Consider the following 121896-nt stretch of genomic DNA (forward strand, 5'->3'; position numbering starts at 1 on the left):
AACTGGGACCCTTTAATACAGTTCCTCATGTCATGGTGATGCCCCAACCATAAAGTTATTTTTCATTGCTACTTCATAACTCTAACTTTGCTAATGTTACGAATCATAATGTAAATATCTGTGTTTTCTGATGGTCTTGAGGGGGTTCACAACCCATAGATGATAGAGTGTAGTGGTTAGTTTTTATTATCAATTGGACATGTCTGTGAGTATGTTTCCAAACGTATGTTAGCTGAGGAGGGAGGACCCACCCTGATTCTGGGCAGCAGCATCTCATAAGCTGGAGGCTTAGGTCAAACAGAAGGGAAGAGGTGATGTACCAGCCTGACTCCATCTTGGGCTTAAAAGTCACCTTAGAGTAAAGACAAACTAGGTTCATTTCTGTTTGTGATTAAGCTTATGCTTCTCAAGGACTGGGCTATGCCCCATCTGTACCTTTAACTACAAACGAGTCTGTACTGCCTGTTCGAGGAAATGGCAACCATGTATTTGTTTCAAAGAGTTGTTATGACCGTCTGGCAACCCCACCTTTGTTTCAGGAGGTTGTTATGGCTGTCTACTGTAGCGACCACCTTGTTACGTTACTCTGTAACTTCACCCATCTGCCTGCCAAATCCCTCACGTGGAAAGCCCCTGACCTTGGACTATAAAAACCCTTTTCTTCACCATGTCTAATGCTAATCTGTTGAACTCCACCTTAGGGGAAAACAGCGAAGGAACAAGAATAAAAAAAAAAAACTTGCATGAATTAATTTGGCCATGATGATTTGGGTAGGTGGCCTTTCTCCCTGAATCTTTGAGATGAAGAGAAAATGATAAAACGTAAGGAACACCAGCATTCATCACTCTGCTTCCTGTGTGGCCAAGATAAAGAAACAAAGAGACCAGACGTCCCAGTTGCATGCTCACTACCACCACAAAGCTACCTTCATCTTCACCACGACATTGGTCTATATCCACCTGAACAGTAAGATGGCAGGCCTTTCCTTATGTTTTTTTTTTCTGACAAATATTGTGTCACAGCAACAAGAAAAGCAATACCCAAATATGAATGCATATATATTATATATATGTATATATATATGTATACACACACACACACACACACACACATGAAACCTGATCCTTCCTCCTCTTTGTTCTTATTCTTCCTTTCTTTCACTTCCCTTCCATGCCCAGGTCATAATTTTCTACCAATCGTCTTCTCAAAAACAAACAAACAAAAATTTTTAAGCTGTTACTCCCTAAGGCTGCACATTCTTGTTTGTTAATATCCAAATCCTTCTTGAAGGCTCCTGGCAAGTCAATCTCCTTGGGGAGGAGAATTTCCTCAGAACTCCTTGGTTGCCTAGCAACAGGTCTGCTTCCTGACAAGCCACCACACCCAGCAAGATGCCAACTAATACACACAACAAAGGAAAGGAACACTACCCCTTGGGCTTCCCTCTTGGAAAGCCCCCTGATCCTTGGCACCATAATGACTGGCTGGCTGTGGGCAGGTCCCCTCGCCTAGTAAGCCTGCTGCTATGCTCCTTCTGGGATCTCCTTCAGGGTTCTCAGGGTGATGGCCACTTGTCAAGTTTCCTATTCCTAGATATGAACTGGTAATTTCAGACTGGATCCCTAACTCTATCCAGCCCATCACCTTTGTAATAAGATCCATAGTAGACCTCTGTACAACACATTATAGCATATATTTTCTATTTTGCTATTATATCCTTTCCTCTAGTTTCCAAAATAATTGGGTAGTTGTTCCTTTTCTTTTCTTTTCTTTTCTTTTCTTTTCTTTTCTTTTCTTTTCTTTTCTTTTCTTTTCTTTCCTCCTTGGGGATCAGGGGTGGGGAACAAACTTTCCAAATGGTTCTTTCTTAACAATTTCAAGCTTCCCACTGAAGTCTTTTGTTCCTTCTGTGCATATTCTCAGAGTCACTGCTTTGGACCTAGGAATCATAATTTTGACTCTATCACAGAGAACATAGGTGCTCCCAGGTGAGATGTGCATCATGGGAATCAAAGAGACTTGAACTCCCTTCCAGGACCAACTAAGGAAGAACATTCCTCAACCTCACTTTCTATAATCCTGAAACAGAATTGAAGACTGGGAAGTGAGAGACAGACAAAGGGATTCAACTCTGCTCTAAACAAAAAGACAGTCATGGCAGTATGCTAATACACAGGATTTGCATAGTAATGGAACAAAACAATCATATCAATGAACCATTGCAATTTTAGGAATAAATATACATTAATTATGCATGATGAGTGTAACATGCATATATGCCTGGTGCATATATGTACAAGATGGCTAAGTTTGAAGGAGAATGTGCCCCATAGGCCCAGGTATTTGAACATTTGACACCCCCCCAGTAGGTGGCGCTGCTTGGGGAGGTTTAGGAGGTGTGGTCTTGCTGGAAGAAATATATCACTCATTGGATTAGAGTGTTTCATAGTCTTTCCCCACATCCAGATTACATTCTCTTTCTGCTGCATGCTTGCAGTTTAAAAATGTGATCTCTCAGCTTCCCACTCCTGCCAGTCACTGCCATGCACCCCTGACATGATAGATCCCTATTCCCCTGGAACTGTAAATCAGTACACTCTTTCTTCCATAAGTTGCTTTTGGTCATGGTGTTTTATTACAGACACAGAAAAGTGACTAACACAGCGACTCATGGGAAAATTCAAGAGTTCGAGAAATCCTTGAATTAGTTGCTTTTCTCACTGCTGTGATAAAATACCTGACCAAAGAAAGGAAGGAAGGGTTTATCTTGGCTCACGGTTTGAGGGTGCCATCCCTTCCGTAAGAAAGAAGGCACGGTCACAGGGGTGAGGCAGCTGGTTACACTGCATCTGCAGTCAGGAAGCAAGGAGAGATAGATGCCAATCTTCCTCTTGCTTTTTCCTTTTTTCCTCCCTTTTTATTCAGAAGGCCTTCCTACCTCCATTAACACAATCTAGAAATTCTCTGACAGGCATGCCCAGAGGTCCTTCCCATGGAGATTTCTGAAGAATTGGAGTACATTGTTAGATTTAGAATTTATGTGATCGTGAATCACACAGAGCTTGATGTCTGCTATAATAAATGCTTAACCATGTGTGTTGAGAACTTCTGGCATAACTAGCCTAACCTCAGATGCATTATGAGTGGAAACCTGTATTTCAAAGATTTAGTATTTAAAAATAATATAGGAGCTGGAGATGGGTCAGTGGTTAGGAGCACAGGTTGTGTTTCCTGGGGACTGGAGTTTGATTCTTAGCACTGTGTGGTGGCTTCCAAATGTCTGTCTATTTCCAGGGGATCTGAAACCTCTTCTGACTTCCCTGGGCACCAGGCACACACATGGGTCACAGACATACATACATGCAAAATACCCATCCGTATACAATTAAGATAAATCTTTTAAAAAAAACAGTACAAATAAAATACAGAATTATATAAAATACCATATTATTTTTTACTCTGACATGTTTAATATTTTTAATATATTGGGTTCAACCAAATACTAGCTTTTCACTGATTTATTTTTACTTTTTAAAATATAGTTATCAGATAAACTTTAATTATACATGATTTGCATCAAGGGTAGCATTATAATCTTTATTGGGTAGTGCTGGCTAAGGAGTTAAGCAAACAAACAATAAATGAAAGATGTTATTTACAGCCAGCTATTTTGACATCAAGCCCAGGGGTCTTTGAATGCTGCCTTTCCTGGGTTTCAAACAGCTAATATTTAACAACCCTTGAGGCCTATGAAAACTCTATCCCTGATGGTCATTTAAAGATACTGTCCCCAATGCAATATTATCTGGAATGGCCAGAGGAGCAAAGACAGACAATACTCATTGACTGCATCAGAGGTTAAGAGAAATTCATTCTCTCACACTCTTCTGGAAGGTCGCCATATAAGCTGTTCCACAGTTTGACAGTTTAAGCCTGAAAGACCCATTTTAATTCCATCTGCCTTCCTCAATATGTCATTTTTATGCCAGAGTCACAGATGGTCACCATTCTTCAAGGAATTCAATGCAAGCACAGCAACTTCCAAAGAGAGGGCACTTTCTCTAGGAGCCTCCGGAGAACTTCCTGTGTTTTTAGGCCAAAGTCTCAGATACGAACACCAAGACAAAGATCGCTCCATAAAGTCACAAGACTTATTTAATGCTGTAGACAAGCAGACAGAGGTGGGGACTCTGAGGAGAGTTCAGGTCCCAGCACCAGAAGGAGACAACATGGTGGAATCTCTGAAGAGAAGAATCAAAGTCATATGGCAGCAATGGTGGTCTCCTCTTATACCTTTCTGTGGATAGAGAAGCTTCACAGCACATGCCTGCAGCCAGGTGCCAAGGAACAGCCTCGGCTTAGAGAGGGGTTCTGAGAGAAAGGGTGTCTGCAAGCAGCTAAACAAATGACTTGAAGTCAAATCGTGGGTCCAAGCTGATGGCCTGTGTTCTGCTTGAGACAGCTTTCCAGACTGCTCTCTCTATGTTCTGCTTGAGACTGCTTTTTTTTCTATCCTAAAACTCTCTAGATATCTCATCTCTTGAAGATCAAGAGCTCAGTTTTTATTTACACATCAATCCAGTCATTTACTCCAGGTTCCCTTTTGATTATCCTATGAATCAGCATCCCTAGATGATGCCATCCCCTTGATTCTTAGAAAGATATAGCAAGCACAAGCACAGGCAATAAGATAGCTGGGTGGGACCCTACCCTAAAATTACCATTCCTACTCTGCCTGGGCCTGGACCTTAACTCCCTCTGTCCCACGCTGCCCCTCATATAATTCACAATGCATCCTTATATTTCACATAGTTGATAAACTCTGTTTTTTTTTTCTGAACTCATTTTTTCAGCGTTCTTTCCCACAGCCTCAAGGGCTGTCCTGAAGGTCACAGCATTCTACCATTTTGCTGAGACATTAGCCACACACCCTTGCCTCCCAGACTTGTGCTGTCTCTGATTATCACGGAGTCATTAACCTTGGCAGAGGGGACGTTCCTTAAAGGAGGAACATGAAAATATGTATATTAGTATTCAAACAAGCCTCATGCCCACAACAACCACCAACACTCACAGAGGCCCTCACCCTGCTGGCTCTGTTCCAGGGCAGGAACCATGCCATTCTGTCTCTTACATGTGGCCAAGCAGAACTTGACAGTCAGGCTTTTTGCTTCCCAGGCAGGAGGCAGGAAAAGGGCTAAGGAGCAGGATATTTGGCTACCAGTACTGGCTCTGATACAGACTCACTTGTTACCCAGAAGCACCCTAATCAAACACTACATCCTACAGAGCCCTCCCTTAAACCAAGCACTGGAAAGGAAAACAGAATCACTACGGTTGACTCAGAAAAATCAAAACTAAGCCCGGATGGGAATCAAAGTCTCTTTCACAGAGCACATCATCCCATTATAGAAGATGAGCCCATCACAAAATAGATGATCTGCTGGGGCCTGGCCATCAGCAATGTTCGTTACAAGAGGCACCCACTGGCATCTGTCAACCACTCTTCACAGCTAAGGGTCCTTGTATTAGTTATTCTTGTTCTGCTGACATAAACAAAAACAAAACAAACAAATAAACAAAACCACCTGACAGAAGCCTAAGAGAAGCCAAGCCAGGGTGCACATATTTAATCCCAGCACTCCAAACGCAGGTCAATCTCTGAGTATGAGGCCAGCCTTGTCTCCATAGGGAGTTCCAGGACAGTCAAGGCAACACATCTCAACAAACCAAACTGAAGAAGGAGAAGAAGCAAAGAAAGGAAGAAGGCTTAGTTTTTGTTTCATGGTTTCATTGAGAGAGAGAGTTGTCCATCATGGTAGGACAGAGTTGCCCAGCTCTTGGCAACAGGATGCGGCCAAGACCATTACATCTCTGTGCGTCAGGACGCAGAAACAACTGAACTCTGGCAGTCATCTGGGTTTCTCCTTCCCCAGCCTTTAGTCAATATAAAAGCAGACCGCGTGGGATGGAGCCACTGCATTCTTCCCCAGTTATACTTCCCTTGGAACACCTCCACCAGAATGTGTCTTCTAAGGGATTCTAAGGCTGGTCATGTTGACCAGGACATTGCATGCCTCATGCTGAGCTAGAATACAAATCCCAAATCAAAATGGACTGTAATAAACTAAATAGGTGTCTTATTTAGTTGCCTATTGAGCCAGTATCTCTCACAGAAACTGGTGCTTGCCACTTCATCTACCCTAGCTCTCCAGCTTGCCCCGAGAATCCTGTCCCTACCTTCCCCAGGACTAGGATGACAGTGGCCACCATGCCTGCCCACCTTTTATGTGGCTGAGAAATAGCCTGACTCTCGTCCCCACACCTAACACGGCCACCATCTCACTCAATGAGCCTCCCTCTGGCCCTCTTCTTCCTTCTGCCTTATTTTTGAGATTGGGTCTCTCACTGGGACTTGGAGCCCATTCATCTGGCAGGCTGACTGGACAATGAGCCCTAGGGATTATCTTGTCTCTACCTCCATGGTGCTAGCGATTTACCAACTGAACTATCTCTCCAATCCCATAGTTTGTTAAGCTACTAAAAAAGAAAGGTAGAAAGTGCTAAGATACACACAGAAATTATAACAAATAAAATGTCAATAGTGTCCTTCCCATGGGTAGTGTTGTATGGATTTTAGGAATTCCCAGATATTTTCTGGATCTGGTTGCTAAGATCTTGACAGCTTTTTAGCTGAGGGGTCACATCTGTTAAACTAATTGTGGCTGTTCGTGACACTATATAATTTTTACAACATCTCAGCTTCAGACAGAACGGCTTCCATAAACACACAGCAGACGGACACAGCCCGGATTTCTGCAGTTTATTTTACACCAAGAAATTACATTTAGCAATTTCCAGAGACGTGCTATAAATGAAACTTCAACAGGAAGTTTCACTTCCTTTCCATCCGACCTATATTTCACAAATCTGTGAGTGGGTCATAACCACGAGCATCTCCTCCTTGGATTGCCAATCTTCATATTCTGCTTTCTGGAGAGTTTTTCTTTTTTCTTCCCTGTGACTCAAATGGCTACTGAAGGAACTGTAAACATTGGGAAACTTTATACAACCTTTAAAAAAATAGCAAATGCATGGCCAAATTGCATAGCTCAGAGTCACCTAGATCCATCAGGTTAACCAGAAAAGGCAAACTCCTGCCTGAGCACCCAGCATGGTCATTGCTTTCATATCTGTGTGACCTTGGATATTCTTAGTATCTGATGACACAACTTGGAGGCTGTATCTTGCCCGTAGACCACCTGACTATCTAATGTGGCTAGGAAGTGGACTTGGCCCCGGGGAAATGTTTCGATAAGAGTTTGGATCCCCAGCACCCGAGTGAAGTGCCAATGCTAAGGAGGTAAAGGAAGGAAGACACACACACACACACACACACACCAGGGACTAATCAACCTGCCAGTCTAGCCAGACCTGTGAGCTCCAGGTCCAGTGAGAGACCCTGACTCACAACATAAGGTGGGGAGTGATCAAAGAATGTTCCTGGGCTGGAGGGATGGCTCAGGGGTTAAGAGCACTGGCTGCATCCTGAGTTCAATTCCCAGCAACCACATGGTGGCTCACAACCATCTGTAATGGGATCTGATGCCCTCTTCTGGTGTGTCTGATGACAGCTACAGTGTACTCACATAAATAAAATAAATAAATCTTTTTTAAAAAATAAAGAATGTTCCTCAGCAACAACTTCTGACTTTCACATTAATATACATGTACCTGGGCACACATACACATGCAGACACATACACACGCACACACACATACACGCACACACACGCACACACACACACGCACACACACTCAGGTGCACATGCACACACAGAAATATACAAACAAAACTGAACAAATGTATCTAGTATATAATATAAAACCCCATATTGTTTAGATGTATGTCAGAACTTAAAACAAAGGCTAAGATGTGAGTTTAAATAACTAATAACTGATGAAGTCGTGAGGGGCCCCATTCTCATCAAGGGGATCAATACCCATGTGAATTGTCCTTCTGTCATCTACTATGTGAGCACAGAGTCCTTCTGGTGCCACTTTGTCAACAGCAAGCAAGCCCTCACCACACGTTGAATCATCAGCTAGCACATCGGCCTTAACCTTGACCTTGCCAGCCCTCAGAACTATAAGAAATAAATCTATGATCTTTACTAAATTGTTTTGTTACAGTAACATAAACATATTAAGTATTGCTCATGTTTCAGAGAAAGCTGCCATCTCAGAGCCTTCTTTAATAAGGTTAGAACCACAATACACCAGCAAATATGTATACTGTACTTCACTCTAGGCAACAATAAATATGGGACGTTTCCACATCTCCTCTGGCATCTTAGAAGTTTGGGGACTCATAAATGGTCTGATGGTGTCCAAAGCACACGCTGGTGAGCACAGGAGTTCTCCATTCCTTCTCGGAGCAGGCTCCACAGGGTCTGTGCTTTAGCAGCTCTTCAGCAGAGCAGCTGCCGACCCCTTTTTGTAGATCGGGTGCCGCTGGACATGAAGGAGAGTGGGCAGCTCACTTACATGGTACATAAGTTCATTTCTGTTTAAGAAACTCAAGTTCGAAAGCAACTAGATGCTGAAAATGAGGGTGTCGCAGGCTATGCAGTCTCTAGAAAGAATTTAAAATCTGGGTTGCTTCTAGAGAAAGAGCAAGATAAGTAGCTAAGTGGATACAAGAAGAAAATATGGGCTGGTGAGGGCAAACCCTGTGTCTATTCTATTTTTTAAACGTTTTCTTGATTCTTTGAGAGTTTCCCATCATGCCCTCATCTCCCCTCATCTCCCCTCAACTCCCCTCATCTCCCCTCATCTCCCCTCATCTCCCCTCAACTCCCCTCATCTCCCCTCATCTCCCCTCATCTCCCCTCATCTCCCCTCATCTCCCCTCATCTCCCCTCATCTCCCCTCATCTCCCCTCATCTCCCCTCATCTCCCCTCATCTCCCCTCATCTCCCCTCATCTCCCCTCATCTCTCCTCATCTCCCCTTATCTCCCCTCATCTCCCCTCATCTTCCCATCTCCTCATTTCTGCCCTCCACCCTTGCAACCTCCTCCCAAATAAAAAACACAGGGACAAATTAAAAATAAACAAAACAAAGCATAGAAAACATCTCATTGTGGAAGCTGTAGTATGTCACAGTGTGTCCCACAATACATCCCTCTGTCCACACATCTTCACTTGTGACTGTTCATTGCAATGAGTCATTGGTCTGGTTCATGGTCTCTGGCTTCTAGGACACCATCAATACTGGATTCTCCCAGTTATCTTGTTGTTGCCCTGTGTCATGGAGATCCTGCAGCATTGGATCAGTAGGACTGGCCTTTTCACACACCCCACTGGTTCACAGATGATGTAGATTTTGGGATGAACCAACTCAAAGCCCTGGATCTGGACCTGGGTGTTAGCTGAGCTGGTCATCCTGTGGTTTCTCCATTATGTGCACCATGGCAAGCTCTTCCCTCACTGATCCAGTTAGGCCACCCAGTACTAGCATTGGCAAGAGGCAGGGTTCATTCTCCTGCTCTCTGCCCTCACCCTTGTCTCCAGAACCAGCCCCACTGTGCTCCGTGAGACTCCCCTGAAACTCAGGGCCTGCTCTCCTGAGTGTTGCCCTGGGTGAGAGATGGGGCCAGCTCTCCAGAAGGCCATAGCCAGTGAGGGACAAGGCCAGTTCTGCAGAGTTCTAAGATATCCACTTGGTTCCAGGTGGCTGCCCAGATAGGGATATCCCAATGGCTCTAGCGGTAATATTAGGCCCTGATACCTAACATGGACTCCTGCACTGTGTAACCACGGACCCAGACATGGCCCTCAGTGGTAGCACGGGCTGGAATTTCACCATGGCCTCACCTGGCAAGGCTCGTCACTCACAACAAGTTATTCCTCTCCATCATTTTTATCCAGTTCCTTCTCTTTCCACAATCCTGTTCTGCTTCTCTTTCTCTCCCATCTGTCTGCCACACACTTGCACATTGCAGTGGCTTCTGCTGCAGCCTGGTCATGTGGCTGGCAGCACTCTGGGTGAACTCCTCTGTCTAGACCTCATGGTGTAAAGACTAATGGGAACTTAGATGTCTATAGCCAACCTGTGTGGGACAGCATCTGGTGAGTCTATGGACGTCTCCCCCCTCCCACACTGAGTTCTGTGGTGGCAAGCCTGGTGTCTGTGGCCATCTCTCCCTGGCTGCCCCAAATGGCATGACAGTCTCTGGCCAGTCTCTGTATTTCTTCCCCTTTTCCATTTTTGTTTGTTTGTTTTAGTTTATTTATTTTTTTACTTTACATTTCAATCAGTGCTCCCCACCTTCCTTGTCTTCCCCTTCACACAGTCCCTCACACATCCTCCCCTACCCTTCTCCTCTGAGAGGGTGGAGGCCCCTAGATACCCACCCCCAACCTGGCACATCAAGTCTCTGCAGGGTTCCGCTCATCTTCTCCCACTGAAGACCAGTTAGGGGATATTTTTGTTTTTTGAAGGTAAGGTCTCACCAAGCTGGCCTCAAACTCAGAGAGGTCCTCCCACCTCTGCCTCTGCCTTCCAAGTGCTGAGATTAAAGGTGTGCACCAGTGTGCTCAGAAGATGTTAATTAAAAAAAACTGAAACACTGAATAAAATATGGCAGCTAATGAGCATGACCTTATGTAGCCCAGCTAAGGAAGCTGGCTTTCTAAGGTCTTGGATGTTTCAGTCAATATGTACATGTTTCCCATCATTTTTCTTTTAGGGTATGTGTGTGTGTGTGTGTCTGTGTGTGTGTGTGTCTGTGTGTGTGTGTCTGTGTATGTGTGTGTGTGTGTGTGTGTGTATGTGTCTGTGTGTCTGCCTGTTGCACATATATTGTGTTTACATGCTTTTGCATGTGTGTAGGCACACGTTGTGTAAGTGTGCATGTATGTGGAGACCCGTTAATTAGTGTTTGGAATCCTTCTTGATCAATAGTCTCAGCAGGCAGCTTGTCCTGGGGTCCCCTTTTGTAGGGGGATCCCCTGTTCCTGCCATCCAGGTAGGCAGCCCACCCCACCCGGCATTTACATGAGTTTCTGAGGATCCAAGTTCCTGAAAATTAAATTAAGAAAATAGACAAATCTGTTCACAATGGTATCTCACAGAATGCTTTTGATTCTTTTGTTCCCAAATTTCTTATGAACACTCTTCCCACCTCCCTCCCTCCCCCCTCCTCTCTCACATGCACACACACACACACACACACACACACACACGCACGCACGCACGCACGCACGCACACACACACCCCTGACATGCATTCTTAACAAATGAAGCAGGAATTCTGAATTTGGACTGATCTAACTGGGTCCACATTCTGCTTATTTATTTATACTCATAAGGCAGGCATCCAGGCTCTCTGAGACAGTCCCTAGTCCATAGAACAATAATCAAATATTAACCCAGGATTGGAGAGATGGCTCAGTGGATAAGAGCACTGACTGTTCTTCCAGAGGTCCTGAGTTCAATTCCCAGCAACATATGATGGCTCACAACCATCTGTAATGTGATCTTATGTCCTCTTCTGGTGTGTCTGTGAACAGTGACAGTATACTTACATACATTAAATAAATAAAATCTTTTTTTAAAAAAAAGTTAACCCAGAGCCAGGAACCCTGAAATCTCACCTGATGATCTCGAGTGACTCTGAAATCTGCCTCTTGCCAACCAACACAAACGTCCATAGACTGAAACTCATCCAGGACCAGCAGCTCTGCTGAGGACCAGGGGGAGACCCAGCCATAGCGGGATCTGTCACAACTAATCCCAAAAGTTTGTCCTGGTGACAAATTTTCTAGAATTTTCTAGAATTTTTTAGATTTTCTAGAATCTCTATTGTTCAAGTAATGACCCATCTATAGACACTCCCAGCAAATTCATGGTTCTGTCATGTCTGTTGCCTTTTAATAAAGAGTTCTTGGATTTACATTTTCCAGTCCGTGAGGGATAGAGAAATATTCCCTCCGAAAGAGAAAACAGGAGTGGCTTTTACTCTGATTTCAGGCAGAGTGTGTGAGACTAGTAGTGGTCTTCAGTAAAATATTAAAATCTATTATGGTCAAAAATCCTACTAAGACAGAAATGGATTTTGAAGCTGTGACATTTGAGGCAGAGATTCCAACTTTGGATTACACAAGCCAGATAAGGGAGCCCGGTAACGGGCCCTTCAGACCCACTTATAATGTTAAAATCCTGTCAGGTACTCAGGAAATGGCTTTGTCAATAAAGTGCTTGCTTGCCACAAACATGTACCTCTAGGATAACTGCCAGAACACAAGAAATGAAGCCAGGTATGTGGCCTGTCCCAGCACTGGTGAAGTGGACATAGGTGTGTGCCTGGGCTCATGACCATTCATAATAGCCTACTTGGTGAACTCCAGGCCAGCAAGAGACCCATAGATGTGGACCTGTGAGATGTCTCAACAGGTAAAGCCATTTACCATCAAAGCTAATAGCCTGAGTTCCATCCCTGAGACCCACACAGTTGAAGGATAAACTCCCAAAAGTTGTCTTGGGGGGTGGGGGGAGAGGGAGAGAGAGAGGGAGGGGGGGGGAGGGAGAGAGAGAGGGAGAAGGGGGGAGAGAGAACTTTTTATAGAGAAAAATAAGCCAGGTAAAAAGAACAATACCCAAGGTTAATTTCTGGTCTCCATATGTACGCACATACATGCACACCAGTCCATAAAAGAAATAAAATATCTGAAAAATAGTTAAAGTATACCAAAACTAACAAATGGTCCCTCCCTTTCTCCTCAGAGGCTGTGGCCACCAGCCTGAAAGACAAAAGGAGCCTAGGTGAAGAACAGGGGTCAGGCAGCCCTGAGGATGTATGGACTATCCTTGAGATCACAGCATCTAGACAAGTCTGCATTGTTTTTCCAGGGATAGGGCATCTAAGGGCTTTTTTAGGGGTAGAAAGGGCTAATTGTTCATAGCGTCAATCGAGGAGGAAGCATCTAATTATCATGTGGGCAGGGCCAGAGTGCGCATGTGTGCTGAGTTATGCATCCTTGCAGAGAGCCCTGTATAAGGTCACTTTAAAGACAAGGCCAGCCCCCCTGTGTTCAGTGGCACTCTCCAGACAATGTTAGGCAGAGACAGGGAAGTCCCTGCCGAGAAAGTGACTTCCCCATTTTGCTCTGAGCTCAGAAAGCCATCTGGTCATGGGGGGGGGGTCTGCTACCTTAATAGCAAGGTTCCCCAACACTAACATGTGAGTTTGAGTTTTAGCTAGGGAGCAGGATACAAAGTCAATACTAGACATTAATTATTTTAAAAGGAAACCACTCTGCTTTGGAGTGATGTCCTTGACTAAATCGGACTGTTGGACCTTTGTGGACATTGCGTTCATTTACTGCACAAGTGATTGGATCACGTGGTGGGCGCTTTCAGGTAAGGCTTTGTCAGACATCAAGTAGGCTTCATTGTGGGGCATTGGGCTATATATACAGACAGCCTGGTCTCCAGTCGAGCTAAGATGTTGAACCCTGGGACTCGGTGGTGATTATTCACCTACATGGGATGGAAGGAGTTCTCTCATGTCTCCTGGAACCCTGGCTCCTGTTGAAGTTACCACCCCCACAGCCCCCACAGGAGAAGCATGGTTAGTAGTCACATAGGTAATGTCCCAAGCTTCTGACCTTCAGGCTAGACTCCTCCCCAGTTACCTAGCAACAGAAAAGATAGCAGCATACTTTAAGAGGGGTTGTTTGGCCCCTCCTCACTCTCTCGCTCCTCTCTCTCTCTTTGTCTTCTCCTCTCTTCTCTCCTCTTTCTCCCTCTTACTCTCTAGCCTTTCTTCTCTCTCTCCCTTTCCCCTTTGTCTCCTCTTGGCCATGGCCGGTCTCTCTCTCTCTTTCCACCTTCTCTCCTTTCTCCCTGCCTTTCTATAATAAAGCTAAAATCATAGACTGTCTCTGTTCATCAAAGCCCGCAGTACTTGGAAGATGGGATAGGCTTTCTCCTAATGAGTCATTTCTAATCTCCCAATGGAAGGCCTTCCTGTGCTCCAGTCAAGGCCCACTGTGCTTACTCTGCGTGGGGACCTCTCTCCCTCAGCACTCTCTCCCATAGCCCCAGGGCACAGGGTGTTGCTCCGAGGCCCCTTGGTTTCAGGGGCTGCCCCTTGTCCATCCCCCGTCAAGTGGGGCCAGTGGCTTAGATGCCCACCCGGGGCCAAGTGGAAAGCGTCCGGCAGCCCTGCCCAGAGCCTAGCAGGAACTCTGGCTGGATGTGGCCTATCCTCCCTTCCCCCTCCTTCCCCAGCTCCTTTTAGTTCCCACACTTCATCACAGTTTGGAGAAGGCAGTCCCTGGCAACGGCTGTGAAGAGGAAAACCATGCTCACATTAATCCAATGCCTTGGCTACAGGACTCTGATACTTCTGTCATATGGGTTATGATTTAGTGGCAGGGTACCTCTGTCAGCTCTAGGCCAAGGTCTGCTGCAAAGATCACACCATGCAGCAGATTTCAAGTGAGAGGTTTGTTGTGGGAGGGGGATTCGGAGAGGCTGCCTCTGTGTGAAGTGGAAAGGGTGTCAAGAGAAGGCCCTGCCTTTTCAGAAAGGGGCATAGCGCCCTTTGGTGGCTAATGATGATGTGCCATTGTTGCTAGGTTACTGAAGATGGGCTTAGGGGTGGGGTTTTCCACCAATGTGAACTCCTGACTTTCCTGGAAGGTTTTGTTTCTCCATTTGAACTCTAGTTCCTGAGTCCTGCCTGAATCTTAGACCTCCTTGTCCACCAGTGTCACCTCGAAGCCTGCCCTCAGGGACACACCCTTGACCTTGTCACAGCAGATTGTCACCTCTCTGAAATCACAGGCAGGCCTGTAGCCTCTTACCTTCTGACTGACCAGCATCTAGTAACTCCTCAGACATCATCTTTGACCTCCAAAGCCTTCCCTGGTTTCTGGAGTTGGTTCTCCCCTGACCCTGTGCCTCTGCCCACCCTGCAGCTCTGTTGTGCCAATCCTCCCTCAGCAGATCACCCCAATGACTTTACCTAGAAGAGAATACCAGTGACAATCCCACACCAAATCTGCACCCCTGCCAGCTTCCCCCTTCTCCTCCATCTCTTACAATAAACCTTGTCCCTCCCATCATTCCATGCTGGAGACTCTAGATCCCTTCTCCTTTGCCTTCCTGTGGTGGGATTGGTCACTGCTGCTGTCTGCAGTCTCCTCTTTCCTACAGACTATCCCCATCATCATTAAGCATGTTTCATTTTACTCCTTGGTTTCCTTGACTATGACCAAGTCCCCTACAGCCTCAAGTCCCCAGCCAGTGATGCCAACTAGGAAGGTAGAAGGACTTTTAGGAGAACAGGGCCTAGCTGAAGGGAACAGGTCACTAGGGGTACACTTCTGAAGGTCCCCGGTCCCTTCTTTAATATCCACTTCTTAACCATCATAAAGTGAGCAGGCTCCTCCATATGTGCCCATTACCGTGATCAATGGAAGCAAAAACAGTGGACTGAAGTCAATAAAACCATAACGTAGATTCTTCCCTTAAGCCACATCTTCTCATATATTTTGCCACAGCAATGAGAGAGGCTGATAAGAGACTACCTTGAAAGTAAAGTCAGAGGCTAGGGACACGGCTCAGCCAGGAGAGAGCCTGATACACAAGCATGAGGACTTCAGTTGATCGCGGCACCACGGAGAAGCTGAGCACAGCTACATACTCCTATGATCCCAGCACTGGGAGAGCTGGAGACAAAGACCTGGGGTTTGCTGGCCAGTCTGCCCAGCCCAACCAGTGAGCTCCAGGGTCAGCAAGAGGTGAGAGAGGTTGTCTCAGAAACAAAGGTGAGGGGCTGCTGAGGATAACACATGACAGCAACCTTGGACCTTCATGTGTGTGTCACACACACACACACACACACACACACACACACACAGAAAACCAAAATGCTCCCTCACTCCTCCATTCTCCCCTGTGCCCAGCACCTCCTTCCTCCTCCTGTTCAGTTATCTTCTCTCCCCAGCTTCCCCTTCCCCCACTGCAGGCCAGGGTGGATGCCAAAATGGCTGTCACCAGAGCCACTGCTACCTGGATGAAGCTCTGTAATGAACACTGTGTCTTACCCACAGGCAACCTGTTCAACTACAAATGATTCCCTGCCCTCTTTCTGTAACACGTGCCCCATCTTGATCTTAATAGTCTGTGTGTGTGTGTGTGTGTGTGTGTATGTGTGCCTATCTGTCTCTATCTCTCTGTGTCTTTCTGTCTCTCTGTCTCCCTCTTCCTCTCCCTTTCCCTCTCTCTCTCCCTCTCTCCCCCACTCTCTGCCTATCTGACTGTCTTTCTGTATGTCTCTGTCTCTCTCCTACAATGGATTCTTTCGCATTTTTTTCTGAAGCTCTGTCTGGCCTCTTGCTCCTTTATTCTTTAAACTCTCACAAGCCAAGCTTCTTTATGCTCTGAGCTTCTCTTACTACCCAAAGTCTGACCAGCCCATTGCCCCTCTCCCTGTCTACAGCTTCCTTTTGGCTTCAGACAGCAGCCTTCACCCAGACACCTCCCCTGGAGCTGCTCCTGCAAAGTCATCCTGTTCGGGCCCCATCGTGCCCCAGACTGACTTCTGCTCAGCCCCTCCTCCCAGCTCAGCCCTCCAGGCCGTGTCCTTGGCTAACCCTTGCTAAGACTCAGCTTCAGTGCTGCCTCCTTCAGTATCCACTTGTTCAGTACAGACCTTAAACGGGACCTCGGAAGTGATTGCCAAAGCCTTGCTCTTTTAGATTCAGTCAGTGGCCAATTTTCTTAACTCAATTTTAGACACACATTTCCCAAAAGACCTTTTCCCTCTAGATACCTATTCTCCTCTTCTCTTCCACCTCTGAAAATTGGTGGCCATCAGCCAAGAATTTGGTGAATTGGTGAATGTCCCTAAGCTATAGACAGGGAAAGGGGCATGGGGTGGTTAGACTATGGATCATAAGAGAAGCTTTAAAATGCTGTGTTAATAAGTTCAGCATTGTTGCCGCAAAATACCTAAGATAATAAACTTTAAAAACAACAACAACAACAAGGTATGTTGGTGCCTACCTTTAATCCTAGTACGTGGGAGGCAGGAGACAGGCGGGTCTCTGAGTTTGAGGACATCCTGGTCTATAGAGTGAGTTCCAGGACAGCCAGAGCTACACAAAGACCTTGTCTTGAAGTCTAAAAAGAAAAAAAAAGAAAAGAAAAGAAAAACAAAACTTTATTCTTCAGAATTACAAACATGTCTACCATGAACTATAATCATATGTGTGCCTCATTCCTCCTCCAGTTGCCCCTGAATCCCCCCCAACATGTCCACTTCCCAACTTCATGTCTTTTTAAAAAAATAACCCATTAAGTCCAGTGAGTGCAGTCCCATCCACCAGGACACAGGAATCCTACCCGTGGTCACATCACTGAAAACAATGACTCTCCTTCCCCTGGGAACTATCACCTGCCAGTAGCTCCTCAGAAAGGGGTGGGTCCTGGAGACCATCATCTACCCCAGCCGGACTTCGGGCTGAGCTTGTGCTCTGCTCAGGTAACAGTCCTCCTCCTGACCCCCAGCCCACTGAGAGTCCACTAGGGTAACAGCCACATTGTGTTCAGAAACCAGCATTCCCAGCACCCCCTACACACACACACACACACTCACACACACACACTCACACACACACACCACATACACACACACACACACACTCACACACACTCACACAGAGGCATGCACGCAGGCACGCACGCACATGCACACACATGCATGTGCACACACAGCATTCCTTTATAGTATTTATGGCTCCTCTTCTCTGAGATGCCCCCTGGGCCCCTATGAGGTCCTGGGGTTGATATAGATGCTCCATTTGGGGCAAGAGATCACCTTACGAGGAGGACAGTTTATTTTCAGCTCACACTTTCAGTACATGATCACTGGACCCGGTACATTTGGGGCTGTATCAACACATCATGGCAGAAACACGTGATGATGTGGGTAGAGTCTCAATACCTCCCTTCAAAGACTTGCCCTCAGGGCCTAAGCTCCTTCCTAACACCCCTCCTAAAGGCTCCACCCTCTCTCAACAGCACCCATAGTCTAGAGAGCAAATCTTTAGGATAGGAACCTTTGAAGGATATCCCAGATGCAAGCCCTGGTTCCCTGGGCTCTGTCTGCTTCTTATGTTCCAGCTCATCTTAGGACTTTGCGCTGCCTGAGGAAACAATGAAGATGCACACCATGCTCTTGGTTGGCTGGCCTGGGCTCTCATGGCTCATAGGGCTCTGCTGATTTGACTCTTCACTCTGCACAGCTCCCCTGCACCTACTGCTTTCTCCCTTACTCCTTGCCCTTACTCTGAGCCTTTCTCTGCTCGTCCCCCCCCCCCAATGTTTAGAAAGGTGGTGTCATCTAGTCTTGTCCGGGGTCCCATCGTCCTGCCATGTGCCATCCCATCTCTCCTCCTCCTCCATGTCCCATCCCATCCCGTCTGTCACACACACACACACACACACCTCCTTGCCCTGCACCCGGCTCCCTTCAACTTGTGCAGCACTTCCCCTTCATTAGGGCCAGCTTCGCTGGTACTTCCTCCAGAAGTTTCTACAGTGGATTCAGCCAGTGTTCCTCCTCCCCTACCTCAAAGGCTATTCTGTGTCCTAACCCCAAGAACTCATGAATATCAAGCTGTGTAGCATAAACTGGGGTGAACTAAAGACTTTGAGAGCAACAGCCAATACAGAAGGAGTCAGGTGGGCCCTCTTCATCTCCGTTGTAGATTCTGCAAGGATGCTGTGCAAAATCCCGCAGGCTGTGTGCCTTGAACAATAGACGTTTATTTCCTCACATTTCTAAGCCCTGAAATCCAGCATCTAGGATGGGTTCAGGTGAGAACATCTTCTGGGTTAGAGACAGTTGTTTGTCCTTCTTGTCCTCACATGACCTCCCTTGTGACATATGTGCAGGAAGAGACAAGAGTGTGGGAGGTGAGGGAGCTGGTCTGTCCTCCTCATCCCATGGGGTCACAACCTTACAGCATTAGGACCCCAACCTTAGGACTCATTTAAACTTAATTATGCCCTAACTTCCCTAGCCCATGCAAGTCCAGTTACACTGATGTAGAGGTTTGAACAGGTATGGCCTCCATAGACTCCTGTATTTGAATGGTTGGCTATACAGAGGGGGCACTATAAAGAGGTGTGGCCTCCTTAGAGGAAGTGTGTCACTGTAGAGGCTGGGCTTTTAGGTCATATATGCTCAAGCTATGTCCACAGTGACACACAGTCTTCTGCTGCTGCTGCCTTCAGATCACCATGTAAACTTCTCAGCTCCTTCCCCAGCGCCATGACTGCATGCATGCTGCCATGCTTCCCACCATGCTGATAATGGACTGAAGCTCTGACACTGTAAGCCAGTCCCAGTGAAATGTTTTCCTTTATAAGAGTTTCCTTGATCACAGTGTCTCTTCACAGCAATTGAGGACGGTGGCTTCAGCAGGTAGAGTTGGAGGAGCCCATGACAATTCCTACTTGCAATCACACAGCATCCCAGTAAGGTGGGGACCAGAGAACAAAAGGACCTAATGCGGCACAGAGAGCCACCTGAGGTGGAAAAGCAAGAAAACCGGTCTCTGTGAGGAGCCCAGCGATGTTTCATTTCAGACGCTGGCCTTCATAGAACTGTAAGAGATCTATCTGGGCATGACAGTGCAAGCCTAAGATCCCAGTACACCTGAATGGAAGCTGAAGACTTGTGCGTTCTAGGCCAGCCTGGGCTACATGGTGAGACTTAGTAAGGAAATGGGGACTGACAGGATAGCTCAATGGGTTAGATGCCTGTCACCAAGCCTCATGACCCGAAACCCACATTGTGACGGGAGAGAACTATCCCCTCTAAGCTGCTTTCTGACCTCAACTTGAGCACTGTGGCACCAGTGACAAGCATGCACACACACACACACACACACACACACACACACACACATTAAATAAACATGAAAACAAGGGACTGGAGAAATGGCTCAGCAGTTAAGAGCATTGACTGTTCTTTCAAAGGTCCTGAGTTCAAATCCCAGCAGCCACATGGTGGCTCACAATCACCTGTAATGAGATCTGGCGCCATCTTCTGGTGCATCTAAAGTCAGCTACAGTGTACTTAGATATAATAACAAATAAATCTTTAGGCCGGAGCCAGCAGGACTGACTGGAGCAAGCAACCTCCATTCCTAGCAAACACATGAAGGCTCACAACCATCAATACAGCTACAGTGTACCCGTATACATAAAATAAATAAATAAATCTTTTAAAAAAAAAAAAACCATGAAAATAATATTTAAAATGCAGGGTTAGGACATAGCTTAGTTAGTAGAGTGTTTGTCTAGCATGAACACAGCCGTAGGCTTGATCCCCAGAAATGCATTAAAATAGGTGTGTTGGTGCACATTTGTAAACCCTAGCACTCTATGGGATCAGTAGAAGGTCATCCTCAGCTACATCGTCAGAAGAGGAGCCAGCCTGAGCTACATGAGACCCTGAGAGAGAGAGAGAGAGAGAGAGAGAGAGAGAGAGAGAGAGAGTAATCCTTTTTGATTGTCTTAAGCCACATAATGTGTGACAGACAATTTGTCTCAAGGAAATTCTATTTTTCCATGACCTCAGTCAGCCAGGTGCTCCCATCGTGCTTACTGTGCCCATTCTGGAATCCATCTTGTTTTGTCTGGATGGGTTATCAAGATCATCCTACCCCTAGAAGTGCAAGTTCCTGTGTTAGGAACACTTCCTATGTTGTCCACTGCTGCTTCAAATAATACGTGCTCAATAAATACAAGGAGGTGGATGAATCAATGACCTGATGCTGATAATATGTGGCAGGGAATGGTGGTTAGATACTAGAGAGAGCCATGAAAGCACGCAGGAACGATCTTCCCTGAAGAAGGCATCCACAGTCTTCTGGCATGATTAAACAAGACCAGTCCACAGACCCCAGGTGACCTCTCGGTGGGTCCCAGATGCTGTAATCCCATAGTTTGCAGTTGTCTGGGCAACGTGAGCATTGGTGACAGGAGTTGATTGTCCCTTGTTCTAAATCTGTTAAAACAGACATCAAGTTGCTTGGTGGATAGTATTTTCACATTATGGGAGAAATTAATTTATTAGGGTTGTGTAACTAACCAGTGTTTAAAGTGTCAAAAAGCAGGCAATCTCCAAAGACTTTGCAGGTGTTCTTTAGGGTGGGGGGTGGGGTGGGGTGGGGGTGGGGTGGGGGTGGGGGTAACCTCCGAAGACTTTGCAGGTGTTCTTTAGGGTGGGGGTGGGGGTGGGGGTGGGGGGTTCATTTTGATGTTCTTTTGAGAAGACCACTTAGGCTGCCCAAGGACCTTCTCCACTCTCTCTGCTCCCCACAGACCCAATCCTCAGGGTCACCTCCCAAGTGCTGGGATTAAAGGCGTGCTCCACCACTGCCCGGCTTGATCAACTTTGTCAATGCAGAAAATGTCTTAGAGAGAGTAGGGATACAAGGCACATATCTAAACGCAATAAAGACAATACACAGTAAGCCAATAGCCAACATCAAATTAAATTCAGACAAATCCAAAGAAATTCCACCAAAGTCAGGGACAAGTAAAGGCTACCCACTCTCTCCATAACTATTCAATATAGTAATTAAACTTCTAGCTAAAGCAATAAGACAACTGAAGGAGATCAAGGGGGTACAAATAAAAAAGGGAGAAGTCAGAGTGTTGATATTTGTAAATGATAGGATAGTATGCAAAAGTGACCCCCAAAATTCTACCAGGGAACTCCTACAGCTGATAAACACCTTCAGCAAAGTGGCTGGATACAAGAGTAACAAAAAAAAAAAAAATCAGAGGCCTCCTAAATACAAATAACATGGACTGAAAAAGAAATCAGGAAAATAACACCTTCCACAATAACCACAGATAATATAAAGTATCTTGGAATAACTCTAACCAAGCAAGTGAAAGAGTTATGTAATAAAAACTTCAAATCTTTGAAGAACAAACTTGAAGGTACCAGAAGAGGAAAGCTCTCCCACCCTCATGGACTGGCAGGATGAACGCACAGTTAAAACGACGATCTTACAAAAAGCAACCTACAGATTCCATGCAACCCCCATCAAAACTCCAGCTCAGTTCTTTTACAGACCTTGAAAAGACAATTCTCAATTTCATATGGAAAAACAAAAAAACTCAGGATAGCTAAAAAACCATCCTGAACAGTACAAGAACATCTGGAGATATCAGCATCCCTGATTTCAAGTTGTACTACAGAGCTATCATAATACATACTAGGTGGTACTGACATAAAAACAGACAGATTGATCAATGGAATCAAATTGGAAGCCCAAGACATAAATCCACACACCTATGGACAACTGGTTTTTAATAAAGAAGCCAGAAATACACAACTGAAAAAGAGAAGGCATCGTCAACAAATGCTGCTGGTAAACTGGGTGTCTGCCTGCAAATAGATCCATAGTTATCACCCTGCACAAAACTAAACTCCAAATGAATCAAAGATTTCAACATAAAACCAGATACACTGAACCTGGTAGAAGGGAAACTTGGGAGTAGTCTTCAATACTGTTCAAGCATCGGCACAGGAGATGACTTTCCCAATAAGACACTGATAGCACGGACACTGATATGAACAACGAATCTGAATCGGGGCCTACTCTTGGAGCTTGGGGAATCCCTTGGAAGATGGGAGAAAGATTGTCAGAGTCAGACGGGATGAAGGACACCAGGACAACACGGCCCACCGCATCACCTGCGGGTTCACAGGGGCCCATAGAGACGGAAGCGAAAAGCACAGGTCCTTCATGGGTGTGCACTAGGTCACCTGAGTCTATGGTGTGGGTGTTGGCTTGGTGTGGGTGTTGGCTTGGTGTGTGTGTGTGTGTGTGTGTGTGGTGTGTGTGTGTGTCTTTGACTCGTCTGCCTGCTCCTGGGACTCTTCCTCCTGTTGGGTTGTCTTGTCCAGCTTTGGCCTTGTCTTATTGTATCTTGTTTTGTCATGTTTGCTTGTGGCCTCTTGGAGACCTGCTCTTTTCTGAAGGGAAACAAAGGGGAGGTGGATTCAGGAGAGAGGAGACATCAGGGTGTCAGGGTATGGGGGTGGATTTAGGGGGGTGAGGAGGAAGTTGGGGCGAGAGAAGGGAGGGGAAACTGCGGTCAAGATATGCTGTATGAAACAAGAATCTAGTTTCAATTTAAAATAAATGTTCTTATGAAATGATAAATTTTGGGTTGTGCTGATTTCCACAAAATTCTCTATCAACAGCCATGATTTTCAGTTTCGGGGGGGGGGGGATAACATTGCACGTGACCACAGACAGTCTCTGGAGACCTGCAGAGTTTTCCAAAGACTGTAAACCTTGATTGTGACCTTGGAGCAAGCTGGCTCAGCAGAGAAGAGCACAGGACCTGTGTTTGATCCCTGGGCTCTACACAGCAGAAGGAAAGAGCTCACGCCTTCAGACTGTCCCCTAACAGCATGCGTGCGTGCAACATGGCACGCACAAAATAAATAAATGTTTTAAAATGTTTTTTTAAATAAATAAAATTTTGAAAGAAAATCAAGTGGTCATTTAAAAACAAAACAAAACAAAAGAACAAAAACAAACAAAAAAAAAAAAAAACAAAAAACACATGCACAAAGAAGACAGCCCGCTTGCTGTTTGTAAATGAGAAGCTGTGGTTTGGCCCCCTGTCAATAAATACACTTGCGTCTTCTACAAAGCCAGTGAAACCACGGACACCCAGCCATCCTGTCTTCTAATTCTAATGTCTTGTGAGTCGCAGCGCCAGACTGTTCACGTGGCTGCCGCGTGTGCACTTACTGGGCTTCGTGCCAAAGACGCGCTTCGCCAAATGTCACGGCAAAGTGGTTTGAAAGGGTGGCGTGAATGCAAATGTCTTTTCTCGCTGCTTACAAGCATTTTAGGGATAATTTGCCACAGAGTCTCTGATTGGCCTTCAACACACCCCACTGATCTGTGAACATTTCAGTTGGAGAGTCCTATCACCCACCCCAAGCATTTTTGTCAAATAAACAAGCAACTATCACAGGAATTCAATCATTTTCCAAATCAAACATCTTCCAGTCTTCCAAATGTCTTCCTTTCTTCCTTTCTTCCCCTTTCTTTCTTTTTTTTTCTTTTGTAAGATAGGGTCACATGTAGCACAGGCTAGCCCCAACTTGCTACATAGCCAAGGGCAACCTTGATAACCGTCCAGTGAGTACTGACCTCATAGTCATGTACCATTATGCCCTATGATTACATTAATGTGGATCAAAGCCAGGGCCTCACGCATGCTAAGCAAACACTATCACCTGTCCCAAAGAATCTTTAAAAAAAAAAAAAACAGATCTCAGTTTTAATTTTTACTTACATGTATACATGGTGTCTGGGTGTAGCTGTGTGCACATGAGTTTAGTGCCCATGTTGGCAAGAAGAGGGCACCAGGTCCTCTGGAGCTGGCGTTACAGGCTATTGTGAGCTGCCCAAAGTGTGTGTCGGGAACAGAACTCGGGCCCTCTGCAAGAGCAGCATGTGTTCCTAACCACTGAGCTGTCTCTGCAGCCACCCAAAGAATCCTCAAAACAGCCATCTTTTGGCTTGTCAGACTGCCTCTGGTTTCAGCGCCCAGGTGCCTTCCAGGGAAACGAAACAATATCAGCAGTTAGTGAACTAACTCCCCAGCAATCCACACTGTGTTTGTGCTTCTTCACTAGGTGCTAGGGACTGGGGACACTGGGTAGGTAGTCCACACTGAGTGACACCCCCAGCCTTGCTGCTTTGGTGTTGTTTGTGTTCTCGAGAGAGATGTCTTTGAGGGCGGGGAAATGCTGATGGAACGGACCAGGAATGGCGTGACTGAAAGGCCTGGCTAGATTCTAGAATGAGAGTGGCTGAGCCGGAATAAACATTGCCATTTGTTCTTCCGTGTCCTTGAGAAAGTCACTTACTTTGTGCCTTCTATTCCTTATTTGGAAAATGTAAACATAGTACCTGTGCTCCAAGGTTTCTGTGAGATCAGACTGCAAGATGGCTCGTCAGGTACGGTCACTTGCCACCAAGGCTAACGTCCTTGGTTTGATCCCCAGAGCCCACATGGTAGAAAGAGTAAACCAACTAGATGAAGAGTATGATCTTACTGAAAACGCCAAGGAAACAAATAACACGGACTTGGGAGAAGATGCTATACATCAGCTGTCAAAATCTGAAGAGAAGGAGCTGAGAAAGTTCAGAAAAGTAGATTATAGCTGGCTAACTGCTCTGTAGTAGGCCATGGCTGTGCCATGACACAGAGACATGTTGTACTTAATGTTTACTGTCTGTTAATACTCCAAAAATTTTTGTAAAGTTATTTTATTCTTAAGATAAAATATTAAAAGTCAAAAAAAAGAAAGTTTTCTTCTGCCCCCCGATACATGTGAGGCACATGCACCCCACCCTCCCACACAAAAAGTAAGTAAATATTTTAAGATGTAAAACAACAAAAATGTTTTTACGTTTCTATGAGAATTAAAAGGCTCAGTGTTGTAAACTCCTCAGAACAGTGCCTGGCGCACACACACACACCAGTGACACAGATATGCAACCCCAGCTACCTGGGAGTGGAGGCAGGAGCATTGTCATTTCCGGACAGTTGGATTACAGACTTAATTTAAGGCCAATCTGAGCAATTTAGCAAGCCTCCCACCCCATCTCAAAATAGAAAGAAAGGACAAAGGGAGAAAGAAGGGAGACGGTGAGGGAAGGGAAGGAAAGATGAAAAGAAGGAAGGAAAAAGAAATCAGAGGGACAAAGGAGGAAGAAAGGGTAGAGAGTGCTTTTTATAAAGCATGCTATATGGGTCCTTTTACCCCCAGTTGTTGGGCATCCTGGCTTCCAGGAGTAAGGGCCCTGTCTTAGTTGTGGTTTCGTTGCTCTCATGAGATACCATGACCAAGGCAACACTTACAGAGTTTCATTGGGGCTGGCTTACAATGTCAGAGGTTTAGTCCATTATCATCATGGTAGGAAGCATGGTAGCATGCAGGCAGACAAGGTGCTGGAGGAGCTGAGCGGTCTACATCTTGATCCAAAGGCAACAGGAGAGACTCACTTCTGCAGGCAGTCAGGTCTCTCCCTCCCCCCCCCTCCCCCTCCCTTTTCCTTCCTCTACTTCTCCCCCCTCCCCCTCTATCTCCCCTCCCACTGGGTGGAGCCTGATCATAGGAGCCCTCAAAGCCCACCAACACAGTGACACCCTTCCTCCAACGAGGCCACACCTACTCCAACAGGGCCACAAGTCCTTATAGCACCACTTCCCATGGGCCAAGCATATTCAAACCACCTCAAACTGCTTCCTCCCCCACAGCCCTTTGCATAGTTTATTGTAACCGAGAGATATTACAGTGAGTTCCAGCAGATACCACCTCTCATCCATGTCAGGAAAGAAAAGACACGTGAAAAAGAGAGAATCTTATTTTAGGAACTGCAGAGTTAATTTAAACTTCTCCCCGAAAAGCCAGAGAATGGACAGGCAGGATTTAACCTTCTCTTTGGGATGCACGGCATCTTCTCTTGGTGTCTAGGTCCTCGGAGTTCCTGGCTCCCCTCTGCTGGCTGCTGCTCTTCGAGCCCTGGCGTCTGAGAGCTGGGCTGTAGGCTCAATCTCACACACTTCCCTCTACGATCTTCTCCCCCCTCAGCTCAGGCCAAGGGTCCGATGGCTTCCGGGACTCATCAAGAGAAGTCTTTGAGATGGGAACTACTATGCCCATCTATGAGGTCAATCATAGATGACCTTATTGTCCTTAAGGAGTCCGACATCGAGGTAAACTGTTTGAAAAGATTCTAAACTATTGCTGGAGAATAAATAGTCTCCTCAGGACAATAATTTGACAAGTGACAAATTCTGCCATCTTGATTGACAGTCTGTTACACAGTGCCAAACATCTGGCGGAATCAGTCAGTGTGGCTAAACAGTCATTAGTGATGAAGTGCAGTCTGAGGGGAGTGCCTGGATTTTCTGCTCACTGGGCTTCCAGAAAAATCTCCAGCAGTTGTTATGGATGGAAAGCCAACGGTAATGAATGAGTGAAATGGAGAGTTGAATGAGATAGTCTAAAAATATATATTTTGTGGGAATCATTTCTTTGTCGCAAGGGATAGATACCTCAGGGTTTACTAGTCTGTGACCACAAATGTAATTCGATATTAAAATTCAAATATAGGGCCTGCAAGATGGCTCGGAGGATGAACATGTACTTGCCACCAAGCCTGAGGATCTGACCCCAAGTCCCACAGGCTGGAAGGTGAGAACCAACATATGTGCCAGGGCAAGCACACACAGAGACATAAGTAAACGTGATGGAAACAACAACAGCAAAAAGTGTTTAAGGCCAAGTCTGTATGACTCATAGTCTCTGTCAGCTTGACATCAAAATTCCCCTCCCAAGGCCATCCAGAACCTGGTGTCTCACCCCTTAATCCCAGCATTCAGGAGGCAGAAGTGGGTCAGTGTCTATGAGTTCAAGGCCAGCCTGAGCTACATCGGAAGTTCCAGGTCATCCAAGGCTATAGAATGAGACCTTGTCAAAATCAAATCAAATCAAATCAAATCAAATCAAATCAAATCATCACCTCCTTTTGGGGATGTGGCCACAGGTAACTTAGCCTCGTATGCTCCAGGAGATGACCCCATCCCATGCACATAAAGGCAGTGCTGACCAGATTAAGCAAATTATTTGAAAGAAAGAGAGAGAGAGAGAGAAAGAGAGAGAGAGAGAGAGAGAGAGAGAGAGAGGGAGAGAAGAAAAGGAAGAGAAGGATGGGGAGTGGGGGATTGGAAGGAGGTTGTGTGCTTGCATGAAATTCTCAAGGAATACATTTTTAAAATACTAAAAAAGAATCGTGGCCCTTATAGAAGGAAATATAGCGACTATAGATTTACTATTATGGGTAGTCTTCTACATTAAAATACATCTGTCTTAGAGGTTCCATTGCTGTGAAGAGATACTGTGACCACAGCAACTCTTACAAAGGAAAGCATTTCATTGGGGCTGGCTTACAGGGTCATAGGTTTACTCCATGGTGGCTCACAGGCAGACCTGGTGCTGGAGAACCGAGAGTTCCACATCCTGATCAGCAGGCAGCAGCAACTGAACGACACTGGGGAGCGGCTTGAGCTTCTGAAACTTCAAAGCCCAGGGACACACCTCCTTCAAGGCTGTTCCTCCTAAGAGTGCCTCTCCCCGGTAGCCAAGCGGTCAAATCTATGCCACCACAGCTTTTATAAGTACTTTTTTAAAAAAAATCCACCCCCCTCTGGCTATGTATTTCTAGTCTCCTAGTATAGAAGGCGCCTCAGTCTTGTCTCCAAAGAACCTGTGCAAGTGCAGCGCCTCTCAGCCTCCTCAGAGTCACCGCTCCACATGGGATGCCCCCGGGGCAGGTTTGGCAACCATAGATCTGGCTCTGCACATCTCCCTTGGGAAAGAACACTCCCTGGTTACACTCTGTTGGAAGAAGCCTTGAGTGTCACAAGCTGCATCCCTAAATCCTTTCAGTTCACACACAAAGCCCTCTTCCTCCTCGGGAAGGAGTGCTACCCGAGGGGGGAACAGTCTAGTTCTGGAAGGCCTGGAAATGTTCTGTTCTCGAAATGATAGCCCATGAAGATTGCATTCAGTTCCAGCAAAAGATGGGTATTTTATGGAAATGGGAGCAGCCATTAGACTCCTTCACGGAACACCGTCTTCAGTCACTCAGCCTCATCCTCAAGCTGAGAGAAAGCCGTGGCTTGATCACCAGGGCTGGCACACCAGCAGCTTTATTCCAGCCCCGAAAACTTAAGTAAAGAAAGAGACTTCTTCAGTGAAACACCAGAAGATATTTTTTTATTCTCTACCCAATCAACTCAGGTCTGTCGTACCAGGTTAAACTTCAGAAAGAAAAGGCTCAGCAAGCCAGAGCCTTGCAATAATGTGTCAGATTTATAACATGAGTATTCCTACAAAGAAAGTTAACTCGTGGAAATATTTACTGTGGGATCAGTATATATGTAAAATCTCATTTCATCTATCCAACAGGCCTATGGGTGAGAATGTTTTGCCATTGAGAATATGTGATTAGCAAATATTAAAGCCAGAAGCCCTACCCAGCATAAATGAAAGGTCTGAGGGTTTAATCATCACACACGCATACAACTGTTTTGTCTGCATGTACGTGCATGCACCATGTGTGTGCCTAGTGTCCTTAGAGGTCAGAAGCGGACATCACATCCCCTAGAACTGGAGTTACAGGTGGTTGTAGGCTGCCACATGAATTATAGGAACCCAGTCCTCTGCAAGAGGGATGTACTGGCTGGTTGTGTGTGTCAACTTGACACAAGCTGGAGTTATCACAGAGAAAGGAGCCTCCCTTGAGGAAATACCTCCAGGAGCTCCAGCCGTAAGGCATTTTCTCAATTAGTGATTAAGGGGGGAGGGCCCCTTGTGGGTGGTGCCATCTCTGGGCTGGTAGTCTTGGTTCTATAAGAGAGCAGACTGAGCAAGCCAGGGGAGGCAAGCCAGTAAAGAACATCCCTCCAATGGCCTCTGCATCAGCTCCTGCTTCCTAACCTGCTTGAGTTCCAGTCCTGACTTCCTTTGGTGATGAACAGCAATGTGGAAGTGTAAGCTGAATAAACCCTTTCCTCCCCAACTTGCTTCTTGATCATGATGTTTTGTGCAGAAATCGACACCCTGACTAAGACAAAGGGAAAGTGTTCTTAACTACCGAGCCATCTCTCCAGCCCTCACATATTAATTAGCTTTCAACATATCAACCCCAGCCCTCACTGCAAAGAGAAAACCCCTTTACAAAACAGAGCTTCAGCAGAGGGGTTCTTTGGACACCATTGCAACCTGGTTCGCTTTTCAGGAATTTATCATAAGAGAAAAAAAAAGCCCCCTGCATCCTCTGCTCCTTGCAAGCTCCGATGCTAAGAGGCCTCAGGAGACCTGGCTTCCTTACCCTGGAAACACAAAGGCCCTTGGTGTGAACTCTCCGAGGAGGGCAGGCTCTGCCTAGGGCCCTGTCCTGCTGCCTGCGTTCCTGGGATCACTGAAGTCAAGGTCTTGCATGTTCTTAGGGAACCCAGGGCAGCCGTGGGGCTGCATCTTCCACACTGAAAAGGCCGAGCCCCACAGCAGGAAGGGTAATGTTCTCCTCGCCAGCTCCAAGGGAACCAGAGGGAGACTGGGGGAGGTTCCTCCTGGGAAGGATTCTGTCACCAGAGAGTACTCACTCCATTATTTCAGAAAGCCACAGCTCTGCCTCCCAGGTGATCGCTCTGGTTCCATTTGCCACCGAGTAATTTCACTAAAAATGAGCTCAGAACTGAAATATAAAATGGCCATTAAAAATTTTTTATTACAGTACATGCCTACTGGGTATTTTCATATAAAATCCCTTTGAAGATTTGTTCTTTTTTTTCCCATCAAATGGTTGGAAGTGCTTGATGGATTTTGTAAAACTTCACTTTAAAATTATGTTGCTTTTTAAGTGTAAAAAAAAAAAAGGAAAGAAAGAAAAATGAGGTGTTCATTTTAACTTTTCTCATCCAAAAAGAACATCAAATTCAAGCTTGGAGAAAAGCAACTGTGACAATTTCCTCCTTTTCCTCAGCATAATTGTGTCTTTTTTTTTTCTTTTTAAGAAATCAGTTTTGTTATTAACCTTCAAGAAATACAAGTGACAATGAGGATGGAAATGGCACCTGAGCCTCACAAAGACAGGAATCCGTCAGGAGCTGCCAACTGAAGCTGTGGGATTTAAAAAAAAATCAATTTATTTGCATCCCATTTGATGGGATACCAAGAAGAGAGGGTGTCACGGTTCCATTATCCTGTCCCTCATGCATATTGCATTATGAATTAATGTAGTCATGCAAAGCCCGACGTACCTTAAGGCAGTGTTCAGAGTGGGCCAGCAGAGGGTACACCCCTTCCACCATCCAAAACCTCCCATTACTGTGCTATCCTACTTGCTGGCCATAACCTAATGACATCAGGGCCTTGGAATCCAGAAACTGAAGCAGCAGAACAAGCCTCCATGATGCATAGAGCTCTCAGAGCTGAGCAAGTGCCAAGTAAACGACCAGCCAATAAGAGTCTGCTTTGATGATGTCATGTCTTTTCTCCCTGGAGTGTCCTTGGCCAAACAGAAACAAAGATATTCTTCTCCAGGAATTTTGTGAATTCTTTCTGCCTAAGCAACTCTAACAGCTTACAGCCATCTCACTGGTCTCAATGGGTGAGGTCGCTACTTAAAAAACAGAAGGAATTTTTTTGAGCATTCCCCCACCCCCAAGCTGGAACCCAAAGCAACAGGCAGACTTTGGCTACTTCAGAACAGCCTATCTGTCTTAGTGAGGGTTTCCATTGTCTTAAAGAGATACCATGACCAAAGCAACTTTTGCAAGGATAATATTTAATTGGGGTTGGCTTACAGGTTGAGAGGTTCAGTCCATTATCATCATGGTAGAAAGCGTGGCAGTGTCCAGGCAGGCATGGTACTGGAAGAGCTGATAGTTCCACATCTTGTTCTGAAGGCAAACAGAAGACTGGCATCCTCAGGCAGCTAGGAGGAGGGTCTCAAAGCCCACTCTCATAGTGACACACTTCCTCCAACAAGGCCATACCTCCTAATAGTGCTGCTCCCTGGGCCAAACTTATTCAAATCACCACATTCCACTCCCTGACCCCCATAGGCTTGTTCACACAGCTGAGTCTGTGGGGGCCATGCCTATTCATAGAATAATGCAAAATACACTTAGTCCAACTTCAAAAGTCCCATAGTCTATAACAGTCTCAACAATATTAAAAGGTCCAAAGTTCAAAGTCTCTTCTGAAATTCATCCAATCACTTAACTGTCAAAAGCAGATCACATACCTTCAACATCAGAGGATGTACATTACCATTCCAAAACTTCATAATGAGAAAATACTGGACCAAAGCAAGACCAAAAACAGCTGGGCAAACTCCAAACTCTGCATCTCCATGTCCTATGTCAATGCGCTCTTCAGATCTCCAACCCCTTTCTTCCATGTTGACTGTTGTTGACAGATCTAGCATTCAGCAGAAACAAATTTCATTCTCTTGGGCTGGTTCCACTCCCTGTTAGCAGCCTTCCCATGACTCTCACATCTCTAACAACTTGGAGTATCGAAGGCGACTTCAACTTTACAGCCTCTTGTCCCAATGTCTGGGATTCTCACATAATCTTCTGGACCCTTCCAAAGGGCTTGGGTCACATCTCCAGCTCTGACCTCTGTAGCACTCTAGGCTCTGGTTGACTCCACTCCACTGCTGATGCTGTTCTTGGTGATCATCCAATGGTATTGGCAACTCAAATTTTCTGGGATCTTCCACTACCACTAGGCTTCACTAAATAGCTTCTCACAGTCTCCCTTCATGGTGCCAAGCCTCAATTCCTTTGCATGACCCCTTCAGTCCTGGGCCTTCAACTGCAACTGAGGCTGCACCTTCACCAATAGCCTTCCCTGGCCTCTGACAGTGCCAAACTTCAGCTTCTCTCATTGACCCCTTCATGCCTTTGAAACCAACACCACCTGGGTGACTCTTACACATTACCAAGTCCAGCTGCAGCATGAGGTATAACCTTGGTCATCTCTGAAACACAGCTTCTTTTGTGCTCTCAGAGAACACTTCCCAGAAGACTTCACCTCAGTGATGCTGGTCTCTTCTTAATCACTAATAATTTCTTAACTCCAGCTAACCAGCATCAATTGTCCCACTAGTTCCTTCTATTCTTGATTCTAAAGTCAGAGCCACATGGCCAAACCTGCTGAGTTCTGGTGCTTGCTAGGGCTGGAACATGGCCCCTTTGTTTTAGTACATCCTTACACGGTTTCTTTTTCCCAACTCCTTCACTGCCTAAACTTGGCTGTCCTGGGACTTGCTCTGTAGACTGACCCTGAACTCAGAAATCTGCATGGTTCTGTCTCCTGAACGCTGAGATTAAAGACTATATGACTATGTCTAGACCCAAACTTTTCTTTACCTAGAACTTTCTGTATACCAGGCTGGCCTTGAACTCTTGCCTCTTGAACTCTTACCTGCTTGCCTCTGACTCCTGAGATTAAAGTTGAGTGCCACCTTGCCTGGACCTAAGCTTTTCATGGCCACTATTCCTCAAGATTTGGATCAAAAACCCATGTCCTCCATTTCTGAATTGTAGTTCATTCCAGATTAAAAGTCCAAATGAAAACAATAACCAAGTAATAATAATGTCTACCATGACATAACTATTTCTTGTTCAGTGCCAAATGCTTACATAATAAGCTTAGCTGGGTGGGATCTTATCCAAAAGTCACTACTCCCTTAATCTGTTTATCTCCTTGAACACAGGATTCACTGCACTTCCTGGTTCGCTTTTATTGCTTGAACCATACATTTTATATTTTCCCTTTCTTAGCTTGCTATGCTTGATGAAAACACTTTTTGTGAGAGTAAGACAGAGGACACAGTGGATGCTGGGCTTTTCTGAGACTTCTTTTGTCCATGCAATTAACTGAAGTTGCTTCACCTCAGGCAGACTCTTCAGACAAGGGCAAAAAGCAGCAACATTCTTCACCAAAACACCATAAGAACAATCTCCAGAGTTAAAAAAATCACCCTTAGCACCAATGCCTCCCATATTCCTACTGGGATGGCCCATTAAGCCCCACTTAAAGCATTCTACTGCTTCCTAAATCCAAAGTCCCAAAAACTACATTCCTCCAAACAAAAACATGGTCAGGCCTTTCACAGTAATACCCTAGTCCCTGGTACCAACTTCTGCCTTAGTTAAGGTTTCCATTGCTGTAAAGAGACACCATGACCAAGGCAACTCTTAAAAGGACATTTAACTGGGGCTGGCTTACAGGTTCTAAGGTTCAGCCCATTCTCATCAAGGCAGGAAACCTGGCAGTGTCTAGGTGGGCATGGTGCTAAGGAGCTGAGAGGTCTACATCTTGTTCCAAAGGCAAACAGGAGAAGACTGGAATCCTCAGGCAGCCAGGAGGAAGCTCTCTAAAGCCTGCTCTCACAGTGACTCACTTCCTCCAACAAGGCCATGCCTCCTAATAGTGCTGCTCTCTGGGCCAAGCCTAGGCAAACCACCACAAGTTTGCAAGGCTCCATTTCTCAGTGATGTCCAGCAGGGACCTCCTCAGCCTACAAAGTGAGTAGCCATCTTTCTGAGGGTATGGATGGGCTCCAGGGTGCTGCCCTGGTATCTGCTGTGGTTTCTTTCCACTGCAATTCCAGCTATACCCAACTCTGACCACAGCTCTCTCCTGCCAAAGAAAACATCTCATTCAAAATTAGTCCTAGATACTCTCTGGTGCATTATGGTCCAGCCCTGCTCCACCATCCCCTCATTCACACACAAACCTCCTCTACCTCTAAGCCTTGTTCTTGCTCCTCTGCCTTCAGTGACTGCAGTTCATTTGAACCCGGTGATGGGTTCAAATCCCATCCAGTTCCTACCTTAATGTCTGTCCCCATTCTCCCTCCAAGGAAGGAAGGAACTCTTGTATAATCTGTGATGAGCTACAGGCTGCTGATGTTATTAGGGTCAGAGCCTGGACCTTCAAAGCCCTAACAAGCCAGGCTCAGCCTCCTATTCTCAATAGGTCATCTAAAGACACAATAGGAAAACGCAGATGTGGATTTATTCAACATGGACAGCTGTAAAGAAGAACAAGAAGTTTCCAGTGACTCCCATGTCTGTCCTTGGGGACCTGACAAGGATTAGGCTTAAATCGAAGGTGGGAGATATGCAGAGGTGTGAAACCTCTTTTGAAAACAAATTCCCCCTCTGGCTGGTATCAGAGCTCTTTTCTTTTTCGCTCCAGCTGAGAGTCAAGAATTCAAGCACAACTAATAATAGAAGAGCCAGTGTTTATCACTGCTGAGCCATCCATCTCTTCCTGCCATTTCTGGTTTTCTGAGACATGGGCGTATGTGATCCAGGCTGCTCTTGAGCCCATACATAGTCAAGAATGACCTTAATCTCATGCCTTAGCTGCCAAGTGAGTTTCATGTCCGCACACCAGCATGCCAGGCACACAAATTAACTCTATGTATACCTGTTTACTGCTACAAATAGTCTTCAAATACTCTTTCCAATAAAGAAGCACAGAACTCACAAGCAAGCTTGTCTTGTTTTAGTAGCTGGTTTTATTAATTCAAAGTATATATGAGGTAATTGAAAATGGAAATTCTATTTTATCAGGAGACATTTTTCAACAAGATAATAAATACTTCCTATCTTTAATGATGCATCAACAAAATCTATATATATACATATATATGTATGTATGTATATATATATATATATATATATATATATATATATATACCTGTCATGAAGTCAAAAACAAAGATGACAAACCATTTTGTTTGATGCAATAAGTACCTTCCAGAGTAAAATATGTAAACACTCAGAGCCTCAGAAAAATTTAATTTAATTTCTGTGCATATTCATGGCAGAGACATATATGAGAACTCTGTTAACCACAGCTGTACAATATTAGCATAAATTTTTACTGGGAAGAGGTGTGGAAAGAGAAATTCAAGGAGAAAGAAGAACAACACAGAATTTCCAGTATCCACAAAGAGCTTGTTCTTGTGTTTTGGGTACAGACTGCTCAGGGTCTCTCAGGCTGCTGGAGGTTTAATTTGCCAGCAACGTTTAAAAGAGCAACCTGATGTTTTCATTTTACAACATCAATATTTTTGACACACTAGGCAAGCAGTTTTCAAGCCAGCTGCACTGGCGTTACCTGGGGATTTTCCAGTAGTGCACATTCTCCGGTCCCAGCCCAGACCTGCCAAACCAGAAACCAGAAGCCGGGGAGAGATGATCTGTACTTCATCAAGGCCCCTAGGTGATCCTCCTGCAAGCTCAAGTTAGGAATTACTGTATCAAAGATGATCTCCTCCCCAGGTCCTTTCATTTATAATGCAGATATTTGGGGTTGCTCTAAAATACGTGAGGGACCCTGTGGTCTTACAGAAGCTATGAGCGTAAATATCCGAGCACCGTAGCCTTCTGCACTTCACAGTGAGAACCCTGTCATGAAGCCAAAACCAAGATGGCAACCCTTCTGTCCTGGCTGGCCTTGTGTCACTGGATACAAGGTAGAGCCATCAGAGATGAAGGAGCCCCAGTTGAGGAAGTGTCTCCATGAGATCCCACTGTAAGACATTTTCTCAATTAGTGATGGGGGGGCGACATCTTAGCACACTGTAAGTGGAACCATCCCTAACTGGTAGTCCTGGCTTCTATAAAAAAAAAAAAAAGGCTAAGCAGGAAATAAATGGGGAGCAAGCCAGTGAGCAGCACCCCTCCATGGCCTCCACATCAGCCCTTGCCCCCAGGTGCCCTATTTGAGTTCCTGACCTGGCTTCCTTTGATAATGATCAGCAATGTGGAAGTGTAAGCTGAATAAATAAACCCTTTCCTTCCCGACTTGCTTTTTGGTCATGGTGTTTTGTTGCAGCAATCAAGCCCTAACTGAGACAGACACCTTCCAAAAGCTACTACACCCATGAGGTTTGCTCTTGACTTTTGTTCCAGGTATAGACGTGTCCCACCTCAAGACTGAGGCATGAAAACAAGGAGCAGGAAAATGTAACTGTCCTGAAAGGAATAGCAATATTCCGAAGGGTCACTTGGCGCCCTCCCTGTTTAAAAAACACTCCAAGAAATCGGGACTTTTTCAGGAAGCTAGCATAGGGAAAGCTTAGCAGTCTGGGCCCGTAGATGGTCTAGACTCCATACATATCTCTTTCCAAACAATGCACTCAGCCGCTCAGAGCCAGATCTGCATCTAGTACATATACCCCCTTCAAACAAAGCAACAGGTTAGTTAGACTTACCACTCCTTAGCAGCCCTTAGTAACTTCCCTAGTGACCAAAAGCATCTCTCCAGAAACTAGGGAAGGTGGCTCAGTCTAACCTAGACTGGCTTGGCATGCATACCCAGTCAGGCAAATAGTTTCCTCTGAGCGAACTTCTAAGGAGACTCCCCTATTTATCACCATATGCATCTGCATGACTGGGTTTGCACGCGATTAGAATCAAATGCATCTTGGGAAAGGCTGTGCACAGGGAGCAAAGGCTTACATAACCTGAGTCTGTCAATCAGAACCAAAAGACTCTTACGCTCCACCCCTAGCAACCAACCCCTCCTAAGGGACCAAGAAAAAGATGCTCTAAGCAGGAAGCAGGCGTGTGTGAGCAAACCTCTGCCTGCTGCTGCCTGCAGTGCAGGTGACCTGCACCTTTGTTGTGCTGAATGGGCCCCTTTGCTGCTTTGCTGTTCACTTACGCCTCTTCAAATCTTTGAACAAAACATCGAGAATCTAGAAACTCCTGGTCCAAACAAAGAACGCCATTAACTCTCTCCTTCCCCTGCCCGCTACTTTCCCTGTCTATCTTGCTTTGCAACCATGCTGTTCACAACGCAGTCCTTTGGGAAGGATGCTGTGGGAAGGCTTGTCTCTACTTCACGTGGCTGCAGCAGGAATGGCTTGACAGAAAGCAGAGCAGTCCCTCAAGAGGATGGTGTGCTGCCACCCAGTGTCACCCACTGTCAACCAGATCCAATTGAAGATGGAGGCCAGAATCAGAAGCACTGGCTACATGTAGAGAAGAACTGAGTAGCAGACCTGACCATCTATAGTCAATGTGCAAGGTAGGCTTTGAGGCATTGAGATCTGGGGAAGGAATTACAGCCAGAGCTGAAAACCTACTTCCTCTTAGGATCTGGTAAGTACCGAGAAGAAAGCGCCCTCACAGTGAGCCCATAGGTCACCAAGCACCTCCAGGTAGACAGCATTTCACGCCTATTGTTACAAGTGGTTGCTGGAGAGATTATTTGTATCTTTTTCTCACTTCTCGGACAAAACACCTGACATTAACAACTTAAGTGTTTGAGGGCAATCCAGTCCATAATGGTGGGGAAATCAGGGCTGGTCAGCAGGACTGTGGGGCAGCAAGTCACGCTGCATCTGCCATCAGGAAGGGGAAGGGGGGTCCTGCTTCACTTGATCTTTCTTCATTGAGTCCAAGAACCCAGCTTATGGAGATCACATTCAAGGCGAGTCTTCCTCCTCAGTTAAATCCTTGAGGGGACACTCTTACAGACACACCCAGATGTTTGTAGTCAAGGTGATTGACAATGAAGACTAACTGTCATGTGACCCCACGGGGGGGAGCCTTAGAACCACGCGCCTTGCTTGTATCTACCTACCTTCAGCCTACAAGGCTCTTCCTTCTGCTGGACTGGATCAGTCATAATGACTGAGCCCTGTAAATCTCCAGAGAATCACCATAGATGTGGTCTCTGCCCTCCCTCACACAACATAAAGACTGGGCCTCCCCACTCATGGTGGTCAAGGTCTAGAAGCAAGCATGTAGCCTCTCAAGAGAGACCCAAGTGATAGCTGTAATGTCTTGTCCCACCCAGCCTCCGAAGTCACAGAAAATCCCTCTGCTAGCTTTTTTTTTTTAATAAAATCTCAATTGTTCAATTTTACCAATGAAGACTCAGGAGCCAGATGCTGGGGTAAAAACCTGCTAGCTCTGAGAGGCAGAGAAAGCACCCAGCTGACCTTCCTCCTCAACTGATGTCCCAACAGGAATGTCCCTCTCCCACACAGTCTCAAAAATCCTCCTTCCAACTGAATGCCCCGCCCTTCTGCTTCCTGTGCATCTCTCTATCCATCCTCCTGACTTCCTCTTACTCTCTGTTTTTTCCTTAATAATCCTATGTTCACTTCCTGTTCATTGGTTGCTTGCTCCACCCCTTGACCTATGATTGACTTTATTTAATCCTGTTGTACAATAGCCAATCAGAAAGCTCTTGTATTAAAGGTGTGTGCTAAGGCTGAGCCATACCACAACTAAAACCAAGTTTTTCCAGTACATAATACAGTGGGTTATTACAGCTGGAGTTCACAGGGCAATCAAATATCCTGCAACCCATATCTTTCGTTCTTTGTGAGACATTCACAAAGGGGAGACTCGGGCATCTCCAGACGGGAGTACAGCAAGAAGAGCATGTGGTCAGAAATACAATTTAAGTTGGGCCGTGGTGGAGCACACCTTTAGTCCCAGCACTTGGGACTCAGAGGCAGGCAGATTTCTGAGTTTGAGGCCAGCCTGGTCTACAGAGTGAGTTCTAGGACAGCAAGAGCTAAGCTTAGAAGAGAATAACAACTGTATATTTAAAGCTCCCAGAACCTTTGAAATAGCTTTGTAAGCCTCGGGTGTGGTCTCCTCATTTTGAAGTTACTAATACACCAGATTCAACACTCAGCTTTGGAGTTAGAACTCATTGAATCCCAGCTCTGTGGCTTCCTCTGAGAAGGGAGGTCTAAGGTTTCATTGTGAGTAAATATCTCAGTAAAGTTGATAATAAAAATCAATGCACCTGGGTATGGGAGTGCTCAAAGACATGGAGACTTTGCCACCAGCCTGGACTACCCAGCAAGGTTCTGTCTGAAAGAAAGAAAGAAAGAAAGAAAGAAAGAAAGAAAGAAAGAAAGAAAGAAAGAAAGAAAGAAAGAAAGAGAAGAGAAGAGGAAAGAGAAGGGAAGGGGAGGGGAGGGGAGGGGAGGGGAGGGGAGGGGAGGGGAGGGGAGGGGAGGGGAGGGGAGGGGAGGGAAGGGAAGGGAAAGAGGGAAGGGAAAGAGGGAAGGGAAAGAGGGAAGGGAAAGAGGGAAGGGAAAGAGGGAAGGGAAAGAGGGAAGGGAAGGGAAGGGAAGGGAAGGGAAGGGAAGGGAAGGGAAGGGAAGGGAAGGGAAGGGAAGGGAAGGGAAGGGAAGGGAAGGGAAGGGAAGGGAAGGGAAGGGAAGGGAAGGGAAGGGAAGGGAAGGGAAGGGAAGGAAAGGAAAGGAAAGGAAAGGAAAGGAAAGGAAAGGAAAGGAAAGGAAAGGAAAGGAAAGGAAAGGAAAGAGAGAGAAAGGAAGTGAGAAAAAGAAATCTCCCTTCTTTCACACATTCCCTCCCCTACTCTCTCCTGAAACAGAGCCTGGGTAACAGGCTTGCCTGGTCTAGCATAGAACGCAGCCAGTGCTCTGGCTGAATAGGAACATCATCCAAGCAGGTGTGCCTAACCCGTGGCTGGGGATAGCAGCTATGAATGTGGCCCAAAACAAAGTCATGGTTTTCCTCCCCTAGAGGGGAGTAGAGGAACTTCCCAACTTGAGAAAACTCCAGCAGCAAAGCTCCTGGGTCACCCCATTGGAGCTGGGTTTAGAGTTCTGCCCTTGCTGCCATCCAAGTTCTGATTCATTCACCTTGTCACCCTTGCCACAGCAGAGGCCCAGCCAGTTCAAAGGCTTGCCTGACCGGTCTCTGCCATACTTGATTGTCATGCATGCCTGTGCTTGACTGCACTTGGAAAGCTGAGCGCACTGTAGAATCTCGGCTCTAGGTTTGCCTCGGATGTCTCTAGAGCAGGTTTCTCTCCCCACTGCTGCTCCAAGCCTCAGCTTCTGAAACCAGCAACTACTGGTTCACCAGTTCAGTGCAGACAATGCAGGGGTGTGGACAGAGTTGGGTGGGAAGCTCTTGCCTTGCCAACTCATCCTGGTTCTATTAGAATAGCTTAGGTTTCTCCCACATCCTCCAGCTGGCTGGCTGGTTACCCCCCAATCTAGAACTCACAGAGCATCATGCTCGGGGAACAGCCCAAGAAAGCTAAACATGGGGCCACCCTTTGCCTGACCGTCACTGTCATTTCCTGCCCCTTCAAAAACTGACTGCCGGAGACCTTGGAGCAAAACAGCAATGCCCATGAGTAATGTCTAAGCCAGCACAGTAGCTGTAGGCTCAGAGGATCAGTCACTGGAGATCCAATGTAATATTACGAAGCCTTGAGAGCTTGGTTTTTTTTTTCTTTAAGTATTTGAGTGTCTATTTATGACCTGGCCCTGTGTGAGAACTAGACAGTCATTGGCAACACTGGCCCCATCCATGTGAGTCTTACAAAAGAAGGGAAAATGGGATGATCAAATTAATCAGACTCGGTGTCCTGTTTGTATGTGCAGCTTTGATGTCCTTAGTATTAGTTTTAAAATAGCTTTAAGACCTGTGATGTGGTTGAGAGAGGAAGGTCACCTTCCATCAAGCCTGATGGCCCATGTTTGTACTCTGGAACTCATATGATAGGAGAGAACTGACCCCCAAACACTCTCTCTCTCTCCCTCTCTCTCTCTCTGTCTGTCTTACACACACACACACACACACACACACGTAAATGTAAAATAAATGTATTAGTAATCACCCAAACAAATAAATACACACATAATGTTCCAAGATACTATCTTCACAAAAGCAAAAAAAAAAAAAAAAAACCACAGGAGTTTTGTTGATCTGCTCAATGATGTACCTACAAGAAGCCATTATACATATTCAGCACTAAATGAATATTTGTTGAATGAATGAATGAATGAATGAATGAATGCCATAAAATTTCTTTTGAAAAGTTAGAGATAAATGTTCTAAGGAAGAACTATTTGAACTGCTGTTAAAAATAAGCTCAATTTTCTTAGTTCAACTCTACTGTGTGTATTTATAGCCGAATTGTCAGGAGACTAATTTATACACTAGAAAACATTTATTATTTTGCTGTGAGAGATAAACCTGATTTAATATTTCCTTGGGGAACACCCCCCAAAAAATGCTAAATTGAACTATCTTTGGAATTCCTGGAGTTCTGTTAAGAGGAGCAGTGCTTAGGGGCAGCCTCTTGGGAAGCCAGGTTATATTAGAAGGCTCAAATGAATGACGCGGGAATGAACAGAACAGGAAATTAATAGATTTAAATGGCATTTGTGCAGTGGACACAAAACTCCTTTCATAGTTGGGGCAGTCTGATGAGATCAACGCTCTCCCCTTGTTTGAGTTGTACCAAGGAATCATCGAAAGTCACAGATCCTAGATTTCAAACTGTGAACTATAGTTTTTAGAAATCTAAGAAGGGCCGGTAAGATGGCTAAGTGGTTTAAAGCACCTGATAGCAGTTCTGTGGGCCTGAGTTCCATCTCTGGTGTACACACACAGTAGAAGAAGGGAACCAATCGCTGCAAGGTGTCCTTTGACCTCTTCACACACATCACCACCACCACCACCATCAAAATAATAAAATGTAATAAAAAATTTTTAAAAGAAAGAAGCTTGGGAAACCTCGGAACCATATTACTTCTCTGCCATGAGGTTAGTCTTTCTTGTCCTCTATCAACTTCTTCTCAGTTCCTATCACCCCTTTCAACTCAGGAGCCCGTGGTGTACAGCTTTGCAGCGTGTTGTGGTTTGGGTATAAAATGTTTTAAAAGGCTCATGGATTCTATGCTTGAGGCTGGAAGTTTGGGAATCGGGACTCACAGGGAGCACTGAGCCACACCTGCTATTTAGGTAAAAGATTTACTAGAAGAGATATTAATGCCACAGAGACAACATGACAGGGTCCCATGTGGCAGTGTTAGGGAAGGGGAATCTCCTTACAGATTCCCAGGGAAGGCTAGGTTCCATGATGTAGGAGGAACAGTGGCATAAAAGCCAGAGGCCTCGCAGCCACAAAGACATCTCCTACAAGAGGACCTAATTGAGGACTGCCTGAGAGACCAAGGATTGTTGACACAGACAATGCCAGCCAATCGGGAACTGCTGTTTAGAGGAGATGCTTTCTTGGGACCAGTGGGGCGCAAGTGGAAGGTGTTAAAGGAGCTTGCAGCAGTGTTCAGATGAGCTTGCTGTGGCATCTCTCACCTGCTACAGGAGTCTGCACCACCTCCCCTCCAACCCCCAAGGGCAGGTAAGGTGGAGCATCAAGTAGTCCAGGGCACAGGCAACACCATGCCACTCCATTGATGAATAAGTTGTGATACTCACAGTTTGGCTGTCTCTGATTGCTGGCTGCCAGAGGCACGAGGGGAGGTTTTGCATTTGGAGGAAGGAATGTATGATCTGGAGGATATAGGAGATGAGCGGGCCATTTGGTTGCTGTGTCTCCATCATACGCAGCAGCGAGGTCCAGCTTAAAGTCTATTAGCCTAGGCCCTGTATGCAGGATCCATGCTAAGATGGAGAGAAGGGCACAGCTGCACATGCTATGACCCGAGCAGCTTTCAGTCTAGGGTCCAACAAGCTGCCTGCCAGCCAGTGAGTTCTGAGCGGAGCTTGCAAACACCACGAAAGCAGTAACTTCTACAGTGGATTAGTCTACTGACAGACCTTAGATGGGTGGACTCCTGGGAGGTGGGGCCTGGATGGAGGAGGCCGATCTGTGGAGGAATGCCTTTCCCTCCAGACACTCTCACCAATGCACACTGCTACCTGAGAGCTAACCCACTTTGTTCCGCCATATGCTCATGCTATGCTGCCTGATTATGTGGGGGCCAAGAAGCAACAGAGCCAAGAAACCATGGATCCAGCCCTTCCTCCGTTAAATTATGTTCTTACAATGGAAGCTAACTGACACATAGTTACAAGAACTCCATTCGCCCTGCATCACCATCCCCTGCATCCCCTGGGAAAGTGTACACACAGACATCCATTATCACTCTGGCTGCCCTAAGGCAAGCATATAAGTCAAATGAAAGTTGAGTCCAAGGAGAATGTTCGTTGGGGAGTGACCTGGACTCCAGAGAATCCCTCTTTTGCTGAGCTAGGAAGAGAAGATGGGAATGTGTTAACGTGAGCTCCAGCAGGTCTCAGAAGACAGCATGTGGAGCATGTTGGTCTCTTTTCTATTGCTATGACACCCTGCCACAAACAGACAACTCATAGAAGAAAAACATAAGAGTCTGTCAAGGCAGGGAACCATGGCATCAAGATGCAGACACGGTGCCTAGAACAGGGAGTTGATGGCTCACATTCTGAATGGCAGGCACTAAGGGGGTAGGAGGTAAGACTGCTGTGAGGAAAAGTGGGAGGTCTTGCACACTGTCGATCCTTTGAAAACCAGATGTTCCTCGCAGGGGACTTCCGATCGCCAGACACCAACAAATTATTTCCTACTGTCAACAGGAAGCTGAGGAACATTCAGACAGTGCAGGGCCCACAATTACGCTCTGAAATCAAGGAAATAACTATCAAAGGAGCAGTGAGGGGTGGAGAAGAAGCCACGGGTTACCTCATCGCCACACTGGGACCTCGAAGGACGGCCTTGCTGCTGGCTGTACACTTGTTCCTGCCTCTTCTGAGACTGTGTAAGCAGAATCTGTCTAGAATTAGATCACTCCTCAAAGAAGTATATTTTCATCACCGTATGTTAATTTTCTCCTGTGGCATCGTCATGTTACCTCGGGGCTGCCGCTCACCCTCGTGGGACTAGCGGACAAAGAAGAAATGGTGTTCCATACACTTTCCTCTGTTGTAATCTTCTCATGAGAAACAGAATCTGGTGGAATCAGACCCTTTAGCGCCACCTACAGGAAAACCTCGAAGTCTAGGATGGGAATGGCTCCCTGGAGTTGAAATCCTGGGTCAAACCAAAGCTGTTGGAGTTCTACCTATTTCTCTGCTTCTTTCAGGGAAATTTCTGGTGTTTTCTGAGCACCGGTTGTTTCCACTGTTTCCATAGCATCATCTTCTATGGGATTATAAGACACCATAGGTGTAAAGTATGTCTCTGTGGCCATCAAATCATATGGGCTGTACAAGAAGGACAGGCATGAGTTACGGTGTTGAAAACCTACAGGCAAAGAAGTAACCGTGTTATGGCAGCTGTAAGGTCCCTGTCACAGAAAGGCAGCCACACCAGAGAGAGAGGCAAGACAATCTCCAAGTCTGTGGACAGGAAATGCCAGATCAAACAGATAACTGAGCAGGAGAGAGCTTTGTGACAGGAGAGATTTCCCCCTCCTGGAAGAGTCTCCACAGAGCCTGCTCTGACACCAGGCTGTCATCCCTTCCAGCCAACCCTAGGGCCTATCCTAGGAAGAGGGAGGAAATGAGCTCCCAGGGTCGTCTGGATGTTTTTCTCCTCCGTGTGGAACAGGAAGATGCAAGGAAGCCATGGCATCAGCTTGACCGCGGCAAGAGCTGTACTCAGCATCTCCAGGTCCCAAGGCCAAGCTGACTCAACTAACAAGTGGGCCTAGAAATCATTAAGTCAGCCTAATTGAAACTAATTCCAAGTTCCTCATGGCCCTAAATTGCACAGAAGAGAACACAGAGCAGCCTTACAGCTGTACACGAAGCCAGGCTCAAATCGTGTTATTTATTTGGTTACCGATAAAAAGTGGCAGAGTTAGGACTCGAAGTTCCATCTTCCAATTCCATTTCCTCCCAAACTGCAGAGAAGGGCAATTTAGCCTTATTGAGCGCACACGACACAGGAATTCTGTTAAAAGGCTTTATTGGCTTTAATCTGCAGAAGCCTCGAGAAAAAGAAGTAGTACCCAGGCCAGCATCACCCAACAGCAAGGCTTAAAGATGATGGATCATGTGTGTCTAAAATCTCCCACTTCCATGAATAAAGACAAAAGGCCAGATCATGTAGCAAATAATAAGGAAAATCCTACTTATTAAAACCTGTGAAATATAATCAGAGATTCTGTCTGTCTGTCTGTCTGTCTGTCTGTCTTAAGAGGAAAAAACCAAACCCTCAAAGTCATTTGTTGGGCTGCCAAGACAGCTCAGGTAAAGGCGCATCCTGCCAACCTTCAGTTCAGTTCCCAGGAGTCACACAGTTAAAAAGAAAGAACTGACTCCTATGAGGTTCCCATAACTGTCCTCTGACCTCCACGTGTGCCCCCACGGAACAATACAAATCAACAAACACAGGAACAAGTAAATAAATAATGCTAACTTAAAAATTATCTGTTTAAGAAGAATGAACCTGAAGAATCTAAGGGAAACAGAAAGTCAGAACTAAGACTCTAGTCAGTCACACCTCTACCCACGGGTTCTGCATCTGTGGATCCAACTATGATTGACAAGAGTTGGGGGATGCCGTGGTGCTGACCGTATCCTGATTCGTCACCACCATTCTCTAAACATTACAGTAGAATACCTATTGCATGGCATTTACAATGTTTTTGGATAGCTTAAATCCTCTAAGCTAGACAGTGGTCGCACCCACCATTCATCGCAGCATCTGGGAGGCAGAGGCAGAAGGATCTCTGACTTCAAGGCCAGCCTGGTTTACGGAGTGAGTTCCCGGCCAGTGTTACTCAATGAGGCACTGGCAGAAGAAAGGAAGGGAAGAGGGGGTGAGGTGTAGGAGGGAAGGGATGGATCAAGGGATGGAAACCAAACAAAGCAAAAGAACAACAATGGTAAATATATATATATATACATATATGTATATATATATACATACATACATACATACATACACATATCCGCTAGCCTAATCAAGAAAAGAAAAGCACAATACTCTAAGCTGAGATTGAGAAAATGCAGTGGCATGTTCACATATAAGAAAGTATCATTTTTAAAAAAAAAAAAGATTTATTTATTTATTTATTTTATGTATGTGAGTACACTGTAGCTGTTCAGATGGTTGTGAGCCCTCATGTGGTTGCTGGGAATTGAATTTTTAGGACCTCTGCTTGCTCCAGTTGGCCCCACTCACTCTGGTCAACTCCGCTTGTTCAGTCCCAAAGATTTATTTATCATTATACATAAGTACACTGTAGCTGCCTTCTGACACACCAGAAGAGGGCGTCAGATCTCATTACGGGTGGTTATGAACTACCATGTGGTTGCTGGGATTTGAACTCAGGACCTTTGGAAGAGCAGACTTTGCTATTACCCGCTGAGCCATCTCGCCAGCCCAGAAAGCATCATTTTTTTATTTTTTTAACTACATTTAAATGTTTTAATCTCATACGCATCTGTGTGAGTACATGACACCATGGCCCATTCAATGGAGATGACAGGAAAACTAGCAGGACTCATTTCTCTTCCTCTACCGTATGGTCAGGGTAAATTAGTCTTCAGTCTTAGCGAGCACTGTTACACACTGAGCCATCTAACCAGCCCTGCAAAGTACAATTCTTACAAAAGGAATCATTTGTGGGCTGGGGAGATGGCTCAGTGTCTAAAGAGAGCTTGCCACAACAAGCACCAGGACTTGAGTTTATCCCCACGAATAAAATTAGAGTTGGAAGTGTTCTCCCCATGGCTGGAAGGCAGAGTCAGGAGGGTTCAAGGGCTCTAAGGCCAGCCAGTTTAGCCCACTGGCGAGCTACAGGTCCAGTGAGAGATCCTATGTCAGAGCAGTAGAGGAAGACAGCTGTGGATTCTCCCCAGCACTCAAGAGATGCTCAGCCAGTACTTGCCCACTGAACCATCTCCCAGCCCCTCACAATGAAGGATTCTGCAGAAAAATGCAAAATAGCAAAATTCATTCAAATAGAAGCAGACATCTCAAGCAGTCCAATCTTAGGCAGGAAAGAAATCCCACAACAACCAACAAAGGAAGAAGAAATGGAGGGCGGAAGGAAGAGAAGAAACCAGAGGAAATGAACAGAGCCGAAATCTTAGACCACTCTGTAGTTAAGGCATACCCTTCCAGGACCCAGACACTTACTGGTCCTTAGCTGTCAACCAATGAGCAGTGTTTGGCTCTGCTAGACTGTAAACGCTGTGTGGTGTTATCAAATTAATTGCCTTTTTTTTCTCTTGAGAAAAACAAGAAAGCGTTTTTTTAAAAAAAGTTCTACTAAATAGTGCACATACCCATTACTTATGGTTCCTGTGACCCACCCTGCCCCTGGGCACCACTGGCCGACATTGATCCAGGAGGTCAAATAGAGCAGAGGAAAACAGACAGGGAGTTCAGAAGCCCTGTGAGTACATATGATAGTGACCAGGACCAGCTTCGGGAAGATGGATCAAGTTTACCTGGAGTGATCCAAGGATTGGATAGTTTTGGAGGCAGGAATACCCTGGGTGGGCAAAGGTCATTGGCTGAAGGCTTGAGGTACAGAGATGCTCATTAGCATGGAGAGACATCCTAGCAATCTCATGGGTTAGCTGAATGGGTCCTTATTGGGAGAAAAGGAGTTGACTCTGTAATGTTAATCAAGGCTGACAACTCTGCAGGTAGAGATATGTGGGGGTTAAGATCAGAGAAGGGGAAGCCCTGCTAATAAAGGAAGCCCTCCATTTTGCTCTGAGCCCAGAAGGTTATCTGGACAATGGTAGACTTTGACCTTAACTAGCTAGACAATAGTTCCTAGCCTTTGAATGTTAGGAACGTGTTGTTGTTATTTATTATTGTTGTTGTTATTGTTGTTGTTGTTGTTAAATAACACCTCTGTCCTGAATACTGGCCCAGAAGCCACTGACCTGATGTGACCAGGACAGAAGGCCATCCTCAAGGAAGCACTGGTGCATGCCCATATATTACTTTGGTTGCCTCTGCTACCGTGAAAGGCAACCCTCCCTCACATACCTGTACCCTTCACCCATTAAAACAGAGCAGCGGGGTCTGCGGATACATCTCAGTTGTGAGAGTGCTTGCCTAGTGTGCACAAAGCCCGGGTGTAGTGGCACACACTGTAATCCTAACCCTTGGGAAGTAGCGGTAGGAAACTCAGAAGTTCAAGGTCACTATTGGCTACATAATGAGTTTGAGACACCCCCCAGCCATAATCAACCCTATCTTAAAAGTGAAATAAGATAAAGCAGTGATCCCAGAGTGTGAGTTCAGAACCAGCAGCCAGAGTTTTTCCAGCAGTGCTGGAAATTCTCGGTTGAGGACCAAACCCCAGACCTGCCATTACAGCAGCTAAATGTTTATAGCTCCCATACAATTAGTGTGTGGAAATTCTACTTTCTAAAATAATGGTGCTCAGATCTGGGGTCACCAGGGGAACCCCTGTGGTGACATTAGTTCCATATCCAAGATCCCAGAAAGCTGTGTCCCGTGACCAACATCTAAGCTCAGCAAAAAGACACTGTCCATAAGCCAGGTGACCTCACCAACCTCCAGAAGAGTAAAAAAAAAAAAAATCTGCTGTTTAAGCCACCAGTGTGTGGTACTGTCTTAAGATTCTGACTGATCAAAGACATCGGAGTAGGGCCTAGTAATGTAGGCCATCTTTAACCCTCTCAGCCTTATAAGTGGGGGCAGGGTCTCTCAGTTGAATGGAGAGCTCACTGAAATGACCAGGCTAGATGGCCAGCTTACTCCAGGGATCTCACCTGTGCCTTCTCAGTGCTGAGATTATAGGGGGTCACTTCCCCCACTTGACATTTATGAGGGTGCCAGGAATCTGAACGCCAGACCTCACACCTGCACATGAAACTTTACCCACTGAGCAGTCTTCCCAGCCCGTGTGGAATTTTGCCCAGTTGTTTTGTTGAGACATAATCCTTCTCTGTAAGCCAGGCTGATCTTGAACTTGTGATATTCCTGCCTGTGCCTTCTCAGTGCCGGAGTCACAGGTTTGAGCCTCCGTGCCAGATAATCTGTTTTCACAAACCCTCCAGGTGACTCGGACTCATTCTCAACTCTGAGAAGAACAGTAGAGCTGATTCCAGGGGTCTCCTTGTCTCCATCAGAGCACACATTCTGTTGTGGCTTTGATGCTTCTCAGAAGGAAAAAATTCTACCCCTTTGAGTGCACACACACAGCTATAAATAGCACACACTTGCTTACCCGCAGCTGGAGGTCCAACCCATATAGACATCCATCAGCAGTTGCTGTGAAATACCAGCCTCTGATAGAACAAACGAATTTGTGCGCATAGGGGACAGGGTGGATATGACCTTCTAAGCCTTGATCGCTGAAATTAAAAAGCAGGTTTGCAGCAGACTTTTGGGGAAACAAGGATGATCCACCTCTAGTCCTTTTCCTTGGTGAGAGGAGCTAACCTGTTCACACCCAAAGCCTTCTGCTCCAACTGGATTGAGGATTTAAAGATGAAGCAAGACCTAGGCTAAGGCAGTAAAACTGGAAGGGCCAGAACCCTGGCTCCTTTCCCTGATCTCAAGTACTGAGTCACCACATGACCTCAGAGCATTATTGAAGCTTGATACTCCTGTGTGTGCAACAGACGGAATAACAGTTCTCCTTCCTTACAGACATCGGTAGGTGGGGGTTGTCACAGGAGCTGGCCTTGGGTAGGTCTCTGCCTACTTGCTCTGGACTTGGAAAGATGAGAGAGAGTGGTTGGCACTGGAAAGACCCACCGCTAACTCACGCATATGCGTGCTCTAGGCTTGTTCTTCTGACTCTGAGGAAGCTGAGGAAAAGGAAGGGTGATTTTCATGATTTTCAATTACTCCATGGCTACCTTGGTGAAAGTTTTTGAACCCCAAATAAGGGTTCAAAATGCAGAGCAGCAATGAAGAGACTAGAAGGGCATCGGAGGACCCTGTCCCTTCCCCTGGACAATCTCCCTGCCAGCCCTATGCCAGTCCAAGAAGTCACCCGGCTTCCTGAAAGGAAGCCATTGTGACATTAGGAGGGCCTTGTCAAGCAGTTTCTTCACTGTTCATCCCTTGCTGCATCTGGGTCTTTAATATGCATTTGTTTATCGAAGGAAAGATTAACTCTCTCTTTAGGGGCGTGCCTGGCCCACATAAAAGCCAAGTATACTTGCTACATAACAGCTGACTGCACAGGCTCAGTGTTAATCCCCAGCTCACACAGGCCAAGTCCGTGGCTCCAGGCAATGTACGATTCCATTGTTTTTGCTTCTCCACCCCCCACCCCCATAGTAAACCAGGCTCAGAGAGAAGTAAGGACCCAAGTCTGTACCAGGTCTAGAACACTCAGCGTTGATATGCTAACGTATTAAGTGACAATCACTCCATCTAAGCATCCAGAACCCTTCAAAACCAGATAATGGATCTGGGATATAAATAGCATTCGGGCATCATCTTTGAAGGATGAAGACCAGACTCACATGCAGTTCAGCTTTTTTCCCTCTGCTACTAAACTCAACTGCAACTCCCCCCAAAAAAATCAAAAAGCTGTTGAAGGAAGGGGTAGTGTCATTCTGCCCCCCAAATCCCACCTGAGTCCTGCCAGGATTACAGTCTACCTTAGAAAGGTCCAGGGAGGGAGCAGACCCTCAGAGTCTCCTAGCTCATTGGTAGAGTTGTCTGTCTAGACTCCTCAAAGACCTGGGTTCAATCCCAGCATCATATTAACCAGGTATGCATGAGCACACACACTCACTCACTCACTCACTCACTCACTCACTCACTCACTCACTCTCTCACACACACACAGAAAAATAAATCCAATCAAGACTTTACAGTTGCATGTCTATGAGAAAGGCCTTGGTTTGGATCCATTCATCTTACAAATGATAATCTGGCCAAGCATGGTTAGACACAGCTGTACTCTCATCCATATTGGGGATGGAGGAAGAATGTAAGGGTGAGGAGATCAAGGTTAGCCTCAGCTATGAAGTGAGTGTGAGTCTAGCCTGGGACACACAAGACCTCATCACACAAAATTGGGAATAAAATAGCAGTTAATTAATAATGATAATGGCTGCCATTTATTTCCAGATTTACTTGCAGATTCGACAATGGTCTCCATCACCCAGTGAGACAGGCATCACAACCACCTCCGTCTCAGAGTGAGAGCCGTGACCAAGCAAGATTGAGAAATCAGACAGTTTTTAAAAGGATTTGAGATTTGGCTGTGATCCCTGGCCACCTGACCCTGAAGTTGCCAGCACTGTAGAATTGGTTTCTGGAAGAATCGGATACCCTGAAAAGACAGCTGACATAGTAGTTCAGCTGACGAGGCCAACATTGATGGCTTGTCTTTTTTTTTTTTTTTAATACAGTTGCAGGATGTGCACAGTGGTAACCATATGTAACCCAGAAGGCTGAGGCTCCAGGCCAGCACAATTACACAGAAAGAACCTATATCAAATAAAACTGAAAAATAAGCCAGAGGTACATACAAAATGCAAAGGCAAAGCTACCATTAATAACATCTAAAATGATATGAAATTAATATCGGTGTGGAATCGGCCAGGCTCCACTTCCTGCTGAGAATATACATTAGTAGTTGAATCTGCATATTTCTAATAAAAATGAGTTTTAAAATGACTTGAAGAAATGTGATTGCTTCTGATTTTTTTCCAGTTGATAAAAGTGAGACACAGTGAGACAAGTGACTCCTCAGAGGCCATAGCTACTGTGATAGCCCAGAGCCTGCCCTCCTCCAGTGGGCTTTGAATCTTTCAGAAACAGACTACTATTGAAACAAGACATCTGTGCCCCAAAACAGAGAGGTGGCATATAGAATTTGACCCCTGTCATCATCCTGCCTTAATTAGCCTGCCTGGGAATATTAACTTTGGGGGATGTACACAGAAAAAGTCAAATGTCTGTAGTTGTCATAGTTACTGTCACTGCTGTGATACAATTCCAGACCAAAACAACATCAAGGAGTAAAATGGTTTATTTTGCCTTAAAGTTCTGGAGGTCCCTCCTGGTGGGAAAAACATGGCAGTGGGCAGGTAAGGCATGGTGGCAGGTGCTAGAGATTGGCTGGCATCCACATTCAAGAAGTAGAACCCAAACAGGAAGTAGGGCCAGGCTATATAGCCTCAGGGCCCTCCTCCAGGGACTCATTTCCTCTAACAAGGCTCCACCTCCTCAGAATTCCACAACCTTCCCAAAGTAACTTACCATTACATAAAATAAGACTTTAATTTAAAAAAATATTGCTTTTTAAAGATTTATTTATTTATTTTATGTATATGAGTACACTGTAGCTGTCTACCCCAGAAGACAGCATCAGATCTCATTACAGATGGTTGTGAGCTATCATGTGGTTGCTGGGATTTGAACTCAGGACCTCCGGAAGAGCAGTCAGTGCTCTTAACCACTGAGCCATCTCTCCAGCCCCTTTAAGGGATTTTCAAAATAAAGGTATCACTGTCTTAAACTGGGCTTGCTGAGATGGGCCTGTCTCTGTCTCCTGAAGGCTGGGATTAAAGGCCTAATACCACCACACTCGGCAACTCTTTGATGACCTTTGAAACACTGAATTGAGGAGCCTGGAGAGATGTCTCAACAGTTGGGTCCTGGGGGTGCTGGCAGAGGACCAGAGTTCAGTTCCCAGCACCCAAACCAGGCTGCTCCCAACTGCCTGATGCTCCAGAGGATCTGACAGCCTCTTCCTGCACCTGCACTCCCAATGGACATACCCACTCACACAGACACACAGGCACATAAGAAAATCGAATAAAATATACCTTTAAAAAAGAAAACTGTTGAGAGGTCTTCTTTTAAGGACTGAGAACTGAGTCCACTTTCTTTGTCTCGACTCATTTCTATAAAGGCTTCCAAAGTATTGCCTGGAATAATTTCAAATTGGTAGGTCCTTCTCGAAAGAGTCCTTCCTCAAAATGACTTCAGAATTTTATTTAGTCTCCCATATAAGGATACTGCTCCTGCTTTGTGAAGACTTTCAATGGATCAAAAGCTTTTGCCTCAAAAACAAAACCAAACAAAACAAAACAGCACAAAAATCAAATAAAGAAGTTTAAAAAAAAAACATAAAAAACAAGGAGTTTAAAAAAAAAAAAACAAAAAAAAACCAAACACTCAGGATTACCTTGTAGCAAACAATGTTGCTGAAAACAAACTGAACCTGTAATTGTTACTATTATTTTGCGGTTGTTTATTGTTATGTGGGACAGGGCTCCTGCATCCCAAGCTGGCTTTAAACATACTGTGTAAAGAAGAGTAAGTTTGGACTTGTGACGGTCCATCTGTCCAATGCTGGGATCACAGGTGTGTGGCCACCACTCCTAGTTTGTAGGCTACAAATCAAAGCCAGAGAGAGCCTCGACTGAGGTACAACCCTCACACCTGAGCCGTTCTTTTTAAAGCTGTCTGTCGAGTTGTTCATACTTGGAGAATTCCTTACAGGGGTTCCTCACAAAAAAGCTCGTGAGTTGCCTCCACTCCCCATGGAAATGTCGGTGTTGGGAATAATTCTTTCGTATTCATTCCAGCTTCTAGGATTCAATGAGTACAAACATTGGCATCAGCCTCTGCCTGCTCTGGGTGCTTGGTTGGGGCTGTAAGGGAATGTTCCCTTAGGCGAGCTGAGACCTGCCCCAAACAGCTAGGCCTTGACCAAGCCCCAGTCCTGCACTGAGCCCCAAGTCAGCTGATGCTGAGGCTGAGGTGGCCGACTGCTTCCACCCCTTCCCGTTCCTCAGCGACCTGCTCCCTCTCCCCACACCGCCTCAAAGCCTTCCCTCTCACAACATTCAAGATACTCAGGCAAATATGTTTCTTATTCATCTCCCAGGTTGCACTTCCTAGAATTTCACAGCATTTTTTTTTTCAACTTTGCATTGTGGGTTAAAGAGGCTTTGTGGACTTGGCCCAGGCCATTGTTCCCAGTGTGCACAGGAAAGTTTTCTTCTTTGTAGAGTGGGGACTGCCTGACCAGCCGGCCAGTATCGAGGCTAAAGGCCTCTTTTTAAGAGGCTAACGGGTTCTCTTTTCAAATCTGGGAGGCCCTTTAAAAACTAAGTTTGAGGTAGAGAGCTATGAATATAGTTTCATGGTAGAGAGGAGCTGAGAATCAGGCCGTTTGGTTTGATTTTGCTTTGAATCCTCTTCCTAATTGGAGGGCGATGGCGAGTGGGCTATGACGATGATAAGGTCACTAGTTGATCTCTTCCGTGGGAAAGCAGTCACTAGTCTAAGGCAATAGAAAGGGGACACGCTTAATCATTAACTTTAGCACCTATGGTAGATTTGAGCACCTGCGGACCTCTGGCCCTGTTCAGGTGCCGTCTCTGACAGGTCAACAAAGTGTGTGGGTTATAGAATAAAACAAGCACACAAACCTGTTTTTTGTTTGTTTGTTTTATTTTCGAGACAGGGTTTGTGTAGCCTCGCTGTCCTGTAACTCACTCTGCAGACCAGGCTGGCCTCGAACTCAGAAATCCGTCCCGAGTGCTGGGATTAAAGGCGTGCACCACCACTGCCTGGCTCACACAAATCCTTGTAAGGTAGTAACAAGAGTCATGATGAAAATTCTACAAGGGGAATCTTGACTACCGTGTGTGTGTGTGTGTGTGTGTGTGTGTGTGTGTGTGTGTGTGTGTGTAAGGGTGACTGTAGGCACCTAGGGAACCATCTGAGGAAGTGCCTCCCACACTAAAACCAAAAACCAACTATGGCAAACTAAGAGAAGGACATGCCAGGCAGAAAATGAGTGTCTGCAAAGGCCCTGTCCGATGTGGGCTACAGTTTGAGTTTAATCAGGAAACAGAGGGCCAGTGCGGCAAGTGTATAAAGCCTGATTAGGGGGCAGCTCACAGAGATGAAGAGGGGTCCAGTGTGCCAGTTCAGGTTTGACCCCAAGCGCTCGGGCATCTGAGGCCTTATCCAGGGCAGTGATTTATGAAATACCATTTTTCTACTCCACAAAGAAGGAATGAGCCTGGTGATAGCCAAGATATGGTGGCTGTTGTGTCCTGAACACTCACACTGTACTTGGATGTCTGTAAAGTGCTTTCTTGTGTTTGGTTGAATAATCTCAATCATGTCTCTATGGAGCAGAAGTTACTGGAATTTCAATATTATATGTAAAGGAAATGAAGCCTAGAAAGGTAAAGAAACTTCTGTGGCTGGGGTTTGTAAGAACCCCATTTTTATAGCTATATGAGCCCAAAATAGCTATTATTAGAAAGCCTTTTTAATGAGCATAAAAAGGAAAATAAAACTAATTAAGATTGCATCACCCTGATAGAACCATTGTGTTAACATTTTGGTTTATATTTTCCAACACGTTCCAAGCAGGCATTTGGTTTCTTTTAACTATTATTATTAACTATTGCTTTCTTTTTTAAAAATAAAATTATATAGCTAGCATATGTGTTTCCATTTCCGTATGTGTGTTTATACCCATACACAGAGGTGCCATGCCACTGTACACATATGAAGAGGCCGGAGGATAACTTTCAGGAGTTGCTCCTCTACTACCACGCAAGTCCCAGGCATTAAACTCAGGATGTCAGGTTTGGCAGCAAGTGCCTTTTCCCTCCTAGACATTTCACCGGAGCCCTTGACTACTGTTATCAAATGTATATGCCCTTGTCTTCTTTCAGTGCAACAATTCCTGAGTGTAGTTTGTTTATGCTTTTATCATTACCTTTGAGAACTGAATGATACTATGAGAACAACACTAGACTCTTAGAAAGTTAATTTATATGAAATATTACTTAAGAATAGAGTTCATTTCAAAAAATACAGATTGTTACCAGCAAGGCAGGGCAGCTCCTAGCTCCAGGGAAACGGAGGCCGGAGGATTGCTGTGAGTTTGAGGCCATTCTAGGATGCACAGTGTAGTAAGATCTTGTCTCAGCAACAGCAATCACAAAGGGTCTGGTTAATGGTGGTGATCCATAAAACACAGCAAGTGTTCCTAAAACGTGCTGGACCTTCTTTGATAAATGTGGTAAGCACCCACCCCACAAAATGACACAGAATAAGATGTCCCAGGACTCTCTGGGTGCCCAGAGGAAGCAGTGTCTGTAGTAGGCAGCTGAAGCCCATTTTCCACAAAAATTTTCACTAGCATTCCAAAGCAGACTGTCCAAAGATTTGAGTATGCTGAGCCCAACCGCACGTCTAAGAGGATGTTGGCTGCTGAGAGATACAAGCATTATGAACTGGGGGTAACAAGAAGAGAAAGGGCTAATCGGTCGAGTTCTAGCCAATTTTGTTATGAAGACAATAAAATCATGGCATCATAGTCACACACAAAACTTGTCTGGAAGGACACAGACCACTTGATTTAGAGTGGAGACTGTGAGGAATGGAAAGGATTTTTACTTCTTTTTAATATTCCTTCTTTCTAGTATCTCTGCCATGACTATTTTCTTTCTCAAAGTGGTACTAACTTGCCATTCAAAAGTATAGGTTAGAACTAGATCTTTGGGGAATTGAATGTAGTCCCCAAGTTACCACTAACTACTAAACTTCTCAGTATTCACAGTTCAGAGTGGCCCTGTCAGATGCAAGATGCTCCCCGGAGGGTCATGGTCAGCCCAGGCCTCATCTGTTCATGGTGCGCTTGTGAGCCAGCTCCCCCTCACTGGCAGAATGGTTCCACTTGCCAGTGTGCCTGCCTGAATCTCCAGGACAGCTCCATGCCCTGGGCATAGTGGAAGATAGCTCACTGCTGCAACTAGAGTTTTTACTTTTCACTTGATCATCACAACCCAAAAACCACTCAGAGCAACAAAAAGTATGGGATCTCAAAGAAATGACTGGACTGACTGGACTGCAGAGCAGAACCCTGTCCCCCCCCAAAAAAAAAAAGTTATGGAGATGGCTTGGCCATCTCAAGTAAGAAGGATCTCTTGGGACACTTCCACAAAGCAGTACCCACATTCAACACTTTCCTGGGCCAGCTGTGGCCAGCTGCATAGCTGCATCTCACTTTCGAATCTCGTTGACCAAAATACTGAAGGGAGAAAAGATCTACTTTGACTCACAGTTTCAGAAGTGTCATTCTGTCATGGTGCAGAGGCCTGAAAGAGTCGCTCGGGTCATGGTGGCAAGAGTATGCAATGAAGTCCACACCGTGGCAGACAGGAAGCCAAGAACAAGACTGAAAACAGGGGTAAAATATAGTCTCCAAAGGTTCACCCCTAATGGCCCACTTCCGTGACTTAGGCTCCTACCTCCCAACTTTCCTAGAACTTTCAAGATAGGATCACTTGTTAGAGAACAAAACAGTATGAGCCTGTGGTTTTTATGTTACCGGCATAAATCCAGCATCTATAGCACCAAAACTATGAGTGTGGGAAAAAAACCTCAGGTGAGTGACTCACTCCCATATTCCTAGGACTTGGGAGGATTGACCATAAGTTAGAGATCAGCCTCAGTTACCTAGTGAGATCTAGAACAACCTGGACTGCAGAGTAAACCCCTGTCTCAAGGAAGAAAAAAAATTATGGAGATGGCTTGGCTGGCCAAGTACTTACAGTCAACAAGGACCTGAGTTCACATTCCCAAGCACGCACATAAAAAGCTGTAGCATCGTATGCCTGTAATCAGGAGGCAGAAACAGGAGGATCTCTGGGGGTTCCTGCCCCGCCAGTCTTGCCAAATCAGGAAGTTCCAGATTCAGAGAGAAACCCTGCTTCAAATCATAAGGGATATATAGGTAGAAATAGACATCCAAAATGGAGCTCTGACCTCCAAACGCGCGCGCACTCACACACACACACACACACACACACACACACACACACACACACACACACACACGATGAATCTTCTAGAACTTTCTCTTTGCTCACCCATCTTCTAGAATGATCCCTCCAGAGCTATGCTGCCACATACGCTCCATGTCTCCTCATAGTTTTGAGACCTATGGAATCCCACTCTCACCAGGTACAGGACCCCAAAAAGCTACTGAACACTGAGCCTCTGCATTGCTCACCTATGAATGGGTTTCGAAAGGTAATTCTTAGAATTCACTAAGTTTTGTGGATCAAACTGCTAGGGCCTTATGCTCTGTCTCTTTGTGCATTCCTACCTCACCTTAGAACTGCTCGCCTGCCAACCCCTTGAGAGCTCCAGGTTCTATTCAGGAAGTACAGGAGGGGGCAACTTAAGACTCAGGGAGTCCATTTGTGCCTCACCGGTCGTGTCTCACTTGTGAGATCCTGGGTAAAGCCTTGAAAGCTGCCGTGAGTTATGAAGGAAAACAGAGATGCCAAATGAGTTTCTAATCTCTTCAAATGCAGCAATGGAAAGAGTACCTGGGATAAAATCACTTTATGAACAAGATAACCTCCCTGTTCTTAATCAGGGTCCTCCTTTTCAGAGGGACTGTCTGGAAAGACGAAGGGAGTCAGTTACATAAGCCTCCTATCTCATCTACGTCCACCCATAAACAGCCATGTTTTCCATCCAACCTCTTGCTATCCTTGTACAGGGGGAAGACTCCAGAAAGAGGCTGGGAGGGGGGCTGTTCAGTGGGGCGAGGAAGTGGAGGCAACTTAGCAAGCCAGCAGGGACATGGCACCCCACTCCACTGGGAAGCTCACGTTTATGGCAACCCAGGCACTCCTCAGATGCCAGGTCGGAAGGGTGCTGGTGACTTGCAAGACCCACTCCCATGGCAGGGCTGATCACTGGCCCTCGGCCAACGAGACAGTGCAAAGCCTGCCTCGGGGCCACTTGCTTTGTGTCCCTCTGTCCTGAACACAGAGGCGTTTCAGCTAAGCTTTTTTGATCTGCCTGAAAGGTATTCCAGAAGGCTGGCCAGACAGGTTTTTTCCTAGGAATGGATCTATATGGTGAGATGGAGGGAGGGCAGCTCCTGCTTTTCTAAGTCTCACTGTGGCTCTTGTGGCTCACATGAGAGGGCTTCATTTACCCTAACTCCCGGCTACCTAAGCAAACGTGTACGAACCTTGTCTTCTCAGCCTTTAATCCCAACAGGCAGGCAGACCCCTGAGTTTGACAGCATCCTGGTCTACAAAGTGAGTCCCAGGACAGCCAGGGCTACACAGAAAACCCTGTCTCCAAAAACGAACGAACGAACGAAAGAAAGAAAGAAAGAAAGAAAGAAAGAAAGAAAGAAAGAGAAAGAGAGAAAGAGAGAGCGAGAGAAAGAAAGAAAGAGGGAAGGAAGGAAAGAAAGAAAGAAAGAAAGAAAGAAAGAAAGAAAGAAAGAAAGAAAGAAAGAAAGAAAGAAAGAAAGGAGGGAAGGAGGGAGGGAGGGAAGGAGGGAAGGTGGGAGGAGAGGAGGAGAGAGGAGAGAGAGAGAGAGAGAGAGAGAGAGGCTGGAGAGATGACTCAGTGGTTGAGAACCCTGACTGCTCTTCCAGAGGTCCTGGGTTCGATTCCCAGCAACCACATGGTGGCTCACAATCATCTGTAATGGGATCCAATGCCCTCTTCTGGTGTCTGAAGAGAGCAGCAGTGTACTCACATACATAAAATAAATAAATGAAACTTTTTAAGAAAGAAAGAAAGAAAGAAAGAAAGAAAGAAAGAAAGAAAGAAAGAAAGAAAGAAAGGAAGGAAGGAAGGAAGGAAGGAAGGAAGGAAGGGAGGAAGGAAGAGAGAGAAACTTGTCTTCTCAAATACATTCATTTAAAGAGAGAGAGAGAGAGAGAGAGAGAGAGAGAGAGAGAGAGAGAGAGAGATTGCACTTTCCATGATAAGAGTATCTTTGCCCATCAGTCACAATTCAGCAATGTGCATTATTCTGGGATGTAGTTCATGTAAGACCACTTGGAGACTATTGTGACATCTTTAGTCAGGTTGAACTGATCTTTTGTTCATACTGGGTCTTCTGATATTAAAGGAGTATACTCCGTGGGTTCCAATCCCAGTGCTGCACAAACACAAGAGTGTGTAACAGATTGATCATCTCCTGCAATGTCTGTGATTCTATAGGACAACTGTGAGACCCAGCTACCTACGTGTTCATATGTGTGGGGTTCGTGTGCGCTGTGTAGGGAGGTCAGAGATCTGCTCATGGTGTCATTCCTCAGGGGCTGTCCACTTTGCTTTATAGATAGAGTCTTTCCCTGGGACTCACTAGTCTGTCTAGCTGCTGGCCATTGAGCCAGGGTATTCCCCCCATCTCTTTCCCCACCCCTAGTGCTGGGATTACAAGCACGTATGTCTAAACCTGTTTTGGATTTTTCTTTCCATTGTGTCGGTTTGTTTTTCTTAGAATATGGATTCTGGGACTCCACCTCAGGGGTTTACAAGCCAACCACTTTACCAGCTGAGCTGTATCCCCAAGCCTCTAATCACTGTCACTGTAGCTCAAGACATTAACATTTAGAAGCTAATAAAGCCAAATAGCATTTAAGGACGCATGTTTGGTTTTCATGGCAATTGTATTTATTTTTCAAATCTCTTCATCTTACTTTGTCTGAAGTTATTGTTACAGAAATGCGCAGTTTCCGATTGTTGCCTTTCCCCCAACCCCCAAGTTGCTTCACTAGACCCAAATCTAGCCTAGGTTTTCAGATCCGAGAAGGCAAGCATGTCATATGGCCCACGGCACACGAAGACAGAGATCTGGGCCACATGGCTCCTTCTCTGTTGTCCCAGAGGGTCTAAATTTAGTTTACTGGATACACTGCAGGGACATGAGCCTGTTGGAAGAATAAGAATCAGGAAAAAAAAAGGGAGAAAGAAGTTTAATATGGCTGGAGGCTGGAGGTATTTTAACACCATGGCAACCGTGAGGTCGTCTCTATTATTTAATTCACTTCCTTGGGTCAGGCAGGCTATTCTGTCTGTTCACCCACTGCACTTCCTGTTGCCATCATCAAAACAGGTCACTCTGAATTTACGAGTCTTCGAGGAACTGCATCGTGCCTGTTTCCAGAAGCAGGAGGTTTCTGCTCTGCCCCTTTTCTCCTTTTCATGTGGTGCCTTCATGTTCTGCCTGACCTCAGACCAAGAGCTTACTTTATTCAGTCTCCCCGACCCCTTCCCCTTGAAGAGCATTGCCCTTCTCCCCAGCACTCCTAACCCTGCCCTCCACCCTCCCCTCCAGCTTCTGCTGTTGTCATTAACAGTTAAGCGCTAGATTACTGTGATTCTGTGATCCAGAACCCAAGAACCATGGTCCTCATAAAAGCCCATGTCTCCCTCTCTAAGGTCAAGAAAATGGCCTCTCCAACCCTCTTTTCGCTCACGTTTCCTTCATACTAGGAAAAGATAGCATTAGAAAGTGAACGCTCAATTTATCAGTCAGCCTAGATTCATCCTTTTTCTTTTTCTCTTATGGTGCCGGGGTTTGATGGTTTACATAGCTTAAATGGTGAGTCCCCAACTCACTGCCAGAGCCTGACCCTCCCCACCTGTAAGCTGTACAGAGTAGGTTTGAGTGGAGGGTAGTGTAGGCCATTCTCTCTCTCTGTACAAAGCACTTCATCACCTAGTTGCTAGTTCTTAGCTGGACCAAAACACACAAGGAGAAAATTCAATCAAGCTATTTGATTGTCATTTATGTATGACGTGTCTTTGTAATCTTATGCTGGGAGGTGAGGAGGTGCCCAAAGAGGCCAAGAAGAGGACATCTGATCCCGTTAGAGGCAGCTGTAAGCAGCCTGCTCTGGGAGCTCTGGGTGCTCTGCATGGCTTTCCACTACCAAGCCATCTCTCCAGCCCAGAAAACAGCCTTTTGAAAGAATAACCAAAGTCAAATGGGACTTTATTACATAGGATTTTCCGGGTTGGAAATGTACATAACTGTGATCTAGCATTCAGGTGGTAAAGACAGGAGGACCAGTAGTTTGAGGATCACATGGGCTACATGAGACTGTCACAAAAATAAAATTTAAAATAGAAAATAAAATAATTAAAAATTTTAAAAATCCCCTTCACGGGGTCAGATTATAGGTAGCATCGTACCTATAATCCCAATACACTGGAGTTAGCCACAGGAGGATCACTGAGAATTAAAAGCCAGCCTGGACTACACAGTGAGTGCTAAGCCGGCTGTAAAAGACCCTCTCCCAAAATCAGCAGCAAAAAGAGCTCCTGATGAGGGCTGGAGAGATGACTCCATGGTTAAGAGCACTGGCTGCTCTCCCAAAGGACCAGTGTTCAATCCCAAGAACCCAGATGGTGGCTCACAACAGTCTGTAACTTCAGTTCCCGAAGATCCAGTGCCCTTTTCTGGTTTCCATATGAACCAGGCATGTATATGATGCACACACACATATGCAGGCAAACACTTACAAGCATAAAATAACTTAATTCTTTTTCCAAAAGACCTCCTGGTGTCAACCTCTTGCGCGCGCCCGAAAGACGCTGCAACAGGATCCTTCTGCACACGTTTATTGGGAGAGCTTGATTGCAGAGGTGAAGAGACCACAAGCCCAGAACTGGTGCTGCTTATATAGGCCTAGGAGAGGCGTGTCTCACACCCGGATTGGTTATGCATGGGTTATGCTTACCACCTCATTTGCATGTCTACATCTGATTGGTTAACTTGTCTCTCATCTGATTGGTTAACTTGTCTCTCATTTGATTGGTTAATTCTCAAAACCTGCCTATGTATGCGTGGTGGTCAGCAGTAGCCAACGCCACCCTGCTATGGCACATGTGGCTTCCCACATCAACCCTTGGAAGTTCCTAAACTCCCAGGAGCATGGGGACCTGATCTGGGTGTTGAGAACTATGCGTCTCCCAACCCTGATCTGCTGGGTAGGAATAGTTCTTAACTAACAACCACAACAAGTGAACCCACACTGGCTTAGTTGCCCCAGTGTGCCCTGCACGCACATCTGCTCTCTGACAAGTTTGTTTACCCAGGACATAGGAAGCACCTCAGATGCAGGAAGGTTGTAGAAATGTATTTCCTGTAAAAGTGACATCATGTTTGCAAGGAGATGAACCTTGTGAGCCACGAGTGGGAAAATGACCTTAAGTATCTATTTCAATTTTACAATATCACTGGAGAAAGAACTTGTGTTCCCCACGCTGAGTGTGGACAGATGGGCCACAGGTGAGGATAACAGAAGCTAAACCACAGATGCTTAGCCCAGTCTCTCCATGTACTGGGGTCATGGCTCAGCAGGAGTATACTCACTAGGAGCTGGGAGACGGGGAGTAGTGGCTCAGTGATGAAGTCCTGTCTCACTGTACCAGTGAGGAGCGGAGGGCGTGCTCAGCCAGTAGAAGCATTCCTGAACCCATCATCAAGGGGCTAGGAGTAGTGGTAGCCTAGTATGTACAACGCCTCAGCACTGCAATAATTAACTAATTAAAATAAAGTAACAAGTAAAACCACAGAAGTCAGTACTCTATATATCGTGCAAGGGAGTCTCACACCAGGGCTCCACTGTGACTATCGTGTGCGCATCCCACTATACTGAAATCTGTGAGTTAGGACCAGCTATAGCCAGCTGCTATTGTTGCTACATATTGTCTCTGACCAAGAGCTTTATTGATTTCTAGCTCATAACCGCATTAGTCGGAAGCCACGTGGAGAGTTTGCAAAACAAGCTCTCGGAGAAGAGCATGGTAGGAAAGAACGTGATGGGTCCCACGTGGGGCCAGTGGAACAGTGCAAAAGATGCCATTGGCAATTGGGCTGAAACAAAGCATTTGGCCAAATCACAGAAGAGGATCAAGTCTGGGAGAAAAAAAAAAAAACTCAGCCCTGTTTACAGGAAACAGAAAAGTCCTTTCTGCAACAAAAATAATTTTATAGTTGGGGAGGGGGTCACCACAACATGAGGAATTGTCTTTTTTTTTTTTTTTTTTTTATGTTTTTCGAGATAGGGTTTCTCTGTATAGCCCTGGCTGTCCTGGAACTCACTTTGTAGACCAGGCTGGCCTCGAACTCAGAAATCCGCCTGCCTCTGCCTCCCGAGTGTTGGGATTAAAGGCTCACAGTAATAGGGGGGTTGAGAAACACTGTTTTAGGGGATCCAGCTAACATTTTCCCTAAACTTGTGGTCTAGAGCCAAGAGGAAGCCAAGCACCGAGATGGACCGTCCTAACGGCTGCCTTCTTGATGGAAAGAGCTGGCGAGCTCCTTCCTGGCCCTGCAACAATACCAGAAGGGCCCTGGCTCCCCACCCAGACCCTTCTAGGCACATTCGAGATCCATTTCTGTAGAGGCAGGGAATGGGCGCTGGTAACAAACACTCTCAAAGCAGCACATGGAAAGGCTCTTGGCACAGGTAGGCTGCTCATAACACCTGGGCTAACTGCACTCCTCCAAGAGGACATTCTCCTCTGAACCCAAAGACAGAGAGAGGTAAGACACTTGTGGCAGGCCCTTCCCCTCCGTCAGCACACACATGCACCCTTCCACCTTGAGCCTGGGTCTGTGTCCTGAGAGGGCGTTTCCTGCCCTGACATTACCTTCTTTCAGTAAAGAAATAAATTTATTTTTGCTTCTTCCTTCGGTTTTCAGCGTCTTTATTGTCTAGTAACTGAAGGAGATGAGCATCTGCTATTCTTCGTCATGTGAGCACCAGCATCATGCGTAAGGAAAGCAGGGATACATAAGAATTAAAGGTAAGGGGAGATATCATACAGCTCAAAGCCAGAAGGGATGAAGCATGGTAAATGCCTTTTCAGAAACTCTGAATAAGGACCAGGGAGATTCGCCAACTCCAGAATCCATGGTTTCAAAACAACACAGCAACAAAAGACAAGTGTGGAGGTGTATGATTGCAACCCAGCCACTGGGAAGACAGAAACAGGTGGGTATCTGAGGCCTACCCTACTCCATGAGTTCCAGGCAAGTGAGAGACTCTGTCTAGCACACACTCACAGACATGTGCGCACACACACTCAGTACAATCCTGTTTCTGTATTCATGTTTTCAAGTGATGTTATGTGGGCTGCAGATGTCTCAGAAGACCCACATTTGGTTCCCAGCACCCACATCCAAGGGCTTACCACTGCCTGTCACACACAGCATGCAGCCGTATACACACGCATGTGTGTACACACACACATAAATCAAATCAAATCGTTTTTTAAAAAAGATTAAATTATAATCTGAAGGTATCCTTTCATATTTCCCTGCAGGTGTAGATTTCTGTGGAGCCTAACAAAGGTCCCTGGTACCTGTCCTGGAAGACCTTAAGGAGATCAATCCCAAGACAGACTTCAGAGGGCTATGGAAGATTTCAGGACAGTGTAGCCTGAGCCAGTGTGGACAGTGGTGTAGCCTAGGCTAAAGGTCCAAAGAGTTAACCAGCCTAAACCAAAGAAGTACCTCCCCATATGGCCTGAGTGTCTAATGCCCAGAAGAGGAACCCATACTCCCAGAGTGGCCACCCTGGTACACTTTGCAGGTGAGGGAGACTGGACCCTAAGCCTTCTAACTGGACACCCACAACCTTCCTCTTTCAAACGCAGAATGGAGCTAACATTTCTGATGGCATTTGGGGTTAGTGTTTCTATAATTTTTCTCTTAAGTGGTTTTTCCCTTTGGACAGGATTTCTCTAAATAGCCCTGGCTGACCAGGAACTCACTCTATACACCAAACAGGCTGGCCTTGAACTCAGAGATCTACCTGCCTCTGCCTCCCTAGTGCGGCAGTTAATGCCACCATGCCCTGTTTCTTTTACTTTTTTTTTCCCCCCTGACTGACATATAACAGCCAGCGGGGGTGCAGCTCATTTGGTAGAGAGCTTGCTTTCCTAGCATGGAAGAGCCTGGATTGGATCTCCAGTACTATAAATTCAGCATGCTGGCCAAGGTTTGTAATTACGGGGCTGTGAAGATAGAGGCGGGATGATTAGTTCAAAATCGTCTTCCTGTATACAGTGAGTTAGAGGTGAGAGACCGGGCTACAGGAGATCCTGAAAAAAAAAAAAAGGCAGTGACTTGAAATCCTGCTTCATTTATTGTTCAGAAAACGAAAAGGAACAACTTTCTTTGGTTCCTGCCCTATCCCTCCCACCCGCCACGATGACTGTTCTTGGCAGAAAGGCCAGACCAGCACCCGGTAATTCCACAGTACATTGTGTACATGCGCATGCATTTAACCGGCTATTTAAAGAGATCCTTTGCTGCCACCTGTAAGAGGTAGCGCCATAATGACTCTTTAAGTGGCTGGGCTGGGAAGGGAGTTTTCTTCCCTCAAAGATGCCTGAGTCTGTGAAGTGCTTGGCACTTGGAGAAACTAAAGAGACATCTAGGGACATCACAAGTACAGGACCGGAGGCGAGAGAAGGAGGCGCGCTAGACACAGGGTCTTGGCTCCGGCTCTCCGCTTGGTGGCTCCATCTTCAAGACAAGGAGAAGGAATCGGCCAAAGCTCGGGTGCGGCCTGATGACCAGCTTGCTGCCATTTGGGTTTGATAAATTCCTGGATCTCTCTAGGGGCCTAGAGATGCGAAAGAAGATGGAGACTGGGGACTCCTGGGTAGAACGTTCAGTCGGGAGGAATCCGGGGCGCAGGACGCCCCCTGGAGTCGAGGGAACTGGCTTGTGGAGGCAGCGCTGGGCAGTGGAAGGGGGACGGGGCACCTGCGCTCCTGGGCCCGCCGCACTTTGCAACTCTGGGCAGTAGCAAGCCGAGTGAAGTGGGGCTCTAGGGCAAGAGGAAGTAGAAGCTCAGGAACTAAAGGCTTCCTTAGTTCCGAGTGCGCTCCAGCTGTCCAGGAGTGAGATAGTGGTAGGAACACCCAGCATGACGCATTTCCAAGTCCCTGGTGGCACATCGCGGGGATCAGGCGCTCCGAGTCCTTCACCCACCCCAGGCGGGTACCCTCGAGGCCCCCGGCGCTAGCGAACAGCGGGCGGCGACCTGGACCGCGAGGCTGGCGAACAGTGAACCAAGCCAAAAGGTAAACGCCGCCGGGCCAGCCCACTGCCTGGTCTTAAGAGGCGGCGCAGCCCCGGAGCGCCTTGGGTTCTAAGGATCCTCACTTCTGGGAAAGGACAGGGAACTGTCAATCACGAGGGAGGGAGCGCACCGGCGCCGGGTGATGTCAGCGGATCAGCTGCTCCATAACAAAGAGGGGGTATCACAGGAGAAAGTTGCAGCGGCAGCAGCACCCCAGAGCCTCCGGGACCGGGGACGAGGGGAGAGGGGGCGGCGGCTGCGGCTGCGGCGGCTGGCGGAGGAATTGAAAGGACTGTAGGGGGAGGCAGCGCGAGCCGCCCCGACTGCTCCTCCTCTTCCTCCCCCTCCTCCCCCTCCTCCAAACTCGCAGGGCTTAGCTCCAGCGCTCGCTCAGCCACCAGGAGCACCCAGAGGGACGGGAGCCGGCCGCACGGCCCCGGGCTGGGTAGGATCTCAGCCGCCATGGATAGCGACGATGAGGTGGTGGAGGAAGCCGTGGAAGGTACAAGCTTTTCTCCAGGACCTTGGGGTGGGGACAGGCGTCTGGGCGGAAAGCGCCAAAAGAGTGGCGGTCTGCGACGCGCGCCGGGCCGAGCCGAAGGCCGCCGCGGTCCCTAAGCGGATGGCGGGTCGCTCGGCTCAGGCGGGGGCTGCACTGCCTACGCCACGCCGCCGGGAGCGTGCGGGGCGCGGCGGGGCAGGGGCGGGGAATGGGGACCCGCGGGGTCCGCCGCCCTGGGAAGGCTGGGCCTCTGCATCCCGCCTGGCCACGGCAGCATCCTTCCTGGGAGTTGCGACGCTGCCTAGCACCTTGGCCTTAGTCCTTGCGGGGATGGAGGATGGGAGGGCAGTCCCTTGAGGCCCGCGATCTCCGCGGGGCAGCGTTGTTTCAGCCACCTAGACTTCCCCTCTCCGACCTCCCTTTTCCTGGCTGAGTCGCTGCGTCCCGTGGCCACCAGGGCCGGGTCGCTGCGTCCCGTGGCCACCAGGGCCGGGTCTAGGTGGGTCTCCCATCGCAACGCACCCGGCCGCACACCAGGCACATGGCGGCCTTGGCCGCTCCTCCGGGAGGGGGGGGGGAGATGAAATCATGGCTAGGTAGAGCACGCCGCTCCCCACCAGGCTACCCTGCCCCTGGGCGAACTCAGCCACTCGCCCTTCCCCCTCCCGGCTTCCCAGCGAGGTGCAGACGCGCTGTGCGGACGCTCCAGCCGGGACCCAAATTGCTGGGTGACACTTAACTTTCTGAATTCCGAGCTGTCGGCTGCCGGTGATATCACCGCCTGGGTGTCAGGTTTCTCCGCCCCCTCTTGCGCACCCCTCCCCCGACTCTCGTCGCCACCGTGTTTTGCTGAGTTTCTCCGCCTCTTTTTTTTTAGCCCCCCTACTTATAAAACGTCCGTGGCGACGTTATACAATCTCGTTGTTTGTGGCTTGAGAGGTTATGATTTTGTAACAATGAACACTGGAAAACACTCTTAAGCGTATTTATTATTTATCCTAGTCTATCCCAGATAGTGTTCCCGTGATGTTTTGCAAGATTGCGTAGTGTTGTTCCAGAATTTGTTAAACACAGCAACTGACTAATTTTAAGTCGATGGTTGAATGTGGTTTTTTATCTCATTTGTATAAACAGGTCTGACAAACGATAAAGAAAAAGTGGCTGTGCTTAACAAATGCATATGCTTATGTATTTGTTAGTGCTGCGTTGGGAGAAACCTCTTTGGTGTGCCCATAAATATAACTTTTGCAGACTGCTGAAGGCTTAGGGTGAGATGAAGCAGAATAATTTTTTGAATTTCCGGAAAGGCATCCATTCTAATTTAAGTTGTAAAATGTATTTCTTCATTTTAGTTTTTGGTTTGTTTGTTTGTTTGTTTTTAACAACTTTTAAGTACATAGTTTTGCTTGTAACTTTTGAAGAGACTAAAATGCGGATCCACGGAGCTTATATTTCTCTAAATAAACCCAGTGTTGGGATTAATGAGGCCCAGCTAGCATTGTTTGAGCCAATCATAGGAAGCCTTCTTTAACTTCTAAAGTTATTGACTTCTTGTAAATTTCTGCTATGACAGAAAAAGTGTTCTTAACAAATTGCCACTGTCGCTCTCATTCTTCCTGGTTTTTTTGTCCTAAATAGTATTTTTTTAGGTTTGTTTGTGTTGTTGTTGATGATGGTGATTTTTTTATTTCTTTAATGTCATGTGCAGTGGTGTTTCTGTTTGCATGTATGTCTGCACGAGGATGTCATATTCCCTGGAACTGATGTTACAGATGGTTGTGAGCTGTCATGTGGGTACTGGGTCTTCTGGAAGAGCAGCCGGGGCTCTTAACCACTCAGCCATCTCTCCAGCCCCTCCTCCTGTTCTTTTACTTGCAATTTTTAAAAACAACCCCTTAAGCACAGATAGTGCCCCCAGCCCAAGCCACCTTCTCCAGGGCTGATGTTTAGAAAATGTGCTCTGTTGTTTATGATCCTAGCACTGGCAAGTGAACAAAAACCAGGCCAGTGGCATACTCACCTGCAGGTGGAGGCGGAGGCAGGAGCATCAGGAGGTCAAGGTCACCCTCGGCTGCATAGCAAGTCCAAACCCAGCCTGAACTATAAGACCCTGTCTCAAAATGATAAGAAATGTTTAAAGTATATTTTCAGGTTCCATGTTAGTCCAGTAGATTCAAAACACTGAAGTTTCTTTACCTTAACTGTAGGGGAGGTGAGGGGGACAGATATAGCACTTCTATAAATCAGCTCATTAGAGCAAGAAAGGCACCATTAATAATTATGCTAGGACAGCTGGCTTAAACCCTGGCTTGTCTTGGGCAGTCACTCAGTTTTACCTAAGAGTAAACAAGTAGAGGAACTTCCTTGTTTTGCTTTTTTTCCGGATCTGTGAAACACGATCTCTGTGGCCCAGGCTGGCTTTGATATGATGTGCTGCCATTACAGATGTAATGCTGCCAGAACAGGATTACTATTCCTGGATTTTTAAAAGAACAATAACAAAACTTTCTTTCCTTCTCTCTCTCTCTCTCTCTCTCTCTCTCTCTCTCTCTCTCTCTCTCTCTCTTCCTTCCTTCCTTCCCTTCTTTCCTTTGTTGTGTTGGGCAAGCAATATACCATGGAGCTACATACTCTAGCCCAAGAGTGACTTAATATTCTAAAGTCCTTAGAAAGGCCAGGTATAGTGGGGCATATATGTTATCCCAGTTACATGGAAGGCAGAAGAGAGGATTTTTTTTTTTTTTGGTTTTTGGTTTTTCGAGACAGGGTTTCCCTGTGTAGCCCTGGCTGTCCTGGAACTCACTCTGTAGACTAGGCTGGCCTCGAACTCAGAAATATGCCTGCCTCTGCCTCCCAAGTGCTGGGATTAAAGGCGTGCGCCACCACCACCTGGCGAGAGGATTGTTTTTTAAGACTGGGAGACTGGGAGTTCTAACAGAGCTTGGACCTGGAAAATTGATAGATTCTGTCTCAAAAAAAAAAGTGAAAAAAAAAGTGGTGGAGAGATGACTTGGTGCCTGCTCTCGAAGAGGACCTGGATTCTGTTCCCAGCACCCACGTGGTAACTCAGAACCTCAGCACCTCCAGTTCTGTTGGCTCCAACACTCCTACATATAAAATAAAACAAGTACATCAAAAGAGAGAAGAAAAGGCCCTGGGAAGCATCTTGGGCTCAGCTTTGCCGTGTGCCCTGGCTGGAAACTGTATCCCTCACTCTTCCTCCAGGTCTGTGTTGGCCTTGGCACTTCACATCGCTCGCTCCTTAAAATCTAGCACGCATCTCTAAACACATATGAACGGCTGTGACCTTCTCCTAAATAGAAAGTCATCTGTGTACACTGGTGCCTCTCATCTCTGTGCACACATTGTCTTCTGATGGTTTTCTCGTCACAGCTGTTATTATATCAGCATCGCTGTGGCTCTCACTATGTCAGATTCCATGCTGAGTGATGCTCAGATGTTATCCAGCCGTAGGAGGTGGGTACTATATTATCCTCGTTTTACAGAGAAACTTAGTCAAGTAAAGGACAGGATAACTGTCAAAGGGAGACAGTCTAGACTTGTGAAATTCTTTTTTGTCAACTGTCCATTCTTTCTAACTCCTACGAGTCTACATTCCTTTCCTTCCTTCCTTTTCTCAGCAATGTCTCACTCTGTATTTTATAGCCCAGGCTAACCTAGAATTTATGTAGCCCAGGTTGGCCTGGAACTCACTATGTAGTCCAGACCTACTGCCTCAGCTTCCTGAGTACAGAAAAATGGCATGAACAACCATACTCAGCAATCTCTTATGTTTTTAAAGCATTGCCCTTTTCAAGTCTTTTGTGTGTGTGTGTGTGTGTGTGTGTGTGTGTGTGTGTGTGAACATTTTTCTTCCATGTACATCTGTGCATTATGTGCATCCTAGGACTGGCATTGTGGACCTCTGTGAGCCACCATGTAGGGGGCTGAGAATTGAACCCCTGGTCCAAGAGCAACAAGTGCCTTAACCACTGAGCCATCTCTCCAGCCCAGCATTTCCTTTTAGAAACTCATTTTTTTTTCTTTACTGAGTCAATTGAGCATGTGAAATACTTAGTGACTGAGCTGAGAAGCAACAGTTAATGTGCAATGGCAAGCCACTCGCAGTGATTCTGTCACTTCTGAGGTGGCTTCTGCCATATAGGGTGAGTAGGTTTCAAGGGAAAAAAAAAATATATATATATATCCTACTCACCCTCCATATATATTTTTTCTCCACATATATATGGAGAAAAAGAATCTTGACTTTCAGCCTCCACAGCAAACATACTTTCTTTTCTTATACCTCCTCCTCTAAGGAAGACATAGGCCTGACCAAGACAGTTCAGTCAGTCAACAGGTTCTCCAGGGCAGGAACGAGGATTATGGAGAAAAAAAAAAAAGACAATTAGACAAACACTTTTAGCGTGACCCCAGACCTTTCTGAGGCTGAAAAGGGTTTATTTTTCCCAGTCTGCTTTTATACCACTTTAAGTACATGCAAGATAAAAAGATCAGTTCTGGGACCAGGAACAAGCAGGACAATAAACAAAATCCCCATCAACACCTTTCTTAGGGGGGTAGTCTGGCTGACCAGGACGAGCCAAGTGTGCCTGGGCTGAGCCAGGCTTGAGCTTTGCATTAACTCAGATGTAAATGTTCTTAGTCTGGTCCTATTGCCTGAGCCCTAGCCCAACACCAGATTTCTGTCTGGAGCTCACTCTGTCCTGCCTCTAATGCCTCTCCACATCGGCCTCTTCAGGGCGTGAGGTCAGACGTCTTATAAGGTGATGCACATTTTGGCTCTCCTGGCAGCATTGCAGCCCTGGTGAAGGTTCTTCTTTAATTAATGCATTTTTTCCCCTTGGATGCACATCTCACTCTGTCATCATTGGCTCTCCTAAAACTCATTATGTAACCCGAGCTAACCTCAAACCAGCCATGATCCTCTTCAGTCTCCCTAGTGCTGGGATTATTGTGCCTTGTTGCCCTGGTACAGTTCTGAATACAAGGTGGTTCAATACATGCGCGCGCGTGCGCGTGGACAAACACACACACACACACACCGTGGAAAGGACTCAGTGTCAGGAGGAAACAGTTTGGGTTCCAGTATCTGCCCTGCTTCTGTGGGAAGCCAGTTAACTTCCAGGCATCAGGCAACTGATGCGCTAGGCAGTCGGAAGGCATGTGGCAATAGCTGAGGCTCTTGTGGTATCAGACATGCAGTTATGAGGGTAGGGGAAAAAAAAGACAAAGAAAAGCCTGGGAATGTGTAAGAGTCACTGAGGGAAAGAGCTCAAAATGGGAAAATGTCAGAGTCCTCAGAACAAGGGCCCACAGTGAAAACACGTAGCTCCAATGGTCTGGCATCCCCGTCCGCTCCAAACAGTCAGGGTTATTTTATTAACAACCCCCGTACTGTCCGGCCCTGCCTGTCTCTTATCTGTGTCTGCGCCCTGGGCCTGGGACAGAGTGTTCACCATTCTCTGTGAGCCATACATGAAAACCGCAGCCGTCGCCAGTTCACACCTGTGTTCCTGTGCCTGTCTGAGCCACTGTGTATCCTTCATGAGGAAGGCTTGCTTCCAGCATCAGTAAACTTGCTTTTCTTAAATGATTTTTCTGAGGGAGAGGAGGAGCCGAGTTTTGTATGCAAAGATAACAGCATGGGCCAAGGTCTCTCGTCCTGAGGGAAATATTCACCCAGAGTGCTCAGGTCTCTTCTAAGTTGGAAGCAGGCAGTGACCCATCTCTGATCCCAGGGCAACGTAACAGACCAGTCTTATCAAGTTAAGGAAAAAACACCTCTGCTCAGAGGTGAGTTTAGGGAAAATGTTTCTATTTGCTTGGTGGATAAAAGTCTTTAGAACAGAATGGAAAGAAAATCAGACCCGTTACTTTTTTCTTTTCTCTGGCTACCGGTTCAGTCTTTCTGTAGACAGATCCTGGGTGCCTTGCTTGCTGGGGCTGTGTTATTAGCACAAAGTGATCATTCCAGTGAGTTTGGCCTGGCGTTTGGGCCTGGTGCCCACCTTCTGTGTACTGGGAACTGGTCTGCAAGGGGGTTGGCTGACTCGGCGCATTCTGTAGTCTTCAGCAAGGGCTAGAGTTTCCACACTGAGTTAGCAACACAGGCAAGGGATTGGAATTTGCAGCCAGGATATGATATTGAGAATCCTGGCATTCTCTGCAGCCTGCCCACAAAGTCTCCTTGCGTTTCTCTATAAGGAGCCTGGGCATGGCTGGTAGTTTTTTGTTTGTTTGTGGTTTGGCTTTTGTTTTTGTTAAGAAGATATGTCATCACAGTGAACCATTTGGCTCAATAGTGCACAGTCATTACATGGTCATACAACTTGAAATACTGATTTTTTTTTAAATATGTATTTTCTTTTCCTCTTACTTGGGTTATGTAAGGTTATTTTCGTACGAGTATGTACTTTGAATGTATCGCCCCATGCTTCCCTGCCATCCTCTTAGTTCCCCTAAGTTTCTCTTTCACTTTCTAATTTAAATTATTCATATTGCTTATGTGTATGCCAGAGGGCAGGAGGGGGTGTGGGGTCTCTGGAGCCGCAGTTGCAGGCATTTGTGAGCAGCCCAGTGTGGTGTTGGCACAGAGCCCTCAGGACAAAGCAGAAAGCCCTTTAACTGCTGTACCACCGCTGCAGCTCGTGCTCTGCCATCAGCAAGGTTCCCCTTGGCCTCCCAGCTTGTTTGCCTTTCTCTAGAAAGAAAGTGGATGGGTGGGTTGGAGGCCAGAGCTTTCCATAACCTTGCACGAATTTAGAGCTATCAGCTTTCTCTCACAGGTCATGTGGTAGTGTTTAGTCATCTGAGGTTTCAAAGAGGTACCAAGAAAGCATTTACAACCCCCACCCCCACTGCCCCAAACAAGTATCTTCATAGTTGTTTTCTTCTCTGGATAGTGAGTGACGTTAGGTTGGCTGCTTAAGCTGTGATGCCACACAACTTTGCTGGGCTAGCAGCATCTGAGTAAGAAGAGCGCTGAGACCGCTCACAGTAATTGTGCTCAGAGGAGGCAGGATTTTAACATCCTAATCTCTTCCCTAGGTTTGTCCGAAGTCTTTTTGTTGCTCTTGCCCTGTTTATGGTTGTTTGTTCATTCCCTTCTGCTCTGGTGTGCTTTGTGTCAGAGACTGAATGTGACGCAGCCCCAGGCTGGCCTCAAACTTGCTGCCCACTGAGGAGATCAACGCCTAAGCCCTAGTAGTAAGATCGCAGAATTGTACTGCCACACCCAGGTTGTTTGGGTCTGCTCTTTGGTTTAGCTACTTAGCAGTCTGGAAAGCTGACACCATAAATGTAAATGTGGACATTTCAGACACACTCTAATTTCTAATCTTTGCATTGCTTACACCTGAGAATGCAAAACAAACCAAGTCAAGGTGGAAATCCTTCTGAGAGAGGTCTGACAGACTTCAGAACTTTCACGTGCAGACAGACCAGCAGGGAAGATTCACCGTCCACGTGTTTCTCCTTCTAGATGCTCAAGGTCCTCAGAGAAGTGGGTGTCACTCAGAATCCTCCAGCAAAGAGTAGAGGGTTTCCTCCCCACTGGCCTGTTGCAGAAGGGTCCAGACAAGCCAGTCATGGAGCAGGGGTTTTTATTTTCCTCACGAAAATCAGTTCTGGGGTCAGAACTGACCGCTGCCTGCTTTCAGTTACACGGCACCTTCGTCCACTTTTAATATCTGAGTTCCGTGCGGAGGGTGCCCGCACCTGTAGTGTTTGATTCAGATATAGGCCAGGGAGAAAGGAATATAGATGGAGCACACTACACTGGCTTTCCTTCACCCCTCCGTGTCCATGTTTATCATGATGTTTCTCTCGATCTACAGTAGAAAAACAATTTTATTAGCAATCTCTTTTTAAAGTCTGAAGGGTGTGCAGCTTTCTCCATTGTAGGAGTATTCGTACACATCAGTAATTACTCTCGTGAGAGACTAACCTAATTATTCTGATATAGCCACCAAATCGAAAGTAGGACACTAAATTCATAGGAGTGCTAATGGCACTTTTTTTCCTGTTTCAGTGAAAGAATGTCATCAGTAGATGGTTAGAAAATAGTTGTCCAAATTATTCCATATGACTCTATTAGAATTATATCATGTAATTTAGTTTTTCTACCAAAAGAAAGCAAGCTTGGACTAGCTTGGCTCCCCTCTGACCCTGTCTGCGGTGTGTTTATATAGCCATATACGGGCCCAAAGAGGCCGCTCCATGCTAAGACAGTTCCAGTTGGGCTCCCAGCTCCCACATGGTGGCTCTCTCTCATCCAGTTTCGGGGGCTCCAACGGCCTCATCTGTCCTCAGAAGGCCAAATGTGTGTGGTGCACATGAACTCATGCAGGCACACGCATCCACATAATAAACAAATAAATCATAGCATGTGCTATTGTGCAATGCTCTCGGTAACTCAATCCACAGATAAATAATAGCATTGAATCATTGTACTATGTCCCAGGTCACTCATTCCATATAGAAGCAGAGTGATAAAATACGGTCTTTTTTTTGCTATGATTTTATGTTTCAGTCGTCAGTAACATAAAGAGCATTTGTTTTTTTATGACCACTTATCATCTCTTCTAAGAGACTATAGCCTTCTATCTCTTTTAATTTTTTTTTAACTTTTCAGGGCTGGGTATTGCTTAGGTTCTCGGGCACGCCATCTAAGCCTTCTGCCCCTGAGCTCTGTCCTTAGCCTGGGACTTTATCATCTTACATAGAAATGCTAGGAGATTCGGGCATTCACGTGGTGGCATGCATGGTTTGTGTTTTATGCTAATAGGCCATCCGGAAGCCATATTGAGTATTTCATGTCCCTGCATTGCACAGTATTGAATGTTTGCACCCATGATCCCAGTTGTTAACCCAGGGGAGAAGCCAGTAGAGAAATGACTGGCTTTATTTTTCACTCTTCTCTGCAAAAATCTTCTCACCCAGATGATGGGGAGATACCAATGGGGTGGGGCTGGAGTTTGTGAAACAAGTTGGTGGTAACCAAGTGTGAGCCTTAGGAGCTTGGGCAGTGGTAACCAGGGTGTAGATGGCTCTACTGACAATGCATCCCTGTCGCAGGGAAAAGGCAAGCCAGTGCAAACTCTATGTCTTCAGACGTGCCCCGGCCTTTCTGTATGGACCAGCCAGTTCACGAAGTACACAAAACATCAAGTAGATATTCTTCAACAGGGTGGGGGTGGGGGTGAGGGGCTGAGAAAGTTCTGCACACTTGGTCCTCCCAAGACATGGAAGTGAGGCTGGAGCGGCGGCTCAGCAGTTAGGGGCACTTGCTACTCTTACTTGAATTCAGCTCCCAGAACCCATGCTCAAACCCATGTGTAATCCCAGATGCAGGGCATTGATGCCCTCTTCTGGCCTCCCCTTGGCAGTTTCTGAGACTTGTCTTACCATCCTGAGCTGACGGTTTCTCTTTCCCCAGGGCACCTGGACGATGACGGGTTACCGCACGGGTTCTGCACTGTCACCTACTCCTCCACGGACAGATTTGAGGGCAACTTTGTGCATGGAGAAAAGAATGGACGTGGGAAATTCTTCTTCTTTGACGGCAGGTAGCCCTCACTGTTCTGTTTTATTTGGGGGGGGCGTGGGGATCCCCAACTATTTCAAAGGAAAAAATGGTACAAATGGAAGAATTCAATTGAAAGCTTGTGTGTAGCTCATGCAAAAGGTGAGAGTAACCCCAACGTGTATGCAGGGCTTTGGTGACCAGAAATGATTGTGGTGGCTGTGCAGAAGCCAACCTGAGGTGTGCCGAGCCTGGGATGTGTCTGTCCAGTGATCTTTTGCCATGGCAGATTTAGGGGCCACTCCTGTCTTGCACAAATTCATTTCATGGCCACCCAGGAACCGTAACATAGCTTAATGACATCACACAAGGTGGAAGGCAGGAACAGACACCCACATGAGTCTGACCTCCTCATGGACCATGGCATGTATATGCCTGCGCTCACATATACCCATGTGCACAGGCATGTACATCACATATACACACATACACTGGCACAAATTCAATACCTACCAGTTCCCTGGTCCCCAGGGGTCTCTTTCAAGGTGTTGCATCAACGCTGCCACTCAGAATCCCTCTTTCCAGAACATAGCTCCCCTGCGTGGTTTCCCTGACAGTTCCATCATAGCTCTTCTTCTGGAAAAGGTCCATTTTTCACTTTGTGCCAAGGTTATTTTTATATTCATTCAGCAATGTATGTTTTTTGTAAATGGCTGATCTCCCCTCCCCACCTAAGGAGAGTTTCCTTGAGTGCACATCTCTGTCTATGATATCTCCTATGCTTTGTGAGACATTCTCTTAACGTGATAGATTAAAATAATGATAGTAAAGTCCTTGCCAAGTGGATGTGGGAGCTGAAAACAAGTTAGAGCTTATCCAGATGGCCACGCACGCGCATACACGCTCACACACGCGCGCGCATGAGCGTGTTCGTACTTTGAATTTGGTGGTTAGATGAGGCTAGCCAACAAGGAACTGATTCTTAGGGGCAACGGTCCAGCAAATTGGTTGTATTGGACGGCACACCTTCCAGCTTTATGGGCTAGACTGAGCATCTGAACCAGTGTGCCAAAATGTGTTCCCTGTTAGCCACAGGAGACTTTCCCTGAGCAGGCAGGAGTGGGCAAGACTCCCTGAGTGCCTTCCCCGATGTGCCTTGCTGGCTGCTTCTGACCTCAGGTGCCCTATCTGGTCACCACGTGCCATGCGCGTGCAGTCATTTACATGTCTTTCATGAAATAGCAAGTCTGGAGGAGAGGTTAAAGCATGTGTCCAGTAATCTAAGTTAAAGCAACGGAGACTTAGTTCAAGAAACTGAGACCTCTTAACCTCTCTGATCCTGAGATAAGGGCATGTGTGTAGTTAGTTAGCAAATCAGATTTTGGGATTCTGGTGGTGCCGCTCGGTCTGGATAGAGCCTCACACTGGGTGTGTGTGGTCCTGAGCTTGCTATGGAAATGATTTTCTGCCGCTAAGAAGGCTTTGATAGCTGCATCTTTGATTTTGCCTGAAATGGCTAATTGGGGTGTTTAGTACAGTTTAACTGTTCTGAGTTCCACCAAAATTTATAAGCATAGAGCCAGAGCTTGCCTAGAACTGGGAGACAAAAAAGAAAAGAACAAAGAAATCCAAAGGCGTCGACTTCTAAGCTGTGGAACGGTAATTTTAGGGAGTCTTGTCGTCTGTAACCCAAGATAAAAAGCGAGGTAATTTATCATATGTGTAATTATTCTTTGGTACTGGGGAACCCAGGGCCTCATGAGTGCCAGATAAGTGTTCTACCACAGAGCTTCATCTCCTGCTCTTTAAACACTACCTGGCTGCCCTCAAATCCGCTGTCCCTCTGCCTCTTCCTCAAGAGCTCTGGGATCCCAGTGTGTGCCATGGAGCCCAGAGTGTAAATATTTCTTTTCAGTGCTGTTCCTGGACATGCGACCTAGGTTTCAGAGTACCTGCTACTGCATGCCTTTATTTTTCTGCACCCTAGTCGTGTGTGTGTGTGTGTGTGTGTGTGTGTGTGTGGTGTACATGTGTGCAGAATATAAAGAAGAAAAGCTCCATTGTTCCTCAGTGACATGAACTTTGTTTTTATGGTTTTTTAAATTACATAGATGTATTTATTGGGTGGGGTTAGACATGCCACAGTGTTTGTGGAGGTCACAGCACAGCTTGCAGAAGCTGGTTCTCCTCCTACACGAGGGTCCCACAGTGGAGCTCGGGTGGGTCACCAGGCTTGGTAGCAAGCAGCTCTGCCTGCTGAGTGTTCAGTGTTGGTTTGGTTTTTAGACAGGGCCTCTCACCGGCTTGAAACTCAGCAAGCAGGCTAGACTGAGATTACAGGTCCACACCACCACACTGGTCTTTCTTTTTTTTTTAAGGACAAAAACCACACCCTCACGTTGGCAAGGCCAGTGGCTTACCCGCTGAGCTATCACCGCGAGCCTCCCAGAGGCGTTTTCTGAGGTTGATTTCCTGTCCTGGGGTGTTCTGCTGAGAGGGATCCCTGTGGGCCGAGGGGAAATGAGGACACCTAAGAATTCCCAGATTGTTACAAAGTGCTTGGTCACATTTCACAGAAGCTGAGGTGGAAATGAACTTTTGAAGTCATGGATCCCGGCCTCTCCCATCTCCAGATGGTAAAGGTCTTAGCTGAAAGTAGCTTGTGTTAGCCGGAAGTAGCTTTAGCCGATGCCTTAGGGCTCCTCACTTTCCGGGTCTTGCAGTATTAGGTAATGGCACAGCCACACGAAATCAGCCCTAGAACAATGCTCTCAAACTAGGTTTAATTTGTTAGAGATGGGACTTGAAAGCAGAATTCATTTTCTTTCTTTTTTTTTGGGGGGGGGGGGTGGTTTCAAGACAGGGTTTCTCTGTATAGCCCTGGCTGTCCTGGACCTCACTTTGTAGACCAGGCTGGCCTCGAACTCAGAAATCCGCCTGCCTCTGCCTCCCGAGTGCTGGGATTAAAGGCGTGTGCCACCACGCCTGGCCCAGAATTCATTTTCGTGACATTAGCATTGACAAGGACACACTAGCAGGTGTGTCCAGCCTTTTGATATTGGGAGTCAGTGTTATTCAAACTTTTGAAGTAATAGTTACCCCCAAAAAAGTCAATCTTAAGTTTTAAGCAAGTTTGAGATTTAGTATTGGCCATATTCATAGTTATCCCAGGCCTTAAGCAGCCGGAAGTTACAGGTTGCGGGCACCTGCTAGAGAAAAGGAATGATGGTTAGGCCCATGAAGTAGAAAGGACAGAAACTCCTCAGCCCCTAAACCATGAAGAAAAGTCAAATTTTCTAAATATCTTTGTGTATTCAGATACTATAGAGGTGACTTTCAAATGGAAATACGGTAGTATTTGAATAAAACGCAGGCGCACCCGTTGGGGTGAGGAACTGCTAAATGTCTCCATTATTTTGAGTTATATTTCCTAATTTCATTATCTCTGCGAACCTAGCACCTCATAAAATGAGCTTTGGGAAAAACAACACCACCAAAACCAGGTTTTAAAAAATAAGAAGGCCAATCTGTGAATGTGAGGAAAAGAAATGTAGTTAGATGTTTTCCTTAAGCTGTCCAATGTTTGTTTCAGATGCCATTACCAGAAAAAAACATCAATCAATCAATCCAAAGACCATTTTTGTTATTTCTTAATATCCTGAGGAATCCTGTCACATGTTAAAAGGAAACACAGATTAAGAACATTAAACCTAGGGCTGGAGAGATGACTCCACAGTTAAGAGCATGTTATTGCTTTTCCAGAGGACCCAGGTTCGGTTCCCAGCACCCACATTAGATGGCTCTTAACTGTAACTCCAGATCCAAGAGATCAAACACCCTCTTCACACACACACACACACACACACACACACACACACACACACACACGCACACACACGGGGGGGGGGGGGAACGCTGCAGCCGTTAGCAGGGGTCTCTGCCTACAGTTTCAGCACCTAGGAAGGGGAGGCAGAAGGAGCAAGAGTTTATTATCAGCTGCATAGTGAGTTCAAGACCAGCCTGAGGACATGAGACCTTGTCTCAAAACAAACAAGAGTCAAATACAGAGGTGAGCAGAGGTGAGCACAGTGGTACAAACATATAACCCCAACACTAAGGAGACCGAGGATCCTACATTTGAGGACCAGCCTAGGCTACACAGTGAGACTCTGTGACAGAGAGAGGGGAGAGGGGGAGAGAGGGAGAGAGGGAAGGAAAAAGGACAGGGAGGGAAATTAGAAATGCATGATGTTCACATAAAGATCAATCAAATTCTTTGGATAGGAATAATGAAAACCCATACTTTCTGTAGCTTGGGGATACTTGGTTTATTGTTTGTTCCAATGAAAACATTACGTTAAAATTTTTTTAAAATATTTATTTATTTTATTATATGTAAGTACACTGTAGCTGTCTTCAGAGACTCCAGAAGAGGGCATCAGATTTCGTTATGGATGGTTGTGAGCCACCATGTGGTTGCTGGGATTTGAACTCAGGACCTTTGGAAGAGCAGTCGGCGCTCTTAACTGCTGAGCCATCTCACCAGCCCTAAAATTTTTAACATGAAAGATATCAATTCCTTCCTCTTTCCATTCAGTTGGGTCATACATATATTATTACAGAAAGAGAAACATCTTTCTTTCATCCCCAAGAATGTAGTTTTAAGGGCTCTTGAGTCTGGCTGAGCTGTAGACTGTTTGCTGTCTGTCCAGCGTAGGAAGGACTGAGCCCTGGACCGTCAGTGCTAGGAAGTGCCTGGGAAGCCAGCTGGACAAAGCTGTTTCCCATGAGAGTGGAGTGAGGTTGGGCTGGCAGGCAGCACAAGCCTCTGAAAACAGTGAGGACCAGGATCAAAACAAGATGTGTCAGTAGAGGCACCTCCTCCCTTGGCACTTGAGAGGCAGAGGCAGAGGCAGGCAGATCTCTGAGTTCTAGGCCAGCCTGGTCTATAGAGTGAGTTTCAGGACAAGCAGGACCAACCCTGTATGGCAAAAACAAAAACCAAACAGCCATGTTTCAGTGGGTCAAAGCTCTCTCCAGATGACCTGAGCTCAGCTCCCAGGACCTACAGCAGGAGAAGCTGATTCCCAAAAGTTGTCCTTGTACCTCCAAATGCAAGCCATGGCATTCATAAACTGAAAATATGTGCAAGGCACACGGATAGTAACTTGTCCAAAGGACCCGTGCCTTCAAGATTTGATCATGAATCTGAGCAGTATTGGCATGCTCGTCTGGTGGGGTAATGCCCAAGTGTACACGGAAGACCTAAAGTCAAACAGGACTAGCAAATAAAAACTTGAACACGTGGTTCAATTAATAGTTCCAGCAACAACAACAAAACATATTTATATTTATATCGTATCCTCAATATTTGGGCTATACACCTGCTGAAGTTTATAACCTGCCTAAAATTCAGACTTTACTGAGCGTCTTATATCTTACCTGACAATCCCACCCAGCAATGAAGAGAGATGGTTCACTTCCCTGCAGTCTATGCCTCATCTCCCCGTCAGTTGAATGCAGCCCTTCTCCGAGCAAGCAGCTCTCTTTTTTTAATTGTGTGGCTCTAATGACAGCTGCAGCTCATTAATTCAGCCTCACTGAGTTTAGAGTTTTGATTATTTATGCAAAAGCGATGTTAAAGTATACTTTATTCCTTTCGTGAATTTAATAAGCCTATTTGTCTTTGATAATACAAACAAACGGGAAAGAGAACTATTTATCCCCTTGGGAGACCACAAGTAGTGTAATTACAATGAAATCAGGAGCTGTCAGTGCTCGGGCTGTGAATTTCATTTAATAATTACGGATCATTCTCAATCACAAGACAAGGCTTTGCTCGGCAGAGGCGGGGGCAGCCCGCTCAGTCCCTATGCCTCGCTTTGTTCTACCTGCCCCAGAACATGACGTATATCATGTCCGCTTGTCCCACTTAACCTAGTACACAGTGTCCGCTTGTCCTGGTGTAAGGTATGCATTTATCCTGCCTACCCAGTATACAGTGTGTGCTTACCATGGAGTATAGTTGGGCTGTGCGTGTTCTGTGCACCATGCTGGCAAGAGCCCCATACAATGCTCACTACATAGAAAGATGCTTTTCAAGGCTCTTGCTGCATCTGTGAATAGAAGCTGGTGTTAATCAAACCATAGTGATTTCTGAGTACCTTATATTTAATTTTTTAATCTTTAATTACATTTGTCTATTTTGTGTGTGGATGTTATGTGTAGGGAGGCGTAGGTGCCCTGAGCTGCATGTGGAAGCCAGAGCACAACTTACCTTCGTGGGTTCTCTCCTTCCATAATGTGTGCCCAGGGGATCAAACTCATATCCTCAGATTTGGCAGCAAGCACCTTTTCCCACTGAGCCATATTGTGGACCCTAACATTTAAAAATTTTAAAATGATTTGGATTGCCCTTTCCTTTATTCCAAATAGAATTTTTGATAAACTTACTTCCATTGTATAAGTAAATTGGACACAAAACATATGTCTGATCTTCCAAATGTATTTTCTGAGGACAGAGGTAAGAAAAGAATGGTGTAATTGACATAAACATACTGTGCGCTTTCTTCTGAGCTTTCTTCTGGTCCAGCACCGTGGGGCTCAGGCTCCGTCAGGCTGCTAATGAGACCTCAGGGTTGAGCCTACAGTCTTCCTTTACACCACTGATTGTGTATATGAACACATGTGTACAGCTAACACACACACACAGAGACACGCACACAGCGTATGCCACAAAGGTCCCAAAAGATTTTCATGTAACCTACGTGTTGAAGCCGCTATAGCATCTAGATTTGTATGTGTATATATTTGTGTTGTTCATACAATGACAAAACCATCTTAGGACACATTTTTTTCAGAGCCCGTCCCTGTCGTTCGTGAATACATGACTGTAAAACAAAAACAAAGCCTCCCCTGTCTCCAAAGGGAGGCAAAGGAGAGCCTTTTGGTCTGGTTCCAGCTGTCATTGCTACTGTAGAATTCAGTGTTAGTGCCTTGAAAATAAGATGACCAGTTGCATAAGCTAGGCCATACCCGAGTGACTGAAGACCCCTATGTTTGAGCCATCCAAGGGGGTCAGTGAGTGCTGGCCCTCAGGCGGAAGCGAGGGACCATCATGAGATGAGTGTAATAGCAGAAATGCCAGTGCCCGGTGTAAGCTGCGCTCCTGCCTGGCCACGGAGACACAGGGAGGTGAGACTTGTTCTCAGCCCAACCTGTGGCTTTCTTCTTCTTCCTTTCCTTTGGCAGAGAAAAAAGTGTGTGTGTGTGGGGGGGGGGGGGTTCATAAGAACCAGGGGATTATGGGTTAAGGCTTCCTGGAACCTAGGGCCTTGGGCATGTTGGGTAAATGCCCTACCAACAAGCTGACATCACCAACCATTTGTCCGCCTTTTGACATTGTTCCTATGGGAACTCCAGGTATTGTTTTGAATACGTGTAAGGGTTGAAACAGAGCTGAGCCTGTGGGTCCTTGGACCCGATCCTTTGTTTTTCAATGGCTCCGTAGGTAAAGGTGCTTGCCACCAAGCCTGACAACCTGAGTTTGATCCCCAGGACCCACAGAGTGGAATGAGAGAGCCAACAACAGCAAGACATAATCTACCTGCCGAATGTTTGCTGGGGGTGGGGGGCAGAGGGGAGGTGTGCAGGGCAGGGGAGAGGGAGAAGAAGGAAGGAGGGAGAGAGATGGGAGGAAGTATAACACCAGTTCATCAGACTGTCCTTTCTGTCCCGCCTTGTCCCGCAGCACCCTGGAGGGATTTTACGTGGACGACGCCCTGCAGGGCCAGGGCGTTTACACCTATGAGGACGGAGGTGTTCTCCAAGGCACCTATGTGGATGGAGAGCTGAACGGACCGGCCCAGGAGTACGACTCCGACGGGAGGCTGATCTTCAAGGGGCAGTACAAAGACAACAATCGACATGGAGTGTGTTGGATCCATTACCCAGTAAGCTGCCACCTGTTCACTCTGAGAAACAAAGAAGGGAACGTGTTTTAAGACAGCGTTCTGACTCCTCACAATAAATCGTAAATATGTATCCTCTGTGAAGCCATGGCCAGCTGCTAAAGACTTTCTGAGGCCAGCCTACCTGCTGTTGTTCACTAGGACTTAGGACTTGCTAGTAATTGTTGTTCTGAGTCATACTGAGTATTCCTGACTGTTTTCTCATCACTGGGACAAACTAGTTTTATTATACCATCAGTAGAGTAGGGAAAAAAAGTTACTTTAAATTCCCTTGCCCTATAGAAAGAAGCAGAAAGATTTTTTTTCATTGTTGAAATGCATATGGAGGGATGGCTGGGAGTGGCGATGCATGCCTTTAATCCCTGGCACATAGTGAGTTCCGGAACAGCCAGGGCAATGTAGAGAGACCCTGGCTCAGAGTGAGAGAGAGAGAGAGAGAGAGAGAGAGAGAGAGAGAGAGAGAGAGAGAGAAAGGAAGGAAGGAAGGAAGATAAGAGGAGATGAGACAGAGAATCTTACCCTGTAAATCATCTGGCCTCAGATTCACTCTGTAGACCAGGCTGTCCTCGAACTCATAGAAATCCACCTGCTTCTGCCTCCCGAGTGCTGGGATTAAGGCGTGCACCACCACACCCAGCTGTTGCTTAATTTTATCTAGTCTCTTACATGTGAGATTGAATTCAGCAGTTTCTGGTCTTTCTGGAGTTACTACACCCCTGCTGGTGAACAGCAAACACCCTTACCCCAACCCCAACCCCCTCCCCAAACGATCTCACCAGCTCACACTGTTCTTTATAAATCATTTAATCTGCTGAGGAGATGGTTCAGCGGATATTGCTGAAGTAAGTGGATCTGAGTTCAAATCCCCAGAAAGCAAGTAAAAAGCCTGGCTTGGTCCCTTATGCACTCACAAGGCTTTTACTTGGGTCTCATGGGAGGGTCTCTGGGCTGGCATACCTCAAGTTCAGGGAGACCCTGTCTCTGGCACTAAAGCAGAGAGTGATAGATCGGGACACCCAGTGTCATCCTACACACACTTGGTTTATATTTATTTTTGAGACAAGGGTTTCCTATGTAGTCCTGACTGTCCTGTGGCTCAGACGTTACTTGGGTGACTGTCTAGGTAGAGGCAGAGAAGCCGATACTGGGACCAAGGTACCTGCAGTTTCTGAAGGGTGAGAGAGGACTTCTGAGTGGCCGGGCTGAGCTCCATGTTGCTTGGAGCTGGGGTGCTACTGACATCTGAGAGACTTGTCAGAAAAGTGAGCAGAGCCTGTGTAGGCAGAGGATGAGAGAGAGCCGAAACAGGGATTCCCAGAGACTCCCACACCCTGTCATCTCACTTGTGACTAGGATCGACGGAAGTCCTGTGGTGAGATGGAACGTACAGCTGAGACCGTCTCCTACAGTCATCTCACTGACTGTAGTCAAACCTAAAAATGTCTTTAAAAATGACATTATTTTAGAGAATAATATTTTATGTGTTCTTTGAGATATCATACATGTGTATGCAGTGTGTCTTCATCATATGCATGCCCAGCCCCCCCCCAATCCCCCAGACACCAAAATGTCAGCTCCCACTTTTGTGTCCTTTCCCCCTTCTTCCCCCCCTCGCCCCCCATGATCCAGCTAGTACCGCTGCAGGTACCTCGGTGGGGCCAGCCACTGGAGCAACGTTTCACCCTCTGGTCTTATCAAACACCAAGAGAAGACTGTTAGGAAAGAGGCACTGGGAGATAATAACTAGTTCTCAGAATGGCGGACGGCACATGCGGTATCTGTTGAGGGTGGAAGGGGCTGACTACAGCCCGAGGCTGTCTGGAAGCTGAGTCAGTACAGAAGTGGTCATCAGTGTCAGACACTGGCTTGCTGGTCATCACTGTAGTCACTTTAAACTGGAGACGGGGTGGGAACACAGAGCCACTAAGGGCTTCTAGGTCCCTTTTGCTGCTCAAGCACTAGAACTCTGAGGGACTTGGGCCATCCTGGGATTGACAGGACAGTGCCTAGGACCCATTGTAGAGATATCCCAAACAGCCTTTATCTTCTTAATCCCCACCCAAAAGAGAAACGTGTTGTCAACAAGCATTTGATCACCAATCCCGCTAGGGGGAGCCAGCGAGCGGAAGGAACCAGACAATGGCCTCTTCCCCGTGTTCTTTGATAGAGCAGCTGGGCAGTATTTGTTCCATAGCACGAATAACTAAGAGTAGGAGACGAACTATTGTGCCTATTGTTCGTGTGAGATTGCTCTAAGAACAGCTTCTTTTGAAAAATCTCCCTCTAATTATGATACAGAAGTTTTGCCGGTGTTATTTCGGTTTTTGAGACAGTCTTGTGTAGCCCAGGCTGGCCTCAGATTCTCTGTGTAGCTGCAGAGCACCTTGAACCTCTGATTCCCCTGCCTCTGCCTCCTAAAGGCTGGAATTACAGGTGCATGCCACCAACTCAGGCTATGCAGAGCTGAGGCTCAAACCCAGGGACAAGATCATGCTAGCTGAACACTAGCAAGAGGCACCGTCTGCAGCAGCAAGAAATTGGTTTGGTTTGGTTTGGTTTTTAGCTTCCAGTGCATTTTATTTTCTTTTATTATTTAGAAAACCAAAGGATTTCTATTTTGTAAGTGCAAAGTAATAAATTCAGCTTTTGAGAGAAAAGGGTGTGAGGCCCTAAATAAAGGCTTATGTCTGCTTCAAATAGGCAGTAATGTGGTAGGTAGCTCCTGTTGGTTACCACATGTAAGAATAACACACACTATGTGCTAACACACTGTGGCTCAGCAGTAGTAGCCTCAAGGTAGATGGTACAGAAAGGACACTGCATTAGTAAGACGGACAAAGAGCATTGTCTACCCACGAAAATGATGCTATACATTTTTCCTCATAGGTTCTGAAATTTATTTTAGTTTATAATCTCTCCCCCACCAAAGAGTGGTTAGACTGTGTCGATCTGTGCGACTCGTGTAGGTCAGGCCACTTATCCCTTTCCCAATAGTAGCACTGACGGTCACATGAGTGCCACCCTGCATTGCTACTTCGTATAACTGTTCCTAGATTTTTGAGCCCAGGACATTAACCAAGCTATCCGAGGCACCATGCAATCGAATTGTTTAGCAAGCTTACAAGGGACTTTGATTGGTAAGTTATGCAGTAAGGACTTCCAGCAGAGGCCCCATCTCTTGCTTCCTAAATTAGATTATCCACAACACTGTGGTAGCCCCCAGTTCAACTAAAACGTGTTTGTGGGATGGCTTAGTGAGAAGAGGTGTCTGCCACTAAACCGGACAAGGATGGGTCTCCTGGCATCCACGTATCAGAAGTTGAGAACTGGCTTCTGTAGGCGGTGCTCTGACCTCACGTGCACCATGGTGCATGCCCACCCATGCAAATACAGGTGCACACAGGGATATACACACAAAACTAAAACACCAAGCATTTGTTGGTTACCTACTGTGACCCTGGCGCTTGCCAAGACATAGAATTACTCTGGCCTTTGTCCTAAGGAAGAAAACAAAGCTGTCCCTTCCCCTGGAGGGAGGCAGGGCAGCCACCAACGAAGAAGGAAAGAAAGAAGCGACTAGAGGAGACAAGACCTTTTGTTTATTTATTTAATCACTTAGAAAATACAGACAACACTATTGTTACTCATGTAGCCCAAATTAATTCTTTTCTTTTCTTTCTTTCTACCCCTACCCCCCAACTTCGGTTGTCACGATGAGGTTTCTCTGTGTAATAGCCTTGGCTGTCCTAGAACTATGTAGACCAGGCTGGCCTCACAGGGATCCTCCAGCCTCTGCATCCCAAGTGCTGGGAATAAAGGCGTGCACCACCACGCCTGGCTGGCCCAAGTTAATTCTTAAGAACATAGAGATTTAGCTCAGAGGTAGAGTGTTTAGCATGTACTACCATATAAGGGCCCTTGGTTCACTCCCAGCACTGCAAATAATCATGATAATAATAATAATTTTTTAAAGTTCATTCTAACTGACAATTTTATTGTGTTGAATTTTTAAGACAGGATCTCCCTATATAATCCTCGCTGTCCTGAATAGACCGGGTTGGCATCACACTTACAGACATCAGAGATGTGCCTAGCTCTGCTTCCCTAGTGCTGAGATCAAAGGTGTTCGAGACCATATCCAGATGTAAGATTTTCTTGGTAGAGAAGTGAGTTGGGCCTCCTGCAATTCCCGCACTTGAGAAGCAGACACAGCGACCACAGTGAATTTACAGCTAGTCTGTCCTAGATAATGAATCCAAAGCCAGGCTCAAAAACATAGCAAGAACTTTTCTTAAAATTAAACAAACAAACAAACAAACAAAAAACCAGAACGAGAAAAAGGAAGGAAGACAGATGGACTGTAGAGATAGTTCAGTGGTTAGAGCACTGGGTACTCAACCAGAGGACCCAAGTTCAAGTCCCAGCACCCTCATAACTGGCTGTAACCCAGCTCCAGTCCTGTTACCCTCTTCTCCCACTATATGCACGTAGTGCACAGACACATAGGCAGGTAAAGCAGCCATGCACACAAAATAAATTATTTTTAAAAGAAAAGAAAGTTTTAAGATGTGAGACCATGCCAGGCAATTGTGGCGTATGCCTTTAATCCTAGCAGTTCGGAGGCAGAGGCAGGCGGATTTCTGAGTTCGAGGCCAGCCTAGTCTACAGAGTGAGTTCCAAGACAGCCAGGGCTATACAGAGAAACCCTGTCTCAAAAAACCAAAAAAAAAAAAGAAAAAACCCAAAAAACAACAAACAAACAAACAAACAAAAAGATGTGAGACCATATGACTAGCAGATAATAATACCCTGCTATAGATACTTGTACTCCCCCCCCCACACACACACACCTTTTTTGAGGGAATTCGAGACAGAAATAGTTTGTAGCCTAGACTGACCTAAAATTCACAATCCTTATGCCTCAGTCTTTGGAACGCTGAGGTTACAGGTGTGCACTGTAATAACAATAACATACAGCTTCTATTTCCTTTAAATGTTTGCATTATGTTATGAGCTTAACGTGTTTGTTTCTTCAATACACATCAAGCCAGCATGCTACTAACTGATCCAGGATTAGTACCCTGGAGTACCCTTCAGTCTCCTCCTCTAAATGAGGCATGCAAGCCCCCTATGCGTAGAACATTCCAGAAGTCCATTTGCATGTGACAGAGGCATCAAGAGCCTTCTCTCTTGTCAAAAGCTCTAGATTCTTAAGTTTAAAACTCAGTGTCAACTTTCTTCACAGTGGGGTGCGGAAGAGGACTCTCTTGAACTCATACCCTACAGAGGAATCCTTTATGTAATATCTCCATGTCCGGGTTTCTCCTGCCAGGATGGAGGCAGCCTCGTCGGGGAAGTCAATGAAGATGGGGAGATGACGGGAGAAAAGATCGCCTATGTGTACCCTGACCAGAGGACTGCGCTCTATGGGAAGTTCATTGATGGAGAGATGCTTGAAGGGAAACTGGCCACCCTCATGGCCACCGAAGAAGGGAGGCCACACTTTGAAGTGACATCGGGAAGTAAGTTGGATCTGCTTCCAGTGGAGTGACAGGTGGCAGAGTTCCTTTTCTTCCCTGAGCAGCCCACTTTAATGGCATGTCAGTAAGGTTTGGGCAAAAAAACCCAGACCCCTAGGCCTCTCCCTCTTTTATGACAGCAGACGCAGGCCTGCTGTGTCCCGGGTTCAGCTGGTCTAGCCTGGTCTGGGCTGAGCCAGGCTAAACTCTGAGCTTCTGGTCAGATTTGATCTGTGTTTTATCTTTGAGCCAAATCTGAAGGCACAGTGGCCCTGTTGGGCAAGAGCATCTCACAGTGGTTCATAGATGTGTCAGAGAATAATCAGACAATACCAGCAGGGCCTCCTGAAGCCTCCCCGTGAATCTTTCACTCACATATGTTGCAAGTCACATGACAAAGTGTGAGAGACAGAGAAAGTGTAGCGTGTGTGTCAGTGGGATATGCCGAGGAGTCACGGGAGGAGGCGCCCATGACTCCAGAAGGGACAGAGGTGGCAATTCACTCAGTTCAGATGACGGTAGCCCTAAAACACTGAGCTGTGATTTTTATACTATTAAGGAATCAAATCAAATCAACTTCAAAATCTGTATAAGCTGAAGAGCTGAGTAAGCCTGTGAGACAGCTCTGCAGCTAAAGGAGCTTGCTTCAAAAGCCTACGACCTGAGTTCGATCTCTGGGACCTGTGTAGAGAATGAAGAGTCAATTCCTGAAAGCTGTCCTTGGACACCCCCCCCCCCACAAGCATACAGGCACAGTATGTGTGTATGCACACACACATGATAAATATATATAAAATCCTTTTTAAAAGTCACCATTATGAGAAATAGCGAGAACATCCTGTGCTTTCTTTGTGCTTTTCTGTATTTTCACTGTTAGTCTAGGAGCTGTGGAAATAGCTCCGTAGGAAAGTGCTCGCCACCAGAGTTGGAGCTCAAAATCCCATGTACAAAAGCTACCTGGCACTGGAGATGGGGAAAAGGGGAGACTGGGAGACAGGCAGATCCCCAGAACTTGCTGACCAACTCCAGGCCTGCAAAATCTCTGAATCACAAGGTAGATGGGACCTGAGGACCACCCCTCAAAGTCACCCTCGTACAAGTTGCTGCTGGCATTCACCCCAACACACAAGTATAAACTCATTTAATCCCAAAATGAAGGGTGTTTTTTTGGTTTTTGTTTTTAATTTAAAATTGATGCCTGCTGTTCCACCCCACCTCTTTGGCAGGTGAATGGTGGCAAATGCAGAGATCGATGGCTGTCCAACATGCCTAGAAGCCAGAGGAGGGGCGTTGGATCCCCTGGACCTGGTGATATAGTTGGGAGCTGCCAAGTGGGTACTGGGAATAGAACCCAGGACCTCAGCAAGAGCAGTCAGTAATCTTAACCTCTGAGCCATCTCTCTAGCCCATTACAGGAGTTTTGGGTCATGCTTTGTTTTGTTTTTGAGACAATTTCTCTATGTCCCCGGTTGACCTGGAACTTCCTCTGTAGACCAGCTGGCCTCAAACTCAGAGATCCACCTGCCTCAGTCTCCCCAGTGCTGGGGTTAAAGGAGTGCATGTGCCACCACTGCCCGACTCCATTGCGGCATTTTAAGTGGGATCTAGTGGTGCGCTTTGACATTATTCATTGTGCAGCTCTAGAGTTCAGACTTTAGGGCTGGTATATGGCAGCTAAGTGTTCTCAAGTGGGGCTCCAGCCCTAGCCGAGATACAAATTTAAAACTACCCAAGAGGCAGAACTTTAAGTCACATGGTTTGATTCTCAAATTCCAGCAACTACTGAGTCATGGTCTGGGTCACGTTGTCTTTGAGAACGTGTGGTCCAGGTTAAAGATGGATCTTCCCACCTCTAAAGATCCGGATTAAAGGCGGTGCCTCCCACTGCAAATGATTTAATTACGAAAACAGATCCCAGGCTAATGAGATGGCTTAGTGGGTAAGAGCACCCGACTACTCTTCCCGAAGGTCCAGAGTTCAAATCCCAGCAACCACATGCTGGCTCACAACCATCCCTAACGAGATCTGACTCCCTCTGCTGGAGTGTCTGAAGACAGCTACAGTGTAAATATAATAAATAAGTAAATCTAAAAGAAAGAAAGAAAGAAAGAAAGAAAGAAAGAAAGAAAGAAAGAAAGAAAGAAAGACAGACAAATCCCTCACAGGTGTACGGAACCACTTGGATTTTGGTTAGTTTCAGATGTAGTAAAGTTTTACAACGAAAGAAAGAAAGAAAGAAAGAAAGAAAGAAAGAAAGAAAGAAAGAAAGGAAGGAAGGAAGGAAGGAAGGAAGGAAGGAAGGAAGGAAGGAAGGAAGGAAGAAAGAAAGAAAGAAAGAAAGAAAGAAAGAAAGAAAGAAAGAAAGAAAGAAAGAAAGAAAGAAAGAAAGAAAGAAAAACAGATCCCTCACAGGTGTACGGAGCCACTTGGATTTCGGTTAGTTTCAGATGTAGTAAAGTTTTACAACCAAAGAGGGCCATTACACTATCCCTTGTATTCCTCTGCCTGCTTCTTTGACAGGCTGTTTCCCAGGCTCCTGTGTATCTGATGTCTGAGTTTGTGTAAGCCCAAGAGGCTGCTTACCACAGATGCATTGTGGGGCCTGGGAGAACATGATCCCTGAATTCCTCTGGGCTCCCTGCTTAGCTTCACGGCTCTCCTGCCTCCCGTGTAACCAAGTTGCCCACCTGAAAGTCCCACTTTTGCAATCCTTAAGTGGTCTGGTCCTAGGTTGTCGCTGGCTGATTTGGGTTTTCTAACTTAAGTTTGAGGTATTCATGTAGGTTACCATTGTATTTTAAACAACAGGAAAGGGGTCTGGTAACCATGACAGCCACTGAAGGCCTGACTGATGGGATTGCTTGTGTGGTCTTGGTGCTAAAAATAATTTGCTTTGTAGGAGTTTACTACCCCGTACCTGGTTCCAAATCTTGTTTCTTTGTTTATGAACCCTCGGCATTTGCCAAGGTTGACAGAAAGCCAACAGTGATTCTAGGACAGTTGCATATCTATCTTCAGGAATCATCACGCCCCGGGTGCTGAGCCACCAAGACAGAAGCCAAATGACAGTTCATGTAGCATGGAGAGCAATGTCGTTCTTAATTCTGTGAGGCTGAGTCATGTGCTGGGCTCTGCTATAGTTTACAGACTGTCTGGGATGAAGAGACCCTCAGAGAAATTTAAAAACCATTACCCAGTTTGTTCTAATCAAAAAGTCTGAAAATTCTATTAAAAAGTGTTTTTTGTTTTTCTTAAAATTTTAGGTACCCAAGCAGGTTTTTAAGGCACTTGAATAAAGGAAACTCAACAAATAGGAATCCCAAGAGTTAAGTCTGATGGTTGTCCATTAAGACTTAAACTAAACCAGGGCTGGTAAATGCAGGTCTGTAATCTCACCCACTCAAAAACTTGAGGATTATAAGGTCAAAGCCAGGCTGGACAACTTAGTAGGGCCCTGTCTCCTACTAAGTGGGAGGGTGGGGGGAGGCAAGATTCAAAAACCTAATCAAAGAGTAAATGGGCAGAGGTCGACTTAGCTATTCTAGCTGTCGTGACCAGATTGGCACGCATGATTGATTGGGCCCTCCCATGATGAGGAACACATCTGTGTGTGCTGCCGGGCTCTGCACCTGAACTCACGTGTGGATTTGCCTTTTAGGTTCCGTGTACCACTTTGATAAATCGACTTCCTCCTGCATCTCCAGCGATGCCCTCCTTCCAGACCCTTATGAGTCTGAGAGGTAACTGTTTCCTTGTGCCTTTCACTGCCCTGTGTGTGCCCTGGTGGTGGGCACCCTCGTTCTCCTGTGGCTCTCTGCTCAGGCTGGGCTCTTGCTCAACCCCAAGCCCCTCCATAATGAGCGCTTTTCCTTGGCACATCTTCCAAGTAAGGATTTGGGTATCCTGAGGAAGACCAGTTACACGCTTATAGCGAGCCTGACCGTGGAAAGTGTCTACACTATCAATAGCCAGTTCATCTTGTCCCAGAACGAATTCTCTAGGAAAGGTGTTGGGTCAGTCCGTCAGTCCCTTTCTCAGGACTCCGGGTGGATGGGGAAGCAAGCACGTACAAATTAGAGAACAACTTCTGAAACCAGTTCTTTCCTTCCACCAGGTGGAAGGAGTCAGGCTTGAAACAGGTGCTTTCACCCACAGAGCCGTGTTACAGGTCCTGTCAGGGCTCCCTCTAGCCTCCTCCTTTCAAGCCTGCCCTGTCCCTTCAGCACAACTTCTATTCTCTGCAGCCTGATCCTTGGACCATAAGGCAACCTCCTTATTTATAACGGAAGACAGTGTAGAAAGACAGCTAATAATGGCGATCATAAAAGCTCCCCGCCTAGTCAAGTCTGGCCATTTCACTCCTAACCTATGCAGTTGGCTGCCCTTTAGCTTGGCCTAGGTGCTCAGAATTCTCACTCTCCAGCAGCTGGTCTACTTCTGAGTAAGGACAGTCCACAACCCCCAGGGCATGGGTTAGCTCTTGTTTACTTTCTGCTCCCATCTGAGAAACAAGCCTTCTCCTGGTCTGCCTGACCAAGCTGATCCCGCAGTGCCACAGGCAGGGAGAAAAATGTCCTTTTTTGACAAGAGGTTCTGGCCCAGGGCCAGGGTGCAGACTGTTTTCTGTGTTAGCCCCAAAACACTACAGGGCCAACTGTAGCTATCAAGCTAGGCTGCTGTTGTGAAATTCTGCATAGCAATACTCTCTCAAACCGCTTAGCTGTTTACAGGGGCGAGCATTTTGTGTTCTACGCATGGTTCGGAGGGTTGGCTTCGGTTCAGCCATTTTTTATTTGGGCTTCACCAGGCTCAGCCAGACTAGGCTGGGCTCCAGGATTCAAGTCGGGTTCAGGTCTGTTTCACATCTCTTCATTCCAAGACTCTGGCTAAAGGAAAAACAACTCCAGGGCATATTTTTTTCCTGGAGACAGTGGAAACTGGAAGAGACTGGCAGAAACTCATCATGTCTCTTAACACCTGAAGCCAAGCAGCAGGGCCTTCCTCTGTCTTCTAACAGCAGAGTCAGCAGGGTGGGGTATATACAACGCTCCTGCGCTGAAGGGAGTGTCACGAGGTCACCTGGCAAAAGGGTGAGATGTATCATTCTGTCACAGGAAAGGAGCAGAATTGGAAGCAATAATTCAGCTTTCTAGTCCATAAAAATAAGCCAAAATTACAGGTGTCCAGCCTCTAGCAGGGCCATCCATCACAGCGCATGAAGAAATGGAAGCTTTGTTGGTGGAGCATACGTTTCTATTACATCCACTCCACAACCGAGAGTGCTTGTCTTGTAAAGCTATTCGTAGGAACCTTTTTCACCCTGAGTAACAATGTGGAAGCTTGGGGGGCCTTGTGTTGTCTGATGCACAGACTCATCTCTCCCTCTGAGCCCAGCAGTAGTCAGACACGGTCTTCAGCAAACTGGGAGAGACAACTGTGTCTCAATAAAACTTTATCAACAAAAATGAGCAGCAGTCAGATTTGACCTGTAGCTAGCTGACCGCTGCTTTAACCCCTTTGTTGGGAAATTCTTGTTGGATATATCTGATTCATTGTCACCTTTTGTGTGAACAGTCCGTCTTGGCATTTAACTAAGAAATGGTCTTTCTCTGTGATCTGGCTTTGAAAAGCTGGGGAATGTTTTCTTGTCTGGTAAGACTAAAAATCACCATTAGCTGTAAATGTTATCTTCCTTTTCAAAAAGGTATATCAGGTATGGGTAGCTTTAGAGATCTATAATAATTACTCCTTGTTAAAGAAGACTTTTTTAAAAATTATGTGTATGAGTGTTTGCATGTGTATCTGTGCACCATGTGGGTACACTGTTCACAGGGGCCAGAGGAGGGCATCAGATCCCTGGCACTGTGGTTACAAATAATTATGAGATGCCATATGGGTGCTGGGAACCAAACCCAGGTGGTCTAGAAGAGCAGCCATCTCCCCAGCCCTAGGGAAGCTTGTTTGAGGCCTGGGGATGCGGCTCCGTTAATAGAATGTGTACCTGGTATTCTCAAAACCCTAGGTTTGATCTCTGGCACCACAGAAAATTGGGCACTTGAGGTGGGAGCAGGAAGATTGGTAGTTCATCATTATCGTCAGGTGGTTGTCACTGGATTCCCTGGAAGCAGAGGAAGGGGATCTCTGTGAGTTCGAGGCCAGCCTGATCTATAGAAAGAGTTCCAGGATAGCCAGGGCTACACAGAGAGAACCTGTCTCAAAATAAAATAATAATTAAGAAGGAGTTCCTGTTGTCATTGGCTCAGGAACAAGTCTGAGGCCAGCCTGAGCCAGATACTTCATCTAAAGGAGTGGGGTAGAGTTCAATTTGAATACAGAGCTTGCAGAGATAAAAGGTGTTTCTTCCATTCCTGTTACTAACATATTGCAGTTTACTTTCTTGACCCTCCCCCTTCCTTTGTTGAATAATTGGAATAATTTGTAATGGAATTTTGGTGATTGACATGAAGTGATGGGTCACGTTGAAAAGCTCACGATCTGATTTTTATTATTATATCTATATTTAGGGTTTATGTTGCCGACTCTCTCATCTCCAGTGCTGGAGAAGGGCTGTTTTCCAAGGTAGCAGTGGGACCCAATACTGTTATGTCGTTTTATAATGGAGTCCGAATTACACACCAAGAGGTAAGGGGGAAAGATGTGAATTCAACCTAATGGACTAAAGTCCCTTAGCTTAAGCAAGCCTCTTTCATGGTCATGGAAAGTGGGACAATGACACAGTCTTGTGTCTCCTCTAGACCACGCCCAACATCTGAAACCCAAGATCTAGTTAGATTCCTAATAATGAATTAATGGCCTCCAACGTGGTATGTTTTTAGGAAAGTCCCCCCGCCCCCATGCTAATGCAACATTATACGATAGTCTCCATCTTGCCAGGAAGGGTTTTAGTGGGGGAAAAAAAATCCAAACTCAAAAGCTAAAAGTTGACAGGCAGGGTGCAGTGCTGCGTGCCTGTAATCTTAGCACCTGAAAGGCCGAAAGCGTGAGGGTCGTCCAGGTCCATTACACAGCGGTGTCCCCATCTGAGTCTCAGCCCCTGAAAATGAATTCCTTTCAGTCTGTCCATCATCTACTCTCAGAATCATGAGGGAGTGTCAGGCAAGGCATGGACCCATACCCCCTTTGTTTGTGAGGATGAGGCTGGAGAGTCATGCGTCCTGGGCAAGCCTGGGCTATATAGGTCAAGGTCATATCTTGTGGGTTGGGGGTAATGGAGAGATGCTGCAGCGATTTAAAGTGTCTGCCTTGTAGGGAGAAGGAGACTCGTCAAGTCCCCAGAGCCTCAGTGTGAAAAGCTGGGCGTGGTGGCAGATGCTTGCAACCGTAGCCCTGGGGAGCTGCAGACAGGGGCGTCCCTGGGACTCACTGGCCAGCCAGCCTAGCCTGCTGAGCAAGTTCTAGGCAGTGAGAAACCCCCGGGAAGGAAGGAAGGAAGGAAGGAAGGAAGGAAGGAAGGAAGGAAGGAAGGAAGGGAGGAAGGAAGGGAGGGAGGGAGGGAGGGAGGGAGGGAGGGAGGGAGGGAAGGGGAGGGGAGGGGAGGGGAGGGGAGGGGGAGGGAGGGGAGAAAAGAAGGAAGGAGGGAGGAAGGAAGGAAGGAAGGAAGGAAAGAAAGAAAGAAAGAAAGAAAGAAAGAAAGAAAGAAAGAAAAAGAAAGGGTCCCAGGACAACCTGGAATACACAGAGAAATCTTGTCTCCAAAAGACAAAAGGATGAAAGGAAGAAAAGACGGAAGTCAGGCAGACAGACAGACAGATATCGAGAATCCTTGGGGAAGGACACTGAAGCTGTTCTCTGGCCTCCCCACACAGTTGCCTTTGGCAGCTATTCTGTATGTTTACTGCGTCGACGTTTCGCCTGTGACAAAAATGAGGTCAGGTGTGGCTTCTTCCGATTACATCACAGCAGCCTCAAAAAGGTTTGAATTTGGAAGCATTCTGGGTTTTTAAATGCTAAACCTGTGTGCGTCTTTATTTGAACGCTCTTTGGATGAGGAAAAGAAAGCCTAAGAGAGATTAAACAGTTTGCCCCAGGTCACAAATACAGTGAACTGCATAGTTCAAGGGAGGTTTCGAATGCAGAAGCTGGCATCTGATACCATGATGGTTGCAGCAATGCAGGAGATGCGGCTCGCATCCTGTACACTTGATCCTCTAACACCCACCTAATGGCACAAACCACACCACATACACTTACTTCCATGGCAGGTTAGGAGTGATGAGAGATGAGACCGGCCGTGGACTGAATGTCACATCTAAATGTAGTGTATTGGAGGAAGTCAGGTCACCTAGGCAGGCAGGGTGGCCAATCTGTGATTCACAGGCTATATGTGGCCAAGGATAACTGCAGACATAGCCTAAGAGAAAGCTGTAAGTTTACTTAAAGCTCAAGAAATATTGTTTTGGCTGGGTGTGGTGGCACATGCCTTTAATCCCAGCACTCAGGAGGCAGAGGCAGGCGGATTTCTGAGTTCTAGGCCAGCCTGGTCTACAGAGTTGAGTTCCAGGACAGCCAGAGCTGCACAGAGAAACCCTGTCTCAAAAAAAAAAAAAAAAAAAAAAAATTAATTAATTAAAAAAAAAGAAAGAAAAACAGAAATATTGTTTCTATTTTTTATAGTTTCTTTTTAAAGATTTGTGTATTCATTATATGTAAGTATACAGTAGCTGTCTTGAGATATACCAGAAGAGGGCATCAGATCCCGTTACAGATGAGCCACCATGTGGTGGCTGGGAATTGAACTCAGGACCTCTGGGAGAGCAGTCAGTGCTCTTAACTACTGAGCCACCTCGCCAGCCCCTTGTTTTGTTTGTGGCTCACAAACATGAATTGTAGACCACAATTGTGTCACAGTGTCAGAAACCTGGACACGCCTTCTGGAGTCTAAAAGTTCCTATGAAAACACGACCCTTTTTTAGTAAAAGGCTTAGTAAAAAGATTTGTACAATCTGAAGATAAACAAGAATATCATTTTTTTTTAAAGCCAAAGGGCTGTTCTGCTGGCCTCCCAATGTCCAGCCTGAGGCCTGGCGGTTGTGCTGGAGGTGAAAAGTCACACACAGGTAGGGAAGCACACAGGCTTAGAGACTGTTTCCTGGTCCCTCTGCTGGAACAGAAATTCGGACCTTTTAATAAATGTCTTAAAAATGCATTTGTGACTGGATAGTGTTAGTGCACCCCTTTAATCCCCAGCACTGGGGAAGCAGGGGCAGGAAGATCTCTGAGCTGTTTAAGGATAGCCAGGGCTACATAGAGAAACCATGTCTAGGAAAAAAAAAAAAAGAGAGAGAGATTATTTGGAGGCATCATGTGCCGCTGTTCGAGAGTGGAGATCAGAGCACAGTTTCCTGGAATAAGTTCTCACCTTCGACTGTGGCTCTGTGGACTGGACTCAGGAGGTCGGGCGTGGTCACGTGGTCGCGAGCAGCCATACCCACCGAGCCATCTCGACAGCCTCTCTCCTCCGTTTATTTTCAGTTCAGGTCTATCTGATATTTTTGTGTGTCTTTGTAAAGGCTGGAAATCCTTTTCTTCTATCTGGAATGAGGAGAATCCTATAAGCAGTGGGTTGAGCTGTCTGGTTGCACCGTCCTTGCGTGGGAAGACGTCTTGGCTGTCTTGCGTGTCTGCGGCGCACTCACTGTGAAGTGTTAAGCTAAGTGAGTTAGCGCCTCTGACACGCTGCGAGCTTTGGTGAGGAAGGCTCTCTTCTAGCACGACTGCCCTGTGTTTTGCAGGTTGACAGCAGGGATTGGGCCCTAAATGGGAACACTCTCTCCCTGGACGAGGAGACAGTCATTGATGTGCCCGAGCCCTACAACCACGTGTCCAAGTACTGTGCCTCCTTGGGACACAAGGCCAATCACTCCTTCACTCCGAACTGCGTCTATGACCTGTAAGTAGGACGCAGTGGCTGCTGGGATCCGTGCAGAGGGGCCCCAGGGCTGAGGAGGGCATGGGAAAGGTCCCCAAGCTTCAGGTGATGGCTGCTCTCACAGAATAACGGGGGGGGGGAGCCTTTGCTGTACCTTGTAGTTAAAGGCTCCAGGTCTGAGCATCTTGCCTTCCAGCCGTGACATGAGAATGTGCTTTGAAAAGGAGAAACATCATAGAAATATGGTGACTGTTTTATTGCTATCCTTGCTTGCCCTTAGGTTTTTCCTCATCTAGGAATCACATCACAGGGCTGGGGAGGGAAGGAGCCCTTAAGGCATTCATGTGCTTGCTGACCAGGCATGAAGACTTGAGTTCAATCCCCACCCAGCACCCACATAGACAGCTAAGTGTTGGGAGCTCACTGGCTACCCAGCTTACCCTACTCAGGGAGTTCCAGGCCAGTGAGTAACCCAGTCTCAAAAAAACAAGCATTTGAGGGCCACACCTGAAGTCGTCCTTTGGCTTCCACATACACGTATGCACAGGAGCAGACATACCCGCATACGCATGTATAGAAGCGTTACAGAGCATTTCTGCCCGAGTCTAGCCTGTATAAATCCCAAATAAAAGTCACAGAAACCTGGTAAAACAAACAAACAAAGTTTAAGATCTATTTATTTTATTTATATGAGTACACTGTAGCTATCTTCAGACACGCCAGAGAGGGCATTGGGTTCTATTACAGATGGTTGTGAGCCACCATGTGGTTACTGGGAACTGAACTCAGGACCTCTGGGAGAGCAGTCGGTGCTCTTAACCACTGAGCCATCTCTCCAGCCCTGATACTTTGATTAACCAGCTATAAGCCGGAAACCAGGCAGGTTCTAAGCTGATCTGACCTAGATCCCTGTCGTAGGCCTTGTGTTACTTGCCAACTGAGTCTTCCTCTATTTGCTGTGCTCATGTGTCTTCAGGGCGATCAGGGAGATTTCCTCTTGGTCACGTGCTCATGGCCCATCCTGAGTCATGGAGACCTCCTTCTCCTCCTTGGTCCCGCCCGAGATCCCCTACACGACCTCAAGTCCTGCCTTCCTCTCTCCCCTTCATGGTCACAGGCTCTAACCTTTTATTATCGAATCAGAGATCACTGGGGAGCATTCTTTTACAGCACAGTGCTCAACACATTGCCCATGTCCAGACTGCAACCTGACCTTGGGGCACAGAGCTCAACGTCTGAATACACAGCGCACAAGACCAATCTTAATGCACCCGTGCACCTGCATACATACATGCACATGAGGTGGCATACATACATGCACACAGATCATGAGGTGGCCGTGCAGCTCAGCTATAGAGCGCAGCCTTCCCTGGCTGGTGCTTAGTTGCAGCCCCTCTGCTGTGCATGATCACAGCAAGACATGTCCAGAGCATGACTCAGGACATCTCATCTGGGAGACCTTGCCAAAATGTGGGGCTTGCTAGGAAATGTCCCAAGACTTGTCCTTATAATACCTCAGAAATCGTCCTGGCAGTGACCAGATTTCCTTGGCAGCCAGTAACAAGTACCTGGCGCTCCAACTGCTTCTAAAGGGCTAGCTGACGTGGCAGAGGGCATGCGTCATGTGAAACGAAGCTGACACTGATATTAGGTCTGGGGGTGGGGGGGCGGCTTTCACGGCTAGTGTGCATTTGGTTGGAGCTCAATCCCAGCTGTGCTGGCACAGCAGCAGCCCCTTAAAGCCACGGCAACTAACGGCAACTAACGTCCGGAATACCACTCAGATCCCTCCCTTGGCTTCACTGCAAGGATGGCTTTCTCCCCTAGGCAAGAGAGAACTGGAAACAGGAGAGACTTCTGTTTGTGCGAAATCACTCTCCCCGCTCAGCAGGTTTTGTTTGGGGGTTTTCTGTTTGTTTTCTTTGTGTTTGTTGCTGTGTTTCAAGCCCAGTGTAGCCAAAAGTCAGTTACATGGGGGATGAGAAGTCTGTTTGGATAATAACCAAGTGTAAGCTTCAAATTACAGCTCCTAGCATATGTGTGTTGTTCCTCCAGCCACTGGGCATTAACGTGCTCATTCACAGAAGTGAGAGAGAGCTTCCCCATGCTGCTTTACTAAGTCTGGCACAAAACGCCAGGGCACAATTACACCAGTAAATACGGTACCACATCTGTCAGCTAAGGTCCAAAGCTCTGTGGCCAGGGGTTTGGGTTCCCTGCTACTTCTGCAGCCATGGCCTCTGAGCATTCATTCCAGGTCCCTCTCCACCTTTCCATCTTACCTTCCTTCCTGCCTGCCCCTTTGCCCCGGCCCTACTCTGGACGCTTTTCCTGTTTTATCTCATTCAGTCCCCCAGGACCTTCCGGTCAGTTAGATCTCAGATCTGGGGGCAGAGTGGCCCCGAGCAGTGGGGCCCGAATGCCTTAACACCTGAAAATAAGTTCTTTCTTTCTTTTCTGTCTACTCAAACTAAGAACATGCTGGGTGTAGTGGTGCCCACCCACAACTCTAATGCCTTCAAGTCTGAGGCAGGAGGAGGCTGAGTTCTTTAATCCCAACACTGGAGAAGCAGAGGCAGGAGAATCTCTGTGAGTCTAATGCCAGCATGAGCTACATAGTGAGACCATGTCTCAACATAAACAAACATCAACAACAACAACAACAACACATCAAAATAAAAAGACCACCAAGACAGTGAGCATGAGAGTAAAGCTACAAAAACATTGGGAAAGAAGTCTTAGGCCCAAGATTTCAACATCAGGCTCCCCACCCTCACCCCCCGCCCCCTGTAGGGTAGATCTTCTAGAAAGTTAATCAAGGCTCCATTTCAGGAGCACTATTGAATTTTCATACTGAAATCATAGGATGCAAATTATAATGAAGCATGTCAACTCAAAGACAGAATTGTCTGGCGTGCTAGCGCAAGTGTTCCATCCTAGCTAGCATTCAGTAGACAGAGGCAGGAGGAGGTTGTCTCTGAGTTCAGAGATAGCCTGGTCTACAGTGAGTTCAGAGATAACCTGGTCTACAGTGGGTTCCTAGCAAGCCAGAGCTACACAGTGATAGTCTTCTGTCTGCTTTCTATCTCTGTGAAGAGGCACCATGACCACAGCAACTCCTACAAAGGAAAATATTTTCCTGGTGCTAGGAAACATTTTCAGAGGGTTAGTCCATTGTCATCGTGCAGGGAGCATGGTGGTAGGCGGCAGACATGGTGCTGGAGAGGTTGGCACCAGGAAGAAAGAGTGACACTGGGCCTGGCTTGAGCATCTGACACACCAAAGCCCACCCCCAGTGACACACTTCCTCCAACAAGGCCACACCTCCCTGTGGGCCTATAGGGGCTGTTTTCATTCAAACCACCATAACTGTCCGTACATGCATACATGCAAATGGATTTTAATCAACTCTATTACTATGACCCAGCCAGCATCCCAATAACTGAGGCCGCGTCCTAGGGATTTATTTAATCAGCTCTTGCACCATTACTGACAGATTACCCCTAACCTAGTTTTCTAACACTCCGCTGGCTACTTCCCAGCCGCTCTCCCCATGGTACTTGCTGCTCGAGTCTTGCCCAAGTTAATTCTGCTCCAGCAGTCTTTCCTGGGGTGCAGCTCACTGGGCACGTGCTGCTGGCCCGTCACATCTGAGGGGAAGCTCCTGTTCTCCTTCACCCCTCCTTCCACTGTCCCTACCTGAGCCTCCCAGCCCAGTAACTGAAACTCCGCCCTCCTCTACTCTCCCCAGTAACTGGCTGTAGCCACCTTTATTTAACCAATCGTTTTAAATTGGAAAGCAAGGTTTATATAGCATCACTTGGTGAATGTGAGGATCTGCTCGTCGGGAGTAACTGAATTTTGGGGTCCAGTGTTTAGCATTTGTATATACAGCACCAGACCAACCCCCAACACATACATACATACATACATACATACATACATACATACATACAAGACTGTGATGTTATGGTGCTGGAGATCTGTGTGCCAGCAAGTACTCTACCGCTAGGTATATCCTCCACCCAAAGCCACAGTTTTAACAAAGAGTTCTGAATCCATGGTCTGGATATCTTCTTCATGGAGAAGCATAATCTTAGATCACTTACATGTTCACATGCACATGTATGTGCACACATGTACTCATATGAATGCCCACCCATGGCTTTATAAGTGCTGTTCACATATCCACATACATGCATGCACACATCCCTACATACATAATCACACGTGTGCATGTTTACATTCGTAGTAGCTGACAGCAGAGTCTCGGTTTGTGAGAGCCACTATGTTAGGGACATGCTACATGAGACCCCGTTTTCTCACCACAGAGACCATCTAGGGAAAGACTTACTAGTGTCTTTATGATTCTATAGATCAGAAAAGTGAAATTCAGGAACATGCGAGAACACGGTGATACGTATGAAACCAGAACTTAACAGCCAACCAAAACTCTTTGACGCCCAAGTTAAATGCCCCTTTCATGAAGCATGATAGCCATGTAGGATGGCTAGAGTCCTCTTTGGTGTCAAGTAGAAGGTGTTCCTTTTTATACCACATAGAAGTTATCCCAAACCACATACACAAGTCTGGGAGCATAGCCCAGAGAGAGCGCTTGGTCACTGGTTCTATTCCAGTGATCTAAGAAAACGTCAGACACACACCTTTCTCCACAAACAGAGGAGCCAGCTAAATACTTAGCTCCCTCAGACCCTAGAGGCCAATCTGATTTATGGCTGGCTTTCCCCCATGTGATGTGTCCTCTGTCCCTTGCTAGCAACTAGCTTAGCCACTAAAGGCACTTGTCACCAAGCCTAAACACCTGTGTTTGATCCCTGGAACCCACATGGTTGAAGGAAAGGAGCGACTTCTCCAAGTTGTCCTCTGACCTCTCTCTCCAATATGTGCTGGGGTGTTCTGGGATATTTGGGGTTTTAATTTTAGGACAGGATGTTGTGTAATCCCAGTCTGGCCTCAGAGTCACTGTGAAGCCAAGAGACTGATTCCCCTCCCCCACCTCCCGAGTACTAGGACCACCATGCCTGGTTTATGGTTATGCTGAGACGAGCCTTGGGCCCCATATGTGTTAGATGGACACTTTACCAGCTGAGCCTTCCACCTCAGCCTGCCTAGAGTGGGTGCTGAAGCTGGTGGGGGTGTGCCCCTTCTCTGAGAACTCGGGAGTGACACCCAGCCAGTGCATGTGTGTGAGCCACTCCCTTGGCACTGAGGTCCTGGGTTGACCCAAGAATGACCTTTCCCATCTTAATGTTTAGGTTTGTCCACCCCCGTTTCGGGCCGATCAAGTGCATCCGCACCCTGCGAGCTGTGGAGGCCGAGGAAGAGCTGACCGTTGCCTACGGCTATGACCACAGCCCCCCGGGGAAGAGTGGGCCCGAAGCCCCCGAGTGGTATCAGGTGGAGCTGAAGGCCTTCCAGGCCACCCAGCAGAAGTGAAAGGCTTGACCCTGGGTCCCAGAGACCTGGAGTAGAAACTTGGATCTATGCACTACATTTATCTGACAACGGGACAACCAGGGACTATTCATGCCATGACATCACATCCTCTCTCTCTCTCTCTCTCTCTCTCTCGCATACTAACTAGGTTTGACTGTATTACTCGTATCAGATTTAAAATTAGCTAGCCTTGCCACAACGCCCTACTGAGAGGTACTGTCGAACTGTAGACAGCATGATGTTCTTTGATGGTGAAAGTCTAAATCTGGACCGTGTTCAGAGATACCAAATGATGAGGCTGAAAAAGGGAAACGGGGTTCTTCAGTCTCTTTTTCTTTTTGTTTTTTTCCATGATGTTTTCTCTATGGCCAGTGCAAATGGTGTTGTCACCCTTGCATGTTGCCAACCGCAGGGCAGGAAGCAATTACGTCTTTATATACACGTAGGGTCACTTGCCTTTTAACCTTTGATCTGTATCTCTTGCAATAGAATGGCTTTGTTTTCGTTGTTCCTCTCCTAGTGAACTGAAGCCCAGTCTTTTGAGTAATTTCTTTAGCTTCACTATACTAGCTATACTTTACAAGAGAAAGCTTCCAAACGGAGTTTGCATTCGTAGCGGCGTACAGGTCTCTCTGGTCCTTTCTCTGCCATTTCACTCTTATGTCCTGATATGAGGTCCTGGCTCCTCGGGCCAGACTGTTATTTATAGACTTGCTAGTCTTGCATGTAAACAAGGAAATCTTTGCTTTCAGATTTGAGAAGAAGTGGATTTACCTTGTTTGCATCAAGTTATGGAAGGGTTGTAAGATACACTTTCAGGAAGAAGAGAGGGGAATTATTTCTAAGCAGTTGTTATGGCAACTTTGCAGTATCTCCAGTAGTGTTGCTAATTTTTTTTTTCTTCTTGGGTACACATTAATTGTACATAACCTAGTGCAGTCTGGCTTGTGACACACGCAGCTCATTGAATTCAAACACCATAGCCAGTGTGCCATCTAAGGCAGAATGCAAAATTCTCTTTGAAATCAGTGTCACAAAGGCAGACGTGCTGACATCACTAGGTACAAATCAGATCTCTAGCTAAAGCTTCTCTCGGCACAGCGATTTCACAGCACTTAGCTGCTTCCAAGAGCTCACACCTGCGCGGTTAATCCCGCTAGCATCTCAGCCTCCTCAAGCCATATGTAACCACAACTGCAGAAGTACAGAGAAAAGCCCATTATTTTAGTTTAGCACATTAGATCTGTAATGTAACTGGATCGCTCTGAATGAATGCCGAGTTTGGGGAACACCTCCCTCCCCCAAGGCGTCCATCACCGAGAAGGCCTGGGAACAACAGTTGCTGAAGCCTGTAGCCATCCACAGTGCTACCTGTGGCCTGTGTCGGTTTAGGCTTAAAAGCTAAAGCTTTCCAAACTGCAATAGAGGGCTCTGGGAAAGGGGAGAGATGCTTGAAAGTAGGTGGAAACGGAGAGAGGAGACAGGTAGAGAGCTGTTTGATATTCTGTGGTCAGTTGCATCTTGGTCTTCACAACTTTCAGGAGTGCTTTATCTGGGGCTGTGACACAGCTTTTCCATCAAGAGCCCCAGGTGGAGAACTCAGCCCTCAGTTGTGATAGCCACCCCTGGGCTCTTTCACAAGCTTCCTGACATATCTACCGGCAGGCTCGGCACCCAGGCGAGTTCCCTCGGGAGAAACGTCCTCTGGGCTTTCGAGGAGCCTCCTGCAAAGAGGACTGAATAGTTTTCAGACTACAACTCAGCAGGATGGGATGGCTTCTATTCTGTAGAAAGACACCATTCAGTAAACTCTGACAGGAGGCTGAGTCTGTGGGTTCAAATTCTGAGAGGAGCTTCTCTGTAAATGTGTCCAAAGAGAGTTGGCTGCTTTGGGGAGAAAGATGGCTGAAATTCGGTGACCAGATGAGACGGAGGACGAGAAAGCAGGTCCCACCTCCAATCGCCCGGGCTCACAGGATTTCACACCTGGGGATGGAAACTTAGCCTCAGTTGCTGTAGGGGCTCAACTTCTATCCTAAAGGGCTACTCTAGCAATCTCATCCAAATGGGACTCAAAAACAATTTTGGGGGGCTTGAGGGCCAGTAAAACCATTTAGCAGGTAAAGGTGCTGTTGGCAAGTCGATGGCCTGAGTTAAGCTTTAGGACATATATAGTAGGAGAGAAACAACTCCTGAAGGCTAGCCTCTGACCACACCCAGCATGGCACGTACCCGCCCCTCCACACACACACACATATGGCTGGGAAATCGATCTACTTTTCCCATCCCACAGTGGAGGAAGACACACTGGACTTCAAACCCAGCAGCAATGTATCGGTGACCCTTAGACAAATCGCAGGAAGCAAATCCTCAGAGCCGAGCCTCCCTGTCTCCCCTCGCCCTGTGTTCCCGGTGCCTTTCAGCTCCTTTTCTTCTGCTGTGTGAGAAGCCTGGGTGTGTGTGTGCAGAATGACAGCCCAGCCGATTGCTCCACCTCTTTCCTTATGTCTTAAGTCCCTCTTCTCTCTTGCTGGACTCTGTGCCTTTCCCTGACTGTGACCCATTCCAGTCACTGCCCCTGCCTCTGCCTTCTCCATCCCTCTCCCTCCCCTCCCCCTTCCCTTGCTTTCCCTTCCCCCTTCCTACTCCTACCCCTCCCTCTTCCTCTCTCCAAAATACCAAGCATCATCATAGGTTGCAACTGTTAAAGAGGCCAGAAGGTCACTATGGAGAAGAGAAGAAGACCGCATAGGCGCTGCATAGAGAATTAGCTGCTGAGGGAGGTTGGGGTTTGCGCCTTGCTTGAACCAAAACGAAAAAGCCTCCGAACGTGCCTTCTACTGTAGAAGGAAATAGGAAGCCGACAAGTCTGGTCTTCTCTCAGGATCATAATCACAAACAGTCATGATTGAGATTCTATGTGGTAGAGAAGAAAAAGAACTGTCTGCTGTCTTCCTAACAGCTGGCGCTTGTCAGCCTGGGTCTCGAGGGGCCTCATTCAGAGCTGTCTCAGTCCAACCCTGCATGACTTGATCCATCTTTAGCATCTTTTCTATGATGAACTATGATTACCTTGTGTTAGAGTTAGGAGTAGAAACTAATCCACGGAGCATGTCCCCCTAACGGGGGCATACGCTGGAACTAACAAAAGCAAAAGAAAGAACTGAAATTAGGACACAAAAGAACGATAAGGTTACAGAGTAACAGGCGGAAGACTTGAGTTTCTTAGTACAGATTCTTATTTTAACCCTCTCAATCCCTGATCTCTCCAGCTACTAAAAAGGAAACTTTGTTTTTGTCAAGGCCTCTTTGAACCTGACTGGGACTAGAGTTCAGCCTTATTCCCCTTTGGGAATTCATCAGACTTGAAAAAATATTTCCTTATCACCAACCCTCACACACACACACACACACACACACACAGAGGCCAACAAGGCCATGTAATCATTTACAACATTTAATTGTGACAATTAAAGTTGCGTTGAGCTGCAGATATAGCTCAAAGTCCAACATCTGCCTAGCAGCTAGAGGCCCTGGCTTACGTCCCTAGTACCTGGGGGTGGAAGGGTCAATTGTGAACACTTGAATTAAAAGGTTGTCTTAGTGAGACAGTATGTGACACTTTTATTAATTTCACTTACTTGGTTTAAGAAAAAAATCTAAATTTCTCACTGCAAAATGCACTTAAACATTTTCCAAGAAGGTCAAGAATTCTAGGCTTTGGTTATTCTCAAAACAGCCACCTCAAATTCTGTTTTCAAAGTGGTGATTTAGAATCCAGACATCTTTTATTTTAGACAAACAAGCAAAACTATGTTGCAAGATGGATAGTCGCAATGTTTCTTTGCTGCAGATCAAAGGTTCACAAATATCTTCAATTTACAGGTACGGGGAGGTACCTTGCTAGATTCCCGCTGTGAGGCTTGGATTGCTGCAGCGGGACAGCGGGGCTTGGACTGCTTTCCCTTCTAAATTTTTAAGCTTTGGTGTCAGGGTTTTTTGGGTTTGGGTTTTAGTTTTGGAGGGTTGTTTTTGGTTTCTGGGTTGTTTTTGGTTTTGGTTTGGTTTTGCCGGGGTTGGGGAGGGGAGGGCAGGGGCGGTGATTTTTGTTTTCAAAAAGACTCAATTTTGTAAGTTTTATTTTGCCAAACATGTGCATACATATTCAAAGCAATGAAACTATTTCAAGCCATAAAGCCGCAGGGGTGGAGCCCTTTCCACAAATTTTAATGTGTTTGTATGTAAATAGCTGTTTGTATGAAATATTTTCATGGTAGAATGAATATATTTAAATGAAGTTGAATTATTCCAGTGCTATTTAAACACATGACAAAAATTTTTGGTGAGAATTATCTGAGTCTATTGAGATATAATGCAGATCAATTTTCATTTTTAGAAATCAAAAAGCCTACAAACCGCTCTGACTGATGACCACCTCCTGGTGGGGTGGCGTCCGATGTGAGGTAGGCTTCCCCAGTGCCTCAGCCGCTTTCTGGTGGTAAGTTCGGTGCTAAAGGAGACGTGTTTACCTTTTAGTGATTCCCGCAGGCCTCTGAGGGGCCTGAGAGCGAATCGAGGCGTTAGAGACACCGGTGCAGTTATACGAGCACAATTATTTTTGCAGGGCAGCAGAATCAGAAGCCAGACTTGTAAACCTCGGAGCTGGGATTCCCGGCTACCTTCACTCGCCACCCCTAACTGCCTAGTCACGATGTCAGGGAAGCTACCCTCAGTGGAGTTGGGGTCTGGACCCCGGGGTGGGACTTCACAGATTTACCAATGCTTTTTGCCTTCTGACCTCCCTCTCCTCGAGGGAGGAGGTGGGCAGCCGCTGGCAGGGGCCATCCTCAGCGCAGTCCTTATCCCGTCTCAGCTCTGGAAGACTATGCATCTAAGCACCCAACTTCAGCCAGAGAGGGAGACTTCCGCGGATAATGGAAACCCTTGATTCCTGTCTGTGACTTTACACGCAGTTGTTAAATGTCATTTTAATATGAAGACCATTCATGAACCTAATACCTCCCAACTCTTCCGACTCTTGAGTTACTGGAAAGAAAAAAACAAAACAAACAAACAAAAAAATCCTTTACAAAATGATATTTCACTTGAGTGCGTTCCCCAACCCACCTTTGGCCCTGGGTATAACGAAACAATAATCTGACAAATTTCACTGTGTACGCTAGCAATATGAACACTGAGCCAGTGCCCCCTTACCTACCTACTTGGTTACTATAATTATTCTTGATGCTACAGGGACTATGTACGTCACACCTGGTGGTTGCATAAGAGAGTTATGAAGTTATGTCCACGATTCTTGGCTCCTTTCTTCAAATGTTTTTTTTTTTTTTCCTCTTGGTTTTTCTATGTTCTCTTTCTATCCTAAGAGGCATTTTCTTGGGTTGTGAGGAACATTTATGGAGTGGAAGCCAGGGGGTTATGCTTTCGGCCTTGATTGTAACCAAAAGTCAACCCATCACAGTTAAAAAGAAAAAAAAAACATCTTTGGTCTTTTGTGGAATTTGAACTAAATCTATGAGCCTTATTCAATATATAATTCTATGATTTTTTTTAATTACGGGAAATCAATGGAAGATGTTTACATGAGTAATGTTTGCCCTTACTGTGTTATGAATGAATTTTTTGTAGTGTGTCTGGGCGCATGTGCAAGAAAGTAGGAAAAATGTTTCTGAAACAAAACTTGACAAATATTTGTAATGAAAAGTAAACTTAAAGATTGCTATAATTGCGCTATAGAAGCAATGCAAGTATTAAACAAAATATACAATCTCCTGTTGTCTGTTTTGTTTTGTTTTTTTTTTAGTTGTCTAGACAAGAAAAGCAGCAACAGTGCCCATAGGATGTGCCTTCCTGTGTATTTAAGTTACTAAATGAACTTTACATTGTAAGTTTGTTTAGAAATTCTTAATACAGGGATGGGGCCAAGGTGACTCAGTGGTTTAGATCACACACTGCCTGGGCCTTTGATCCCAACACTTGGGAGGAAAAGACAGATCTGAGTTCGAGGCCAGCCTGGTCTACAGAGGGAGTTTCAAGACAGCCGGAGCTACACAGTGAGACCCTGTCTCAGAAAAACAAAAACAATCACAACAATAAGAAACAAAAAAGATTACACAGTGCACACTGCTCTCCCAGGGGACCAGGGTAGCCAGAACCTGTGTCCGATGGCTCACAGCTGCCACTCCAGCTCCAGGGATCCTCGGGGTAATGGCCTCTTCTGGCCTCTGCAGCTCATGTGCCCGTGTGCACATAACTTCCCACAAACACACACTTATCCACTTAATTAAAAGTAAAATGGATTGGGCTGGAGAGATGGCTCAGTGGTTAAGAGCAATGACTGCTCTTCCGGAAGTCCTGAGTTCAAATCCCAGCAACCACATGGTGGCTCACAACCACCTGTAATGAGATCGGATGCTCTCTTCTGGAGTGTCTGAAGGAAAATGGATCTTTAAAATAAAATCTTAAAGATCTTAAGACCGGCTTAGATGGCTCAGCAGGTAAAGGTGCTTGCCACCAAGCCTAATTAATGGGCTGAACTCAACCCCTGGGACCCACCCAAAAGATGACAAGAAAAGAACCGACTCCTGCAAGTTATCTCTGACTGCCACATATATACTGTGGCACAGATGCCCCTTGCCAGTAATCACAAAAGTTTAGCTTTAAAAAGAGAAAACATGGGCTGGAGAGATGGCTCAGTGGTTAAGAGCGCTGTCTGCTCTTCCAGAGGTCCTGAGATCAATTCCCAGCAACCGCATGGTGGCTCACAACCATCTGTAATGGGATCTGATGCCCTCTTCTGGTGTGTCAGCAACAAGATGCTCATACAACATTAAATAAATAAATATTTTTTAGAAAGAGAGGGAGGGAGGAAGAAAAGAAGGAAGGAAGGAAGGAGGGAAGGGGGGAAGGAAGGAAGGAAAACATTTCCCACAACCCCTTTCTTCTTTTCTAGGAGAGCAGGGACTCTAGGCTCCAGCAAGTTAGCCGTAGCTAACTAGGATACTCACTTCCCACCGATGACAAGTGCTCAGGGGTCAGTGTCTTCCTGGATGTGTAGGGCACACTCTTAATTATGGCACAATGTAAAGCCATGTCCTCTGTTCATCCATCTGACATCTCTTTAGCTTTACATATGGCGGGCCCAGAGGCTGTCTGCAAGTGGGAAGCAGAGCGTTGATTAACAAGCCTCACAGGGACCAAATGGATAGGCTTGGGTGAAGAAAAGGAGTCAAGGAGCTGGGGAAGGGCTGAACCTTGTAGCTCAGAGTCAGGGAGATTTCCTGAGGGTGGGGAAAACAAAAACAAAAAACATTCCAGGCTAGGGAGAGACACCCACCTCCTGCCCCCGGAGCCTGAAATAATTGTGTGTGGATTTCACAGGAACCTTAGTAGAAGTCAGGGCTGGCAGAAGAGAGGAAGGAGTGGGCTGGGGTACCCAGTGAGCAGCTGGGAGTTGTGTTCCTAAAGCCCTGGAAGCCTTTTCCCAGAAAGCCATGCAATGGAGTGAAGAAGCTATGTTTGTCTTCAAAAAGCAATTTTGTTCAACTGAGCTTATTACAGTTTTTAGAAACAGTCTTGTTGTGTTGGTTGGGAAAGTATTTTAAATCACATTTATTTGCTTACCAGGAGTAGGGATGAGGTGGGTGCATTTGTCCCGTGGAGGGTGGGTGTCGGTCTCTGTAGGTCAGAAGATGACTTTAGGGTGTTAGTTCTCTCCTTCAATCAGTTTCCCCGGGGACCTAACAGGGGTTGTCAACAAGCACAGTTACCCACTGAGCCATCTTGCCACCTCTCTGGTTTTCTGAGTCAGGGTCTGGCTATGTTGCGCAGAGTGGCCTCAAACTGTGGGCGATCCTCCTGCCTCCCAGGCTCTGGGATGACCAGCACATACTACAACTACTACATGTGGCTCGGAAACTCTCCTGAAACCATGTTATTCCCCAGACCTTCCTCCCGGGTGTGCTGTGAAGACTCCGGTGAAGATGGAGGCCCTAGTGGAAGTAGGGAGTGCTGCTGAGGAGAGGCAGAGCTCCGGGTGCTTTTCTTTTTAACTTTTTATTGGTTCTTTGTGAATTTCACATCATGCCCCCCAGTCCCACTCACCTCCCCTTCCCCTCATACCCTTGCAACCATCCCTCTCCACACCCAAACAAAACCATCTCCTTGTGGAAGCTGTAGTGTGTCACAGTGTACCCCACAGTATACCCTTTTGCCCACACTTCTTTGCTTGCAAACGTTCATTGCAATGAGTCCTTGGTCTGGTACAAGGCTTCTGGCTTCCGCTACTCTATCAATACTGGAACCTCACTGGGACTCCTCTTGGATATCCTGTTGTTGCTCTGTATCATGGAGATCCTGTAGGTTTGGATCTGCAGGACCAGGTCCTTCATGCACTCCAGCAGTTCATCAATGGGGTAGATGTTGGCATGGGCCAATTCAAAGAAAGCCCTGGATCTGGGCCTGTGAAGTATCTACTCTGGGCAGCCTGCCACAACCACACCATAAGGGCAAGCTCTACTGCCCCATCCAGGCTGGCTCAACCGATGCCACCGCCAGCAAGGGCAGGGCCAACTCTCCCACTCATGCTCCCTCATGCCTTCCGGGCTGGCTCATCTGCACCCACGCCATCAGGGCCAGCTCTACTGTGCTGCCCAGGCCAATTGCAGAATCCAGTCTCCTTGGGATGTATCTTACAATAGCAATTGCTGGACAGTGGGGTTAGGCTTTTAAAATGCAGATTTGGGGCTGGAGACTTGCTGATCAAACATGAAGATTTCAGTTCAGATCCCTAAGGACCCACATAAAAAGCTAGCTGTGGCCTCCACCTCAGCTGTTGGTCTCAGGGGTGGGGCAGTGAGAAGAGGGCCACTTTGGGCTTACTGGCCACCAGCTCAGTTCTAGGTTCAGTGAGAAACCCTGTCCCAGGAATAAGGCAAAGGGTGGTAATGACCAATACCCTTTTCTGAACTCAGGAAGCTTAGAATATACACCACACACACATATAGACACACAAATATAAGATTTGTTAATATTTAGGTATAATGATGAAGATGAGGACACAAGTGTCAGTGGAGAGACACTTTGTCAGTGACAGTTTTCACTTCCTGTGTGGCCACACAGGGAAGTACAAGTTTGGCGAGGAGACAGGAATCTAGAGCAGATTAGGGCAAGCGCTTTGACGTTGAGTCAGGGGAAGCACACCAGGACTGTATTGGCTCTGGGGTGCAGGACCTTCCTGAGTTCAGACCTTGGGGTGAAAGAAGAAGTTATCCTAGGACTGTAAGGAGATCACCGGAGTTGTATCCCCTCCCTCCCCACCCCCATCCCACCCGCGCTGTGCTGCCTTGCGTGTTTTCTAGGGTTTGTAGTGTAGGAAGTGAGTCGCCCTGGGCAGGCAAAGGCTCCTGAGCCAGTTTCCAGAAAGGAAAAGAAGATGCTGGGAATGAATGAAGAGTGAGCCCTGTGCTTGGAGTCTGAGCGACTGAAGTGAGGAGAAAATGAAAGTTACCTCCCACCCGCTGACTCCTTAGAGGCTCCCCGGAAATTGCCTTCACCCCCAGCTTTTGCTTCCCAGACAATCCTTGGCTTTCTCTGTGGCTCAGCGCCCTCTTGTGGCGAGAGCTTATCCTCCTATCATTTCCTAAGGCCTAGTTCCTTCAAAAGGCCTACATATCTTCAAAAGAAACACAAAGGCCAGGCACATACCACTTGAGAAGGGAAACAGAGGCTGGAAAATCAGGAATTCAAGTCACCCTGGGCTATATCAAGGCTAGCCTGGGCTACATAAGACCTTCTCAAAACAAAAAACACAACAAACAAAACAAAGAAGAATAAAAAGGAGAAGTCTGCCCAGGTTGAGGTGTGGCTGAGTGGCAGGACAGTGTGTGTGTGTGTGTGTGTGTGTGTGTGTGTGTGTGTGCGCGCGCGCGCGCGCGCGCGCGCGTGCACGCGCGTGCACGCGCTCAATCATGCACACATCACAAAGGACAAAAACAACTTTACCTAATCTTTTTCTTAATCACCAGATTGAACTTTGAATAGCTTCGTAATTGTTTTTAAAGCCCATATTTAAGACGGCTAATAGTACATTTGGTGCCTACAGTAAACTGCGTCAAACAAAGCTGGTTTATATTTAAAGACAAAGGTTCTTTTGTTTGGTAGGTTAGGGGTTTGGGGTTTGATTTTTCAAGACAGAGTTTCTCTGTGTCCTGGAACTCACTCTGTAGACCAGGCTGGCCTCAGAACCCAGAAATCCACCCGCCTCAACCTCCCAAGTGCTGGGATTAAAGGAGTGTGCCACTACCATCCAGAGGTGTTTGGTTTTGTTTTTTGTTTTTAAGTCTCCAGGCACTTTAAGGTGTTTTAGCTAGAATGCAGTTATGTGCCCATTAGTCCTAAAGGACCTAACCCTGAACGTCCCTATGTCATCTTCAGTGCTCAGTCCCTGCTGCAGAGAAAGAGTCCTGGTTCATGGACGATGTTGTCTTCGCCTTCATCATATGCACCAAACACAAGGAATTAAATCAAGTTACAGGTAGTAGGCAGCTTCATGAATTTCTTCTTGAGTCTAGGATCCAGCTGCTACCTCTGGCAGAGAGCACACCTCTCTAAAATAGGGATGTCTTGGGCACCTTTACCCAGAGCTGGAAATAAGCAAGGTATGTCAGCACATGCCTTTAATCCTAGCATTCAGGAGGCAAGGGGATCTGTAGATGAGCTCAAGGCTAGCATAGTCTACACAGCAAGTTCCAGGGGTAACCAGGGCTACCTAGTGAGACAGTCATCTCAAAAAAAAAAAAAAAAAAAAAGCTTGAAATGAAAATTAAGTCAGGGATGGCCGGATGGCTCAGTGGGGAAAGGCACCTGCTGCTACTGTGGCACCTGGGGCCCTGTGTTCAGTCCCGCGTGGAGGAAGGAGAGTACAGACTCCTGGGAGTGGTCCTCTCACCTCCACATGTGTACAAACATGCATGTACAAAAATCAATTAAAATGTGATTTAACATTACTCTCTCTCTCTCTCTCTCTCTCTCTCTCTCTCTCTCTCTCTCTGTATATGTGTGTGTGTGTGTTAGCATGAGTGTGGAGATCAGAGGGCAGCTTGTAGAGGTCAGTTCCCTCCAATGTGTGGATCCCAGGGATGAAACCAAGATAGTCACAGCCTCAGCATCCCTGCTTTGGATGGCTGAACCATCTTGCCAATCCATAAGAGACTAATTTTAAAACTTCACAGTCCAGCTTGTCATTTGAGTGGGGTATGTATACTAAAGGAGGTGGCATGCCCCATAGCAACGATTTTGCTTCCTAAACAAGTAGTAAGATAGCTATCATCTCTTATTTATATATTTATATTATACATGTGAATTTACATATTACAATTATACCACTCCACCTGAGTACATGTGTGAGCACATACTTGTGCATGCGAACATGTGTGTGCACAAGAACACCTCTTAGATAGGTAAGGCCTATGATACCCCCAGCATGTGGCACAGAGCCGGAAACCTGACAGAAGCCGACCACTGGCTGTACTACTTTCCCTTGCCACAGTCACCGTGGACCACCAGATTTGAGACTCAGCGTCTCAGATTCAGGGAGAAAGGAAATCCACCCAAAGGGAGAGGAGAAGGGGGCATCAGAAAAACGAAGTGGGTTTTCTCCAGTCCTCCGTGCGGGTCTTGAGGACCACCCACCACCCATGAGCCTTATGAACCACTGACAACATTCCAGAGCTTGCCCTCCAACTTCAGTGGGGTCAGTGACTTTACACAGATTTTTCAAATGTCGGGTCTCTTGAATTCTATTTTCAGCCCGTTAACTGCATAGAGTCACCTGGGCAGGACACACAACCATGGAACTTTGCCTTACTCTGGAGTCTAACAAGTGACGGGTATGGCAGTGTATGTGGGGAATTATGGAAAGGCTAAAAGTAAGCAGAAAGGATGACGGTAACTGTCTTGAAAGTGCTCTCTGGGGGCCACATCAGGATCCAAGCAGCAATACCTAACGTCACTAGAGAACAAGAAGGATGAGCGTCAAGCCAGCTGGATGGGATTGAATAGAATAATCTTTCAAAGCCATCACAAGGTTTGGAACCTTCTTCAAGATAATACAGGGCTGGGAGAAGTAGTTGAGCTGTAGATAAAACCAGACTCGCTGTATGTGGAAGCTGAGAGACCAGCTCATGGGGGAATTCATTAGATTATAATGCCCGCTTTTATGATTTCAAATCTGGAATTAAAAAACACATGAAACAATTTTAAGGTTTCCAAACGTTATTACCTATAAACATACCAAGCTCAGGAACCATTGAGGCAAACATTACCTGCCATAATTCTAGCTGAGCAATTGCCTTTCTTTAATTTCCGGGGCCCAGTGACATCTACTCCCTATTGTGAAATGGATGGCTCAAGTTTCATTGAATGTTACACGACTATCACAGAGCCCTCCTCCAGTCCGATCCCCTGCTCATTAAGCTGCCCATTGGCTGTCATTCTGCCTTTGGGGAAAGAGTGTTGGACATGTTAGCACAGCCCCGCTGTCCCTGTGGCAGTCACATTTCTCACTAACTGTGACTACTCTGAGACTCTTGCTCTGAACATTGGTCCTACGAGTTTGGTTCATAGGTCTGTCCTCAAAGGTGGAACTATTCGTAGCACGCTGGCAGAGCATCCACGTTCTGTGCCTTTGAAGATCTGGGAAAAGAATGAGCCAAGGAAGGTTTTTCCAAGATGAACATCCCCACTCGTATCCCCACCCCCAGCCCCTGTGGCCTTCTATCTTTCAGACTTGACAAGTGTGTTCCTAACTCCAGACCATGAGAGCACTCATCTCCCCCAACGCTGTCCTCCAGTCCCTCACACAGCTTCTCTCCCACCTCCAGCACTCAGCACCGAGTCCTAGTGAGGAATGCCTGCTGCGTCATGCGTATCCCACACTGGCTCGCTCTAACATTCCGTGTTTGTTTTCCATTGTTCTTCATGGCGCGTCTTCCACTGAGCACCACCGAGGCACAGCATTTGCTGCCTTACTGCAATTAACTAACCCTTTGTATGGTGCCCGAAACACTGGAGAGTCTCGTTCAACATCGACTGAACATGCAGACGAGTCATTCCTGGGAATCTCTACTTGTAGCGATTGTTCTTCAGTGAAGGAAACTCGGGGCTGAACAGTAATACAACCAAAATAGATGGATGACATCCAGCAAGAGGTAATCGGGAGCCAGATGAGTGGCAAAATCAATCAATCAGTCAGTCAGTCAGTCAATCAATCAATCACTATAGCAGGAGGGCAATTGAAATAGGCTGAAACTGGAAAACAGTAGGAAGCGTGGAGCCATCACTCTGTGAGCTACTGTGCGAAACATCCGGTCCGGTCTGATAAAGCAAGGTTGGGTTGGGAGGACAACCGTGTGCAGTCAGCTCTCTCTTTTGACCTTCGGTGGAAAGCTGTCCTCTGAGCTCCACACACTCTATGTTCACACACAAACACACCATGCATGCACACTGTGCACACACACTAATAATAATGAGGAGGAATAAAATTGTTACAAAGAGGGGCTCAGCGGTTAAGAGCATTGACTGCTCTTCCGAAGGTCCTGAGTTCAAATCTCAGCAACCACACATGATGAGAACATAACCACCTGTAATGAGATCTGACACCCTCTTCTGGTGCATCTAAAGACAGCTACAGTGTACTTAGATATAATAGTAAAAAAAAAATCTTTTTAAAAAACATTTAAAAATTGTTACAAAGAAACAAAAGAGTAAAAAATATATATATATATAGATAGATATATCAAGCTAGGTGTGGTGGCACACACCTTTAACCCCAACACTCAGGAAGCAGAGACAGGTGATCTCTGTGAGTTCAAGGCCAGCCTGGTCTGCCTAGTGAGCTCCAGGATATCCAGAGCTACATAGTGAAAGCTTGTTTTGAACAAACCAAAAAACAACAACAGAAGAATAGAAAACTACATGCACACGTGTCTGTAATCCCAGCATTCCAGAAGCTGAGGCAGAGACCGAGTCTGAGGTCAGCCTGGACTAGACAGACCCTTTCTCAAAAGTACAAATATTAAAAAAAAAAAAACTACAATGTATGGGAACTGGAGAGGATGTTTAAAGCAGTTAATACTTGTAGATAACATGATTACCTATATACAACATCAAGACGAATGGACAAGTAAAATTTTAGAATTACTAAATTTAGCTCCGTGGTACTGTATCAATTTGCTAAAGTCAATTTCAGTTCTATACATTAGCAACAAGCAATTAGAAAACTAAACATCATGGGGCTAAAGAGATGGCTCAGCAGTTAAGAGCACTTGTTGCTCTTTTAGAGGACCTGGATTCAATTCCCAGAGCCCACAGGGTAGCTCACAACCATCTGTAATGCTAGTTCCAGAGGATCCAATGCCCTTTCCTGATCTCTGAGGGCATGAGGCACACGTGGTACACAGACATGCATAATACATGCAAATGCATTAGAGAAGTCATAAAAGAAAGAATAATAAAGCCACGGTGAGGGGTGGAGGAGGACACCAGCAAATCCCTGATCTCCTTAGGCACTTGGACCAACGCACACCAATCACACATGCTATATACACACTCAGTGAAGTAAAAACCATTAAAGACCGATTTCCTTTAAAAAGCAACAAAAATACAATTCTTATAAATAAATCCAAGCCAGGCATGGTAGCACATGCCTTTAATCCCAGTACTCAGGAGGCAGAGGCAGGTGGATTTCTGAGTTCGAGGCCAGCCTGGTCTACAAAGTGAGTTCCAGGACAGCCAGGGCTACACAGAGAAACCCTGTCTCAAAAAAACTAACTAAATAAATAAATAAATAAATAAATCCAGTCCCTTAAGAAGAAAATTATAAATCCTTATTGGAAGATACTAAAGAAAGGCTAAAGAAATACAAGGATTTACTGTTTGGGGGCAGAAGGATCTAACCTTATTACAATCTACCCATGTTATAGTGAATTCTTTTCTTAAAAAAAATTTTTTTTAATATTTTTTTGCCTCCGTGAGCTGTCAAGATGGCTCAGTGGGTAAAGGCATTTGCCATGCAAGCCTGGTGTTTTAAAGTACTTTTGCCTCTAAAATGATTTAGTTACAAGTAAACCTTTTAATTTGTAGTCAACATTTCACAGCAAGCATGGTGAATACTTGTCACTCTTTTGAAAAGGGATAATACAATGTGTCTCTATCTACCTCCAAACATAATGACTATTTTCATAAACACCAGCTTTCTTGTGGTCTTAGCACAGCCCCACACTTGCTAGGTAAGTGCTCTACCGTTGAGCTACATATTCTCAGTACAATGCAGATTAACATATATCAGTTAATAATGCCAGTATACATTTTAGTCTATGGTTATTTAATTATTTTATTTTCATATTCATATTTTGGGGCCTCTACTTTTTGTTTTATTCTGAGTCTTCTACATTTTCATAGATCATCTGAAAACTCCTTGGTCTGGTGTCAAATAATGATTAAAGAAGGCTTGCAAGAGGTCGGGAGCTAGAAGGCAGCTCAGTGCAAAAATAGACACCAGCTGGAGCCCAGAGGGAGCCACCTCCTCTACCAGGCAGCTGCTACCCACAAGCTCTCAAACTGAACCGAGG

General features: G+C 46.3%; 1 protein-coding gene and 1 long non-coding RNA gene across 2 annotated transcripts; one reads left to right on the forward strand and one right to left on the reverse strand.

The window, feature by feature from the left end:
• The first annotated feature begins 67101 nt into the window (after positions 1-67101).
• Positions 67102-112030, forward strand: Setd7 (SET domain containing 7, histone lysine methyltransferase). The gene is made up of 8 exons (XM_021158736.3): positions 67102-67867; positions 77328-77457; positions 85165-85366; positions 90717-90906; positions 94562-94643; positions 97428-97545; positions 100656-100813; positions 106069-112030. Exons 1-8 carry the CDS (start codon positions 67828-67830, stop codon positions 106247-106249), a joined length of 1101 nt encoding a protein of 366 aa, XP_021014395.1. The 5' UTR covers positions 67102-67827; the 3' UTR covers positions 106250-112030.
• A 1273-nt stretch (positions 112031-113303) lies between these two features.
• Positions 113304-115829, reverse strand: LOC115030589 (uncharacterized). The gene is made up of 3 exons (XR_003836170.2): positions 115776-115829; positions 113891-114006; positions 113304-113419 (listed from the first exon to the last, which is right to left on the reverse strand). It is a non-coding gene; the product is annotated as an uncharacterized LOC115030589 (long non-coding RNA).
• Positions 115830-121896: the final 6067 nt, after the last annotated feature.

This window comes from Mus caroli, unplaced genomic scaffold (genome assembly GCF_978045245.1).
Source record: "Mus caroli unplaced genomic scaffold, Mus_caroli_1 scaffold_3, whole genome shotgun sequence".
Classification (NCBI taxonomy): domain Eukaryota; kingdom Metazoa; phylum Chordata; class Mammalia; order Rodentia; family Muridae; genus Mus; species Mus caroli.

What these genes read in the sequence shown, in the direction of transcription:
- Setd7 (XM_021158736.3), top strand. Translation starts at nt 67,828, where the DNA reads ATGGATAGCGACGATGAGGTGGTGGAGGAAGCCGTGGAAG. An exon ending in TGTGTTGGATCCATTACCCA is followed by an intron (nt 85,367 to 90,716) that starts GTAAGCTGCCAC and finishes TTCTCCTGCCAG; the next exon opens with GATGGAGGCAGCCTCGTCGG. An exon ending in CTTTGAAGTGACATCGGGAA is followed by an intron (nt 90,907 to 94,561) that starts GTAAGTTGGATC and finishes TTTGCCTTTTAG; the next exon opens with GTTCCGTGTACCACTTTGAT.